This window comes from Amblyomma americanum, chromosome 8 (genome assembly GCF_052857255.1).
Source record: "Amblyomma americanum isolate KBUSLIRL-KWMA chromosome 8, ASM5285725v1, whole genome shotgun sequence".
Classification (NCBI taxonomy): Eukaryota; Metazoa; Arthropoda; class Arachnida; order Ixodida; family Ixodidae; genus Amblyomma; species Amblyomma americanum.
Genome location: NC_135504.1, coordinates 78,917,205 through 79,019,279, shown reverse-complemented (window position 1 = coordinate 79,019,279; position 102,075 = coordinate 78,917,205). Strand labels below are relative to the sequence as shown.

At 46.3% G+C, this 102,075-nt stretch overlaps 1 protein-coding gene across 1 annotated transcript; it reads right to left on the bottom strand.

Annotated features, from left to right (window-relative positions):
• Positions 1-17,586: 17,586 nt before the first annotated feature.
• LOC144101950 (CLIP-associating protein 1-A-like) lies at positions 17,587-93,623 on the bottom strand. Its single transcript, XM_077635192.1, is given in 34 exon segments — positions 17,587-18,086; positions 28,542-28,661; positions 30,882-30,950; positions 35,986-36,126; positions 36,915-37,043; positions 39,164-39,290; positions 39,497-39,548; positions 39,713-39,776; positions 40,759-41,119; positions 41,789-41,892; positions 42,330-42,416; positions 46,424-46,570; positions 47,575-47,653; positions 55,779-55,942; positions 64,399-64,584; positions 65,865-65,981; positions 66,541-66,617; positions 67,199-67,279; positions 67,361-67,487; positions 67,489-67,531; positions 75,092-75,194; positions 76,268-76,363; positions 77,606-77,676; positions 78,437-78,631; positions 79,713-79,850; positions 80,493-80,563; positions 80,921-81,056; positions 83,311-83,456; positions 85,096-85,188; positions 85,595-85,659; positions 88,977-89,079; positions 91,518-91,544; positions 92,030-92,064; positions 93,559-93,623. Coding segments are annotated over 34 exon segments (3,669 nt in total). The 5' UTR covers positions 93,572-93,623; the 3' UTR covers positions 17,587-17,984.
• Positions 93,624-102,075: the final 8,452 nt, after the last annotated feature.

The following is a 102,075-nucleotide window of genomic DNA, read 5'->3' as shown; positions in this document are numbered from 1 at the left end:
CACGTTAGTGTACATTTTACTAACTTTCTAAAACCTTCTACAGCAGAAATGTGTGTATTTTTGTAAATGTTTCTAACAAACAGGTTGTACCCTTTGGAAGCCCGAAAGCAAGATAAACGAGGAGAACCCGTGCTGCGAGTTTATCTACGACCTGCTCTGCGGAACTTCTCCGAAGTACCATATCTCCAAAAATTGTAACAGAAGTTTTGGGCGTTTCCAGTCACGCCTGGTTAATTCTTCACAACTGCGCGTACGAGCTCGACATTTTTCGGAAGAAACCTCGTTGGGGACTTGCCCCCGCATTGACATTTAAAACCTTGGTGAGTGCTTTTCTGAAAAAGACACTGATTGTCTATGGCCTAGGAGTACACTTTAAAAAGTTGTGCAGAGAAAATTGTTTTAATGGTATTCAGAAAAAAAACATTCTAACCAGGTTGAAGGAGAGCAATGATTCTTAGCAGAACAATAAAACGCTCTCGAAGTCAGTTATCTAAGGAGTGTTCTTGTTTGTTGAGAAGCAAAGCAATTCGCTACAATTGCACACTTACTCTGTAAAACCCGGCATTTTTATGTAATTCTCGAGAAAATAACCATCAGCCTAATAAGTAAAGCAGCAGAGCAGGTAGGAAGAATGATCAGCAGAGTCTCGCATAGGCGGTATGGCATGAAAGAGGAAGACACGCTCAGACTCATGAGGAGCCTGATAGTCAGCCGAGTCACCTATTCACTGCCCTACCAGATACCAACCATAGCCGACATGGAACAGATAGATGTAATATTAAGGAAGGCATATAAGACCGCCCTGCATCTACCTAGGAACACACCGAACGAGAAACTACTCCAGCTAGGGATTAGTAACACCTTCCAAGAGCTGAGGGAGGCCCAAATCAGGGCACAGTATACGAGACTCCGAGGCACGCCAACAGGCCGGGAACTGCTGAAAAGAATAGGGGTGGAAACACAAGAGCGCCTTGACAGGTACAGGGACGTCCCGGATGGAATTAGAAAAGCCATTCGGGTCGCAACCCTGCCCAGGAACATGGATCCGAACCTGCACGAAGGAAGACGGAATGCAAGAGCCGAGTATATCGAGCGAGGCTTAGCCAATCTAGAAAACACGGTCTTCACGGACGCGGTGCTGTACCTGATGAATAGGAAGCGCACGGCCGCGGCTGTAGTAGTCGACCACCAGGGAGAACTGATCACCTGTGCAGCGGCAGAGGCTGCGGACGCAACAGAAGCCGAGGAGGTAGCCATAGCTCTAGCGGTCGCTTGCGGCTCCCAGGGAAACAAATCTCTAAACATACTTACAGACTCAAAAGAGGCATGTAGGAACTACGCTAGGGGAAGGATAGGTGCCGCAGCCATGAAAATACTCAGAAAAACGCGTGTTTCAGACACAAAACACATGCACAGCCAGGTTTGGATACCCGGACATGCAGGTATTAAGGGAAGGGAAATGAAAGAGCGGACGGCCATGCTCGAGCGATGAGTTTCCGAGCGGGATTACCGGACGACTTTTGCACCCGAGCCTGCGACGGGGGGTATGCAGAGCACCTGGCCCTATACAGGGGCTTAATGTATAAATATCCTCCGCCGCACAAGGCACTAACAAAGGAAGAGGCTACCGGCTGGCGCAGACTGCAGACGGGTATTTTTCCAAATTTACACATACTAAACAAGATGTTTCCGACACAATACAGAGCGACATGCCCGTGGTGTGGGGCGGTACCAACGCTGTACCACATCACATGGGAGTGTGAGCGAAAGATAAAATTCCCCCAACACAAACACACAAGTGCGGAGCAATGGGAGAGCTGGCTCGTCAGCAGCGAGCTCACGGTCCAAAGGACCCTGGTGCAGCACGCTTACGAGGCAGCGCGGCTCAGCGGAGCCCTGGAATGAGGGCCCGACCTTGCGAAGACGGGATCCGGGATCGCCTGATATGAAGACGACGCGGATCCTGCTGCCTCCGAACTACGCAAATGTTCAATAAAAGTTTTTCACTCACTCACTGCGGCGTAAGGGAAGGGATAAGGGAGGGAGTGAAAGCGGAAAGGAAGAAGGAGGTGCCGTAGTGGAGGGCTCCGGAATAATTTCGACCACCTGGGGATATTTAACGTGCACTGACATCGCACAGCACACGGGCGCCTTAGCGTTTTTCCTCCATAAAAACCCAGCCTGAACACGCACTCAGGGTGACGGGCTGCAGGGGTGACAGGAGTAATGTGGCGAAATGTGTTGCGTAGGTCTCGGATGTAGTTGGAAGCGTCATGAATTGACGGAGGGGAAGAAGGAGACAACAATTCCACACGAGGACGCAGGGGAACGCCGCAGACTAGCTCAGCACAAGAGCTACCGAGGTCAGCCTTCAGTGCCGAGCGAATGCCCAGGAGGACGAGGGGAAGGTGGTCGGACCAGCGTTCCCTTGGCTGATGAATGGTAGGGGCAGCTTTCAGTAGTCGATGCAGACGTTCCATCATGTCATTGGCTGAAGGATGGTAGGCGATCGTATGGATGTGGCAAACGCCCAGAATATTGCCAAGAGCAGTAAACAGGGCCAATTGAAACTGGTGGCCGTGGTCGGTAATCACAGACGGACAGCCAAAATGAGAGACCCAGCCGGCCGAGAAGGCCGAAGCAACGGTCCCGGCTGTAGTGTCTCTCTGCAATGGGCAACGCCTCAGGCCAGCGGGTGAAATGGTCCACTCTGTTGACAGATAAGAGGCCCCACGTGATAAAGGGAGTGGTCCAAGAATGTCTATGTGAACGTGGGAAAACCGTGCGTCAGGCGGCCGAAAAGGAGAGGCAGGCTTGACGGTATGCCGGCGAACTTTGACGAGCTGGCAGTGAAGGCAGGTCCGTGCCCATTGGCTGACCTCGGCATTGATGCTTGGCCAAAGGAAACGAGATGTGACCAGCTTCGACGTAGCACGAATACCAGGGTGGCTCAGGTGGTGCAGTTTTTCAAAAATGGTGCGACGGGAAGCCAAAGATACATAGGGGCGCGAGATGCCAGTGGATGTCTCGCACGTAATGAACTGGGAGGAAAACAGCAGTGGACATTGGGCGAAGGACAGCGACGTAGATAAGGAGCGAAGACAATGCAGCTCTGGATCATTGCGCTGTGCAGCCGCTAGCTCCTACATGTCCAGTGGTGATTCAGATGCCATGTCACTAACAGGAGAAAGTGCATCAGCAGCAGCATTCTCCGGGCCATGGCCGTCACAGAGATTCACTGTAAACTCGGAGATAAAACACAGTTGGCGGATCTCGCGTGCAGTGTAATTGATGTGGTTCCTTTGGAAGGCAAACGTCAAGGGCTTATGGCCCGTGATGACATGAAAGCTCCGGCCCTCCTCGAAGTGGCGAAAGTGCTTGATGGCGAGGTACATAGCAGGAAATTCTCGACCGAAGGTGCTGTATTGCGTCCCAGGCGGCTTCAGCTTTTGGGAGAAAAAACCGAGGGGCTGCCAATTAGAGACGTACTGTTCAAGAACTGCACCGACGGCAATGCTCGAGGCGTCGGTGACGAGGTCAGTTGAGCATCAGGAACTGGATGTATGAGCAAAGTGGTGTCTGCGCGAGCGCATACTTGGCTGCAGCAAATGCAGCGGCAGCGTCTTCAGTCCACTGAAGTGGCGCAGCAGAATATTTTTTCGTAGTCAAATGGTCGGTCAGAGGCTTCAGGAAAGATGCGCACTTCGGAAGAAAGCGGCGATGAAAGTTCACGAGGCCCAAAAGTTCTCTGAGCTTTTTGAGTGGCATGGGGCGGGAAAATCTTGAATGGATTTGACTTTGCTGTCGAGAGGCCGAATGCCCTGTGGAATGACAAGGTGGAGGAGGAGCTCGATTGTAGCTACGCCAAAGAGGCCCTCGTTCGGGTTGATGACGAGCCCAAATTCATCCAGTCGGTGGAAGAGGGCGCGCAAATGGCTTCATGCTCCGAACCAGCTTAACTTGCTACGAGGATATCATTGATGTAAGCGAACACGAAGTCGAGGCCTCGCGTAACCTCTTTGATAGCTCGCTGAAAAGTTTGTGCGGCGTTGCGCAAGCGAAAAGGCATCCGCACATACTCAAAAAGGCCGAACGGTGTGGTAATGGTCATCTTCGGAATGCCAGCGGGCTGCACAGGAATTTGATGATAAACTTTCACAAAGTCAATTTTAGAGCAGATCGTGCACCCAGCCAGATTTGACGTGAAGTCCTGCATGTGAGAAAGCGGATAGCGGTCTGGTAAAGTGTGAGCGTTGAGGGCGCGCTAATTTCCACATGGTCTCCAGTCGCCCGGATCTTTCTTTGGCACCATGTGAAGTGGCGATGCCCAGTTGCTGGGGGAAGGGCATACTATACCGACTTCCTGCATGTGTTCGAACTCACGGCAAGCAATAGCGAGGCGTTCTCCCGACAAACGGCGAGGGCGAGCAAACACCGTAGGTTCCGAAGTCACGATGTGGTGGGTGATCGAGTGCTTCACCGGTGACTCTCTGGTATGCGGCTTTGTTATGCTGGAAAAATCAGCCATACCTTTCGCATACGGCGAAACAGGTATGAGAGCGCGAAGCCCCGTCGCCACAGTGGTGCAGTGCGCCGTTGACGAAGAGGTGCATGCTGAGATCTATGAGGCGATGAGCTTGCATGGCGACGGCTTGATTGAAGAAACTGAGGAAGTCCGCGCCGAGAATAGCTTGCGAGACGTCAGCGATAATGAAGATCCAGCAAAAAGTTCGGCGCAATCCTAGGCTAAGCGTCAGGGACCGTTGGCCGTACGTGCGAATTGGGGAGTTGTTGATCGCTTACAGCAGGGAAGTCTGTTCGTTGCGACGGTGATCTGCCCAAGAGGCCGCTATGACACTGACATGTGTTCCCGTGTCGACCAAGAAACCAGTGCCAGTAATCTTGTCCGAGACGTAAGAGAGGCGGCATGTCCGTCCACCAGCGCCACTTGCCACCATCAGTGGCCGGTCGCAGCCTTTCACGACCAGGAGCACGAGTGTGTGCACTTGCGGGCAGAGCTGCCGAAAATGCGGTGGTACCAGTAGACAGCCGAGGGCGAGGTGGCTGGCCGCGCGTCGGATGGTTGGAATTCCATTTAGCGGCGGCGTGGCCTGGACCTCGTTGGAGAAGGCGCGGCAAAGGCGCGAGGACATCGAGCCGCCTGGCAAGAGCATCAAGTCGACATCCGATGCTGGCAAGCTGAGAGTCTGCAGTAGTAGTTGGAGGCGGACTGGTCACCGAGTTGACGTTTGGAAGCCGTGAGTAGTTCGCAACACGGTCAGCGAGCTTGTATAATGAAACATCACCCGCAGCTGCGAGGATGGGGACCATGTGTTGGGGAAGGCGCTGAAGGAACAACTCACGCAGAAGTGGGTCGTGCTCAGCAGCGCAGTCTCCAGGAGCTGTCGAATGCGACGGAGGAGCTGCGAAGGGCAGCTGTCGCCAAGCACCGTAGCGCTGAGGAGCTGCTGGAGCTTCGTGCGCTCGGACGCGGACTTAAGGTCAATGAGAGCTGCCTTCAACGTGTCGAAGGGGCGAGCCGTGTCCGGCGAGCTGATGACGTCCGTTAACTCGTCAGCGACGTCAGGAGGCAGCGTGGACAGTAGGTGTAGAAATTTGGTCCCTAGGCTGGTGACATGTAGAAACTGGAAATGCTCCTTAACCTGCAGGAGCCAGGCGCGAGGGGTACTGTGCTAAAATGGCGGCAGGCTGGAGCGCGGCCACCGAAGCGCCTAGAGGCTGAGCGGTCGGGGCGTGTCGCCGCCGGTAGGCAGGGCGGAAGAGCCAGGGGAATCCATGTAGGATGATGGAGTTGCGCGTTCGAAGCCGTGTCGCCAAATCTCGGAGCTAGGGCGAGGAGGAACCAGCTCCGACAGCGTTGAGGTTCGAACTGTTTATTTCCGCTGCTCGCAGTGCTGCGGCCTAGCCCAACTTCCTCTTTCTTGTCCGGCGCCGCGTGTCATGGCCTGCGAGCCAAGCGCAGCGCGAGGGGTGCTACAGGGTTTTCTCACGACAATTTACCACAGTGGGTGAGCGCGGCTGCTGTAGTACAGTTACCTCCAAGCGGAAAAGGCGGCATCCTGAAGACTCGGGGAACCCACACGATTAGCAGCTGCTGCCTCACGCGTCCGTTCAACCGCGTTGGCGTTGATCTCTTCGGGCCAATTCTGATCGCTCCGGCTCAGTACCGCTGGGTCATAGTAGGAGTGCATCACATCTCTCACTACGTATAGACCTAGGCCTTGCCACCTGACAAGACGTTGCGTCTGTCATCTTGCATCATCTCGTGTTGCTCCATGGTTCCCTTACCCAAGCAGCACAGGTAATCGGCCCAATATTGCAACAGGAGCGTTCCATCCTGGTCCTTTGTATGCCCGGCCTTGGCCAATACGATTCCAATGTTGGGCCAATAACCTGTGTTGCTGGGGCAAGGAACTGCTGAGTGACCGGCGCCGCGTCTTGCTCTCCGACACCCGCGAAACACTCCTGCGCCAATGCCGCATTCTTCACCGCTCTACAAAGGCCTAACACCCTCAAACAAATGGCATGACTGAACGTTTCAACGGCACATTGAGCTACATGCTGACCATGTATGTTGCATCTGACCATTCTAATTAGGACCGCATTCTCCCATTTGTAACATGCGCTTATAACACTGCCACACAGAGCACAACTGGCTTCTCTCCATTCCTTCTTTATGGCCGCGAGTCCACCTACGTCGTGTATACCGTGCTCCCGTACCGCCCTAATCTGCCCGAGTTCCTGACTTTCAAGAAGACACGTATACTGAAGATTGCCGCAAGCTTGCCCGCTCTTTTACAACGCAGGACAAAAATCACCAGAAGCTGCTTCGCGAGTCCGCTTCTGTCCTATGCCCCATACTCAATTGTATCGTTTTGCGTTCCGTCTACCGGTCCCGGCCTCTCCACAAAAATCACTTCCAAGCACCAGGGTCAGTACCATGTCACCTATCAGACCTCTCCTGTGAAATACATTACTTAACCGCTTTGGCCGTCCCCGATGCGCGCCATCGCGGCCCTGAAACAGTGCATGTCGGCCGCTTCAAGGAGTTACGACGGTGAGGAGAGGCTTTGCGACGTTGGGGTTCCGGGCTGGAGCGAATTTTATTCTCTGATAAAGCGACACTTACCCCGGCAGTATAAGGGAAGTTGAAGGCGCATGTAAGTCTTCACCACACCGGAGAGATAACACGGGGGCTCGGCACCGCGGAATGCGTAGGAGCCGTTTGCGCCCGTCGGGAAGGTAGTTGCGGAAGTAAAGCAGGCCATCCCGCAATGCAAAGTGGAGAGCTTGACGGCGGAGAGTCCGGGCCACTGTACGCGTAGACGGCGCATACAGGACAGCGATGAGGGAAGCGATCCAGGGCTCCTGGCATTGTTCTGATGGCATGTCGCAATGTCAAGGAAGAGGGATCACTGATGGTGATAGATGTGGAGTCGAAGTCAAAGGTAAGAGGTGAACAGTATATAGTGCAGGCATCGGAATGCTTAAGGCCAGATCGATAGACGACTTCAATGGCATATTCTTGTAAGCGCAGCCCCAGAATGAGCAAGACAGCCAGAGGGGTCTTTGAGGGCGGGAACCAGCAGAGGGCATGGTGATCAGTGACGACGGAGAATGGGCGGCTACGTATATAAGGTCGGAGCTTTCCAATACCCCGGATGATCTCCAAGCACTCTTTTTCTGTTACTGAATAATTTTTTTCCGCTTTGATCGAAATGCGGCTGGCATACGTAACATGTTCGAAGCCGGGTTTCCGTTGTGCCAGGACTGCGCCGAGGCCAGCGCCGCTCGCATCAACGTAAATTTTAATGTGTTGGCTGGAATTAAATGGTGGAGGATTGAAGTGAAGACCGCATCAGAGGCTGGTGTCCAAGACGAGAGGTTTGCGTCGCCGGCAAGTTGATTGCAGAAAATATAGGATGGAAGCGAAATTTCGCACGAAACGACGGGAGCAAAAGCATAGCCCTATGAAGCTATGCAGTTTTTTCACTGAAGTCAGTCGAGGGAAATCGCCGACTGCATTCAGCTTGCCAGGACTGGGAAGAATGCCCGCTTCTGAGACGACCTGGTCCAAGATAGTACGCCGCCGAGCGGCAAAGTAGCACTTCTGGTTCAGTTGCAGGCAGGTGTCTGCCAGAAAATGAAAAACACGCTCGATTCTTAAATGTGAGGCGAAAAGTCTTTAGAAAAGACGACGGCATCGTCCAGGTAACAGAGCTACGTTTGCCACTTGAGCAGGTTGAGAATTGTGTCTATTTGCCAGAATGTGACCTACGAGTTGCACAAGCCGAACAGCAATACGTTAAATCCGTAAAGGCCGTCAGGAGCAACAAAAAATGGCTGTTGTTTAGCTCTGGTCAAACCTGGAAGGACGTGATCGCTTATGGGGTTAACTTGGGGAGATAAATACGTTCTCCCCACTTAGTGCGGCTGACACGGTTCAAAGCCGCCCGGACCCCACCCCGTGATCGCGTACTCTACCGAGCGCACGTCAACCACGGCGGGCCTTGCTCTGAGGGAACAAAGGAACGACACATTGGCTGACACAAACAGACATTTATTGCTACAGCAACAATAACGCCAGCTAGAAACAAGGTACGCTAATGAATCGAAGTCTTCTGAGTCACCAGCAAGGTTCCGAGCGAATGTTCGCCCGCGCTAGGGCAAGGGATACTCCGCGGCCTGGACGGGACTAGAATACGGGAGCGAGTCTCCTCGTCGCCCCGCGGGCGAAGAGCGGAGCCGCGGTCGACACGTCCGCTCGCGCCGACGATCCCCGCACAAGAGCCTAATGCTCCCTCTCCCGCGCCCGGGCTTCAAGCAGTCTCACGGCAGCGACGCTGGCGCCCTCCCTTGCCAGGTTTTGTAACTAACAAGGCAATGCGTTCCTCCTCGAGGTGAGGCTGCTACTACACGGTGCCTCGCTGGAAAGCAAACACAGGGGACTGCAGGGCAGGTCCCCACATCACCCCAACCTTAAATAGACCCACGCGCCTGAAGGTACATGCTATCGACGAGTCTCCTGCTCTTCATGTCCTTGAGACACGTCTTGCAGCGGAGGTCACGCCGACTTCCGCGGTGTTCCGAAGGCGGTGTGAAGGTCTCCGCTGGGACGACTCGCATGGCCCGCGGACTACGGTGTCCGCAGGCCCGCGAATAGAAGGCCGATGGGAAACCTGCAGGCCAGGATTCTGCAGTAGTCGTATGTAATGGTGACCCTCCACCCACTACGCAAGCAGCACCCACCGTTACACATACTCAACGTATACTGCACTCCAAAATTGCCGAATGTAACATTCGCGGACCTCTTTAGCCGCGCGCTAAGAGTTGCGGGTCGGGACCCCCTCGTGATATTGTGGCCGATTTCAACGCTCCCAGTCGGGCGTGGGGCTAACGCCGTGAAGAGAAGCGAGGACGCAGGTTGGCGGAGCTTGCGTCAACGCTGGGCCTCACTCTCCACACTGACCCAGTCCACCCAAGTCGTATAGGCAACACCGTGACTCGGGATACATGTCCGGACTTGACCTTCACCCGCAACATTCAGTATGCAGACTGGATCAACACCGGGGAAACCTTCGGCAGCGACCACTCCCTCCTCAACACTACGATTAGGACCTGTCCTTTCTCGCGACCCACACCACCGGCCCGACTACCAGATTGGACCAAATTCAGGCAAAATTATAACACTGCGACACCCATACATGAGCAAGGCTACCAATCTTGGTCCCAGCAATTGGTCTCTAGCCTTCGATCCTCCGAAACTCAAATTCAGCTCTAAGAGGCGGTCTATGAGGTGGATAACCACCTCCTCCACCTCTGGGAGGCCCGGCATTGCCTTATTCGTTGGTGGCGCCGGCAAAAGCACAACCGGAAACTTAAAGCTCGAATCGCCGAGCTCACCCAGCGAGCGGCTGAGTATGCGTCCCAACTCGCCGACTCAAAGTGGGTGGCCCGATGCAATACAGCCGTGCGGCAGATGTCTAGCCGGAACACCTGGCGACTCTTTCGCGCCCTAACTGACCCAACGCAAACACGCACGGAAACTCAAAAACACCACCAAAGAGCAATACACAGCTTTCAGGGCAAGACAGCTCAGTTGGCGCGCAACCTCCGGGACCAGTACTTGTGCACCATCCAGGACCCCCGCGGGCCGGCGTACTCTTATGCAGGCTCTGAGAACGTTGAGCTGGATCAAACGTTCCAGCTCCACGACCTGAGGGCGGCCCTCGCCAAAATGAGACGTGGCACTGCTCCGGGTCGGGACAAATTACATTCAAATTGTTAGCCAACCTCACCGACCCGGCATACCCAGCTTAATGGATTACATTAACTCAATCAGGCTTGGAGAAGTGCCCCTCCCAATCGAATGGAAGACCGCCCTGGTCACCTTCATTCCTAAACCTGGCAAGGCCATCAACACGGACAACCTCCGTCCCATCTCTCTGACTTCCTGTGTGGGCAAACTCATGGAGACGATGGTACGCGACAGGTTTTCCGAGTTCATGGAATTTCAACACATTTTCGCAGACACCAGGTTCGGGTTTCGCCCACACAGATCTGCTCAGGATGTCTTGCTACTACTCAATCGGGCCGTCCTCGACCCCGTCGAATGCCCCCACAATGAAAAGGCCGTACTCGCCTTGGATTTGAAGGGAGCATTCGACAACGTTACCCACGAGATCATTCTCATCCACCGGTTTCAAACTAACTGCGGCAGAAACGCCTTCCAATACATTCAGCAATTTTTGACTGACAGACAATCTTACATTCGAATCCCGGATAAGGAACATGGTCCTTTTCATTTAGGAACTAGGGGTACCCATCAGGGCGCGGTGCTCTCTCCCTTGTTGTTCAATCTGGCTATGATGCAACTGCCGGCCCAGCTGGGTGCTGTCGCCGGTGTGCAGCATGCGCTGTATGCCGATGACATCACCCTGTGGGCCACGCAGGGCTCCCTCGGCGACATTGAGGCCAACCTGCAGCAGGCGGCGACCATAGTGGACCGTTATGCTCGCCGCTGTGGCCTCCAATGCTCCCCCCAAAAGTCTGAATTTGTGCACATACGCCCCTCATCACCAAGGTGCACAGCCAAAATTGCATTTTCTCTTGAGACAGGTCCAATCCCTGAAAATGTCGAAGTCCGGGTATTGGGGCTCTTTATACATCAACACAAACGGTCAGAAACGACACTGACCAAACTCCGTAAGTTAGGGGACCTGTTCAAACTTCGTAAGCTGGGGGAGCAGGTGGGCCGCATGGTCCGCCGGGTTTGTAACAAGCGCGGGGGGTTACGATGCAAGGACGCCTTGCGGCTTGTGCATGCATTTGTAAACAGTCGAATTCTATATTCGACTCCGTACCTCCACCTGCGGAAGCAAGACGAGGATGCACTCGAAGTCATCCTCCGCAAAATTATTAAGCGGGCCCTGGACCTCCCCGTGAACACCTCCACCCAGCGTCTCCTGGGGCTGGGTGTGGTTAACACGTTTCGGGAGCTCCGGGAAGCCCTCTTGACCAACCAATATACACGTCTCTCTTAGACATCGTCGGGTCGCCGCCTCCGTGCCCGACTACATATCCAACACACCAATCTCATGGAAGAGCGCATACGCATTCCATCCCAGTGAAGATGCGCCCTCTTCCCGCGAACATGACCCGTGAGGACCATAATGGCCGGTGCCTGGCACGGGCGGAAGCCCTGGCCTGCCACTATGGATCAAAACCCGGCGTATTCTACGTGGACGCCTGTGGACCCCACCATGGGGGGTGGTACACGGCCGCAGTCGTTCACCAATCAAAAACAGTGAACGGCCTTAATTTTCCGAGCCCGTGACATAACACACGCGGAGGAGGTCGCCATAGCATTGGCTGCATCTCATCCCACTTCCAAACAATTATTTCCGACTCGCGAGGGGCCTGTCGGAATGTTGAGCAGGGCTGGGTACCGTACCTAGCCTACCGCCTTCTCCAAAACAGCGTCTACACCGGGGACCCCGCTCACCGGACTATTGTGTGAGCTCCTGCTCACATGGGCCTTGAGGGAAATGAGGCATCTGACGCCGCCGCCCGCGTGCTTTCTCACCTGGCATTCCCCTCCCACCCCGACGATCAGGAGCACGAATTCACACCGGCTTACTCTTTCCAAGACATTGTTTTACTCTATCAATCTGGCCACAGCCTTTATCCGCGCCCGTGTAAAGGCCTCTCAAATGCGGAGGAGCGGCTTCTGCTTCACCTTTATACTAATACTTTTGCTGTTTCTTCTTTCTCGGGCAGCTGTCCGCACTGTGCGGAGGTCTTCGGACATCTACCACATGGTGTGGGCCTGTCCCTCCAACTCCGCTATCCCCCCTCATCCCAACCCCACCCGGGAGGACTGGGTGGCGACCCTGCTCGGGTGCTCTCACCTACAGGCTCAAAAGGTCTTGGTTGCGCGTGCCCGGGCAGCGGCTGACGCCACTGGGATCCTGTACTAGGGACCCCACCTAGTGTTTGTGAGGGCCGGCCCCTTAAGGGTCGGTCCAATCTTACCTCTCTGTAAAAATATTTTTTCTAGCCAATAAAAGTTTTTCACCACCACCACCACCTCCTCGTATAGGTTCGGCATCGGGTACTATGATGTCATTTAGCTGACGAAAACCTACACACAGTCGGTTTGTACCATCGGGATTTTTGACAGACAGCCACGAGAGGACCATTGTATGCGGTCCATGACCTCTCAATCCCACCAAACTTGAACATATCCCGCACCTCATTTTCAATTGATTCTTGAACTACTAGAGGTAGCGGGTATTGTTCCACGCTGATTGGTCTATCTGTAGAGAGATCTACTCTGCAACGTATGACACCCGTTTTGCCCAGCACATCCGAAAACACATCCCCCTTGCTTTGGAGTAGGGCCTTTATCTGTGATCTTCTGTCTTCATTCAAATTGGGGTTTATTAACACCTTATCCCCTCTACAGTTTTCTTCCGACTGCACGTGGCACCTCGGCAACATCATCTGTCTCCTCTGCCACTACCGAGCATGCTACCTTGGGGCGCACCGTACAGGAACTCTTTCTTCCCACTTTTTCAACATGCTTGCATAGAAAACCTTCTTGGTGTTATCAATAACTCATAATCCGTGTCATTTTTCTCCTGTGTCACAAGGTAAGGGCCCTTCCATTGCATCAGTAACTTATTGTGATCCGTGGGTAGCAGGATGAAAACCCTGTCGCCCGGAGTCAGATTGCTGTGAGTGGCTTTCTTGTCATAGTATCCATTAGAGCATTCGCGCGCCCGTTCCAAGCCTTGATGTGCAAGCCTGCATATTTCCTCCAACTTGTCCCGCAACTCAAGAAAGTATGTGTATGTTGTCTTGAGATCTTATGCAATCTCTTTATTAGTCCACAGCTCCTTGAGGATTGCAAGTGGACTCTAACGGTTCTCCCATACAACGTCTCGAAGGGCGAGAAACCAAGACACATTTGCGGTACTTCACAGTAAGCAAACAAAGAGATGGGAGATATCTATCTTAATCAGTAGGTCTCTCCTGGCACATTTTGTTCATATTTTTGAGGGTGCCGTTTAACCCTCTACAAGCCCATTACACAAGGGATGGTATGGCGTTGTTAGTGACTGCCTTACTGACAAAAGGCGGTTAACTTCCTTCATTAGTTCCGACGTGAAATTCGAGCCCCGGTCACTCAAAATTTCCCTCGGCAACCCATAATGCGAGAACATCACAAGATCCTCCGCCACTTGGATACTGTCAATAGTTTTCAATGGAACAGCGTCAGGATAAGGCCACGTCAACCAGAGTAAGCACATATCTATTGCCTCTGGCGGATACTGGAGAGATTGGCCCCACAATGTCAATAGCCACTCTTTGAAACGGTAGGTCGATGACTGGCATCTTGTCCATAGGTACGGGACCAACTCTTCCCTTTCAAACTGTGTGCTGGCACACGTTACACGAGCGAACAAAGCATTTGTCACTGGACACCTGGCCGGAACTTCTCGGTGAACCTGGACGCCGTTTTTTGAACACCCTGGTGTCCGGTCACAATAGCATCATGTCCTAAGCGTAACAATGTCTCTCTCATATCTTTCAGTAACACCAGCTGATGGACCCGCTTTTCTGAGCTAAATATGCATTCCTTAGGCAGAAGACGTTTGCAAACGTTTGAAAAGTGTCCTGGCAAGACGTAATAAATGACTTCGAAGATATTTTCAGATACCTTTGAGGCGTTCTGTAAATATCCTCTAGCTCAGCTAATGCTCCACCTATTTGAGCTACAATACGTTTTTAGAGGGTGTTTTGCAATTATCACAAGTTACGGCTCTGCATTAAGCACATCAGTGCACATCATGTGCCCTTGCTCGACAGAACTGGAATTTGCTACAAGACAGTCTCCAAGGCACTTTCGGGGTGTCCAAAACCCTTCCCTTATGGTGCTGTTCAGGTGCCTACCGAGATTCACCATTTTTCGCTCACGGCCAAAGACGCCGACGACACTCGCTTTTCTGCGACACGAGCTCCTTAACGTAGTCACGTTAAGGAGCTCCAGGGCTAGATACGGTGACCACCCGGCACCTATATACAATCTCCCCGACAACCAGATTACATCATTAGCCCGATATTTCAATGAGAAGCATTGGGATATAGGACAACTGCTACGTACAGTACTGGAAGCTGGCTGACATGATTCATACCAACACCCAACAAACCCCTGCTTTTAGAAAACCTTCACCTAATTTCAATAAAGTCATGTTTGGGCAAACTATGAGAGGGTCATCACTACCAGGCTTACTAGATACTAGGAGGGCAGCAATCTGCTGCCGCCAACGCAGCATGAATTCCAGACGCATCTCTCAATGCAAGACGTCCTACTATACATAAAGACCTTCTTGAGAAACCTCCAAAAACCCAAACCAGTGCCATTTTAGCACTTCATTTGAAAGGCGCATTTGACAACTCTTCCACTGCAGTATCCCAAGTGGCCTAGCCGATGTCAACTGCGGTCCGAAGACATGCAACTACATCAAGGACTTCTCAACATTGAGACACGTCCTCAACCTGTGGTATAGAGAGAACCACCGTGGCAGGACAATCAGAAAATGAAAATTGGGTTTTTTGAGGAAAGGAAATGGAGTATCTGACTCACATATCCACTTTTTTTTCTTTCTGCGACATGTTCTACGGGATGGGGTGAGAGGTCAACTTCATCCCCGAGTGAAATTCAAATCATCGCCGGCGAATACAGAAGCGCTTCATTTCGTCGTGCCTCAGTCAATTCAGCCATTGCCGTAGCTTCTCGCACTGCACGCGTGTGCTGGGATGATTAATTTATAAGCATCGGTTCTCCCCTCTAGTCACCAGATGTGCTGCAGTAGTTGACATCAAAACTAACTGCAGTTTCCTACCCCTGTCCCGGCCCTGCGGCGGTCTCGACGAAGGCGAAATGTGAAATATGCTCGTGTGCTCTGCGACGTTAGTGTACGTTAAAGGAGCATACACAGTAAATTTTGATTGGATGTGTTCTTTGTAACAATATGCAAGGTTTTTCTATACTGACAGTGCGTTGCTCTGGAAAAGTCTGAACAAATTGTCTGTTAAACTATTCGCTTGTTAGGGCTCAAATTTCGCACCGAGGTAGCATTTCCATTCTGGTGAGATGCCGAGTGCACAACGAGAGTTAGCAGCACTGAGGCACCGCAAGTTCGCGGTTCTTGGCAGAGTCTGGTGAATGGGGAGACTGGTACATGTTCGTACAGAGCGTTGCAAGCAGTAATCGTCTATCAGCTCTTAGCGTAACAAACCATGTAGGAAACGTTATGCACACATGAAGCAAGTTGGGGATGTGACCCATACACAAGTGCATGCGGTAATATAGGTGCAGGCTTTCATTAAAAAATCACCTAGCTGCCTCGTGACACTGCACAATGCAGTGTCAGCTTTTGTCTTTGAAGGTATGCAATGAAATGCCTAAACAGAGCATCTGCAAACTGAATTAGTTTGCTCTTTACTTTTTGCAGTGCATTCTTTAGTAAATCGTATTTTATAAGTATGTCTGTTTTGCTAAACATCACTCGGTAGCGACAACACAAGTACGCAAGAATCAAACAGCCATCTCATAAAATCAAGAGAGTAAAAATGTTTATTCCTGACTTGTCGTATCAGAATAAAACCTTAAAATGCAAAGGTCTAATGATAAAACGGATGTTAGTATGTGGATTTCTAAGTGTCACCAGAAACAGTGAAGAGTATCACTGTATAGAAAAAAAAAGCATGGACTCGCATTGGAATCTACCCTCTACAAGTAATACTTTGCAAATGAAAGGCTTTGTTTCATTTTTGCTCCAAAAAATGACGAAGCACGCAAGTGAAGAAAGTTCTGCAACTACAATATAGATAGCTCACTCAAGCATCTCGAGTCAATTAGGCAGCAGTGTGCATGTTACACAAGATGAATGCCTTCAACTGCCAGCAGCAATTACTCTCAATTATAAATGTTAATTTATTTTGTGCAGATGTAATTTTACTAAATGTAGGCAAGAGCAACACCCTTGCTCTGCAGTGAAAGCCATAATTTTTTTTCTCCGCTTTGCCAGTGTTGTCAAGCGCTCAACACATTAAAAAAAAGTGAAAGGACTATTACGGCACTACATCTCATGGTAGCCTCGCAAGATGCCACAAACTAAGTCATCTTGTAGAAAACACGCTGCACAATCACACACGCAGGCAACAAAAATTGCATCACTTTTACCTGCTTCACATTCCAATGGCAGGAGGCAGCAACAAGGAAAAGAAAAACAACATACAGTGACCGAAGCAACGGCTTACAAAGCCAAAAAGGTTTGGCAATGTTTCTATTTCAACATGAATACTGCAGCATGGTAGATGACTCAGCATTCCTAATCAATCACATCGCACTTACTCCAACTGTGTATATATGTATATATATATATATATATATATATATATATATATATATATATATATATATATATATATATATATATATATATATATATATATACAGGAAGTCCCATGAAACACAAAGCAAGCTTTAAGAAATAACCTCGTTTTACATGGAGGAAGGTAAGATTTCTTGTTAACGACGCAATGTCAGGCCTGAGAGCGCTTTTCAAGTGATTAAATAATGAGAATAAAACCGATCACAGAACTCGCATAATTTACTTAGAAACTTGCGACATGCTGAGAAGGGATGAACAGATGTCAAAACAAAGTGTAGTATGTCATCAGCAGGAAATATTATGCCTTCCTTTTAAGTACAATGAACAGCCATAGTTCTAAAGCATGTTCAATGTTACACAGGCCATCCTGCAGACTGAATGTATGGTACCAGCATCAGCACTCAGCCACAGGCACTGGGCACCTAGATTACTGGGACAAAACTAGAACTAGGACTCTAAGCAGCAGCAGGCACAGGTCTCCCTGTACAGCTACCTTGAAAAGGCAACAATTAAAAAATCTGCACTGTAGCAGCTCTGCTAATAATATCACTACTTGTCACATAGACAGCATGAACACAATGCTATCAGAACTGTCTGCCATGCAACCGACCCATGTGACTCGCTGTCCAAAATAGCAATACTTGTTAACCAGGAAAGGAGCAGATATCTATTTTGAATAAATTACAATATCTTGCTCTTTTTGACACCTCATTCAACAAGGGAAGGCAAGAGTGCAGCATAATCAGCTGGAACACATCTCACATACGAGCAGGTACATTTGTTGCGAGTGGTCGCCACCAGTCTGGATCATCGTTCCACTTGCAGCAAAGACAAACCACATGCTGGAGTCTAATAAAGAAGACAAAAAAGTAGGCGCCTGAGACCCCCATGGACAGACAGTTCGTTTTCACCGAAAGAGCAAGTGATGCTCGAAACAGGGTCACAGCCACGGTAGTTAACCAGCAAAGCAGGGAGCGTGGATTTGTTAGGCGATGTTCATCAGGGATTGCTTGAGGAAGGCGCCGTGTTCGAAGGGGAGCCTCGGGTGCTTCCGCTGCTGTTGCCCTGTGCTCTTTGGATATAAAAGTTGAGAAGCTTCAACTGCGACAAGAGAGAAGGAAAAGAAAGCAGGCCTTTACTACTGATAAACAACAGATTAACTGGACAGGTCAAATAAACCGGGGTCTGGGCTCCTACCTTTCAAACGCTGCACAAAAGTTAGCATTTATCCCCCTTAATTTGAAAAAGCATATTGAATTTACAAGAATATAACACAAGATTTTTTTTTCCAACTGTGTCGCTTTCAGAACGCATCCCGCGTTATATTCGAAACCAAGGTACGAAAGTAACACACAAACTTTTTTCTTGCTGCTCATTAAGATAGTTACAGTAGCCTTCGCCACTAGACTGAAAAGCTGCTAGGAGAAGCAAGCTTTTCCTCGACCCTGGGGCCACACACCATGCACAAGGAAAGTAGAGGCTGACTGTGAACATTGAAAGCCGGCATGGGCTGTTAAAAGAAAGACTAGTCACTGAAATAGTGCAGTGGAACAGGGAATGGAAAGAAGGGTGAACGGGTATAGGACATAAGACTGGCATAGCAGCGGTGGCACAGCGATGATTGCGACCGCTACTGGGTCAAAAACTGCATGCGTTACCACGTCGGAGCCTTTGCTGTGGCTGATGATATTGCGCTCATTACTGAAGTGTTGCCTCTCAAATAATATAGACGCATCCTTTGCAGATTTTTTTCGAGTCCTCGGAGCCTCAGCTATAGTTTGTTTGAACAGCCTGTGATTTAGTCATAATAGTAAATTCTTCGTTTCCTTCTTTGTCAGTGTCCTGTTTTACAATGAGCACCTAGCAACTCGCTTTGGCTTCTACTTTGGTATAATAGAATTTTTTAAAATTTTTTGTGAGGCCTCAAAACTCCTCCCTCGCATTATATTTGTGGTTGCATTATTTCCTAGTGCCATCAATTTTCTCTGTGTAATACGTCAAGTCCAGGGAGCGGGTACACTTCATTGGGCAGCTAGTGTTGTAAGCTATTATGTTGGAAGCGGGCTTGCTGTACGAGGGCCAGCTGGTCTTGCAACTAGTTTGAGGCAAGCAAAACACACTCCACGAAGGAGTGGCTGGGTTGGGGTAATGTGGCAACTATGGCTAATGGGCATTCAAGGCAACAGTAAGATTGACAATGCTCTGTGCAATTAGGACGTCAAGTTGTGGACCACCAACAGTGCAGATATGCTCTAGCCAATGTATAGAGGATGTTAAACTGAATTTTGTGCAGGAGACGAATGGATGCAGTGAAGATTTCAAGGAGGTGTGATTGAATGGTCTGCTTATTTTATCGAAGGTTGTCATAGTGCATGTTTATGTCCAAATTGCTTACAAAATGGCACTTGTCTGCCTGCCCCCCCCAAAAAACCTCTGCCTATGAAGATCTTAGCTACCAGCCAGGCCTGCACAGATGTTCTTGCACACCTAAGGAGCAATGCTACTAGAAAATTAACATTTAGCCTTTTTACCCGAATATAACAATTTTCTTTCTAATGATAGAAGTCAAAAGTCACTCCCTAGCATAACAGAATCTTGTCTACAGACAGCTGTGAAGGCTATACCGTTATAAAGCGAAAAAGAAAAGTTCTATATGTCACACAATGGAAACTCCAAGCCATTAACACGAAAGTAAAGTGACTGGCCTATCCCATCACAAATACCAAAGCAGCAGCAGCATGGCGAGAAGCTCGTCACTGAAAATAGCACACTAGAGGTCTCTTCAATTTGGCTGCACTTCCTGCACCAGTTCAAAGAGTGCAGCACTTTTGCATTCATTTTTCCAGTGCAGTGTGCGCCCGCTGCACTTCCGTCTTCGTTTTGCAAAAGTGCAAGACTAGTGCAGCACGAGTTCTTGGCTGGCTTGCACTGTCCGAAGTAGAAGTGCAGCTGTAGTGCAGCAATTAAGTGGCGGCCTTGTGTGGGTAAGAGTGAAGATACGACAGTAGTCTCTAAATGAAATGGTGACAGTTCGTTCTTGAAAGGAGGTGAAGAACTGTTCATGGCGTCGCAATTGTAAACCTAAGCAGTCAAGTTGAGCCTCATGAACGGCATTTCAGCACATATTCGTAAATCGTCTGCGTGTATACATGCAATGACACTTTTTCTATGAAATGACTATTTCCTGGGGCTGCTTAATGGCGACACTTCCTTGGGATTTCCTGCTTGAGAAATACTTAACGTTGTTTGGAATTTTGGCACCCGCTGATGTCGGTGGTGTGCAGCTGTCTGTGATTTGGTAGTGACACCAAGTCTAGAAGATGACCAAGCCTGCACTCGACCATTCGTTTTGGAAGTAGCCACTGCCAAGCTGCACTTGAACTGACGCTGCACGCTGGTGGTAACACCGTGTAACTCTACAGAACCAGTGCAGCGAGTGCAGCCAAATCGAAAAGACCTCAAGACACCAATGCAGGGTGTCTACCAAGTTGATGTTTCCAAATTCCCTGAATTTTCCAGGTTTTCCTTTAGTGCAGCTGTAAAATTCCTCGAGTGAAACAGAACTTTGTTTCATACGAAAACAGGCTGACAAAAAGCCACCTGATGGTATCACCCTCCAGTAAGCATGTTAGAAAATAAAAGCAACAATTTATCCTATTTGAATAGTTAGGAGTAGTGTTTATTTCATTAAATCAAAAGGGGGAGAAATTAGCAAAATGCATAACAAATTCATCTTCGAAAAAATGCTAAAACAAACTGCGAATCGAATTTAACGTTTTCAAATGGGAACTAAAAGGAAGATGCATGCGGAAACAAATATTTTTAAATGTGAGATATTTCTATCTACTGATAGTAACCGCAATAGTGTTGGACCTGAACATCAGCATCACATGTGCGATTCTCTCTAAGGATGTCCATTGAGACAAACTGCAGATTATAGAAACCTTAGTTTGTAGAAGTAAAAGAGCGACAAACCTCAAAGTAATACTGCAAAGTCAACCTCAAGTTCATGCACAACGCTTGAGTGTTATTTCACTGCTTTAGAGAGTTTATTTTCGTTTGGATGAGGGACAATTGCATCTTGGCGTCAGCCAACACTGCTTTTTCACCTCAAGCTCTTTCACAAAAGCGGCGGCACACTTCCTGTCCCGTTCCTTCCTCAGTGCATCGACCCTCTCTGCCTCTCGTCCTCTCCCGCTCCTTTTTCCACCGTGCGTTCATCCAACGGACCATTTCGAGCATCCTCTTGGTCAGCTGAACATTGAAAACTCCTTCTGCCGACATTACGGTGTCATACACGATTCTCTGGGCGTCCAAAAATTGCTCCTTCTGTTTTGCAACAAGGCATTCCTTATTAACAGAGAATCTCTGCTCGTCAGACACATTTCTATGAGAAAGACAGAATCAACTTGACAAATGTGAATAGTTCTTTGTTCGAACCACAGATGCCTACCCAAAGGGCATCCAGCCAACGCGTGCTCCTATTGAAATTTTTCAATGCCACTTGCGTCGAGGCTTTGGAGCATACATACTTGTAGGACCACATCGCCCCGTCATTTCGTGTTCCTGTCAACCATTGGTGCTCCATCAGAACTTCAAGTGCATCATTTAGACGCCGTTCCCAGAGATCGGGAATCAGCGCGCATGCGTGACCGAGAGATGACGATCCCCTCGCCAGCTTGAACCTCAACGGCAGCCTCTCTGCGATAATTTTGGCACAGTTCTTCCCGAAAGTGGCGCAGTCCATTATGAGCACTAGGATAACCGAATCTGAAAGTTTTGGTGCCTTTCGGAGTGCATTCTTCAAAGGAAACTCAAGGACAACTTTGGGCGCCGTAACTACATTTGCAGTACAGTTCATGTCCACCTTGAACAACTTCAACGGACTGCCTGGCGTCATTATTACTTCTTTCTTTACTATTCTACTCATTAGTGATCATAGAAGGTTCTCCAATGCTGCGCCAAGAAATGGAAGCATAGGCGAATAGGCCTGGAACTGAGCCGGCAACGGGTGCAGTTCCTCCGCGATGCCAAGCCTAAAGCTTAGCTTCACAGGCTACACACAGTAACTGGAGCTGGTCAGTTGGCTCTTCTCGCTTCAACACGACTCCCCGTACGTTCTTAGCTACGGTAGAATCCCAATAGCTATTGAAATTACACGAACATTTTGAAGCCACCGCATAGTGCAAAACTTCACATGGTAAATGTTGCTCCTGGTTATGCGTATGTATTCAGCGGATCGGGCATGTACAGCTTTGAATAAGTTGTACAAAGCACGAAGGAATTCCACGAGTTGCCAGCCTGTTACCGTGTGTCCGGTTTTGAAAGCACCATTCACATTATGAAGGCCATAGCTACCAACTTTGAGAATACGATGGCCATCGCTGGATTCACAAAGTTCTTGTTTGATCTGGCGGAGAAATTTTATATTTACATTTGGCCCATCCAGTGAGATCTGAAGAATTTTTGATCGGGAGAGTCCATCTGTGGAAGTTTTAAAAGCGGACACCAATTCTTCCGCCACCGAGCGCCCCAGAAAGCATGACGTCAAGTAGCACGTTTTCACGCTCTGCTCTGCATGCGACTAAAAGCAAACCAATATGTCAATTTGTTCCTTTTGTGCAACTTTGCTTAACGATTCATCAAACGTCATGATGATATAGGAGGCTTGTCTTACTTTGGACATGAGGGTTTCCTTGACGAAAGGTGCGAGGCCATAGGCAATAGTATATCCTACCTTGTCTTTGCCAAGCTGCATTTTCTTGGCTGTAGCTAATGATGGGAACATCAAAGGGAACAGAGAAGCCAATGCTGCAGTAGCATGGAGTGATTTGTGTGTCATAACAGCACTGAGGCACCACATCACTTCAGCATTTATGGCCTCTAAGTCACGCTGAAAGATATCCTTTGCTGTACGATCGGGTTGGACGTCCGGCGCAGTAGTTGAAGCATTGAAGGATGCGCAGAAACTGATGGCACTGGCCCGGCATTGGTCACAACGGTGGTTGGTGGTGTCAAAAATGAGGCTACAGAGGGTGTCCCGGCCCTGGTAATGGCCAGTCGGTGTTTCTTACTTTCAGCGTGACATGTCACCGCTCTTCCTCCCATGTTGCTGAGCAATAACTGCTTTCTGCATAGCGCATAGTATGCAGGTTACTTTTGACGGGCCTTATCCAGGCTCCAAACTCTCAATGTTTCACATGTGTCCAGTCCTGGACGAAAGTGCACTTGAAGGCACACACACGTCGCACACAGCATGCTTGCGCCACAACAGCAGTCATTAAGAGTATGTCAGTTCAAAAGGCCGCAGCTAAGCACGGACGGAATTGGTTGCTTTGCTAGCGTCAGCATAACGCGAAAAAGCGCAAAACTATTTCTCTTTCTCCCAAAGCTGCACCGCCTGCATCGAGTGCGTGCACCCCCTGCAGCAGAAATAGACACTTCCATCAAGGGGAAGAAGGAAGAGTTCATTTGAGACCATCGCAAGTTCTCAGCATTTTCTGCCGCCTAGTTAGAGCTGTCTACTTGGAAAATAAAAAAAACAAGGGGAGGCCGCTGGCCGTCGAACAGCGCATGTGCGAAACGTAGGAAGCACGCGCTCTGCCGTCGGCGACAGCACCAGTGAAAGGCGGCAAAGTGTCCGCTTTCGACATAGTATGCTTCGAAATTGGAAGCGCCGCTTGCGCCGCAAAGTTTTGCCGCCTTGCTCGGATGCTCCACTTGACAGCACAATGTTGGAGGCCAGCGGTCGCGGAGGAGAGGACGTGTAACGCCGCACTGGACAATCCGTGCAATGCTAGTCCGCATTGTTTACACGAGGCAGCATTATTTATTTATTTGAAATACCTTACAGTCCCGTAGGACATTGTGTATGGGGGGCGGCAAAACATCAAAATCAAATTTAAAAGGGGACAAACAAAAACAAGGAAACAAGGCACTATACATGATCAGTAAAAATTTGAAACACCTCAACATAATACAGAACAGTTGACATAGGAACACAAATAGGAACGCATGATAAGCACAGGCAAAGTTGGCATAGGAACACCGAAATAATTCTAAAAAAAGGAACCCAAGATACATCACACAAAAAATAAAATTAAAAATCACGTGGCACGTTTACAAGTGTCAACAGAATTTGGAAACAAAAATACAAACAAAAAAAGTAAATGAAATGCGTAGCAGAAAACGTACAGAGATTGCATCAACATGTTAAGATAGCTTCAGTGAAATGTGCAATGAATTGGTGATGGAAGGTATCAGGATTAGGCAGTGAGGCGATGTCTGGGAGGTTATCCCATAATCTGATGGCTCGCGGAAGTGCTGATGAATTCAAAGCTAATGTGTCACCATAGATGCGTGTAAAATTGAGATGATTGTGCAATCTTTTAGATGTGCGAGATGGGACATCTAGGTGAAATGAGCTTGATCTATTGGAGTGCACATACTTGTGAAATAATGTTAGCAAAGCGATGTCACGGCGTATGCCTAAAGATTGCAAAGAAAGATCGGTTTTAATCTGAGTGATGCTTGAATGGTAGTTATAGTTTTTAGAGATGAATCAGGCTGCCCTATTTTAAATGGTTTCTAATGTGGTGACCACGTTGTTGTAATAACGAGACCCGATGGAGGAAGCGAACTCAAGCTGGTGTCGAACAAATGTTAGGTATGCTAGTTTCTGAATATTAGCAGGAGAATTTCGTAAGTTACGGGGTATGCATCCTAATGACTTTGAGGCCACAGCACATATGAATGTGATACGAAAAGACCATGAAAGATCGGACGAAAGGTTAACACCAAGCTATATGTAACGGGATACATGGGAGAGTAAGTCATCTTGAATATGGTCTGTATAGTTAGAATTGTTATGTTTCCGGCTGAATGAGATGATTTTGCATTTTGATATGTTAAGGGTCATTAGCTATTTATTGCACCACTCATTAATAAGAAGATCTGATTGGAGTACCAGATGGTTGTTAGCAGGATTAATAGGGCGGTAGATAATACAATCAACCGCGAATATTCGCATAAAGAAAGATGCGTTATTAGGTAAGTCGTCTATATGTATACGAAATAATAAAGGACCGAGTACACTGCCCTGATTTTAGTTTCTTTTATGTAGATATGCAGCTAATTTTCCCTGATATAAGCACAAATCTCCTGATTTTTTCCTGAGTTTTTGCAGATTATCCAAATTCCCTGAGAATTCCCGGTTTTCACGGATTTCAAATTTGGTAGACACCCTGCCAATGTCCTGAGGAATGCTCATTAGAACATGTGAGATCTAAAAGCCTTCACTACGTTCTGTTCAAGTTTTACAGACACTCAACGCCTGCATTTTTGTCTATATTGTATGTTAACAGCAGTAATACTCTGCAGGTGCATGTGCTGCAGAGCTGCAGGTGCTGCTACTGCAGAAGTTAAGGCTTTCTTGCTGCTTTCCTCCTTATTTAACACATTTTTCAGCCACATCGAACTCTGCAAGAAGCCGCACAATTTTTTGACAGTTTCCGTAAATGCCCACAAGGACAATCACTTGCAACATTTGGGATGCATGACTCGTTGCTCGGTTGGGCAACTGAGAGACTTTACAAGTCTCTAAGGCACATGGTTGACGTAGTGATAGCATGGCGAGACTCCGCACTTATCTTTGCACTGGCCTTCTCTGAGAATCTTTTCTGTGGCTCTCTCGACAAATGTACGTGTGAAACCTTTGCACAGCAACGGTGGTGCCAACTGTCATTAAAGCTCGAAGGTGGCTGAGGAATACCTTGGCCACCGTTCTATAAAGACGGGAGATAGGAATTCCAATTTCCAGGCTACTTCTGTTCACAAACATTCATAAAACTTTCAGTATATTGATTCAGTATATTGCAGTCTTATCTGTCATGTTACTACAGTAGCCGACGGGTAATTAAGACTGCAATAATCTGGACTTGAAGGATATTTTGGATTTCGATCAGGCACTGTCAGTCACCCCATAGAAGTGCATACATATTCATGACGGATATTTCGGACTTCAAAAGTCCGAAGGTTCGATTTTTTGGACTAATTTCAGTTGCCTGCGGGACAAAATCTGCCATCTTATCCGCTTTCCGCTGGCGCAAAAGGTGCCATCTTGAATTGAGGTGGACTTGCGCTGCAGTTGGATTGGCTTGACATACTTTCGGTACCTCAGTGTTGCCAGTAGAGGCCCCTGTGATCTCTGACACTTCGAGGTGGCAGCAGGATTGTCATCACTGTCAGCTTGCTTTTGTCGCCAACGATGTCGCAGGCAGCTATCGCTTGTCCCATACCGCCCATAAGTTGAAAATTGGTTGTTGGGGGAAGGGAATTGTGCAGGAGCTATCTCACATGTCGCCGGGAAGGGATAAAGGAGGGACTGAGAAAAGAAAGGAAGAAAGAGGTGCCGTAGTGGAGGGCTCCAGAATAATTTCGACCACCTGGGGATCTTTAACGTGCACTGACATCACACAGCACACGGGCACCTTTGCGTTTTGCCTCCATCGAAACGCGACTAGCGCGGTTGGGTTCCAACCCGGGTACTCTGTATCAGTAGCCGAGCGCCTTAACCATGGAGCCACCGTGGCGGGTCTCATACGTTTGCCATTCGCCGTTTCGTCACTTGGGTTTCTCTGACCGCGTCGACCGAGTGGCGCTCAGTCTTCACGAAGTTAAATCTGCTCGCTGTTTTGTGATTGCATCCGGCAGTTTCGCGGCTTTGAACGAAAAGTGCCTTGTCTTTGCGTGTGTTTGACGAGCGTTGTGGTGCACTCTCGGGTTGTGGACATCATGGCCCTGCCGGGTCCGTCAAAGAAGCTGTTGTTGTGTTGGGTTTAATGACACATAAGCATCTAAGGCTATCATGCGCCAAGCTCAAGGTGTATGAAAATTGTTTTCTGTGGAATTCTACAAACGTGAAAAACTCAGTGGTGTACACACCTAAAAACTTTAGTTCATATTTGTTGTTATTGAGAAAAAAATTCAAAACTGGCTATTAGTGAAAGCTTTAAAGAGAGACAGGAAACCTCAGCAACCATCCTTGCTGCACTAAGAATGTCGAGGCTGCCAGCCCATCAAAAATAAAAAACCCAGCCCTGTTTTCAGAATGAGAAGGTGGCTGAGGTGTATCACCATACGCAGCTAGGCGCAAGGTTGGAATTCAGTTTTTCAAGGAGGCCTGCTTCCCTTAAAAAGCTAAAAACACTTGAGATATCAATAAGTGCCTCGAGACCTAAAATCAGTGTTGGCTGAAGAGGATGTGTTCTTAGTAGCATGGAGTAAAATACTTTTTCCTCAGTGATTAAATTTCTGTGCATGAGAATAAGATGTGGTGTACTGTATATTCGTCTCTGCATTTTTCACAAACAGGTTTGTCTTCTTTTGTTAGTACGAAATTGTGTGTAAGGTGTGTATGTCCATTACGGACATGGCATAATATTACGTCCATAAAACTACAGGTTTTCCATTCTCCCAGTGCAGGCTTTACCAAATGCAGTTTATTATTTTCTGCACGGTCCCAGGTTTCCTGCCATTTAGCCTTGAGATTTATGTGTATTAGTTGCATGCAATCTCTATGAGGTGCACTGACTTTCTTGATTTCTTGACTACGAGCTTGTGCAGCACATTGGTCGGCTCTTTCATTACCGTATATTCGAACATGGCTCGGCACCCAGCAGAATTTTATTATATGTCCTAGTGCTCTGTCTTTTTCTATGTTGTGTAATATGTTTACCAGTAAGGGTTCGCCTGCATTTCTGCAATGTAATACCGTGAGCACGCTAAGTGAATCTGTGTAAATTATGCTGTTTTGAATGCTATTTTTTACTATTCTGCCTACAGCTATAGACACTGCATAACATTCGGCAGTAAAAATGGATGAGCAGCTAGGGAGCCTTTCTATTTTTTGCTAGTTTCCTCGTCCAACTGCCCTTCAGACATATTCTGTTGTTTTTGAGCCATCAGTGTAAAATTCTCTCCAGTTCGCATATTTTTCTTGTAGTGCCCGGTATTCCTGTATGTGCTCCTGTGCTGTTTGTTTTTTTCAAAAGTGTGTTAACGTGAGGTCACACACAATGGAAAGGCTGTACCAGGAGGGCCGTCAGAGAAGCGTGGGAAGTATTCTAACTAAATATGGTGACTTTGCTGTCTAGCGTGTACAGTGAAAGCACAACTTTTCCGCTAATACAGCCGCAAATCGTCGCCAGCAAGAGAAATTTGCCTTAAGGTAAAATCAGTGACATTTTTAAGCCGATTTCATCTCAGTAAAGTGATTTTTTTTGTACTTCACGGATTTTTCGGGTTTTTCGAGTTTTTGGACCATTTTTCGGGTTCCTTCGAGTCCGAAAAATCGGTCTGCGATTGTACATTCATTGTGAGCTACATTCAGGTAAACACAGTAGATGCTCCAAAGACAGAGACACAGTCCATTCTTAAAACAGAAAACAGAAAAAACACTATCACACAAAGAGAGCCTAAAGCTGCGCCATAGCGTGCAAAAAGTTAATACAGCTGATCTTGAAAAAATCTTAGAACAGAAGACACCTCCGAGCCTACCTTGCCTCTCGTAAGGGAAGCCAAATGTGGCCCCATCAATTCAGAGCCAACCACGCCATGCAGCGTCACCATGCAGAATACTGCCGCCTTCCGAACAGAAGCTTCAACGTGATCGTACGCCTGTAATTGAGAGAGGAATGAAAATAAACAAAAAGAGTAAAAATGCGATGGAACAAATTGTATAGTAATACAGTTGAACTCTGTTAATAGACACGGCTTTAATGAGCAATCGGGAAATAAAACATTTCACATACTAGTTTGGCCACCCTGTCTCCCATTAAGCAGACCACTTTTGTAACAGACGTCAGATATAGAACATTCAGTAACAAATGACGTGATCTTAGATTTTTGACCACCACTCTCGCTCGTAATTAACACATTAACAAATAGTGGCAGTTATCTGCAACTGCGCAGATACAATACCATCACTCGCAAACTGTGCGTATGTGCATGCTTGAAGGACACAAAGGCACAATCAGGGCATTACAGCTACAACTAATACTTGGTGGGCCAGCTAACTGCAAGAGATCAGTGAAGGTCTCCTCAAATGCAAGTATTGGGTAAGGGCCTCTAAACTATTAGCCAGGACAAGGGCGCGAGCATGTGGGCATTTGCCTGCATTGAGTATGGCGGGCTTTCCTGCTCGTGCTCCAACCAAGAAACTCAAAACTTTGAAAAAGGGCAGTCAGCCGGCAGGTTGCGTAACCTGCATGTTGCACTGCAACTAATAAGCAAGCCTCTCCTAGTGCGCCACAAGGTGCAATCCTTGCTACTGCACTGTGGCATGCGCAGTTGTCAGGAACGTCATAATACGTCACGTAGACTAAACTGAACAGCTACTTCTGCTGATAATAAACCACTGCAACATGCTTGTAGCCTTCTCTTGTGACAGCCATAGTCACTGGGTGATAACATCGAAGTACGGGCCCATAAGTAATCACCGTATGAATGCATGTAAGGGCCGCACATTTAACGCGACAGCGCTAAGGAGCTTGTGTCGCAGAAAATCCGGTGTCGTCAGTGTCACTGATCGTAAGCGAATTGCCCACAAAAAATCCCAAGATGCAACCTAGGAAGCAGGTGGGCCACCTAGATCGCTTAATCTTGAGGTGTTATCACAACCTACCTTTCGGATTGTGAGCACACCATGGGAGGTGGCACTTAAATTAATGATTAGAGGATACTTGACAAGAGCAACCTGAGTCACAAAAGCCCCACCGGTAACAGCGCCTGCCATTGCAGTGCAGTGGTGCATCGCTTAATCGCTGCACCACTGTGCTAGGAGTGGTATGAGGATTCCACGAGATCTATATGAATAATAAGTAAAAAATGACCAATGCCGCATCATCATCGTCAGCCTGACTACGCCCACTGCAGGCGAAGGCCTCTCCCATGTCTCTAACTCTGTCCTTTGCCAGCTGCATCCACCCTCTGCCTGCAAACTTAACCTCATCTGCCAACCTAACCTTCTGCCACCCCCTGCTATGCTTGCCTTCTCTTGGAATCTACTCCGTTACCTTTAAGGTAACCCACTCTGCCCACTTCCGGTCTCTTAACGTTACACGCATCATTTTTCGTTCCATAGCTCACTTGTCCTCAATACAAGTGGAACTCTTTTTCGTTAGCCTCCACGTTTCTGCCCCATAGATGAGTACCGATAAGATACTGTAGCTTTTGCACACTTTTCTCTTGAGGGATACTGGTAAACTGCCATTCATGATCCGAGAAACCCTGCCATATACACTCCATTCCATTCTTATTCTTGTAGTAAATTCCCTCTCATGATCCGGGTCAGTGGCCACTACCTACACTAAGTAGACGTATTCCCTTACTTTAATAAAAAAGCACTTCCTACGTTATTTTCCTTGTACAGTTTACTATCTAGCCACATGTTAATAAAATATTTTATTGATCAATTTTTTAATATTCTTTCTGCAAACAAAGGAGTGAACAAGCCTAATATCTTAAAAACTAATTGACGTATCAGAAAAAGTAGTTACATATTTGAAACCAGCATAAAAAACTGTAAGACTACGCATTTTTATTGTATTCAGTCCAAAAATAAAGAAAAAGTTCCAAAACTCCTGTCCCCCTTTAATGATGACTATGCTATCAACAATTGCAGTGTGATTAGTCCCAAAAAGTGGGTAAAGGAAAGGTTGGGTTGAGCAAGCATGGACTTAGGTGCTTGGGGAATTGCAAAGAGTGCTCCAAGGATTCTGCAGAACCCAGTTTGAGAACCCCTGGTCTAGTTAACCATGTCTGACAAAGAGGGTACAGCTCGTCACAATCAGACAGCATACAGAGCCACAAAAACAGATGAATGTTTTCAACAATTACCTTCAGCAAAACTGGCATCATCTGAGGCAGAAGATCCATAATTATCCTTTTCGGATGTACCTCCACAAGCTGAAATGATCGAAGCAGAACACATAAGATGTTGAGAAAAATTGAATAGCAGTTGTCTGCTCTTAGCACAAGTGATACAACTAACCAAACATATAGCATTTTCAGTCCAACTGGTAAACAGATGTTGGCAGCCATAAACAAACATCACTGTGAAGACTCGGGCACAGAAGGCACCTGCCACAGCTGTGGCAAAGGCTTTGCACGCAAGTTCTTAGCACACAGATAAACTGCTCTTGCTCACTTCCTTCTCTTAACCTACATAAAAAAGCAACATGCCGCTAAAGGGCTACACAAGTACAAACAAGAATGTCCCCCACCTTCCTGGCCTTCCTCCTAGCACCGAGCACAGTAAGTGATAAGAGTCTGGCTACTATCAGCTCGGCCCAGTCAATTACTACCGTATCTAGATGCGTAATTTGGGACCTACCATAGTGTCACGAAATGGTGACTGCAATCCGAGGAACAGAACAACACCGAAGATGGCATCTAAACAAAACTCAATTCGGGGCTGACTTGCACCCACAATGGACTGAATCGCTCGGCAGCAGCGTAGCAACAAACGTGCTCGGCGGTCGTCGAACAGAATGCCGCTACTGTCGGCCGTGCTAAATTTAAAGCTGATAGCGAAATTTCTAGATGAAGACCGCAAAGTTACTAGGACATTCTGGAACAACGTATAATCAGCTCTGCCTGGCTGCAATCAATCGAGATACATCTTGCCGCGTCTTGCGTCGCAAACAAAGCGACAAAGCGGCGTGGTGGCAGATTCGAAGAATGAACAAACACTGCGAAGATTCGCGGGTATAGGTAATTTGAGCACCTCCAATGTATTACTTGCATTTATAAACACACACATTATATATATATATATATATATATATATATATATATATATATATATATATATATATATATATAAACCTTTACTCCCATGTTTTAAACTCCCTGCTGTGTAGCATGCATGCGGGTGTGCGCAAGAGAGGCTTGAGAAGATCGGCATGGCCGCGTCGTTGTGTGCAGCTGCGAAAGGTGCGAGTGGCAAAGGCACAGATTGTATAGCTTTCACCCTGCTTGCTCACGCTGACTTGCTTTCCCGGACAAACAATAGCAATTTGCGAGAGAAAATTTTTGGTAACCTCTGGCATGTGTCAGAGTCCGAAACTACCAAATCATTTCCCGCTCGGTTTGCTCCTAGTCAGTCAGGCCACATGTGAGGGCGCCTTTTTATCCTTCTTTATCTCCGTTTGCCTCTGACTGCTGGCTTTGTGATTATATCGTTGCGTGTTTATTGCTTTGAGCTGCACACGTGCAGTCAAGCGATCCTGCAGCGAACTACATGATGTGGGGCAGGAGGGGGTATCAGTCTTATATTAGGCATAAACTTTCTTTACCCAGCAAAGAGCGCGAGTTGTGGGAGGTAGACGTGTAGGCAGCAATACACAGTATATACCATGCATTATGACCTTTGTAGAGTTTTTAGGACAAGTTCACAAAATCTTTGCATAATTTGTGCAGCCCCTTTTTTTGAAGCCTTAATTTAAGAGAAATAAGTACACGAAAGGGAATATCAGGGCTCACACTAAAATGTGGGACCTATTTGCACATCTGGAGGGCGATGAAAGGCTGGATAGCATGCCTCACTTCATATACAGTCAACGACCAAATTTTCGGACGCTCAAATTTCCGGACATGCCCGATATTTTGGACGTCTTCGCGGTACCACCACGGGCCCCTTAAAATCAACGTATAAGGTCATCAGAAGTTTCGGACGCTCGAACCCCCCGCCGTCCAATTTTCCGGACTTTTTGACGCGACGGAAAATCCTCGGAAGGTCCTTTGCCTCCTCGCGCAGCGCTCTTGCGAAGGAAATCGACTTGCAGCCGAAGCGCTTCACAGCTTTGAACCACAACTAGCCAAATTTAGCCATCGCATACCGATTTGGTCTGGCCACGCTGGCTATGTTCACCATTGCTTCCTCTGTAGTTTCTGGAGGCACCGTGGCACCGTTTCGTTCGCGCAGTCCACATGGTATGTTTGGCTAGCCTGGTGCGTTGTTGTGCTATTATGCCGAGTCTGCTCTGCGACGCTAGGCCAGGTATTTCGGTGCTCGTCAGCAAACTCTTCTGTTCGCAAAATGAGGATTTCACTTGCCTGCATGGCCCCAACTCTGTCTTCATCATCCTCGCCGATGGCATCGAAGTGCGGGAAACAGTACCGTCGGTTAACGATAGAGAAGAAAGCCGCCATTAATAAGCGAGTGACGAGCGGCCAATCGCACGCTGACGTCCTCAAGGAGTTCGGCATTTCTAAGCTAACAGTTTCAGATTTCCTCAAGAACAAGTTCACAAGGGTGGAAACTTGGGCGAGTCGGTAACGATGATCCATGGTATATGGGGAGCGCAAGAACGGCACAAGGGACAAAGAAAGACTTTCTTCTTTCTTTCTTTCCGTCTTTCTTTGTCCCTTGTGCCGTTTTTGCGCTCCCCATATACCATGGTTCGAGAACAAGTCCAAGATCTTGGAAGCGGCCGAAGAAACCATCTGGTGCCCAAAAAAAAGAATGGAAGCCAAGGTGTTCATCCAAAGCTTGAGAAAGCTCTCGTCTATGATTGTAAAGCGGTTGCCGGTCTCAGGCTCCACCTTGAGAGAAAAAGCAGGAGCTCTCGCAGTTCAAATGGACACTGAGAATTTTAAGTTTAGTGATGGATGGTTGAGGAACTTTAAACATCGAAATGATCTCAAGTTCAAGAAGATGTAGGGTGAGAGCGGCGCCGTCGACACTGCAGTTATTGAGCAGTACCGCAACGCAAAACTTCAGTGTTTGTTGCAGCAGTTCTCCCCTGACGTTTTCAACTGCGATGAAACTGGTTTGTTTTACCAGATGTTGCCGGAAAGAACACTGGTTTTTGCTGGTGACGCAAGTAAAGAACGGCTGACAATTCTCATCAGCAGCAACATGTCTGGCAGTGAGAAGCTTCCCTTGTTAGTAATCGGGAAATTGAAGAACCTGGGGTGCTTTAAAGGAGCAATGCTGCTAGTGTTCTACGAAGCCAACAGAAAGGCATGGGTGACTCAGTAGCTGTTTGAATGTTACGTCTGCAGACTGTACAGGAAGTTTGAACTTCTGAACAGACGAGGCGTGCTCTTCACTAACAACTGCGCCACTCATGGTCACATCAAGAACTTAAAGGCTGTCCAGCTGGAATTCATGCCGCCCAACACGACTGCAATCCTCAAAATGAAGGACCAAGGCGTCATCCACAATCTAAAACTTACTTTTGTACCTTTCACGGTTACTAAACCATATGGTTGTATGTGCAGAAAACAGCAAGGGCTACACAATTCACTTTCGGTCTGCTGTCGGAATGCTTGCAGACGCATGGAAGGCAGTGAGGAGACACACGATTCTTGTTTTTGCCACGTAGGCATTTTACTCGCCAAAGAGGCAGCAGACTTGCCTGAAAGTGACGATGCGACTGATGTGTGCCCGCCCACGGACGAAGTGATCGACCTCCGCTCTGTTGGGGTTTCCATACCCATGGAAATCACTTTTGCACAGATCGTCGATGCTGGCAACGAGCTCGACTTCTGAGCGAAACTAATTGATGAGAAAACAGTCCATCAGGTTGTGGGGGATTTGCAAGACTCCGAAGTTAAAAATGAGGAGCCAACACTTGTGCCGCCTACGACACAATCATTGTTGACGCTTTCATCGGTGTGCAGTGCTGACATGACGTTTGCTCAGATCGAGGCGAATATGATCGCATGCAAGCGGAACACCATCCAAACAATGATCAACAAGTTCTTCAAGCCACTGCAGCAATAGCACCAGCTGCCCTGATGACACACACATAATAAACAAGCTGTCGGCTGGCCATACAGAGTTCTTGAATGCCTCTTTTCAGAGCCACCTCACTGATGCTTTTGCAGGGTTTCGGAAGCCTGGTACTTCGCCCTTGAACCTCTAGATCCGGGAAATATCAGTAAAATGGCGCGTTCTTTGCATGCTTGCATTTTTTTCGGTCTGCCTAAATTTTCGGAGGTTTTTACATTCCCTAGAGGGTTCAAAAATCGATCGTTGACTGTATAAGCTCTCTGGTTTAAGCAGCAAAATTTGCGTGGTTTTCAGTGACTGAAAAACCAAAGCCGGTAGGAAGGAAACAGTGTTTTGCTGCCAAATGTGGCATCAAAATCATAGACTGCACTCAAGGAAATGCTTCAAACATTTCCACACGCTGCCAAATTATCACCGAGAGGCTTGGACAGGTACAGAAACCTAAAAAAATAGTTGGTGTTTTTGCAGAGTTGTTTTCTTCTGCAGCGTGGAAAATTAGTGAACCGGACCGGAAGGGCCGCGAAGTGGGTAAAAGTTTCGGACCACAAAAGGTTAATGCCATTTTTCTGCATGTAGTAACATGACAAAAAAAAAGGTTGACAATGACAGTGACTGGAACAGTGCTATGTGCATGATAAGAGGAGGTTTGATAGGGTGGCAAGCAGAGAGGAAGGGGGCTGTTAGCGCTAAAAGTGGCACTTATTGCCAAATAGAAAGTGGGCTCTTCATGCTGAAGAAAACGTAAGTGTGCGGACTTGTACCAAACTACATTGGTAAACTGCGGCATGTGTAGCGGTCGTGGAAACACAGAGTAAGGGGCAAGAATGAAGACAAGCTTAAATGCTGATAACATTCCAAGCTATTTATTTCTAGTCTAAACCATTTTTGATTAAAAAGATAGCTAAAAACTGATGTTTCATCCAATATCCGACCTAATGCCACATGCTTGAGTACTCCTGAACTTGGTTGTTAGGCCAGCAAACATATTCCCTGCAGAAACTATAGCAAATGAGTTCCTCAAATAACATCCTATCATGACTCAATTTTAGCAAACGTCATTGAACCTGGAACAAAAAAACGACATCAGTTGAACACGGCACTGAATTTGCTAGGTGACAGGGGCCATTACAATGGCAGCATCTGTGTGGTCACCCGCGGGCACGCATAGTTCAATGCTTGCCCTGGAAGTGCAGAACTCACCCTGGACATGACCTTGACTGTAGCAATGACTACATCTTGGTCATCTGACTCCCCAGTGAGCGAGTGCAGCAAGCGCATTATCTGCTCGGGGGGCAGTGCGGCAGCAGCCTCCGTGGAGCACATCTCAGCAGCTTGACACACCTGTGCACAGGCAAAGTGAGTGCACAATAAAAGTGCAACACACTGACTGCAATGTATTGCCAGGCTAATTAATGCATTATTTCCGCTACAGAAAAGTTCATGCGAACTGTATGTACTGTTGGCATCAAATGAAATGTAAACAAGACAACTGAAATGGGAATAGGAAAACAAGAAGGCTTTAAATGAGCAAACCTGAACGTTAGCTTGTCATAGTTTGTCGCTTCGATGGCATGAAGGCTACTGCGCAAGTGTTAACAGGGTTTTTTCTCCAGAAAGTGAAATTTTTTATCCTGTTTGCATTTCATTTGGCACTGATGGTACATGCAGACTGTTGCCAGTCCTGCCTCGAGCACGCGTAATTTGTGCAGATCTTTTTATGCCACAAAGACCTGGCCTTGAGCATCACATCGTGAGAGTAGCCAGTCAGCAGCACTGGAGACTTCCAACAAATAAAAAGGCAAGCTTTTTCCATCAATCAGCTAAGATGCACACAGCTACTTCAACTTTACACTGAATGTTACATAAACCTTTCACATGACACACAGTGAAGCCTCGTTAACTCGAGATTGTGCACCCTGGAATATCAGTTATGACAAGTTTTCTTGCTGCACAATGAACTGATTAGGAGACTTTGTAATAAAACCCGATTATTTAAAATTTGGCCTGTGGCTTGCACGGCCGGAAGGTCATGCTCTGAACTGTACTCAAGCACCGAAGCTGTGCTTGTACTGAAGTGGTGGTCTCATGCACCACTGTGTTAAAGAATTGTAGTTGTTGTCCAAACAAACCTCTCCCTCTGGTTGCTTCAGTGTTCCAAAAATTTTGTTCAAGGTGAGCTCAGCATAGTTGTGGAAGTGCTGAGGCTGCCTCTTCAGCAACTCTGCCAAAGATTGCAGAGCAGCCACTTTTACAGGGACCTGCAAAGAGCACAATGCATGCAGCATACAGCAGCATGTCCAGAGGCAATGTAGTCACATAATTTGAATGACAGGCTGCTGGGAAAGTTGGTGCATGTTCCAAATGTGAAGGGAGTGAAGAAAACATCACAAGGTAGAAGACGCCCAGTTCACACTGTCAGCTGTTAATTCGAACCAGCAAGTCGCATATTTACAAGCTTCAGAATGAACATCACCCTACAGTTCTTCAAACAAACAAAGCACAAAAGTACACGTCCAAAAGCTAGTTCTTCAAAGCATGGAGGCTGTGCATCCCCTAGAAATGCATGCTGTAGCTATAAAAAAAATGAGGGGCAGAGGGGTGAAGTAGAATTATGTGAATATTTGAACATTTCAGACATTGGAGGGAATAGAGTAGACTGTCAATATTGAAATTTGGCATGCTAATTGGAAAGTCCACTAAATGAATAAAAATTTCTTCGAAATATCTTCAGTTTTTTCCACATTACTAATTTTTATATGCTTTATTCCTGTACCAAACTTGCAGAAAGCCCGGCGTGACAAGATGCGGCAACAGAATGCAGTCAGTCTTAAGGGGGGAAGAGGGCCTTAGAAAGAAATTTTCATTAATGAAGTCAGAGTTATGAAATATTCAGAGAACATGTATTTTTGCATGCTAACGCCCCTCATTGGAGAACTCAATGGTATAAAGCAGTGCTCATGGCAATGCGAAAAATTGTCTTTTATCCACTCCGCAATCCAGCACATTCACATAATGAATTAATCCTACACACAAATTATACAGTTGAACCCGCTTATAACGAACATGAGCGTCATGCGGCATCTGTTCGTTATATCCCGAAGTTCGTATTAAGTGGACTGCAGCTTTAAAGACAGTTGCTTGTCAAAACACAAAATTTTTCTTTGCAAAAAGTTTGTGATGGACATGTGTTTTTGCAGCGCAGATCCAATGAGGGAGGTTTCCAGTTTATTTAAAGCAGAAGCGTGCTCTTCACCGAGGCCCTTGGCATAGAAAGGTTGTCTGAGGCTCTCTTTGTAGCCCATTGCTACAGGCGCGCTTATGGGTGCTGGCTCCAAAGTTTCATCCTCATCTGATTCTCCACGTCACTCTCGTCCCGCACTTCAGAAACGATGCCCTGGTACGTGCACGGTTCCGCGGTGTCGGCGTCGTCATCGACAGAAATAAAATCATTCCAATCAATGTCATGACCCCCCATGTCGGAGTTGACGTCGCGCTGCCACAAATCGCCGAGGGGTTGGTCATCTTCCGAAGCATCAGGCCCGGCATCAGACATTGTGCCGACGAAGCCGACCTTGCAGAAGCAGTTCCGCATGCAAGTGTCCGTCCCCTCCGCCCAGGCCATTTTCATCATCTCGACCGATGATTACAATGGAAATGATTATGGTGTTCCCGTCCGCCATCCCGAATTACAACCAGGGCCCGAGATTTGATCGAAGGCAATGAATCGTTCGCACCGCAACAAGAGTGACAAAAGCGCACGACAAGCTAGACGTGCAACATGCACAAGTGGTAATCAAGCTAAAGATGCAGACGTACAGCTCCAGCAGAGAGACCAATGAGGGGCGTTCATGAGCGTCAGTGCAGTCACATCTTGGCTCCCAAGGAAGGCTTACTTCACGGTGCGTGGCCTCCGAGATCAGCGCAGGCGGCTGCAATGTTGATCGCGGAGGCCATGCATGGATTCGCAAGACAGTGAGGAGAGGCGAGTAAAGTTGCGAGCATGGGCAGGAGGGCGATCTTGGAAGGCATGTCGGCGGGGAAAGGGTAGCTCGCTTGAGAGCGGCACGAAATGGGGTGGGCAGTTTGCCTGCGATTGGGCTAGGGGAAACATGCTGCACGCTGGGCGCACAAAGGGGTTGGAGGCAGGTTATCTCGCATCGCGGCGCCAGGTTTACGCCGTCCGTTCGCTGTAACCGATAAGCAAGGCATAAAGATGTTCATTATACGCGTGATTTTGTGCCAATGAAATAATGTATATTTTGATGGTCACGAAGGTCTCGTTCGTTATAAGCGAAAGTTCGTCTTAAGTGGGGCCGTTATATGTGGGCTCGACTCTATGCGAGCAGCCACAACCACCAGCCACAGCCAATGTTCTTACCACTTGCTCTTCAATGTTTTCCACGAGGCAATGCAGAACATTTCCGAAGTTCTCATCCCAGAGCTCTGGTGAGCCATCCTTGGTGAGGGGCATGAGCTCTGATAATGCTTCTTTGCGATGCTCCATCCTGGAATGGCAAGTGAGATGTCAAGATTTTCCTGGCACTGAGCCTGCCAACCTCGATACCACTGCATGGCTAAAACATGTCGAAGTACAATGATCACCAATAGCAATGCTGTAAACATTTAGCTGCATTAAATGCCAACAGTGAGAACCTCAAGGTGTTTTAATGAAGAAACTTTCTGCCTTTCTTCGCTTAATGATGAGGCATACCTGCTGTTTGGGTTTTGAAGGATGGCAAAGATGTTGTTGAGGGTGTCTTGTTCTGAAAACAAGGTAATAAGAAACAGTTTTTTCATATCAAGCATCACATGGAGAGGAATGGACAGGCCAAAAGTAAGACAAGAAAATGCAACAGTGCAGTACTGGCAAAGTCAAAATAAATCTCAAGACGGAAAAAAAACTGCATGAACACACGCATAGATTTACCATTTTTGCCAATACACCCATCTAGAGACGTTCTCCTGATCCGATGAAGACCAGTCTCTCCATCCTGCAAAAATAGAATTCACTGTTAACAAGCAAGAAATGGATCATGAATACAGTTAGAATAACAAAATGACACAACAGCACATAGAGCTAAAAAAATGCAGAAATGCAATCTCTCACAAAAAAAGAAGCTTAATGCAAAAAGAAGACACCAAATCCTGCAGTGCCCTTAGGTGGGCTCAAGCTAGGTGATGACAATTCCAAAACCATGAGTGATGTCAAGCCTGTCTTTTAAATCCAATTGAAAACACAATCTTGCATCATATTAAGCAGATAAACTAGTGTTCTCACTAGGGGTGTGCAAGTATTAATTCTCGGGTATGACTCAAATAAGACTATGAGGAAAAAATGCTTGCGAACATTGCATATATGCTCTGTATGAAAACAAATTTCACAGAAAGATAAATAGGCAAAGGTTTTTTCAAAACAATGTCTGGTCTTTGCAAACAAAATAAATAAAACTATGCTGACTCTATACCATAAACAAAAAACTTGACGTGCACAGAAATGTACACTGCTTGATCTGACAGCAACACAGTACGCAACCGGTAATGTGGTGATGCAAAATGAGCAACAAAATGAAATCCATGAACTGATGAATTACTGGCAAATAAACATAACCTTAAGGTTAAATTGGGATATCAAAGGACTAAAGAAAGGCCCATATTATAAGAAGGTCAAGTTTGAAGGAAATAATATGAATATGGACTGAATAACAAATGTATTAGATTTGTATTTCAAGCTTTGAATATTTGTGCACCCCTAATTCTCACTCGGAGAAAATGGAAGGGTGTTTTGGATTGATTACCAAAAAGTCACCATAAGAAGCTGACAAGAGAACTCTTGCATGAAGCTCTATTGATGCACATCGATGTTGCAAATGATGAACAAAACCAAAAATACTGCTACATGTTCTATGATGCAGTGTCTATGGCCACAAGATACGTCATGTGTCACTAAGAACTGGGCAAGGCAGGTGCACTCACGTATTCCCAGCTGCCCATGCGCTTGACAGGCGGAGCCTCACTGCTGCCGGTCAGGCGCTGCTGCTGCCCATAGCTGCCGGGTTCCTCCCAGTTCTTAGGTGCCAGCCGTTGCCTTAGGCCTCCACTGCCCAATGGTGGGAGCAGCAGCTCTGCACTCCTGCCTGAGGAGCTGGAGTACAGGTTCATGCCAACCCCACCCCGAACAGGGTCCAGCGCCAGCCGATGAATCTGGGCTGTGGTTCGGTGCAGCAGAGAGCTGTACACCTCGTCAGGGTCCATGTTCTCGGTGTTGTCCTCTTCCTTCTCCAGCGACCGCTGCAGTGGCGTGCTCGACCGGCTCCCACTGCCTCTGCTTCCTCGGCTAATCCACCGCAAGAATGTACATTTGTCTCAATCTAACAGAACCTACCTTTGCATAACAAACATGAAGACCAGTGAACCACGAGAGACCATGGCCTCACACCCCCAAGGCTAAAAGCTACTACTGTGGTGGCGATGCAGTATTTAGATTTGCCTGGGCATTTGATTATTTTGGCACTGCTTTTCTAGCATCAATTCTTAAACTATGCCCAGAATTTCTGCTGAAGCTTTACCGAAACTGCCGAACCTTAATAGTTAATAAAAGTTATTCGATAACAAAACTTCCTCTTGAAGTGCACAGCTTGGTGATGAGTTTTAATAACGCAAAGACAGCTTTGGCCAAAGAGCACCTTAGCACAAGGTATTTTCATCTACGCAAGGTAAGCCGAGCATCATGCCACAAGAAAGCTAGTAAACACGATCATCGGTGGGTACCTGGCAGCGATAGGGATCCAACCCCGTACCTCCCACATGCGATAACAATGCTCAAACCACTAGGCCACTGCTGCTGTTTGAAGCACTACATTTTTGTCACAGCTAAACAACACAGCATTCTGAACAACCATTACTACCAAGGAGCTAACAAAAAATGCATTGCAAACATCACTAAAACAAGCAAGAGCATTTGGCTAGATGGCCTTATGCAGGCAGTTTCTTAGGCTCTGCTTACTTTGGTGCACAGCTGATAGATGATGTGATGGGGCTGGTTGTTCGCAGCTCACCATCTTCAATGCGTCCATGCATGGAGGTCTGACTAAGGCCCATAGTGAGTGCCTGTGGTCAAGGGAGTTAACAAGAGATAATGCACAAAAGGAACAAGCAGAAAGCCTGGCCCAAGTTCTACCCCAGGCAAAGTAACCTTACACGCAGTACATGCCTAGAGATACAGGTTCGTGAGTGCAATTACTCTCAGTACAGCTAGCGGCACAAATGGACAATTGACACAGCCACTCCACCCTAGCATCTAGAGTTATTTGTGTTAAAGGCAAAATTTCCAGAAGCCTGCAACGGTGTGCCGGCAGCAGTTAAGAAACAGAGTACCCCAATAGAATGCACACGAGTATGCTTGTGCATACCCTCACTCCCAAACACCACATCGGCAGAAATGTTCAAGCAATAAGAAAGAGGCGATGTTCAGCAAAGCTATTGCTCAAACTTAAAGACAGAGAGGGAGAGAGAGAACATTTGTAGTGAAGTGAGAAGCAATTCACCTGGGTCTCTGGGTCAAGCGTGCTGAGTAACCCGTGCAGTTCTGCTGGCATCAGTTTGAAAATGGATACGATCACTTCTTGGGAGTGCTGTGCAACACAAACATCAAGAATGCAACTTTTACTATCATTTGGCAAAGGCACTGCGACAATCTGAAAACATAGCATCATCATCAGCCTTACTACACCCACTGCAGGGCAAAGGCCTCTCCCATGTCTCTCCAATTAACCCTATCCTTTGCCAGCTGCGTCCACCCTTTGCCTGCAAACTTCTTAATCTCATCCGCCCACCTAACCTTCTGCCGCCCCCTGCTCCGCTTACTTTCTCTTGGAATCCACTCCGTTACCCTTAAGGACCAGCGGTTATCTTGCCTTCGCATTACGTGCCCTGCCCAAGCCCATTTCTTTCTCTTGATTTCGACTAGGATGTCATTAACCAGTGTTTGTTCCGTCACCCACTCTGCCCGCTTCCGATCTCTTAACGTTACACCTATCATTTTTCTTTCCATGGCTCGCTGCGTTGTCCTTAACTTAAGCTGAACTCTTTTTGTTAGCCTCCACGTTTCTGCCCCGTAGGTGAGTGCCGGTAAGATTATGCTGTTGTACACTTTCCTTTTGAGGTAAATTGGTAAACTGCCAGTCATGATCTGCGAGAATTTGCCATATGCGCTCCACCCCACTCTTATCCTTCTAGTTATCTCCCTCTCATGATCCGGATCAGCTGTCACTACCTGCCCTAAGTAGCCGTATTCCGTCACAATTTCTAGGCTCTCGCTGCCAATTGTGAACTGTTGTTCCTTTGCTAGGCTGTTGAACATTACCTTGGTTTTCTGCATGTTAATTTTTAGACCCATCGATTTGCTCTGCCTGTCTAACTCATTGATCATGATTTGCAGTTCACCTCCTGAGTGATTCAGCAAGGCAATGTCATCAGCAAATCGCAGATTATTTAGGTATTCTCCATTTATTCTTATTCCCAACTGTTCCCAATTCAGGCCACGAAATACCTCCTGTAAACATGCGGTGAACTGCATTGGCGAGATCGTGTCTCCTTGCCTGACGCCCTTCCTTATTGGAATTTTATTGCTGACTTTATGGAGGACTATAGTAGCTGTGCAGTTGCTATATATATCTTCCAGTATTTTGACATAAGGCTCTTCTACCCCCTGATTATGGAATTCCTGTATGACTGCTGAGGTTTCCACTGAGTCGATTGCTTTTTCGTAATCAATGAAAGCTATATATAGTGGTTGGTTATATTCTGCGCATTTCTCTATCTCCTGATTGATAGTGTGAATATGATCTATCGTGGAATATCCTTTACGAAAGCCTGCCTGATCATTTGGTTGATTAAAGTCTAACGTTGCCCTGACTCTATTAGCGATTACCTTAGTAAATACTTTGTAGGCAACGGATAGTAAGCTGATCGGCCTGTAATTTTTGAAGTCCTTGGCGTCTCCCTTTTTATGAATTAAGATAATGTTTGCATTCTTCCAAGCTTCTGGTACAGTTGAGGTCATAAGGCATTGCGTATACAGGGTGGCTAGTTTTTCTAGCACGATGTCCCCTCCATCCTTCAACAAATCTGCGGTTACATGATCCTCCCCAGCTGCTTTTCCCCTTTTCATTGCTTCTAAGGCTTTCTTTACTTCATCTTTCGTTACTGGCGGGATGACGCATTGCTGTGCACTGCTGGCTTTCTCGTTAACGCTCTGATTACATTGGCTACTGTACAGGTCTGTGTAGAACTCTTCGGCTACGTTAACTATCTTATCCATAATGGTAATGACATTGCCCTGCTTGTCTCTTAGTGCATACATCTGGTTTTTGCCTATGCCTAGTTTCCTCATCACTGTTTTTAGGCTACCTCCGTTCTTTATAGCATGCTCGATTCTCTCCATATTAAACTTCCTTATGTCGGCTACCTTGCGCTTATTTATTAACTTTGATAGCTCCGTTTGTTCTATTCTATCGGTAGGATTAGATGCCCTCATGTTTTGGCGCTTCTTAATCAGATCTTTCGTCACCTGAGATAGCTTCCCGGTATCCTTTCGAACTGTCCTACCGCCTACTTCTACTGCGCACTCTGTAATTGTTGATGTCAGATTATCGTGCATTGAATGAACATCAAGATCAGCTTCCTCAGTTAAAGCCGAATATCTGTTTTGCAGCGCTATCCTAAACTCCTGTGTCGTCCCTCTTACGGCTAACTCGCTAATGGTCTTCTTCTTCACTAGCTTCTTCTGTTCCTTCTTCAAGTCTAAGCTAATTCTAGACCTTACCATTCTGTGGTCGCTACAACGCACCTTTCCGAGGACGGCCACATCCTGAATGATGCCAGGTTTAGCGCATAGTATAAAGTCGATTTCATTTTTAATCTCATCATTGGGGCTCTTCCAGGTCCACTTCCTGTTTTCTCATTTGTGGAAGAAGGTATTCATGATCCGTAAATTATTTCTATCTGCGAATTCGACTAATAACTCTCCCCTGCTATTTCTAGAGCCTATCCCATAGTCACCTACCGCGTGGTCGTCAGCCTGCTTCTTACCCACCTTCGCATTGAAGTCGCCCATCAGTACAGTGTACTGCGATTTTACTTTATTCATTGCCGATTCTACGTCCTCATAGAAGCTTTCAACGGTATGGTCATCATGGCTGGATGTGGGTGCGTAGGCCTGCACCACTTTCAGCTTGTACCTCCTATTCAGCCTAATTACTATGGCTGCTACCCTCTCGTTAATACTGTAGAACTCCTCTACGTTGCCAGCTATATCCTTATTAATGAGGAAACCCACACCTAGTTCTCGTCTATCCTCTACCCCGCGATAGCACAGTATGTGTCCGTCCTTTAGTACTGTATACGCCTCACCTGTCCTCCTAACTTCGCTAAGCCCTATCACATCCCATTTAATTCCTGCTAGTTCCTCAAACAGCACTGCTAGGCAGGCCTCACTAGCTAAAGTTCTAGCGTTAAACGTTGCCAGGTTCAGATTCCAGTGGCGGCCTGTCCGGAGCCAGAGATTCTTAGCACCCTCCGCTGCGTCAAAGGTCTGACCGCCGCCGTGGTCAGTTGCTCTGCAGCCGCTGGGGACTGAGGTCTGAGGGTTAATTGGTTTGATCATAGAAGGTTGTGGCCAAGTACTACAACAGGGTGGCCAAATCCTGCTCTGGTGAGAGAGTGCGTTGTCGGTTCTGGTGACCGAGATCAGGCTGCACTCCAAGCCTGGTTATGCAATTCCATCGACACGAGAATTTTTTTTTTAAATCCGGTGGAGAATTGCGCGGCACCAGGATTTGAACCCCGGTCCTCTTGCACGCGAGGTGGATGTTCTACCTCTACGCCATCGCTGCACCTAACGAAAACTTAGCAAAGTTCACACAAAGTTTAACACTCAAATATCATTAGCCCAATAAAATAATTACTCTTGCTTGCTGTTGCATTCATAACATGCACATAATACAGTAATATGGAAACGTGCAAAGGCTTCCATTGACTGCAAGCAACAAAAATAGTCTAAAAAGACTGCACCTTCATTACCTGACTTCATAATAATAAATAATAATAATAATAATTAGTTTTTGGGGAAAGGAAATGGCGTAGTATCTGTCTCATATATCGTTGGACACCTGAACCGCACCGTAAGGGATGGGATAAAGGAGGGAATGAAAGAAGAAAGGAAGAAGAGGTGCGGTAGTGGAGGGCTCCGGAATAATTTCGACCACCTGGGGATCTTTAACGTGCACTGACATCGCACAGCACACGGGCGCCTTAGTGTTTTACCTCCATAAAAACGCAGCCGCCGCGGTCGTGTTCGAACCCGGCTTCATTAAAAAAATTTTCTTTAAAGACCAGGGTCTCCCCTTAATGAGAGTATACTGCATACTAAGTTTGTACAGGTTGTATACTAAGTTCGTTCATAGCCCAATGGAGCAGGTGGGCCACGTGCCACTGGATACTAACAGTCAGCTTGCCATTTCTGCTTGCACTGACACTTCTTATGCTAACACACTAATACCAAGCCATCAACAGCAACATGGTCCTCCACAAATATTTGCATGGGTGACTGAAAGTGGCATTTAGCGGCAGCTAGACTTACCCTTTTGAGTTCAGGGCTCTTCTGGTCACGGATCCACGAAGAGATTTTTGCAACCATGGCCTGTGTTTCTAGAGTGCTGACCAGCATATCCCCAGGGTCCATCGCTTGAAGCAGGGACATGAGGTACCGCAAAACGGTAATCTTAACCTGCAGAAAGGTCAGAAGCAGAATCAGGCATGCTGAAGGGCATACTCAGAACTGCATGTTAAAATATACCACATGCTTATAAGTGACTCAACCACAGTTGGTCATCCACCATGAATAAATATGTATGATTGTCACCCTGTCACGTGATAGGCAACTTTCACGCTCAGATTTGACAAAAATTTGTGCATGCCGTAAACTATGAGGTGTACTACCAGCTCATCCTTTCGACTGACTGATGAAGGTATTGAAGGGCAATGCTAAGTTATCTCATTTGAGACGTGTGGTCTGATAACACCATCAACTTCAATGATACATGTGTGCCTGCATTCTCCACAAAAAGAATCCGAGAAACTCGCTTTCATAAAGCTCAGGTGCGTGGTAGTTGAGCTCACTATGCACTGAACAAGGAATTAAAAGATGTTGCGTTAAATTTGTAGCATTGTTTCAAATACAGTAAAACCCCGTTGGTACATTACTACTCTTATATTTTCCTGTTTTGCCCTTTGCACAAAGGCTCTGCAGAGAAACCACCATGACGGGTTCCCGTCGCTGCATTTCAGCTCCTCAGTTGTGGGCCCCTGGTTCAGCCCACTTTCTTTTTTTGCACATGTTCAATTGGTTATAAACCTATTATACGACTTGGATTTGTGGAAATTTTTTACACCATAGTAGCCAAAAAATCGCATTATCTGGGAACGCATTAATCGGAAGAAATATAGTGCAACTATATGGGACATCTTTATTGCCCATGATTCTGAGATTATGAGCCGAGAAATGGTGTGAATCGGGACGGTATCAATGAGATTTTACTGTACCGGCCAAAATGTCCAAGTGACATATGTTGGTTCACATTCATCCAAATATGGCCCAGTTTCTGCAGCACCCCGTTAATGTAAAGAACGGGTAAAAGAGAAAGCTTATGCGGAAGCATTGTTAGAAATGAACATATTCATTTGAATTCAGCAAGTAGAAATAATGAACAATGAGGAACAGATGGAGCTGACCTTGATGTTTGGAGTTTGTGTTGGGTCAGTAATGTACCTCGCTACCGCTTGAAACTGGTCAGCATGAGGAAAACAGTCCCTGCAGGCAGTGAAGATAAAAGTATAAAGATCACAGAAATGCTCGAATAAGGTGGCGCAATACGACACAGCACAACAACACGCTCCTGAGAAATTCATCCTTTCACACATCAGTTAGGCTGTTGTCAGTCTGCTAGGTTTTGCCCTATGGTTATCGCTCTGCAGTCTCGCGTCATTGAGGAAGGCGATCAGATTGACTCCATGGCATAACATGATGCCCTAAACAAGTGATGGAGCTCCTAATACTGCCTCCCGTATAAGCTCTATACACTGCACAACACAACAATTTGTGTGGTAGCAGATGCTCAAAATGCTGTTTGGTTCAACAATGCAGTCCCAGGCAAGCAAAATGAAATTTACTTTTTGTATCACTACTGTTACTACAAATAAAAGTGAAAGTAGAGCTAGAACAAAAACAACAGAACACTAACGACAGTAAATGTAAAGAAATGTAGCTTCCACACAGAGAACATATACAACACTACTAACTAGCTCTGGAGATGTTGCTTCACTAGCTGATCCAACATAGGCACTCCAAAGTTAACTACAGCATAAAACCTCGTTAATTTGAAATCGCTTAATTCGAACTTCCGGTTAATTCGAACTGACGGCCGGGTCCCGGCAAAGCCCTGTGTATTTCAATGGGTCAAAACTCCCGATAATTTGAATATGCCGGTATCCACGTCGGTTAATTCGAACAAGGCGCCGATGGCTGGCATTGCTCATCGCATATAGAAGTCACCTCGTAGCAAATACAATGCGCTGAAAATAAAAAAAAATGCAGAATGATGAGAAAAAAAATAAGCCAGCACGCACGAGGTGAGACGTGAATTTCTTTGCCCGAACTAACCCTCCGGTGCACGCCGTAGCAGGTTTTCGCTGCCGGAGCGTCGAAGCATTGGCTTGTCTATTTTTGGCTGATGCGCGGTCACGCGGGTAGATGGATGGATGGATGGATGGATGGATACGGCTGAACCCTTTACATCGGGCGGTGGCTCAAGCCACCTAGCCATGTCTTGTGAAATTTTACTCCTGTCTTGCTTTTAGCCACCAATCAGATAACCTTCGCTTGGCTACTTCTAACCTGTTAAAATCCACTTTCGCTTCACTATCCCTAAACCCCAATGCATTGGGTAAGTCAGCCCCGCTGCCTTCCACTGTAGGGTGAAGCCCTTTACAGAAAAGTATCAAGTGTTCAGCCGTTTCCTCCTCCTCTACGCACGCAATGCACAAAGTGCCTATCTCCTGGTACCTGACTCTATACGTCTTAGTCCGCAAAACTCCAATCCTGGCCTCAAACAACAAAGAACTTCCAATACAATTATCATAGATATTGTCTTTGACAATTTCTTGTTTAAAGGTCCGGTATGTTTACAGTGCCGATTTTGTCAGCATCCCTGTTTTCCACAAAGCTCTCTCTGTTCCTTTAACCTTTTTCTTAACCGATAATTGCTGATTTGCCCCCTTACTGCTGTCCAGATATTTGCTTGTCAATTTTCTAGTTCGCTTTCTTCATTTCGTGTCAACATTCTTTATATACAGGTATCTGAAAACTTTCCCAGCCCACCGCTTTTCCTCCATCCTTCTCAATCGTTCCTCAAATGCTATCTTACTGCTAGCCTCTCTGCTCTCGAAAGACGCCCATCCCATATCACCTTGTACCCCCTGATTTGGTGTATTTTCATGTGCTCCCAAAGCTAACCTCCCCGCTCCCCGTTGCCTAATTTCCAGCCTTGCTTGAACATCTGGCCTCATACACAGAACCGCATTCCCGAAGGTCAGGCTAGGGACCATCACCCCTTTCTGGATCCCTCTTACCACCTCATACCTATTGTAATTCCACAGTGCCCTATTTTTCATGACAGCTGCATTCCTACTAGCTTTAATCATTACATATTTTTCATGCTCTGTCAGATACTCAACACTGTTATTTATCCACACCCCAAGACACTTGTACTCATTCACGACATTTAGCACGAACTCCTGTATTCTATGCTCGCCGCCCTCTTCATTAAATATCATGACTGCAGATTTTTCCTTACTATACTTGAAGCCTAATCTATCTCCCTCTGTATTGCATATGTCTAACAACTTCTGCAGGTCTTCATTGTTGTCAGCCATTATCACTATATCATCCGCGTATATTAGTCCCGGTAATGTCTGTTTAATCAATTCCCCTTGCTTGTAAAAAGATAGGTTGAAGCCTAGTCCGCTCCCCTCTAGCTTGGCCTCCAAACCATGCAGGTACAACATGAACAACAAAGGGGACAGAGGACATCCTTGTCTAAGCCCCCGCTGTATCTCTACAGGCCCTGATACATTTTTTCCCATTTTATGAGCACTCTGTTACCTCTATATATATCTTTTAAAAGATTAATTACTCCATTTTCCGCATCCAATGTGCCCAATATGTCCCACAAATGCTCCTGAGTAACGTTGTCATAGGCTCCCCTAATATCCAGAAATGCTAGCAATAAGGGTCTATGTTCCTTTTCCGCAATTTCTATACACTGTGTCAATGAAAATAGATTGTCCTCCAACCTCCTTTGTTTCTGGAACCCATTCTGTAGTTGCCCTAACACCCCCTCGTTCTCCACCCAAGCCTGCAGTCTATCCTTTATAATTTGCATCACCACCCTGTAAACCACAGATGTCACTTTTATGGGGCGATAGTTACTTACGTCTGCTTTGTCCCCCTTTCCCTTATATATCTTGTTCATTCTACTTAATCGCCATTCATCGGGGACTTTCTATCCACTATCATTTTGTTCACTACCTGTATTAATGTTTGCTTGGATTTTGGTCCTAACTTCTTTATCAACATAACCGGGATACCATCTGGTCCTGTTGATGTGCCACTAGGAACCTTCTTCTCTGCCCTTTCCCACTCTCCTTGCTCAAGTGAAGCTATTGCTGTAACCGGTCTATCCTCCTTCGATAAATCATGTACCACGTGCTTTGCTGAAAATTTTTCCGTCATCCTTGTTCCTATGTGTTTTATTGCTTCATCCCCTTCTAGTCGAATACCCTCATCTGTAACAATAAACCTTTGTTCTAGCCTAGTTTTATTACTCATTGCATTTAGATGTTTCCAGAATTTTTGGGCTGCTTTTCTATCCTTTTTATTTACTTTTGACATAAATTGGGCACCCTTTCTTCTAATTTTCTCATTAATCAAATAGGATGCGTCCCTTCTAAACCCTACCGCGGGCGCCGCCTATGCTCCGGCCACGGTGGCTCCGGCGCAAGCCGTTGCAGGTTTCCGCTGCGCCGAGGCGGTCGTGACCATTGGAGACGCACGCGACCATGGAGGAAGGAAGTACTCGGGAGAGGCGGTTACGTCATTTTTTTGAAGCCGCGCTTTTTTCTGATGGAAATAAACGTTTCAATCAAACGGGCCTCCACTCCCCGTTCCCCCGCTTCCCTCTACTTGGGCGCCGTCCCAGCGCGCCTGCCCATGCAGCAGACGACGCCGCTGCGCCCAGCGTTCTATTGGCTGCGCCGTCGGCTAAACTCCTCCAGTAGCCCTTGCGAGAACGCGTGACTTCCGGTACCCTTTTATTGTGCAGCTCGGGAAGCGAAGACTCTTTCCTTTCCTTCATCCTGCACGCAGCACCCGGCCCCTCTTGCTCCTAGTCTTTGTTGCCGCGGTGTCTAGCGAAGTATGTGTTGCGTGATATTCCTCGTTTGTTTGGTATCTCGCTGGTGACGTCTCATCGACTGTGGCAATCATGGAAAACCGAGGAAAGTACTCCGCAAAGGATTTGAAGACGAAGGTGGAGATATTACAGGAGGTGGAACGTGGTCTCCTAACAAAGACAGCGATCGCAGAGAAGTTTGCAGTCAAGAAAAGCACGCTGTCCACATACCTCAAGAACAAGGACTCGATCTTCAATGCCTATCAAAAGGAGATGGAGCCCTCGCGGAAACGACTAAGAACATTGGCTCATCCAGAGATGGAGGATGCTGTAATGGCATGGATTAAGGACGTTCGCAGCAGGAACATTCCGCTAAGTGGACCAATAATTGCCGCAAAGGCCGTGGACTTCGCCAGCCAGATGGGCATAAGTGACTTCAGCGCGTCGGAAGGCTGGTTGTCACGTTTCAAGGCCCGTCACGGACTTACGTTTAAAAGCATTTACTCGCCGATTACTCGCTCAGCGATGTGTTCAATGCAGATGAAACCGCGCTTTATTTTAAGTTGCTGCCGAACAAGACTGTCAGTTACAAAGGCGACACGTAAGCGGGAAGAGAAGCAAGGAAAGAGTGACGGTGTTGGTGTGCGCAAACGCGACTGGCACGGAACGGTGCCGCTTGCTAGTTATAGGCAAAGCAGCGAAGCCTCGCTGCTTTAAAGGGCTAAAAACTCTCCCTGTTGATTATACTTTCAACAGAAAGTCGTAGATGACGCGAGCAATTTTTACGGATTGGCTGCGCACACTCGACAGCAAGTTCACGGCACAGAACAGGAATGTTCTGTTGTTCGTCGACAACTGTTCAGCCCATTGCGACATCAGCGGACTGAAGGCGATCCGTCTGGCATTTCTGCCGAAAAACACTACGGCTGTGCTGCAGCCTATGGACCTTGGGGTTATTAAAAACCTCAAAACACTGTACAGGCGCCACCTCCTAGAGCGGATTCTTGTGTGTATGAACAGCGGCAAATTGTACGACGTAAATCTCCTCGGAGCCTGCCACATGCTGGCAACATCGTGGAATGCTGTCAAGGCGGACACAGTCGCGAACTGTTACCGAAAGTGCGGCTTCATTGAAGGCCCAGAAGCCTGCAGCACGGCAGAGCTGGCTGCTCAGTGTGATGACTCCGACGCGCTGCACCCTGCCTACGCTGCTTTATCGGAGGGTGTTGACTTCCAGAGCTTCGTAGACGTTGACAGCGGCGTGGAGACATCGGGGCCGTTAAGCGATGCCGAGATTATTGAAGCGGCCTGCGGTGACCAGATGCCGCACAACTCGGGCGCGGCGAGCACAGCTGACAGGGACGACGAGTCCGACGGAGGCGACGATCCATTGCCACCCCCGAGTGCATGTGAAACAACGTCAGCACTCGATCTGGCTGCGCGCTACTTCTCCGCCGATGATAATTCGGACGCTGCGTTGGAGCTGTTGGGCAAGTTGCAGACGATGCTTGTCGAGTCACGGCAAAGAAAACGAAAACAGATGCGCATCACCGATTATTTTTCTCTTTGATATGCTTTGCCAATCTGCTGTTAATAAACATGTTTTTGAAGCACAGTGTCATATTTAATCATTAAGCTTGCTGCTTACGCGAATGCATTTTGATGTTAGCTCCAAGCGCGAATGCACACGTCGTAACTACGAAGAAGCTGTGTGCCCGTGGATAACTGATCATATACTTGCGGTTCTAAAGAAAAAGACTCCTTCTATCACAAATGGAAGCAAAACAAAACAAACAATTATTATCACGGTCAATTCAAGCTTTATAGGAATAAGTCTGTTACGATGATGAGGAGAGCGAAACAAATGTATTACAGTAATTTAGTCACGAAACCTGGCCTTGACTCGAAACAAGTTTGGAAAATTATTAAGGACGTCACAGGACTTGGACAGAAGAAACGCGTTACCCCTAACGACCCCTCCGTACAGGTAGTCAATGACTTTAATAGCTACTTCTCCAATGTTGGTGAATCTCTTGCAAACCAGTTCTCTTTTCAGTCCGCCTCTACTACCCTACCCAGAGTTGTCCACACCGATTTTAATCTAAATGCAGTCACTGTCGAGGAAATTACATCTGTAATAAGCGCACTGCCAGTTAATAAAGCGGCTGGGCACGACAGTATTCAGACTGCAGTTTTAAAGCATAATATCGACATTCTGTCCAACCCACTATGCCATATATTTAACCATGCTATAGAGACTAGTTGCTACCCAAACATTCTAAAAATCGCGAAAGTTGTGCCTATTTATAAATCTGGAGACGAAAACAACCCAAGTAGTTATCGTCCAATATCTGTACTAAGCATTCTAAATACTCTTTTTGAGAAACTAATTGCCATTCAACTAAAAATATTCCTTAGTCAGTATAACATCATCTGTCACCAGCAGCACGGTTTCGTCCCAAACAGGTCGACCTCTACAGCCGTTCTAACGCTTTCCCAGTTGATAAATTCAGCTCTTAATAAAAACGAAATCGCAATTGGTATATTTTTAGACCTGAAGAAGGCGTTCGACACTGTATCACATCCAATATTACTGAGGAAACTAGCCGCCTATGGGATTGTTGATGACACACTGCAATTTTTCACCAGTTACTTATCAGGTCGACAACAGAAAGTGGTAATTAACAACCTTGAATCTACATATAGCTATATAAAATGCGGAGTACCCCAAGGATCTGTCCTGGGGCCTCTACTGTTTTCCATTTATATAAATGATCTTCCAGGTTCAGTCTCGCTTTCGCAGGTTCTCATGTATGCAGACGACACGGCCCTCATATTCACAGGTAAATCGGTTTCTGCGATGCAAGACGACATGAAGCAGGATTTAATGACTGTTTCCAACTGGTTCAGTAACAGTAGATTAACATTGAACGTTGCGAAAACTAAATATGTCGTCTTCCATACAAGAAGAAGAAACGTTGATTTTAACCATATTAGGATTTCCTTGAACAATTGTATAATCGAATCAGTTCCTTCATTTAAATATCTTGGTGTTATCTTTGACAATAACCTTAACTGGAAGAATCAAGTGAACAGCGTTTGTAATAAAGCTGCGTTTGGTTGCTACGTCCTTATTAAGGCTAGACAATACTTTCCTCGCAACATATTACGAAGCTTGTACTTTTCATTCGTTCATTGTCATATGAGTTATTGCTGCGAATCATGGGGCCACACATACTAAGCTTATCTCACACCTCTGCAACGGTTACAGAAGCGAGCACTAAGGATTATAACATATTCTCCATTGCATCATCCAAGTAACAATCTGTTTGAAGAAGTTCGAGTACTAAAATTTTCCGCCCTACGCGACTACAAAATCGCCCTTCTAGTAAACTGCATGTTAACAACTAACTCTCCACTCCCGATGAGCTTATTCACTTTGCCTGTTCGCAACACAAGACATGCTGCCAATGGTAATTTTAATCTTCCGATCCATCACAACACATACGGTGAGAGATTAATTGAGTTCATTGGGACGAAAGTCTGTAATACATTGCCATTGGAAATAAAGCTTGCCAGAAATTTTAAACTATCTTCTAAATTGTATTTCTTGCATAATCAAGTAATCATGTAATTTCCTTTTTGTGTTTCTGTGTTTCTTAAAATGCCGGTGTATACCTTCCTTGTACGTTTGCCAAAATGCCTTGTTTTTGCATGCGATCGGACACTGGATGCTTTTGCTGTGTTAATTCGCTGTTTTCATTTTTTTCTCACTTTACATATTTATGTGGTTGCCTAAATGCCTAAATGACTTGATTTGTATTGGACCGGACACAAGCCATGTAGGCTATCGGTCCAAATATTTCGTACAATTTTTTTTAATTATGAAATAAAGCTTCCTTTGATTGATAAAAAAAACTTTATTTCCTTCGACATTCGGGCTCTATGATTTTAATTCGCGCAATCGCCCGCCGCAAATGTGTAGTAGCGCGTAGTAAGAGATAATGATCTCAGATATGCCTGTTTTAGCTTCGGCCCGTGCTGCCGGGCGTGATGGCCGTTTTTTTTAGCGCCCACTCGTTAATTCAAACTCCGCTTAATTAGAACAATTTTCCGGTCTCCCTCGAGTTCGAATTAACGAGGTTTTACTGTATCATGGCCCATTATAGCCTACAAGAATTGTATTCAGCATTCCAGGCACGCAGCAATGGAACTGACTGTACTGCGGAGAGAAGGAGCAAGCACTTTACATAGTTTGCCTAGTCTGACTTGCATAGTTGCACCTGCATAATTTTACTTGCGTCTATGCTGAACAGAGGATGAGGAAATGAGAAATAGCTCATGAACAGAGTTTATCTTGACTGCCCTGTTCCCTGAAAGGCCTTACGTGAAAGTGCTGATGTGCAGACCTCTCCAGCCTTGATTTAAAGCAAACGAGCTGTCAGGAACCATGAGCACGTAATTTTTGGCGGGGTTGAAAATCATTACCTAATGATGGAGAGGGTCTTCTGAATCTTCGTCTGCAACGAGCTCAAAAGATCGGTTCCCGTCTTGATGAAAAGACGAGTCAGCACAACATAAAGCCAGCCATACAAGTCCACACTGTGGACGTGAATCAGCTCGCCCAAGGCCTCCAGGAAGAGCGTAAACACCTGGTTTTTGGGGAAAAGACAAAAACAAACACTTCAGCCCATCAATATGCATGTGGTGCATCAATATACAAGTGATGCGGTGTGGGGAAATATGCATCAACCTTCAGGTGGAAGAAATTTCCACAATGCAATGGACACCAATACACCTGCAGCCCAGAGTGAATGGCACTATCTGCCACTACTACAACTTTGGCTCTGTCAACATTGCGCTTTAAAAAGGCTCCTTTCAGTATGCATTTCACACCAAATTTTTGGCCCCCTTAAGAGCTTGCATTACTGAAAGTCAACTGTACTACTACATTCATCATCATCATCATCAACCTGACTACACTAACTGCAGGGCAAAGACCTCTCCCATGTCTCTCCAATTAACCCTGTACTTCGCCAGTCGCATCCACCCTATGCCTGCAAACTTCTTGATCTCATCCGCCCACCTAACCTTCTGCCGTCCCCTGCTACGCTTACTTTCTCTCGGAATCCACTCCGTTACCCTTAAGGACCAGCGGTTGTCTTGCCTTCGCATTATATGCCCTGCCCAAGCCCATTTCTTCCTCTTGATTTCGACTAGGATGCCTTTACCCGCGTGTGTTCCCTCACCCACTCTGTCCACTTCCGGTCTCTTAACGTTACACCAATCATTTTTCTTTCCATGGCTCGCTGTGCTGTCCTTAACTTAAGCTGAACCCTTTTCATTAACCTCCACGTTTCTGCCCGTAGGTGAGTACTGGTAATATACAGCTGTTGCACACTTTTCTCTTGAGGCTGACCTAAAAGAAACTTGTCGGCATGAAGTGCTCAGTAGTGCGTCAGTGTAGTCAGAACCCCACTGTACGTACACTGTCCAAGCTTCATCCATGGGCGTATAGAAATGAAACATACCTCCCTGCTTTGATGCCTTGTACCACTGAATGCAAGACTGGAGTGCATCATGTCACTCATTGCTCCCACACTGAAAAATCTGCACTGTAATGCCAATCGAAACTTTGCCTGCCATAGGAGGTTTACCGCAATCTACAAGAGTTTTAGCAAATGGCGATAACTTGATCACGACAGTGCATTCGGCTCATGCAATGAAGTGATGAAACTGCATGGAAAATAATGTCACAAAAAAAGTAGTCGTAGGATTTAGTAAAAGCGAGTGACATATGAAAAGTGAAAGCATAATTACATGAGCCCAGATTTATGTTAAAATTCTACTCTTCAATTATCTGATTTGCTTTTTTCTTTGCCAGTAGTCCAAGCATAAATCTTAGTGTGAGAATTCGCCAGTCTGCATATCACATAGGAGCAAAGAGCTGTATAAAAAAGAAATCCTAGAGTAAAAATCGAGAGACTGCAAAAAATACTACATGTACTTGTGTAAGGCCCGCAACCTTTTTTGGGTTACGGTGCTTAGACAGGACCAGAATTTTTTCATATGTTTTTCCGACTACAGCACGGCCTTGATTATGCGTCCCTCTTTCATATTGAGACACGCACTGCTACGACAAATTTGAGCAGCCCCAACAAACGCTTTAAAGCTCCTGACAACCCTGGAGAAGCAACCTACCGTATAAATGTGTGTAAGGACCGCACCAGTGTACGGAGTGCAGCCTGTTTTCCCGAAAGAAATATTTGAAATAAAAGAAAGATCCATGTAATGGCCGCACCTGAACTTTCCACGACCCACACGGGAATAGCCTTCGAAATGCACAGCCACCGTGATCAGCTCAGGCTGCGAGTGACATGTGCTCGATCGCACAGGCTGCGCACAGGAGCTTCTAGCTGCCACCTACGCATGGCGCCCGAGGCCGCGGCTCATCATCCACCATCATTTTTTTCCTCTGCTTCCAGCTCCCACTATCCATGTCGGCATCAGTATCATCAGCTCCAGCTTTTTTGTGGCTGGCAAAGGCACGGAAGTTGTGGTAGCGTGTTATTTCGCTACAGATGTGGCTTCCGTGTGCTGCCGTTGAGCACAGCAATTTTAGCACGATGGGCAAGCACCTTAATAGCTACACGGTTGGGAGTTTGCTCTCAAACATGGCAAGCGCGCGGCAGGCAAGAAAGTCAACGTGGCCGAGAAGTGCCTCCAATGATGGTGCAATGAAAAGGATGCATTGAGGAACACAAGCTGCAAAAAGCACGCTTTCCGAGGCAAGCCTTGCAAATTTCCCTAACTTGAAAAAGATTTCCTCTGCTAAGTGATGGAAGTGTGAAACGACTACGCGTTGACTGCGGACATGCTGCGCAACTTCTTGTGGGACGAGCGTGCACCAGAACACAGCATCAGCTCGGAGTCTGAAGATTCCGCAAATGACGACTGACCATAGAATAAATGCGCTCATTCCCTGATTGCTGTGTTTTTACTTCTTTTTCTTCACATATCGCATGTATGGGCCGCACCCTGAAAATTAGGCCTCAAATACAGAAAACAAGTGTGGCCCTTACATACGTTTATACGGTAAGTGGGCCACCTAGGTCCTGTGACCTTGTGCTGTCATCACGACCTGCACCATGAGTCCCAGGGATCTATCAATGCAAAGTCGAGGATGACCTATTCCGCATAGATGGGAATTAATTACCCCATTAACACTATCGCGTCATATACTTAAGGCGAAGCTTAAGTGCCCACTGCAATTTTTTTTCAAGGTTTTGCAATTTCTTAGCATCAAATGCCAAAAGCTGCATGCTCCCGCTGTCACCACACTCCTATTGGTAAGCTGGAAAAATTTGGCTTCTACAATATGGATCTCATAGAAAGTAATCGAAAGAGTGCCAACTTTCACAAGTGTCCCCAAGCCAGCTGCCCATCGAGTAGCCCCACAGTCGCTTGAGGTACTGCATTCTAGGAAAATTGGCATGCACATGGTAAGCCTTCCTTTCCAATGTTGGATTCATTGCAATGTCCATTACTGAAAGACATGCGAGAATATCTATGCACTCACTAGTTTCAGGCTCATCAGCTGTAAACTCTGCCGCCTAAAAAGTGACCACAGCGCCTAATTTGCGATGTCTGCTCTGCCGACAGCCCAATATGAGAGCCTTGGACATCAAAGCAGCTTTTTAGCATGCATGTGAGACTTGACGCATTGACGATCACTTGAACAGCTGTGAGACCAATTTGGTTGCACTGTAAATGACGATGCGGAGGAACCATGAAGTAGCATGAAACGTGCAATGCTTGGCAAGGCTAGAGGCCAACGCATGCTGGTCAGTCACTTCCAGCTAATTTCTCCAGTGAAAAATCAGTGAAAATAGCACCACTGAAAACAAAATTTAGGAGGTGACTTGATTGACTCACTTATGAATACATATTCCTTGGCAGGGTGATTTTCTTAACAATATTACATGGTGTTCTGCACAAGCAAAGGGCAGGGGGTGCGAAAGTATGAAATTTCATGAGCAAATGAGTTGGAGCCAATTCGTTAGACTTTCAAAGGCTTTTTAGAGCAGATATCATATAGTGTAAGCTGGGCGTCTGAGCATTTACTGGCACTGCCAGTAATGGCGTCGAAGAACGAACCAACGAAAGAGCGTTGATGATGATGATTCACAAATGAGGATGAATTTCACATGAAGCACAGGGTGATGATGGATAATCACAGACGTGGGTGAAGTTCACGAAAAGTGCTCTCACTCCCCCCCCCCCCCCCCGCGATGAAAGCGGCCATCCTGGTCACAGGAATTAAAGGGAATAAGGACGGCGGGTGAAGGGCTTGAGCCGAGACACGTGCACAATGTAGGAGGAATGTAGGAGGAATGCCAATGTAGGAGGAATGCATTAGAAATGAAATTACGGATGAACCGGCGAAAATAATACACTAGTCCTAGGAAACTACGGAGATGATTGAGGCAGGACGGCCTAGGAAAATGCACAACAGCAGCAATTTTGTCAGGATCAGGCCTGATGCCATCTTTGCTGATGATATGCCCAAGGACTTTGATGGATTCTGATGCAAACGGACATTTCTTCATATTGAGCTGGAGGCCGGTGCTGGAGATTGCAATTAAAACTTCTTTGAGATGCTTTAGGTGTTCTGAAAAGGTTCAGGAAAATATTACTATGTCGTCGAGGTAGCATAGGCAAGTTTTCCATTTGAGGCCTCGCAGATCGGTGTCGATCATACGCTCAAATGTTGCGGGAGCGTTGCAATGGCCAAACGGCATCACAATAAACTAGTATAACCCATCGGGAGTGGCGAGAGCGGTCTTTTCTTTGTCTTGCTCCTGCATGGATATTTGCCAATAACCAGATCGGAGGTCTAAACTGGAGAAGAATTCGGCACCTTGAAGACAGTCAAGGGCGTCGTCAATGCGTGGCAAGAGGTATACATCTTTTCGAGTAATCTTATTCAGAGCATGGTAATCAACGCAAAATCTAACCGAGCCATCTTTTTTCTTCACCAGCACAACAGGCGATGACTAAGGACGAGAAGACAGGCGAATGATGTGATTCAGCCTATCCACAACGTTATCCTCTATTATCTTACGTCCTGAAGAAGACACCCGGTAGGGCCGGCGGCGAACTATGGCAGAACCGTAGGTTGTAATTCGATGTGTGCTGCAGAGGTGCGACCCAGAATATGGAAGTGAGTGTCGAATGAGCGGGCATGTTTCTTTTAGAGGGTAAGTAATGCTTGCTGCTGGTTTGGCGAAAGGTTGTGGCTGATGGAATTAGAAAGCGTCTCACCAGAAGCAAAAGAATCAAGTGCAGGAAGTGGAATGCTGAGGGGTAGAAGTCCAACAGGTTGAGTGCGGGCGATAGATGCAACTGCAGAACCTTTCCGTAGAAGAACAGGATCGTGAGTAGCGTTCCGAATGGTCAGACGGGATGAACCAGATGAGAAGCGAAGAAGCGATGTATCAACGATGATGTCAGGAGAGAAGGTTCGCGTGCACGGTACAACTAAAACATCACCAGCAGTATCATGTTCGCAATTGACTTCAATAACGTGATCTCTCCCAGGGCTGAATACATTGTCAGTAGTTGTGAGCACGCGCGACTGTGGCGTATGATCAAGGGGAAATATGTTGGTTTCAGCAACGTCTATGGTGCGATCACGGCACTTGATGACTGCAGACGCGGAAGACAAAGTCCCAATCAAGAATCAGTAGATGAGCACATGAGGAAAGCACAGCAAGTTCGACGTGATGGCGGCAGCCGTCTATGGTGATCCGAGCGGTGCACTGTCCAGAAGGGGATATGGGTGCTTTATTGGTGGCGCGTAAACGAGGACCAGAGTAGGAAGTATGAACTTTCTTGAGCCGAAAACATAAATCGGATCGTATGACGGAAATAGATGCGCCGGTGTCAATTAAAGCTTCGCCGGATATCCCTTCAACTTCTACTGGCAGCATGTTAGACGGGGGTGTGGGAGGAATTGTATGATGAGTGGTCGGTGCAGCTTCACCTGTGGAAACTGCACAGGCCAGTCTTCCGGATGGCGGTCGGAGGCACATGAAGCTGGTCGAAGAGGTGACGGCGAGTGACGGTAAGGAGATGGTGAACGGCGCCGTGATGACCGGCTTGTGGATGCCTTCTGAGATGGCGGCGGTGGGGATGGTGGGCGATCAGGGTCTGTAGCAGCGTAGGTCTGACAGTACTGAACGTACTTCCCGTGGCCTCCCGTTGAATGTCACGGTAGTGATATTGCTCGTCTCACATGCGCCGACCACAGACTCGAGCGACGAGGCCGCGAATGCCGCAGTAGAAGCAGACCAGCCTGGGTGAACGGAAACGCCAAGGAGTACAAGGAGGCGGGCCGGAGACAGGAGCGGGTGGGTGATGCGATACGGCGGCTATGTTAGGCTGCGGACGACTGAAGCTGGGAGGTTGCATAGGAGGAGGAGGAGTTGCAGCAACCTCAGCATACGTAGGTATGTAACGGTTGCGTGGCTGCTCTTGATAGGAAGGACACGCGACAGAAGCGAGTGCCTCCTTGACCACGCGCAGCAAGTTAGAATAACTGGAAGGGTGGGAAGCAGAGGGAACAGTTCCTGGATAAGAACCCTGCAGTTCTCGGATTATCAATCTTATCAGCGCGTGGAGATTGGCGCCTGTGGGAAAACGATGGTCCCAGGTGTCCGGGAGGCGGCGTGATTGGAGGTCTTCTAATCGTTGACAGGTGGTACGAATGTCCGCAACAGATCAGAGGTGTTGAGCGGCGAGAGTGCTAAAGGCGAAAGCGCCTATTCCTCTGAGAACATGGTGAACCCGGTCGGCTTCAGGCATGACAGTGTTGACACGGTGGCAAAGGGCAAGGACGTCCTCAATGTACAACGTGTAGCTCTCCCCGGGAAGCTGCACACGGGTGTCTAATTTCTTTTGATAAGCAGCGGGGCCAGTGGTCACCGTTCCAACGATCTGACGAAGCTGAGTGGTAAACTCAGCTTCGCCACATTCAAAAGAATGGTCGAAGCATTCCGACGGTTGTAGGCGCTCGCATCTTCATATTGCTCCAGCCAATTCTCAACGTCGTGGCTGGGGAGACCAGGAAAAACTGGAGGATCGTGCTGCCAGGTGGTAATAATCTAGGTAGACTGACCTAACGGCATACCATTGGACGCGTCTGGAGGGGCAGGGCCGGTAGAAGCCTCGGGTCCAAGAAGAAGTGCCCCACTTGGGGATGAAGCAGGCATGGCAGATGGAACAGGGGTATGTTGATCAATATGTTCCATCCTGGCTGACAGGCCGACCAGGATTCGACCAGTGTCGTAGCTGCAAGGTTTCGATTGAGCCGGACAAGGATCAACAGCATGCTCCACCACTTTAAGCTGGGCGTCCGAACTTTTACTGGCACTGCCAACAATGACGTTGAAGAATGAACCAACGAACAAGCGTTGATGATGATGATGATTCACAAATGAGGATGAAGTTCACGTGAAGCGAAGGGGTGATGATTAGAGGTGTGCGAATTATCAAAACATTTGAATACAAATCGAATAAGAATATGAAGAAAAAAAAATGGCTGCGAATATCGAATATCTGGTCAGCACAAAAAATAAATTCAGAAAATATAAACAAGCAAAAATTGTTGCTCGTATTTTTTTAAAATAGTGTATATCCTTTGCAACTGAAATAAACAAATCTAGACTGCCTGAACACCGTTTAAAAAAAACATGATGTGCACAAAATTGTATACTGCTTAAATGAACTGCATAACAGTATCCAACCTGTAGTGTGGTCAGGCAAAATGCAATCCATAACATGACAAGACTAGAAACAAACATCATGATGGCTAGTAAAACCTCATTATTTCAGAGTTCAAAGAACCGACAGAAATGCCCAGGTTATTTGACGGTCGATTTATAAAATGCCCCTGGGTGCCCCTCAAAAAAATACCGAAAATGCTTTAGTCTTATGAGGCGGCTTTATCATGCAAACACCTGCAATCCCCTGACAAGAACAGAGTTTCAGCATGCTAAAAGATGTCGAGAACGTAAGCGAGATGGGAACGCGCATTGACGTCGGAATGGCGAGACTGCTTCTAAGGAAAAAAAAATGACGAGAGACAGTCAGTCAACATCTGAAAGCGGCACGGTGCCGAGATTGAACTACTGGCAACTGCGCGGGCCGACAGTTGCCATTGCAACGGGCGAGTGGCCAAGCTCCGAAACCTAAACTACGCAGCCAGGTTGTTTTTTTTTTGACCTAGTGACAGGGGCCCTCTGAACATTGTTACGCCTGTCGTTATGCCAACTTAAGAGGTGCATGGGTAACAGTGCACCATGCAATACCCGGGATTTTTACAGGATCACTTGCCGTTGACACCTAGACTCACCCCGTCGAGAGCCTCATGCGAAATTCTGCAAGTAGGCTTTCCCGCATAGCCTAGTTGACCAAAACAAGATGGCGGTGGTCATGCTCAGAGACTTATTAAGGTGACAGAACAAAGGCCATGGGTGTGGTCATTAATTAGATAACATATTACGGAAGGATAAAAAAATAAACGCGCTTTCGCGTTGCAAATGTTAGAAGCGGGTCGTTCCACATATTCGCAGTACGTGTGGTATGTGGGAAAGCCCACTTGCAGAAATGCGCACAAGGTCAAGCCTAGCAGCCTCGGAATGCGATCGGTCCACGCGATAAACGATGGAGAAGAAAGAGAACAGGGCCTTTATATTGTTTTCCTGGAACTTTAAACTCTATATTCAGATAATTTGCCCACATGTTGAGCTTTTGCAATGATCAGATTTATGAAAGTGTGCGCGATATGCGATCGCTGCCGAGTATTCGGGAATTTTTGAATATTCGGAAATTCCCGAATACAATTTCTCGAATACGAATATGAACCGAATATGAAACATATTCGATTCGTATTCAAAATTTCGAATATTCTTACACTCCTAGTGATGATGGATAATCACAGATGTGGATGAAGTTCACAAAAAGTGCTCACAATATTTTGTGTTTGTGTGTCACCACACAAATGCACATGTGGCATCGGAATTACTTTTCTTTTGTTCATGTCTACCTTGGTGTGGGGGTCCATGAACATCTTGGTGAACATCTCGGTGACCTTCTTGAGGTCCGGCAGAGAGAGGGTGCGTCCTGACCGCAACACCGACAGCAGGCCCAGCAAGCCCTCCTTGCGGTCCGACCAGTGGATGCTCGACAGGTGCTTCACAATGCTTGGCACATCCTGCAGTGCTACATGGCCCTGCACATGGAAATAAGTTTTCCTATATGTGCAGTATGATGTTCTTTCCCCCTAAATTTTCTTAATTGCACCCCACACAAAACCTGACCCAGATTCCTTTTTGAGAATTAGCATCACCTGTGTGGCCTGCAAGTCAGTAATTTTTATGACTAAGGAGTATACCACACAAACAAAGGCAATGCATTCTTATGCATTTTCTGCACGATGGTTACTCCTGTGTGAGCTGGTGACGACAAGTACTTCACCACCACTGCAACTTGCGCTTTTGCTGCACGACACATGCAACTTCTTTTGCACTTGTGATAAGCTTTGTGATAAAAAGGCTCTGATGGCATAGATTCCTGAGATAGATGACCTTTGCATGAGTACGCCAGAAGATAAAGAACTTTTCAGTGCAAGTTTACTAGCTTCCTCTGTGTTCAGAAAATCCCGTCGCTTCTCTCCAATGCTTTTATTTCTACGAAAAAGAACCTGAGACACAATCAACTTTTCGTTACTTGCTGCAAAAACCAGAGAACTAGAGTCTAGATTGTAGCGCTCCCCAGTCTCAGTATGTGCGACCAACTAGCCCCCTACAAAGCTTTACAGAACATTTGGCACCAGACAACAAGACAAATGCCACACATTACTATAACGCTGACAGATGACTTGCAAAGGTGATGTTTAAAGATGCTCAAAATATACACGTGTGTCCCATACAGGTGTGCAACGTATACACCAAATTTATTTTCTAGTACAGGGGAAGGGAATAAAAATGACCTGAGTCAGCAGTTCAGCAGATATACATGAAGGGTAACAATTAACGACTAAATATACTGTACATTTTCCGTCACACCTAACCTGAAGAAGCATTAAATTCCCTTTCACTTTGTCAGCAGACAGGGAGAGAGCTTTAGTGTAAGAGGAAGATGAAAAGGTCGGCTAGAAAAACATTTCTCTGGTCTGCTTACTCTATGATGGAAATAAGAAAGGCGAAATATGAAAGGATGGGGCAGGGTGGAAATGTGAAGCGACGGCATCGCAGTGCAACCAGATGCATGAGATTTGCCAAGACTTGACGCACATGCACAGAGATAGAGTTTCATTGTGACGGTGCAGTGCAACAGGTAATGATATTCCCAAAAACAAGCTGTTTACTGGCTATTACGAGTCACTGCTGCACAACGCTACTACGAGCATGTAAAGGACTTATTCGATATGGGTGACTAGACATAAATAAACTAGAATTACTAATTTATAAGAATAACTAAACTGGAAATAGAACAGTAACGAGAGCGCACCTCATAGCCCCTTCTGTTGTAGGAACTGGACGAGCGATCTGAGCAGACGCTGGAAGTTTTGCTCTTGTCCGTCTGGTCATCGAAGGCGTTGTACCGGTTTTTCCTTGGGGGTGTATTCTGTGAAAAAAAGCAGAAAGCATAGCTTGAGGTCGTGAAAGATGGCAATGATGCAAGAGTAATGCAGGCCTTTGTCATAATATCGTTCAGTAAAATTAGGTTTGAGCCACCTACAGACCTCTAAAAACAATGCAATTCATACTACTATGCAACAGTGCCAACAATGTAGTACTTGAGCAACAGCTCAGGTGCTTAGTGTCGCTTATGACAAAAGATCGGCATACAAGTCCTTCAAAACAGGTAACGACTGCATCGTGGTTGAACTGGGGAAGCTTTCCTGTCATTGTCGACGATATCTACTAGCATTCAGCCCAGTTTTAATTTTTGAATTCCTTGCTTAAGTTATCATAAAATTGTAAATGGGAAACATGAAATCTGCAACCTTTAGCACAACAGCATAACACAACTGGAGAGGATCAGAAAGCACCTATCTTCATGCGAAGGATATGGTACATGAAAATAATTTTCTCTCAAATTAAAAGCCACACCTTTTATTTTTTACGAAGCTAAACATTTTAATATTTTCCCACAGGACATAAGAATTACTGAGCTCACTTACCCAACATTCCAAAGCATCTGCCACTGCAGCTTCAGCTTCTTTACCCTGCTGCAGAATCTGCTGAGCCATCAGTGGCGCTCCGGCTGTTTCCAAGGGGTAAATAAATGCAAGGCACCAAGCAGACAGCGTGGATAACAAGATACTCAGAAAGGAATAGAGTTAAAACTATAAATGCACCTGTCAGAATGTTTGCGGCATTATCATGTGTTGAGATAAGACAGCAGATGAAATAAGTTATGCCGTCTCTTAGCTGAATACAGCTTGTGAACATGCCAATCAAAAGCATTGGCTACATCCACTGCAGCTGCTCAATTGAAAGTTGGGGATAATAAAAAGGTCAACTGCTGGCAAGGCTTATGGGTGTGTGGTTTGTCCAAACGCACACACATTTAACACGTTCTTTGTAGCATAACATGCAGAAAATTGCACAACCATCAAAACACAGCAAGGAGGTGCAGGGTGCCCTTCAAAGGAAGCCAGGTTTAAAATTAGTTTGCAAAGCTGGCCCACTCCATGTTTGGGTAACAACAAGCACAACCACGTTTTAGTGTCTAATGATGGTACATTTTTTTCGCCACCAAATTCAAACAACACAACACATTCCATTTATCCCACAGTGCCACAGCCAAACCAACCAAATGCTTAAATATGCACTCACTTGTGATAGTAGTTGGGTGATACCGCTCCGAGGCACCCATGAAAGGGCGCCTTGAGCCTTCACTCAGACGACGCTCGTACACTGCGAATATGGAAGGAAAGGTGAAAACGGCAAGTTTATGCCACGGGAAGGCGTTTGGTGAAAACATGCATGCGGACCCACCTCCTGCCATTCCAGGTGAAGTGCCTGTGGGCCGTGTGGGGCTTGCCTCGCAGATGGATCCCGCTGGCGTGGAAATGCCGGACTTTCGGCGCACACGTCCCGTGCCGTCTGCATGTGTAGCCAAGTTAAGTAGCATAGCTCAGCCGAGAGGTTGGGGAGCCAGACCTGCTGCTTGCTACATGGCCCAACAGCAATATGAATCATATATGCCATCCCTTCTGGAGCACACTTCATGTACAGCAATAAAGCTTCCTTTTGTTGACAACCATTTTTTCTGGTTGACCTTCGCTTGCAGAGATTTGTTTTAGACTGACAATTTTTTTGCCTCGTACTGCAATGCAGGAATACTGGGAAGGCTACCTTATGATTCTGCCATAAGCCTACACAAGTTTATTCTAGGAAGCCTTGCATTTATTTGCATGCTTACAGATGTGGCTGAATGACTGCTTTACCATTTAGACATGAAACGTAAAACTGTGCCTCCAAAGTTGGTCACTTTGTAGAGCATAACAAATTATGCCTTGGAATCATTTAGACATGCTATTAGCTTATATGATTTGTCACCAATCTTTAGAATAACAAATGCACACAATGCGTATTCATAGTTCACGGCAATATTTGTGTAAATAGATGAGGAGCACTTTCCTCTTAAAACCATTAAACTTTCGAGAAAACCCAGGAAACCATGAATAACACAGGCCCATCTGGCTAAGATAAAAAGAAAAACTATCTTTACCACATTCTTCTTTGCATGCGTCTGTCTACTGCACTACAAGAATTTAAGATGGCAAGAAACATGTTAAATGCCGAACTGAGGAGAGCAAAGAAAAATTAATATCAAGATGTGTTCTCTGATATTGCTCGCCGTAACCCAGATACCGCTTGGAAAATTATCAATACCGTCCTTAGCCACTGAAATACCTGCCGTTCGCCCAAAAAGATAACCCACCAAGATCATAAAATAACCAGCAAAGCCTTAGCAGAACACTTTAACGAACACTTGGTTAACTTATTAAAACAGAACAGTACCACTCCGATTCTGCTCTCACAAATAAATAGCATTGCAGAAAGCCAATTTTTGGAGCCAACAAGTGAAATAGAAAATTATATGACCATTATTAACTTAAGTGATAGCACTGCGTTAGATGTTAACAATATCCAAGTGGTGCTAGTTAAGTAGGTTTTGGAAATCGGACAATAAATTCCAAAACCTACTTTACTAGCACCTATTGCATGTTGTTAACATCTAATGAAGTGCTATCATTTAAGTCCATAATGATCAAATAAGTTTCTATTTCGCTTGTTGGCTCCAAAAATTGGCTTTCCACAGTGTTATTTATTTATGAGAGCAGAATCGGAGTGGTACTGTCCTGTGATACTATGTTCACAAAGTGTTCATTAAAGTGTTCTGCTAAGGCTTTGCTGGTTATTTCACGATCTTAGTGGCTTATCTTTTTAGGCGAACGGCAGGTATTTCAGTGGCTAAGGACGGTATTGATAATTTTCTAAGCGACGAGCAATATCAGAGAACACATCTTGATATCAAGTTTTCTTTGCTCGCCTTAGTAGGTTTTGCAATTTATTGTCTACCCGCCGCAGTGGCTCAGTCGTTAGGGCACTCGGCTACTGATCCGGAGTTCCCGGGTTCAAACCCGACCGCGGCGGCTGCGTTTTTATGGAGGCAAAATGGTAAGGCGCCAGTGTGATGTGCGATAAAGATCCCCAGGTGGTTGAAATTATTCCGAGCCCTTTACTACAGCACCTCTTTTTTCCTTTCTTTCGCTCCCTCCTTTATCCATTCCCTTACAGCACAGTTCAGGTGTCCAACGATATATGAGACAGATGCTGCGCCATTTCCTTTCCCAAAAACCAATTATTATTTTTATTAATTTATTGTCTCGATACTTGTCCACATATATAACCTTGTGCTCTAAACCAGTGTGTATCCAGAAGGTACGAAGCAGCCTAGAGTGACAGAATTATATAAAAGTGTTGACAGAAGCTTGACATCACACCAGAGGCCGATATCGATTATACCCGTATTTTTTAAGGGACTTCAAAAGCTTATCTCCTGTCGCATCATGTTATTTTTAGATAAACAAAACATTTTGACCGAAGCCCAGTTTAGATTCAGAAAAAACAAACCATCCGAAATAGCATTATTAACACTAAAAGAGACAATAGTAGAAAACATTGAAAACAATATTTTCAAGTGAGCACTCTATTGATTTCACGAAGTTTTTTGATTCCTTAGATCACACGATAATATTATCCAAACTATAGTCATATTGCATACGCAGGAATCCGTTAGAATTGATAAAATCATATTTAACTGGAAGAAGCCAATGTGCATGCATAGGCACTGCACGGTCATCCTTTCTGCCTATTACATGCAGTGTCCCACAAGGCCGTGTTTTGGGACCTCTTCTTTTTAATGCTTACATAAATAATATTGTTGCAATTAAATGGCAAAATTTGTCATTTAGGCGGATGACTGCAGCATTCTAATCTCTAGTCACATTTCATTGAAGATGAATTGATTAAAAATACCAATGAAATACTTGAACAACTCCATACGTGGTTGACTGTCAAATAAACTAAATGTTAATGCAAAGAAACTAAAGCAGTTATTTTTAGGGCAAGAAACAAGGCACTTAATTTAATCATGTTATTAATTATGCTGGTCAACAAATTGATACTTTGCACGAACACAAGATCCTTGGAGTTATTTTTTCATCTCAACCAAGCTGGGATTCAAGAGTCCATAGCCTCTTTAGAAAACTCTCTGCAACAAATGGAGCACTCTCTGGTTGCCGAACACTCTTCCCTACGACAGTAAACCTGCAAATATATTACGCTCTATTCTCATCTCATTTAAATTACTGTAGCCTTATTTGGCTTACCACAAAAAACATTTAAAAAATACTTGTCCTCAAGGCACTGAAAGACGGCGCTTCCAGAGAATAAGTTACGCGTCAGTTCGACGTGAAAAGCACGCCATCGACATACGTGAAGAATGAGGCTCAAATAGTGAAAGGCTTTGAGAGCGAGAAATTTCATGCCAGTCGGAAGCGTCTACGAACTGCGCCCACCCAGCCCTGGAGGAAGCATTGTTGCGGTGGACTGCCGCTGCACGTGACTCGAAGCTGCCGTTGAGTGGACCACTCATCTGCGTACAAGCAGAAACCTATGCCGTCCGAATGAATATTGATTCATTCAAGGCATCAGAGGGTTGGTGTACGCATTTTAAAGACCGGCATAGACTTGATTTTAAGACTGTGTGGGGAGAGGGGTGGGGTGTATGAAGAAGTGGTAAAATATTGGCAAAACGTCCACCTTAAAGAGCACATGGCAGCCTATGACCCCAACGACGTCTTTAATGCTGACGAAACGGCACTCTTCTTCAAAGCACTGCCAGATAATACAACCGCATTCCAGGGGGTGACCCGTGCACTGGCAGATAAAACAATAGCGTTCAAGGGGGACCCGTGCACTGGCAGTAAAAGGAGTAAGGAGTGGGTGACAGTGCTGTTGGCAGCAAACATGACGGGCATGGAGCGCCTTCCAATTCTCATCATCAGGAAGGCTCTGAAACAGAGATCTTTTAACATTAAGAGACTTCTCGTCCAGTACCGTGCAAACCGGAAAGCACGGATGATGTCAGAGATATTTCGTTCCTGGTTGCAGGAGCTCGATTGACGCTTCAATGCCAAGAAACGCAAGGTGCTTTTCATAGTGGATAATTGCACCGCGCACTGCAACGTAGAGATTTTGAAGGCGATCCGGCTAGTGTGCCTTCCTTCCAACACTACCTCTGCTCTTCAACCGATATACCAGGGAGTGCTCCAGTACGTGAAGAAAAGGTACCGCAAGCAAGTGCTGGAACGAATGCTTCTCTGGATGGAGCGGAAGCAGCAATAAAACATCATGCTTCTGAGTGTGATCAATATTCTGGCGCACGTGCGGGCAAACACAACGGCAGAAGTGGCGTCAAACTGTTTTAGGCACAGTGGATTTGTGTGGCCCGAGACATCCGAAAGCCTGGAGTCTGCAACGCCAGAAGAGGAGGGCGACGACGGGGAATTCATTGGCTTGCTCCCCACCGAAGCTCCGCTCGCCGACGGCGGCTATTGATAAGCAGCAAACTGGCAGGCACCCCACACCTCGCTGCTCACTGTGGTTGCCGATAAGCGGCGGCGGCAGCGGCTCGATAACGCAATCGCATTCTACGGAAAGCTAAAGCATCCAACAAGTGCTTTTTTTACTTTCAAATGCGCGCTCGGTGCTCAAGAGAGCATTGGTAGTTCATGGAAAGGCAGCTGTTCCAATCGAGACGGCACCCCCACTGAGAACGGAGGCGATGCCGGGAGTGTCGGTAGCCGATGGAAGAGCCAACGTCATTCACACGTAGTTTCTCTTTGGCTCCGACGCATTTGACTACTACCGGCTGCGTTTAAAAAGTTTTTAATGTGGTGCTACATCAGTCATCATTTGTGCTCCAGGTCCGGCAAGCGACCGGCACTTGTTCACGGCTACATTCAAGATGGCTGCCATTTTTTACGCCGAAGAAACAAACAGCCGCGCACCGAGCCACAAGATCGACATTTGCAACGGGTGATACAGGTGTGGCAGTTGCAGCGAGGAAAATCTTCAGCTTTTCCACGCGATGTTGTGCTGTGGCTGTTCGCAAAGTGCGGGATTTCGCAGAAAAACGAAGTTAGAACGACATGCTGTGGGACCGCAGAAGCGATCACGACAGGAGCGCTAGTGAGGACTATGGCGAAAGTGTGGACAAGTATTCCAGTGACGCACACATCTTCGTTCTCGAATGTGCCCATGGGCACACCTGCGCATGGCAGCCGATAGCAGCTGGCGATTAATGGTGGCCGCTGGTTAATGCTAATGCATTTAACTATTCAAGGCCATGTTTAAACAACCTCAGAAGTTTTTTTTTTTATTTTTTTGGAAATGTGACTTGGGGGGGTCGACTTACATTCGAGTTGACTTAAAATCATGTTCATACGGTATGTATGATGGATTCGTGCTTTAGTTCTGATAATATTTGAAAACTAAGCTTGTTTGTGTTTTTAAAACTATGCAAAGTTATTACAGTCGAGCCTGCTTATAGTGAACATGAGCTTCACGCGGCGTGCGTCTGTTCGTATTATTCCGAAGTTCGTAGTAAGTGGACCACACCTTTAAAGAGAGTTGCTTGCCAAAACACAAAATTTTTTCTTTGCGAAAAATTCTGTGATGGACGTCTGCTTTTGCAGCACAGACCCTATTGTAGTGTTTGTAATTGACATTTAGCCGAATGTGAATATTGTGTTGAAAACTTAGGTGAATAAAAACACGGCAGATTAATGAACAAGCTCGCATCACCTGTGCCCCGTACAATCTAGACAATCAGACCCATTCCTGGTCTATGGGAACACTAAAATGGTGTCAGAAGTGTTCTTTAACCTCGTGTGAACTTCGAATTGACAATCATTCTGTCGTACCATCCCCCAGCAGCAAGCGGCAACCAGTAGTCACAGCCATGGCGCATGTGCACCCGCCCTTCCCGAGTTCCGACCTTCGTGCGACCGACGCCAACAACATAGGTCACGAATAGACAAGGTGGATAGAAAGGTTTGAGAACTTTCTTTTAGCGTGTGATAACATGAGAGATGCGCAAAAGAAGGTACTCCACCTGCACTACGTCGGTGAAGAAGTCTACGACATATTTCGATCCCTCACTGACAGTGCTATGCAAGCCGCAACAGCAATAAGCACGACCCAGACCAAACAGAGCACATCGACGCCAGAATACGATGCCGCACGAGCGAAACTGAATTCATATTTTGCTCCACGAGTGAACTTAACATTTGCAATTTACAAATTCCGTCAAGCTCAGAAGAACGCTGGTGAGTCATTGGACGCCTTCTACGCGCGCCTTCGTCAGCTTTCTCGCTACTGTAACTTCGAAAGCATCGATGCTGAAGTGCGGAACCAAGTCATTCTCGCCACAACATTATCTTGCCTCTGAAAATATGCGATGCTCCATTCCCTCACTACACCGGATTTATTTAAACAAGGAAGAATGCTCGAGGATGTCGAACGCGATGTGTCCAAAATAGAAAAGAGCGTCGAAAGCAACGCAGCAGTGTTTGCAGTGCACAAGGAAGGACAACACAATGGTCAACACCAAAGAAATGGACACCAGATGCCACGACAGACCCTCACACCACAATGGCCTCGTGTTTCATCAGCCAGTTGCTGCAACTGTGGCGGCAAGTGGCCTCACCAAGACGGACGATCAAGCTGTTCTGCATGGTGCAAAACATGCAAGGCATGTAACAAGATTGGTCACTTTGCACGATTCTGTCGTTCAACGACGAGAATGGTGCAAGCAGTGGACTATGACAGTGGTCCAAACAGAAACTCGCAGGCAGCCTGGAGTAAGAAGAATTCAGGTACTAAAGAGCATGCAGCCACATGTGACACCAGTTCAAGCAGCGACGAATATGTTTTTGTTGCTACAACTTTCCTTCATGCAAGCCTGCCTTCAAAAGGCTGGTCATCTTCCGAAGCATCAGGCCCGGCATCAGACATTGTGTCGACGAAGCCGGTCTTGCAGAAGCAGCTTCGCATGCAAGTAGCCGTCACCTCCACCCAGGCCATTTTCATCATCTCGACCGATGAATACAATGGAAATGGGCATGGAGTTGCTGTCCGCCATCCTGAATTACAACCAGAGCCCGAGATTTGATCGAAGCCAATGAAACATTCACACCGCAACAAGGGTGACAAAAGCTCGCTACAAGCTAGACGTGCAACGTGCATAGGCGGCAATCATGCCAATCAAGCTAGATACAGACGCACAGCGCCAGTGGAGAGGCCATTGAGGGGCGTCCGTGAGCGTCAGTGCAGCCACCTCTTGGCTTCCACGGAAGACCTGCTTCACGGAGCGTGGTGTCAGCGATCGCCACCGACGGAGTTGATTGTGGAGGCCACGTGCAGATTTGCAAGAGAGTGAGGAGAGGGGAGCGGAGTTGCGAGGAGGGGCGGGAGGGCAATCTTGGAAGGCTGGTCGGTGGGGAAAGGGTACCTCACTTGAGAGCGACACGAAACGGGGCTGGCAGTTCGCCTGCGATGAGGCTCATGGGGGAAACATACCACACGCCGGGCACACAAAGGGGTCAGAGGCAGGTTATCTCGCGTCGCGGCGCCGGGTTTACGCTGTCCGTTCGCTGTAACCGATCAGCAGGGCTTAATGGCGTTCGTTATACGTGGGATTTTGTGCCATTGAAATAATGTATATTTTGACGGTTGCGCAGGTCTCGTTCGTTATAAGCGACAGTTTGTCTTAAGTGGGGCCGTTATATGTGGGCTCGACTGTATTGTACAGTACTATCCGCTAGTCTCGATCTCTCCATTTTTTATGCTAACTATTGTTAGTAACTATGTCAGCGCTGGCTTGTAGAGGCTTTCTGAGCCATGTCAAGCTGTGATTTACAGCTTTTAGCCCTGATATCCTTCCAAACTTCTGGTAAAATAAATTGAATTGAATTGAACTGATTTGTTTAGACTAGTTTCTGAACGGCAAATGTGTTATGCTTACTAGACATGTGTAGCAATGTTGAGGCTATACGTACAAAGAGTTAAAAACCACAAGCTGTTTTTTCTGCAACTATGTAATCAATATGACTTTCCTGATATGAGGCAGCCACTAAACCAGGCAAATATCACTTAAGCTGTGACTGGGAAACACCCTTTGTTCGACTTTGACTTATTCGCTCGGGTGATGCCATTGTGCTTGAAATGGTGTCAGCTCGTTTTGTTCCTGGACGAGCTGTAAGCCAATGTGAAAGAAAAATAAAAAAAGAAAGAGCAAACCACATGGAGTGGCAGAACAAACAGTCACACGTTTGCTTTGTGGTTGCACTGAAGATTTCATAAACGTTAACAAATACTGAGTCATGAAGAAGCCCAACAGATGCCTGAATACTGCATGCAAGTTTACCACACATCTGCCTCTATAATACAGAGCAGAGCCATTAATATGCTTTTTCAAGGAATTGCAAAAAAGAAGTACTTGCAGGCCTTAATTGCATCAAACAGGTTATAGCTTCAAAAATGATGTTTCACTTCAAAATTATTTTTCAGTGCATAAAATACTCCAGAATGAGGTTTCCATATATTCTGAAGACAAAGAGGAATGTGGTATGTCATAATATGGTCACTCACACCCCATATATCCAGCAGCACCAAGAACTTCTGAAAGCTATGATTTCAGAATAACCGGCTTAATTATGGGGCACCATAATGTGTGTGCACAATTGCAACATGCAGCACAGAAACTGGTCAAACAACATAACAAGTCCTTGAAGAATTTTTTTGCCGCAAGGGCAGCATTGGCCAAAGAGCACCATGATTAAGGTGTTTTTGTCTACTCAAAGTGGGGTCAAAGACCCATTTCTCAAGCATTTCACCCACATAAACCGAGCACTAGGCCAGTGCAAAAAAGCATGAAACCACTACCCTACCAGAGGGTATACGGTGGCCCTAGAGGGTCGAACCGCGTACCTCCCGTGTTCGGAAAGAATGCTCACTAGGCTATTGCTGCTGTCATCACATGAAGTTCTTTGGGCCACAAATTTTAGAGTGAAAAGCACTACTTCACTAGCAAAGCTGAAAAACCAACGGTACGTGTGAAGCCTCAACCTTCAACCTTCGATGGAACACTAACAGCAGCAGAGGCCCTACACAACTGCTCCATCAACGTGCGGAACCAGCGAAAAAGACTAGTCAAAAATACAACCCTCGACTTTAAACAAGAGTGCTGGTAAAAAAAGACAGAGGCCTGTCTCCAGAGGGAAATATCAGCAAAGTGCTGTACAAGTGCTCTCGCTCTGTGCCACTTACGTAGTGACGCTTCAGTGCCCCTGTTTTGTGTAGTGGAAAAGGCGCGAGGTCGTGCCCTTCTTGCAGCCTCCGAGTCAATGGCACTATTGAGTCGAACTAAGGAGAAGGTGGCAAAAGAAAACAAAGCAAACAATACAATAAGGCAACCAAGGCAAAAAAATGATAAGAAACAAAAAGCAAATGATGATAAAAGAAACTTCAAAACTATTAAAAAAGCTACCACCCCTGCCAGTGGCTACGTGAAACATAAGCTCACTCAGTCAGTCTAAGATATGATGATTATGACTCATTTTTAATGGTGCAAAGGCAGTTCACCAAAGAGTGCCACGCTTAGTGAATTAGATGTGAGACAGTGGAAAAAGAGGGAGCTGCGGCGCAAAGCCAGAAGTGTCGACTGCTGCTGACAATGGCACTGAAACAGAATTAATGGCACTGGTGAGCTATTGCTGAACAGCGCAAAGCCCGATATTGATGCAAAGCTTTGTATTGGTTGTTTGTTCATTCATCGAAGCTGCCAGAATGCTGCTATATCGCTTTGTTTGTGATGCAAGGAGCAAGTAGATTTACCTCGAATGATTGCACCCGGGCAGAACTCATTCTACGTTCCTCCAGACCGTTGTGGTCACTCTGTACACCATGCCTCAAAAGTTCTTTGTCGGCTTTTAATTGAGCACGACCGTGAGCGGCAGGCACTCTGTTCGACAACCACCAAGCATGCCTGTTGCTATCACTGCCTCCGAGTCATTCAGTTCTTTGTGGGCGCAGGTCCACCTAATAAAATTCTTTTGGAAGCTCTTTTCACTGTCTTCTTGACTGCCGGACTGCCGTTACCACTACATGACAATATCCAACTCTCAAATTACTGCATATTCTTCTCAGGAAATTCCACTGAACGCAATATAGTGCCTTCATAACGAATCAAACACTACAGCCAACCTTTGGGCATTAAGGAACTATTGCCCCAGACCGAAAGCTATCTGGCTGTTTCCAAGCCGCAAAGAGCAGTCGACCTCAAAGATTCATGACCACCGAGGCAGACAATGGTAGCGGCGGCTACAGTGCAGTTACTTCAGCATCGCCTACTCATCTGCTTGGAAGTAGCACACAGGCATCATTAATTATATGCAAACACCCCTATCAGCAGTCAACACATCTGGCTTCATGCCACCTATGTGCTGCAGCTCCCACTTTTTCCACTATCCCTACTTCTAGTCCACTGCAGCCATGGCTAAAATTTTTTTGTCTGCATAAGCTGTGGTCCGCCAATCTTAAAAATACCACTGGTACAACATGCAGAGTCAAGTCACTTAAGGATGGGTGCTCAAAGTGTCAACGCACCAGAGGCACTCCTGGTGTTGTAGACCGGCACGCCACACCTCTGCCCCAGAGTCGAAGTACCGCTTCCAGGCCTGTTTCCCATAAGACAGTAAACACACGCCAGAAATGACAGCACTGCACCACTCACAAGAAAACGGCGCAGAGTATGAGAGCATTAAAAAAAGTTAAGAGAAGAAAGGATTCAAGCAAGGGCTAGATGAGCGACCAATTAAATTTTCGCTTAATTAGTAAACACTTTAATACCAATTATCTTTTTAACCAGCTATAAATTTATGGAAGGTAATTAGTAAACACTCTAATACCAATTATATTTTAACCAGCTATTAAATTCATGCAAGTTAAATAGTCAAGCTCTTAAAAGAGTGTGACCAGTGTCGAAAATGTCTAGACCACAAGGTTTGCTAGTGAGCCGTGTAATGGAATGCTCAAAGTATCCCCGAACCTGTACAGCTGAGCAGGGGTGAACATGAAAGATCCACACCTTAGAGATTTGGAGCTGCCAATCCGGCTCAACAGTGAACGCGGTTGGCCAGATGCTTTTGACAAAAAACAGTACGTTGTCTTGAGGGTATGTTCTCTGATAGGTAACCTGCCCTCTAGAGCAGCAGGACAGTGAATGCAGGTAAACATGCCAGCCAACCTTACCATGCCACGTCGGCACACTAAACAAACATGTCCACAACTAAAACCACTCAACAGCAAAACGTTAAAACTACTGTGCTCACAGCAGTGGATCGCAAGCAAGGAGCTTCTGCAGAAGTGAGAAAGAGCCTGAGCCTTGGTCACTGCAGGGGTAAGAACACAGGCAAAGGCCGTGTCAGCAGACCATACCTGAGTTTTTCGATGGATCTGTGGCTGGAGGCCGAGTGTTTCACGGGTCGACCCTGGGCGCTGTTGAGCGAGTTGCTGCTTGAGGAATTGCTCTTGTACAGCTCGCCCTGCAACATGCGCTGCTTGCTCATATCCAGCGAATTCAGCAGCACGTCAGCCTGCTCCTTAAAATGTTCCGCAAAGCCCCAGAAGGCCCTGTAATGCGTGAAACCAGAATAAAGCTCCGTACGACGCAAAGAGAAGTTCACGAGCCACCGTGTTGGGACAGGAATGTTGGGAATAAACAGCTGGAAATCCAGATGAAATTAGTACAGAAAAGATCAAAACTCACAACAAGCAGCAGACTTCTTTGTGCCAGAAACATCCAGAAGGTATGACAAGTTAATCATTACAAGTGGTTCACAGTAGCAAGTTTACATCAGTGTATTTGTGCATGATAGAATATCAAAAATATAAGTTCGGCACCTGGAGCATTGAATCCAAGCACATGGATGGAAAGTCTTGGATGCTAGGAGGCTGAGTTGAAATCGTAGTTCTGTAAACAATTTTTCACATTTTTTTATTTTTCTAATTAAGGATGTATACACAATGCTTGCATCAATAAAGTAGATGATGTCCCATCGTTCATACCTGTCTCGCGCCTTCAGACTAATGCTGCCTCTGTTTCTAGCACTAATTCGTCAGCATGCTTTCATGACACATGGATTAACTGGTAACCATAACCATAAGCAAGGTGTGAGCCGGATGCAACAACTGCAATGAACCCACGGTTTGTTAGTTGTTATGTTTCAAATTTTCTTCTCTGCCAATGAACAACACATTCCCAAAAAGGGTTGTCCATTACACAACCTGAGAATATCCTTGGTCAGAACCGAGACTTGAACACAGCGATAACCTGACCTGCCACTTTAGTATGCAAATGCAAACTATGCTTGAACTTCCACAATTATGTAAAATTTACAATATAGTGGGCTCTTATAAGCAGGGTTGCTGATCGAGCTAGTTGGGACACAGATTTTGCGTGAGAAAATAAAAAAATAAAAAATGGGGTATGCTCCATGAGAAAGCACTGCCACAAACCTTTGCTGTAGAAGCTGTTCTACATTCTTCAACACTAACAAAAAGCATTGGGCAGAACTAGGCAATAACAGCAACAAAAAAACCCTATGTATTTGTAACAGGGCTTGAAACCGATGACTACAGCTATGGCAGTGGTTGTGATTGTAGTTATGGTCGGGATTACAAAGTTAATAACAAGACAGAGTAAGTCGCTCACTTGCGTGAAAAGGCACGAGCTTCAGGGTCAGCATCACTGATTCCCCTCCTGATGGCCTCCTGGAGGACGGCAATGTGCCTTTCCAAAGTATGCATAGGCCACATGCGCAACAGCATGTCGAGAAACATAAAGCATGATCTGCACAAGGTTAATGACAAGGCAGGATTAAAAGCAATCACTGAAAACGCTGAGAGAATTCTAAAACCTTTGACACTATCTCTATTTTTGTCATACTAAAACCTTAATGCGGGTTGTTTGAAAGGAAAGGCTTCAAAGCACAGCAAGCACAGCGAACAAGAAAACTGGTACTCCCCCAAACATGCTCCACAAGGAGGCTGACAACTATTTCATCACAAGGAGGGTGCTTGACTTATGTTTTAGGAATTGCATTTAACTGAAATGCTAAACTAACTAATGTGCTCAGGTTATGTCAACGTCTTACATAACCCTAGTCTCAGGCTAACAAAACAAAAGCCACACAGAGTTTCCCTTTTGTTCTCCAGGCAAGATAACATGGCATATTTTGTTAGTTCTTTTAAAGCTCATGATGAAATATATGCCGCAAACTGTACATTGGTCAGTACACGCACAGCAGAACCCAAAAAGGTTACCTGAGCTAAAATCGAAGCTTCATAACAATGGCACTTCCAATGTAAAGCAATTTACTTTGAATCTATATTTTGGTATAATGTGATCAAATCAGTTGCAAGAACATTATTACATTAATTGCAACACCATGGGTACAATTTGCACTATAGAAAAAAGAAGCATAGTACTCACTTTCTGATGTCTTTAGATTTTGAACACAGGTTGAATGTGATAACTGGTATCAGCCGACTTGCACGTGTGTGCTAAAATGGCAAGCAAAAGTGTGCAAGTGTTTAATGTTTTGCAGTCTAGCATTTGCTATATGCAGAGCTGTATGTGCCACGTTATGGTTCAGCCCATCTACACATAAATATACACGAGTTTTTACTCCTCGGTGCTGCCCAACAACCAGCAACTGCGTGGCAAGTCGACATATTAAATGCTTTCCCAAAAGCAGTAGCACTGCTACTCAATTACTCCCTTACGCAATTACTAAGGCAGAAATATGTAATTATTTCATTATAGCATTGCTTAGTATTTACAACTTCTTTCCTATGAATAATAATACCTTGAAATGCAAGAACAGTAACAACCAGAAAACACGTAAACTCTTTAATTACCTGTATAATAAACTGTACTGTGACAATACAAGACGTGGCCATGATCTTGACACTACTCGGAATTACATTTATTAGTGGTTCGAGTATGGCTTCTGAGAAATGCTCGAGCTTTTGGCCCAATTTCAGTGACATGTAACTGCAATAAGGAAAAAAGGACATGAGCAAAATTTAACATAATGAACACCTGGACCAGTCACACACTTTAAAGTCAAGCTATAGCAGAAACAAAGGACATTACCACACTCACATCATCATGGTTAGCAAAGACAAACATTCGGTGGCATAAAAAAGGTGCCTTAAACCACGGAGGTGAGCAAAAAACTTTTCATTTCTGAGAACTATTGTGTGATCCGAGGCTACACACGCCTGCCATATCGTGTGAGAGGGGGTAAAGACAATATTACAGACAGAACAGTTCAGAATCGATCGGTGTACTATCAGAGTCAAATCAAATGCGAAAAAGAGAATTTCAACGTGAGCTGCAAAACTAGAAGATGTTGCACAAGCAAAGCAGCACACAAGAACGGCTGCTATTCGCATTGCAAACAGAAGTGCAAACTGCTGGGCTAGTTGGTTCACCAGCGTTGTGGTGTGTGCCTTCTTTGTTCTTGTCTTGCGTCTATTTTCGCTGGCTCCTTTTCTATGCAAACAGAAAGACCGCTCTTTGGAAGTGTTAATACGACACGCCTGTTTTTCCTCTCCAGGCGCAATAATTTTTGTTTCTGCTAGCACTTCAGTTCATTTGTTCGCGTTTCATTTGACGCTGATGGTAGATGACACTGCTAAGGTTTTGGCGCCCACTGGCATAGACTCACAACATGATGGCCGATGCCCATTTAAAACACCTATGCTGTTTTATGCACTCTCGACTGCCTTTATGCACCTGCACCACTGATGTATTAATAATTGTAACAGTCTGTAAAAATACTTGTACTGCAACTTTCAGTGCCAGTAACTCAATGGCAAGATTAACTTGTGCCACTTGCCACCTCTGTTACCGGTGCCTCTGGTGTAAATGTCGTTTAAGAAATGCCTATAAAGGGATACTGAGGACAAAATTAAGCTAGCCCGAATCAATAGATTACCATTTTCAAATGACAAAGGTATCACTTTCAGTGAAGACAAAGCTTTCATAAGCTAGAAAAGGCCAGAATATGAAATACGGATATAGAAGTGATCGGCCATTTTCGCAAGCAAATGGCAGGGACGCCAAAACAGTTTCTTGAGCGCGGATCTCCAAGGCTAGGCTTCATCCCCATCCACAACAAGGTGGTGATCACCAAGCCCTTTCCAGTCTCGATGTCATGCGAGAGAGCCACAGAATGTATTTTTGCCAAGAACAAAAACTAAATTGTCTTGTCCTCTGGTATCACTTTCCTGATACCCACTGCGAAACCTGTACTGCATGCTCCTCCTTTACTACGAACCCCTTCTAGCACTTGTGTGCACCAAAGAGCTCCAGGCTTCCACTTCATCTAATTGAGCAAATTTCTTTAGTTTACAATGGTAGAGAAAAAATTTCCAGCACCAAATCTTGTGCCCCTGGCATGTTGGGAGGAAAGTTTTTGTTAAGGTTTTCGGTGAGATTTCAGAACAGCACGGCTTGAAGCACAGCTGATACTGTTTGTGACCATATTATGCTTAAAAATATTAATTCTTCATGACTAAAATTATGCAATATCAAGTATGATCGCTAACTCTGGACAGAAATGCACAGTTCCGCCTGCGTACAATCTCTAGACCAGAAGTTGCATGCATCTAGCGATATATCAAAGCGATCTTCCAACAGCAAAAGTAGCAGCCTGAAAAGCTCACAATGGTAACAACAAGCACTCATTGGTAGCCTCATACAATTTTATACAGTGCTGCAGGCTGTGCCTGCCTTCCACTTGGCAGTTTCCTTCAAAATTAACTGCTGCCTGCTTATACCACAAACACAGAGAACAAAGGCCATTAATGGCGCCAAGGAGCAATGAATATACAATGTAAGCAGCAGTGTTACAAACGCATAGTGGTGCAAAATATGCAGACTCAGCTAATGAGAGGTGATATGCTGGCACAAAAACTACACCACTGGCTCCTCCCTGAATTTCATCTCAAATTACTAGTTCATTCTGATGTCAATCCAACCAAAATACCAATAGCCATTTATTTGATATCTGTACATAAAAAAATGAGAAACGAAGTTCTGAAGCTCGTTTGCTGCTCAAACCTTTTCAATGTTACGCTGAAAAATCGATGAGTCTGGTAATTAAATGGCTGCGTCAATTCTATTCTAGGGAAACACAAAATTTGATGTGCAAGGTCCACAACTCTTGCCACTCAGACAGTGCACAGCAATGTCCCAAGATGGAAGAAATGATGAGATGTGACGTAGGACGAATACTCACGCAATAGTTATGCAGGCCTCCTTGACTACTTGTGACCGCAAGTCCCGAATTAATACCTGGAATGAAGGCTCCAGAAGCCTCAAACTAATAAAGAGCTCTTCATACTCTGCAGCTCCAGCTACGAGCAGGCTACGCAGGTGCCGCAGCTACGGGAAAAAAAACTCCCATAAAACACAGATGAAAAGAAAAAAACTGCAAAACAGCAGCTCAGTGTGCAGAACTGTGCAAAAGGTCCTTGGCGGGCCCCATGATTCAAATTAAGAAAGGCAGCTCCCACTTCTGAACTTCACCTCAGAACAAATTTAACTGAAGACACTTGTTTGCTGCTTAGGATTTACAAAATAAATTACATCCAAACCACAAAAAAATTATCATGACCTATTGCAGTACAAACAGATATAAACGAGACAAGGCTTTAGCTGGCCCTGCATTCAGCACCATTAGGAAAAATGCTAGCAAAAAATGTTTTTGCATCTCACGAGAGCCCGTCTATGCTATGGTCACATAGATTACCTATACAGTTGATGACCAAAACTTCGGACGCCTGATTCGTGGCTCCACGAGATGGCTCATAGAGCAAATGTATAAGAGCGCCTGAAATTTCGTACACACCGCAACTGACTGCTCGATTTTTCAGACCTCGTTCGCACTCGCCGTCAATACCCAAACTACCATATAATGCGTACAGTGGAACCTCAATACTCAAACTCCAGGAGAGAACGAAAACTTGATCAAATAAAACTAAATTCAAGCTTAAAGGGGGCCTCTTGCCATACTCAAATTCTGCGTGAGTCGGCACATTGTGTTCGCGTGGTTTCAGATTCGTACGGTTCTTGAATGTCTGCCACCACGCGAACTTTTTTAAAAGCAGTCAGAGTTTGCGGAGCTCATCTATGCCGAGTCTTTCGTTTCGAATATGGAAAAACGTAGCAGCGAAGCGCGTGGGAGGCATACGACTTCATGGAGACTGCGAGCACGGGAGGAATGGTGGTAGATTTTAAAGAGAGGTCAGCGTACCCGAGGCAAAACACTCCGCAACCCTGACTTTTCTATCGTAAAACCATAAATAACTGGCATTTACATAACAGGCAAGGCGACCCTCATTATACGCAAGCAACCGCAGAGTGCATATCGCCAAATAAGATACCGATTTTGGCTCTAGTCACTAGGCCTAATGACGGAGGATAATGCCGACGGAGCGCTTGCTTCGGCCGTTATTCGGTTCTTATTGTTTCGCCATCTTCGCGTTCTCATTCTGGGCCCATGGTACTGCGGGTGCAATAAGGCTCCCACAGCAGCGTGTTCGCTTTCCCGTTTAGACTTTGTCCCAACCCGTGCGTTCATCGGCAACATGCCGAGGGCAGCACAGCCAGGCCGAGCTGGTGAAAGTGGACGCCGCCCATCGTCTATGCACAAGTTGCATAGAGGAACTTAGTCATTAGAAGCTTTAGAACGTGTGCAACACAACTGGCCTCTTCCTCCGGCATAATGGCAATAAGTTCGCGATGTTTTCGGTGAAATTTGATCTTCCAGACTGCCTGATTTCTCGGTCGTTTTTGCAGTCCCTAGAGGGTCTGAAAAAAACAGTCGTCGACTATATCAGCCTACTTATATGATGCATTAAACCAAGGTGAAGAGCAGAACCCTGAGTGCTTTTTTGGAGGCTCAAAATTTTTTTTAACCCTGTGATTCCTCTGAACAGATGATTATTAAACAAAGCACCACCAACTGCTTGACAACAGTATACAACTTCAGGGCTCCCTCAAACATAGCAAGCTGACTTACCATGTCTACTTTGCGCTCCCAGTCAGCATTCGTGTCAGACAGAACCTGCCTGATCTTTTCGAGCTCTTGCTCGAGCTCCTTTGCTGAGTGAAGCTGAAAGCGAAAGAAAAATTATGAACTCGGCAACATACCTGCATATATAAGGTGACAGTATGCAGCTCATTAGGCAGCCATCACTTTACTCAGTCACGCATGGGGAGCAGGCATGATGCAGCAGTGCACAAAAGTTTTTTTGCATACTAACGGATTCATCTTCACTAGAGAAAGGTGTGAAACTCTACTCCGTCACATATAAGGAAGATGACAATATTTATTTTTGTTGTGCAAGGGCAACTGAAACCAAACTCAGACACTTCGGTTGTACCTAACTCTGAAAACAAAACCTTTCGGGCCAGATCAGCGTGTTTGTAGGCAGAAAGTTGCTCGCACAAAGAATAAAACCGAGAGTTTTTCAAGAAAGTACAAGTAAACTTGAAGAAGCACTTTGTAAAGACCCTACCTGTATTTTTGGGACGTCTTCAAAAGATCTGATGAACATATCTTGGTCCACTGCCCCAGCATTTCCTGCAAAGGAAGAAGCAGTCAAGAAGTGAGGCTCGTATTCCCTCACCTCTTGCTTCTCAAACCAGTCACTGCAAAAGCAAGCAATACAGTCCTACATACAAGTAGCTTTTCTTAGGCTGAAACAACAGCAAATAAATGCAAAAACAAAACTACACAAAGAACGGCTGCCCACCACGATGCTGACTGATGAAATATATTTCCAAGGAAGGTTTTTTTCAAATCCATTATTAACAAATACCACTTAACAATATTGCCTTTAATACTAGAGGTACAACTCGTGACTTGCACTTCTAGCATTTTTGCCTTGGGGAAGCGTATTATTGTCAGCATCATCATAAACCTGACTATGCCCACAGCAGGAGAAAGGTCTCTCCCAAATCTCCAATTAACCCTGCTCTGTGCCAGACGTGATCCCCTTATCACCGCAAACGTCTGTTAACAGTTTGTGGGGCAGTGGTACATGCAGCCATGCATGCATATGAACAAAAGAAAGCTGAATAAGCCACGCTGTCAATTCAGTACGTCGTTATACACATTTGTGCGTGGCATATATGAGTAGTATTAAGCTTCCGTTGCTTCTGTGCATCTAACTAGTCTATCTTTGCTGGATTCTCCTACTTCCTGTATATCAATACTGTTATCTTTTATTAAGGCCGGCACCTGTTCCGGCACTTGAATTGAATGTGGATGCAGTCACAATGTTCACTGGCACCTCACAGTGCTTCAGGGCCAACGTATAGCTTCCAGTGCAATAGGAATGATGAGGAGGAAACCCTCAAGGGTTCTGATCACTTTTTATAATAAAATTTAAAAGGCGAAAAATCTGGCCTGCAACTACACAAGTGTTACTCCAGGATAATTGAGGAGCTTTTCCAACCTGAAGAGCGGCTGCTTTGCGGTGCCTTTTGGAGCTTACCACCTGTGGCAGGTTCTTGAAGCACCTGTGAGCTTTGTGCGTGTGCCTTTGCCCATTTCTCTGCTTAGCTTTGTTGCGAGGCACTGACTCAACCGCGAGTTGGTCGACTGTTGCGTGACATAAAGGATTCACACCAAGATGCGAACAGTGTGCCTACACCCATGTAGACATACGGAGGCTATGGTACTGGATGCATTGAGGTGTCGAATGTGTTATGTCAGTCATACACGCAAAAAGGTGAAAGCGTGAAATCAAGGTAAACAGTCAAGTTTCACAGCAAGGGTTGCACGAACTACTGTTGAATGAGCAAGCAAAAAATCTACTTCACAGGTAGGGTGCAAAAGAGGCAAAATGTGGCACAGAACTTGCTGACCAAGGCATTCAATACAAATCCTACAGTTTCATATTTCTCTTTTTTGCCAATACAGAAGCTTATAGAACACAAGAGGCTGCAAGTATCTCACTATTTACAACTTACATTTTAAACGCAAGTTTACACCTTACACTGCTATTTCTTGCAACAGGACTACACTGACGTAACAAAACCACGTTTTGACTGTCTCCTTCCTTTGCCTGCCATTGTAGACAACACAACACAAATCACGGTAGCCACCAGTTGCTGACAATGTTAGAAGCCTCTGTAGGTAGCACGTATGCCTGGTGCACAATTCTGACACTGAATATTAAAGGAGGAGTAAATCTTTATACAAGCACATGCACAAAATGCTTAGGCACAACTGTTAGGAAGATGTTAAGTAAATGATACAGCAGCCTTAACAGCAGGAGTACCTTTCAGACTATGCTTTTGTGTCAGAGCTTGGCAAAAAAAAAGAAAACAGCTGTAGGGGCACGTCACAAATGCAGAGCACAGATAAATTTATGCACTGGTTTAGCAAAACAAAGTGCAAGCTGTAATTAGGCTGTCCACATGAACATTTGCATTGAAATGTTATGCAAGACAGCACATAGGCTTAAGCTTTGCATCATTGCTGCAGGCATGAGGCAAATCAAATGGGAAACACACAAGTTCAGGTCTAACTGCGGCAAAAGAAAAAACCTGATCCAATCATGGCACCTGCTGCATGTCTCTTAGGCAACATCTTTGCCACTGAAATATGGTGACTCACTGCAGACTGCCGTCGGATGGAACTCAATAATAAAGCGGAAAATGCACCTCAAATCCGGCACACCATCTAATGGTGCTGACTACTGCCATGAAATTATGACAGCCATCCTGCACCTCCTAGCATGCATCTGGTTCCAGTTGTGGCAGGTGAAAGACTTGATCATGACATCGTGACGATAGGTTATGTCAATGGTTAGGGGGGGGCTCCTTTGAGAGGCATTCTCTGCTTTGTTCTTGAGTTGTATGGGACAATATCAGATAAAACAACCCTGTCGCATCAGTCTTGTGTAAATCTCTTATGAAATTAGCAAAACAATGAAAAATACAGAGACCTTCCTTTAAGACAAACATGACAGAACCAGGAGTGGCCAAAATGTTGGGTTGTTTGAGTGCATACAGGCCCCAAGAAAGGGACACTAATGAATCAGGCATAAATGAGGAGGAATTTGCCACAAACCAGTACAGCATGTTCAATAATGACACTGGGGCACAACTTTATTTTCATAAGCTGCACTGGTGCGCATTAGGCTCTACCACCTCCACTACTAGGGTGGCCAACCTACCACTACTGTGGGCCACTGTGCACCCCACTGGTTCCAGGGCAATTCTGGTGCACGGTTATTAAAGATGTCATGAGACATTCAATGATGCACTCTCAGAAATCTCAGATGCCATTAGCCTACCATTCACCATCCTTAAGAGACTGTTCCAGTGTTGAGAGCAGAGTAAGCCTAACTGCCTGTTGCACACAAGGCAAACTGCAGTTTGCCATAGCTCTTGCCAGGCTAGAAACAAAAATGTTGAAGTATGTTCTTTTTAAATGCTTCATTCTTTCCTCACACAATGCCACATAATACCTTGTTGCTGTGGGATGGAAGCTGGAGTGGTACTGTTGCAGTTCACGCCAAGCAATGTGCACAAACCGTAGGTTCGTGCTGATTAAACAGAGGAGTTCGCCGTATCATGTGAAACTCCATGCTGAAGGATGACACCCAAGCATCAGTTTGAAACTGTTTGTGAAGCACATTGTACTGCATTGTTTTCTCCAACTCTACAAACTATTCCCTTGTATTGAAAAGAAAACAACTTCATGAAGGAAAACAATATGTAATGAGTCAAAATACTGATGTATAAACCAGGGTGAAATTCAGCTTTTCATAAACTACAAGAACAGCTTGGACTTGAATGGGACAGGCAATTTCAAAACAAAAGGTCACGCACTGAGCATATATCACAAGACAACAATCTTGAAAGACACGTGCATGCAAGACTTACTTGATGGTGTACAACTTGGCTCTTTTGAATGTTTAGGTGTAGCCAGCACTGCCCGCCTATCAGGAGGAGCACTACTGGCCCCTCTTGAATGTTCTTCCATGTTCTGCAAAAATAAATATTCTTTGCTTTGACTGAAGAATGGAGGTAAGGGTTCATCAACACTACTTGATACTATCATTAGAGGTGAAAGTAAGGCACACTGATCTGTTTTTTTTCAGTCCCAACTTTAAAAAAAAACACAATATACTGCATAGCTTATGACAAATGCCTTCATTACTTCTGTATTTCAATTTACATGTCTACAAGTGAATATGAACGTCACATCAGTAGCTACTTGATGACAAGAAAAGGCAGTGTAAGCAAGGTACAGAGTGCACACCCTGCAATGGTGAGCACAGTAATGTGTAGTACTGAAAGTGCTCCACACTAACTGCAGTCTCAAAAAGGTTAGTCACAAGATTTTAGGCCTTATTCATGTGTGAGCACTGACGTTTGCTTAGAATACCATATTAACCTTCATTTCACTTTCACGATTTTTTATTTTAACCAAACTACACAACAAAGCATAATATCCAAGTGAACAACCAGAGCTGCAAAGGATGTCAGGCAAAATATGTAAGGTGCAAGACCATGCTTCGATTAGGTGCCCTTCCCAGCAGTTCTCAGCAAGCTTGCGAAGCATTTGTAACCTAAATGAAGTGCAGTTCCCAGACCCAAAGTAAAACTGCCATGCCTCTCCCATTCCCTCCATGGCCAGCTAGCAGAGAGAGAGAAAAAAAGACTGCCTGAATGCTAACCAAAAATGCCAAGTAAGCGATCGGTCAAAGGAGCAATGACAGAGCAACAGAGGCCAGCAAAGTTTAGTAGTTCTTTGTATCTCCACGCACACAAAAACATACTGCAACAAAGTACTTAACAGGCAATTTACTAAGGGAAAACTGGCAATTTCAGGGTGGTGTGCATAAAAGTTTTGCTCCTCCTCCTTTATTGTAGTTATTGTAGCACATTACAACGTGGGTAATGGAATTCTGTTTTTGAAGGTACCAAGAAAAGACAGGATATATGTTGCTTATGAAAGAAAAAATCTAACTGGAGAAAAATATGAGAGAATCGCATACTATGTTTTCTGCTATACTGTGCCAAAGCTCCCTCATGCGACTGGCAAAATTCCAATTCTGAGCTGAAAATGGGGTCCTTTCGCAAAATACTGAATGGCGCTACTTGTCTAAGAGCAGCCTGAATGCCTCAGAAGGGGGCATTCTGAGCCATTGATGAATTTGAACGATTTCAATATGCACGGTAAGCAAAGAGTCAAAGGGGCCACAGCAACTCTGTTGCTAATATTTCTCTGTTATGATGAACCATATAACTGCATAGGCTACTTTGATGCATGCGGTTGTGGCAATTTAAATGGACACCACAGAAAAACATGAAGTCAGACTAGACTGATTAGTGTTCCGAGATGAATAATTTCTGAGCCTTGCTAACCTAGAAAATGATGTAAAAGCGAAAGGATGGCAACTGTTGCCACTAAGGAGTTCTAAAACCTGACTCCACTAACAAACATTCCTCATTCACTATTGGCTGTGATCGATTGGATAACTTTCTTGTGCCACTGTTTGACCAATTTTGCCTCAGCCATACTTTGAGCATATATTGTTGCAACAGTACAAAAGCAATGCGATGAATACTGCAGTGGTTTTAATCATCCAACACAAAAGTTCACAGGCGTTACCAATACTGCTACCAGACTATGAAATTAAGCTTTTAACCATAACTATCAGCCAGAAGTCTGGTAAACAGTTTGATAACAAAAGAAAGCCGTGCTGTCACTACATTTAAGAATTGTGATGGCTCCAACTTTGCAGCTGCTATAGCAGACTTGCACATAATTGAAACTGAATGAAATGAAACTGAAAGCAATGAATCCTGCAGGTCCATTGAAAGACGCCACAGTTTTCCAACTCTGCGAACAGGACAGCCTACACAGCAATCCCAGAGAGTAATCCCAGAGGTGCAAACTCTCAGTAGCACCTTGAAATATTCAGGCTTGTCACTGAAGTGTTACCCAGTGATCTAATCTAAAACTTCACTTCTCGGGCCAGCAGCACAATCTGTTGCACAGAAATGCTTCAACGGTTACAACAAAAATGCACTCAGCAAAAGCACAGCTCATTCCAGGGTTTCCTTGGTTTGTTTCTGACTTCTCCTGCAGCTCAGTTTCAAGACCTTACTACTTCAGACAGTGGCGCTTGTGATTCACCAAGGGCAACGGGGTTAACATGCCTTGAAATAACTTAGGTAGTTAAGGGCTGTGTGTTGGCTGAAAAAGGGGTTCAAGTGGGGTCCGTTAGCAATTTTCTCGACTTAAAAGTAATCTCCTTACACAGGAAAGCACTGGCAGAGTTCCCTGAAAACAACCTACTTGTCTAACCTGACTTCGTTTACCTTTAGTGTCACGTTAAAAGGAAAGCAAGAGCAGTCATGTGCAATCCATGCACTGGGCCCCATGTAAGCACCACCACTGCCTGTACTACTTACCGCTTCCACATCACTGATGTCAGGATGCTTCAGACAAACATCATTGAAGAAAAAAAATCAGAAACTCCTTATTGCAGAGCCACCTTTTGAACAAATCAACAGACGAAATTACAAAAAGTAGCATAGATGATCAAATGAGAAATCAATTCACGAGACTCAAGAACACTTGGGGCCAAATTTCAAGCAAAGAGACATTCAGAAGGGACAAGACACTTGTTACTAAAGCTTCCCTTTGTAGCTAGTGGTCATAGCTAGCACATAAAGTGGCTACAAGTGACAGGGGGCTGAAAACATGACACCCAAGCAATAGGCTAGCACCAAAATGTCCCTGCTTAAGAGTTTAACACACTATAAGGAAGTCCTTGCAAACATCAACTAAATCACCCCATGCACACATGCAGATGTCACAGGTAAAATGAGTAAAGAAAATCCCTATAGTAAGACTTCACTAAAAATGGTTACAAGGCAAATGAGCAGGTTCAAGACATAAGCATGACAATGAAAGTACTCACCACTGCACTCTCAACTTTGTCGTCACCTCTGTAAGCTGCAATGAGAAAAACAAACATCCAGTGTGATTAGCGGCTGATGCAAAACCGTGTTAAACATGAACATTTAAATAGAAAGAAACTTCACTGAACGCAGAGCACAAAGCGATGTGTTCATACTTGCTTCTCAAATACTGTACTTTGAAATCATGCTGTTTACACCCTCTTTCGGAGAGTTTAATATGATTAATATAAGCTGAAACTGCCTCTGACATAGCAAGCTCTGACTATGCTACGAACCCTATTTGCATGTATTAAGAAATTTTTCGCCGCTAATAACATTTTTCCACCCCCCCTTGAAACCTGAACACTACAGTACTTAAATGGGAATGCAAGGCAGCTTTTGAAGAAAAGTGATGAACATTTCTTAATTACTATCGAGAGACTTTCCCATCGACTTTCATTCACAACCTATTAAAGGTGCAAATATGGCAAAGATCTGACCATGATTCTGAAGACACTTCAGTAACAAATTCGTCCAGATACATGTCACTAAGCAATCATCACAGCATCTACCTATATGCTCAAACCATGACAGAGGGCAAGAAGGCAACAAAATGGAAACATGCATTTCAGAGAGAGTGAGTGCGAGTGTGTAGTATATGTGTGCTGTGGGAAGGAGGAGGAGGTAAGCAAGAATGGGAAAGGCACTAGGACACTCGTAGCTGGGTGGTGCAAATGAAACGTACAGTAAAATTATTGGCAGCATGATGCCTTTCTAATTATAATGTGCTCCTCACAAAGATCCACCAGTCATAATTGAATGCAGGAAAATTATTGGCGAATAAAATCACCATGCCAGAAACTACAGGACAGCGCCCAGGAAGGGGATGGCAAGGGGTGGCTAACCAAGCACCCTTCCACAATGTGATCCACCAGCTCCCAAATTCATGCCGCAAGCCTCAGCATCCCCTTACCCCCGTCTATGTATGTGTCAAGGGGGACTTTCTGCCGGAAAAAACGTGTGGGCTGTAGTGAGCCTACACGAAGGCTGAGTCAATGCTGCGCGAGAACTGCTGCTACGGGGCGAAGTGGGAACAGTGCGTATCTCAGGCCGCCCTAATTCACCTCGTGGTCAGCCCCCGCCCTCGCCGTCAACGTCGCCGCGTGATTCATGGTCGCGCCCCGGCGGTTCGTTTGCAAACATGTATGGCGCCGCCGCGTGCTTCCAAGACGCGAGATAGCCGATGTAGGCTTAACTAACCGGAAATCCGTCTCGGTCGCCGGCGTACCCTTCACATCAAGAGACGGCACGGCCGCGCAAGGCACAGGGCAGAATAAGGGAGAGAATTTTCAGCACACTTTTTGCATCGGAACGCTAAATACCCCTTTGACGAATGTAAAGGAAAAGGGAAAGAGACGGTGTGATATACGGAGGTCGGGGTAGCTCAATATTGGACACATTCATGGTCGAGCCCCGCCTTGTGCAACACCGCCTACGTGTTGTTGCCGTACGCCGTTTCTGTCTCGCGAAACGAGGCTGAACCGCTTACCTCTCTTCCGCATCTTCCAGCACTCAGAGACACTTGAGCGATGTGTCAGTTCCCAAGACAAAATGGATGAAGGGGGGGGGGGGATTAACGGCCCCGAACCAAAAATGATGATGATGAACATTTATGGCGTGAGGGCATCTGCGGCCAATGAGCGTGTAGCGACCCTCGCGCCCCGCTCGGCTCGCAGGCAATGGCACGCGGCGCCGGACAAGAAAGAGGAAGTTGGGGTAGTGTCACATATAATAAAGAGTCCAAAATAAAATTATGAAAGAAAGAGGTGTGAAGAAGACGACGTGGATTAACCGAAGAATAAAGAAGATGAAGAAGAAGCATTCGCTGAGGTTGAGAGAGATCATTGGTAGAGAAGCTCGGTGAGGTGGAGAGAGATGATTGGTGGGCAAGAGAAGAAGACGACGACAGGCTTACGTGGACTAACGCCAAGGCTATAAAAGGGCGAGGGAGAGCGAGGCACGGGGGCGAATATCTGGACCCCGTAGAGTATCTGTTACGGGTCTAATGGACTTATTTTTGTAAATGTGGCGGAGAGTTTGAAGAATGCTTCACTCCCGCCACCGGTTGGCCCGCTATTGCATTACTTCCGGGATCGGCCTTGTCTTTAGCGCGTCGGTACTATCCTGTCTTTCTATCCCATCTTTCAACTCTCCTACTATCTCCATGTGGTAGCGATTGTGGCTCGGCTTGAGCCAGTGAGCAGGCCTGTGCACTTTCCCTTTCTTTTTTCCTGGCAACAACAGACAGACAGACGAGGCACGGTGGGAAGAACAGAGAAGCAGAGGCTCCGGCGGGTCAGGGACGCATCGGCTGGAAGAGGGCGACGCCGGCTACTGCTCCGGTGAGCTTGCGTTCTAGGTCTTCGCATCGTGGACTTCCTGCCCTGAGCCCATTCCGGGGAGTCAACGGAGGACGCTACCACCTGCTACGGCCAGGGGTGTCTCCAGTGCTGTTGCCACCCATCCGGGTGGTGCCCCTAACGCCAACAACACCGGCATCACCTCCACGGGCGCTTGGACCGGGAGCTTGTACGACGCAGCCAGCGACGCCAGCCCAAGCACGTCGAACGCCGCCTCGACGTCGGCTACTGGATCCATACAACGCCGCAGCCGCACCGAACCAACCGTGAGCACGAACGCCGACCGCTAATAGAAGAACGCTAATAGTAGACGCTGGTACCAGTGTGTCCGGGTCGTGTGTATTTATAGTATTTGTGTTTTGCGTTAGTTTTATTAGTTTTGTGTTCTAGTGTGTGTGTCACGTAGGGTGTATTAAATGTGCGTTTGTGGGCGTACACCTGTCGCCTAGTCCATTCTTTCGGTCCGAGTGTTCTCCGGGGAGATCCGTGACAGGTAGGCCGCCGCAGCGCGAGCAGCGCAAATAAACAGTTCGAACATCAACGCTGTCGGCGCTGGTTCTTCCTCGCCTTAGCTCCGACACGAACCATGGCACAATGTTTTTCTTTTTCCCAAGGCGAAGTCAAAGACCCATTTCCCAAGCATTTACCCTAAAGAAGCCGAGCTCCAACCAGGCCATGGAAAAGCTTGCACCCATTGTATCCCCGCTGGGTACCCGGCGGCACTGGGGATCGAACCCCGCACCTCCCGCGTGCGAGGCGGATGCTCGAAGGACTGGGCCACCGCTGCGGGTCCGAACCAGAAACGTACGACTCACGTACGGGCCTTCGGCAGTGCTGCTCATGAAACAATTAAGCCTTGCAAAAGGACAGACGGCACGCCCTGCAGTAAGCAAGGTCGGCTCGACTCGTACTAACGAGATGTGAGGTGCAGCATACGTGTATACCCTCCATACAGCCAGTGTCAAGAGTTTAAAGCCCGGGGATGGGGGTTGCCTCCAAGCAGTGTACCGGGGCTTGTGTATCACTCGTGGGAGTCCTAACCTGGGAGACCACAGCTTCCCTTACCTTCAAGAGAGAACACTGCAGGGGACGCATAACGAGCCACACGGCGTGGCTCCAAATTCAAGCCCCTTCGGCTCTAAACTTTGGACTAAGGGCGCATGCGTGTTGTAGCGCTGCCTCGCTGCCCAGTCATTTCGTATTTTCACGTGATTGGCTCGCATGACTGCGTCGATGTAACATTTCTCCCGCACAGCTGTGAAACTGTTGTAGGCGTTATCGAAAAAAGCAACTAAATACGTCACTCGTTACGCTAAAGAAAAGGAACGCGCTACCGGTAACGCCTCGGGATGCAATGCTCCGCGATTCCGGCAGTCTACCCAGCCGGAACGACAATACTGTATTCAAACGCACACGACCAGCGCAGCCGCGGTTATAATAATATTAATAACTGTTTTTGGGGGGAAAGGAAATGGCGCAGTATCTGTCTCATATATCATTGGACATCTGAACCACGCCGTACGGGAAGGGATAAAGGAGGGAGTGAAAGAAGAAAGGAAGAAAGAGGTGCTGTAGTGGAGGGCTCCGGAACAATTTAGGCCACCTGCGGATCTTTAAACTGCACTGACATCGCACAGCACACGGGCGCCTTAACGGGCCGCGGTTGACCGCGAAAGCATGCGTGTATAATTGCATAAGGTCGATTCTTATGCTAAAATGTGAGTTCACGGCTTTTACATTTCCTTTTTCTTTCACCTTTTTTCTCCAAATTTGCGCATTCTTCACAAAATTATCCAATTATTCCACTCGTTACCCATGTGTGTATTTGTATCAACAATGTACCCTGGCCAATCCCCCACCGCGGGTACGTGCCATTCAACCAGAGGCTATCGTCATCATCATCAAGCATGCGTGAGACCAGCAAATGACCCTGCGCGAACATAATGATGACCAGCCGGCCGACAATACGGAAGTCGGGGAAATCGTTCCGCGGCGTGCCGTCAATGCAGGCCATTGTTTTCCCGATGAAGCACATGAGCATCCTCGGCCGTTAAACAAAGCGCATCCCCCGCGGCCCAAGGCCATCGCGCTCTGCCACCGAGGACGAGCGGGGAAGCAAGCGACCACGGAGGGACAACACGCGTCCCCTGGGCGCCGGCACAGATCTGCTCCGAGACTGGCTCATTGTGATGCGAGACCCCGAATTGTACGCAGCACGAAGCAGTAGGAGACCGCAGTCGGCCGAGCCTCCCGCAAAGCGAGTCGAACGATCATGCCGCCAGAGCGAGAGGAATGACTTTCGCCACAACACCGCAACCTCTAGTCGGAATTCAGTCGTACGCCTATAGAGCTTGCCAGCACATAGAACCAGTCGTGGAAGCCCTCAAGAACCGGTAAGGCAGCGAGTTAACAAACCCCAGGGCATCCAAACACGACACCTATCCCCCAAAATCATTGAATTACTCCCCCCTCCCAGAAAAAGATCAAATGAGAGCCAAGGAGCCTGTACCAGCGGAGTTCTTCAAGGCGAAAAGCCATTTTAGTATAAAGGATCAAAGTACTCGAATGAGAATTTAAATGAAAGATTTAATTTAAAAAAACGACGGTCCTGTGCCGGGGGCAGAAATACAAAATCACATTAGGATTTTCGGCTACTTATCCCATACTGGCCTCCCGAGTAACCCCTGCAGGAAACGCTGACCTTCCGAGCCAAGCGAGCCTTCTTCGAAAGTTTGGGCACGACGTCCAAAGCGTCCTAGGTGTACACCAAAATGAGCCAGCCTCTATTGCCTGCCAGATTTAAAAAAAAATTAAAGTGGATTAGCTCAGCTAATCCAGGATTTACAAAACGAAAGCGAGATTGAGGTCTCCACTGACCCACGGAGCCGGTTGTGCGCCTTTCCTTTCGTGAAAATGAAGGGCCTTTTCAAAGTTGTCCACGCCAATGCACTCTATGAACGCTGTCGGCTCACTTGTTTTGTTTGGTTTTTGAGGAAAGGAAATGGCACAGTGACAGTATCACATATCTCGGTTGACACCCGAACCGTGCTGTAAAGGAAGGGGTTAAGGAGGGAGGGAAAGAAGAAAGAGAAAACTGAAAGTTGGATTTTCGAGGAAAGGCGAGGCGCTGCGCAGCGGCGGAACACCAGTGGCTCCGTGATACTAGTGGGATATGCGCAGTAGTGACAAAGAAGGGAGGGAGAGAGAAATGAAAGGTCAGGCGATGGAGTCGGCGGCGGCCACCTGCGCCATGCGTGACGTTGCTCCGGCATACGCCGGCTCGGGCGAAGCGCGGTATTGACTAGCGTAGTGAAGCTTTTCGCTTCAAAAAAGCAGAACAAAAACAAACCGAAGGGGAAGTCACGCTCAACAGGCACTATGTGTCATGCCAATCGGCGACTGCGCTGCTGCACACCTTGGACACATGGCGGCAAGCAAAGAAGCAGATCAAGAAGTCGTCGAAAAATAAAAAATCAAGGACGGTCTGCTTCGGTAAACTAAATTGCAGCTCTACAGGGTAGCGTACACATGCATAGTAAGAGGGTGACACAGCCAAGAACGTCGCTAGAAGAGGCGACTCCATTTCACGAACGTGGGGCGCACTGGGCCACCCAGGGAAAACTGCGCAAGAGACAGCTACCGGCCGTATATACGTCCCGCCTCGAAACGCACCGCCCTTCCTCGGCGGCCGATCCGTCCAAGTCTCGAGGCCAAGACAGCGCCTCGGTCCGCGGCGCTTCACGCCCCAGAAACCGCTCCTGGGACGCGCGCGGCAGCGCACGAAATTGACTTGACGGCCTCCCGCTCGGCGATCACAAACGCCGAGCGAGAGGCGTCTGTGACTGCTCGCTACTAAGGAGATCCGCGTGTAAACCGCCGCGCTTGCACAGAAATGAGCGCCATCAGAGTATACTCTATATATGGCACGCCAGCCGCCCCCCTCAACGCGCACTCCCGGAAACATGGGCAAGCAACAGCACGCGCTTCGCCGTTGGAGCGATGTCACTTTGCGCGTGAGAAGCGCACGCCGCTTGAACACGGTTAGCCGCTGTTGCGGCCTTGCAAGTAACGCTACACATGTATATGCAATGTTAGCGCAGAAAGGGCGACGACCGTAACCGGTTAATCCAACGCGCAGACAAGAGGGTACAGGTTATCACTGCGTGGTTTCTATTGCGCTGCTTGAGCGCGGTGAAGAGAGCATCAGGTTACACATCGAATGCATGCAAGTCTTCTGAACGCGCCGACTCAGCACGTCAATCGAATCCCACGAAAAAAAAAGACATGCAACAGTCGATCTGTGACGTCACATGCTGTCATTCTATTCAAGCGACCCTCCAATGTCCTCTTCTCGCAGTTTCCGCCACATTGGACGCTAAAGAACCCCAGCTGGTCGAAATTCCTGGAGCCCTTCACTACGGCGTCCCTCATCGCCTGATTCGCTTTGGGACGTTAAACCCCTATAAGCGATAAACGAAAATCCGAGGCCATTGTTTGTACAAACATTCTTCCTAGCCGAACGCTAAAATATCCAACTTGGCCTGTGGAATATCCCCTAAAAAAGTGCTCATCAGGAAGGAAAGATAATTTTACAGCTCAACGCACAACGCACCGACCCAGCTTCGGATTTTCGTTTTGGGGGCTTTAACCTTCCAAAGCGACTCAGGCTATGAGGGACGCCATAATGAAGGGCTCCGGAAATTTTGACCACCTGGGGTTCTTTTACATGCACTGACATCGCACAGCACACGGGTCCCTAGAATTTCGCCTCCATCGAAATTCGACCACCGCGGCCGAGACCGAGCCCGCGTCTTTCGGGTCAGCAGCCGAGCGCCAGAACCACCGCGGCGGCTCGGATTTTCGTGGAAGCAAGATTCGCCCTGTCTGCGGTCCAAGAATCTATGACTGGTGCCTCACTAGATCAGTCGTTCTATCGATAATCAGTGTGAGAAACCCATGAGCGCGATAGGAGGGAGCTGCCATATGCATTATTAGGCGTCGTGCCGAATGCCGAAGTATACGCGACAACGCCATAGACGAGGCGCGATGACCCACTGCCGTCCCGATGAGGTTGACACGCAGTCGCCATACATTGTGATTGCCGGAAGAGAGCCGTCACCCCGCTAACGACCTCCGCCACAGGGACCCGGTACACGACCTGTGCGGAGGCCGTGCGGGTACACACACACGCGCGTGCCTCTCGGCCATATTAGCGGCTGAGTGCGGAAGAAGCCGACGCTTGGGCCGAGAAGAGCAGCCCACCGCTGAGCGCAACCAAAGCCAAACACGTCCTTTTTTACCCTTTTATTGGTGATCTCAGAAAAAAACATAAATGAAAGAGAGAGGGAGCCCGGACCAGCAACGCTTTACCGGGCTTAAAGCCAATAAAAAAAGGAAAGGAGCTAAACGCTAAGAAAACCTAATTTAAAGAGAAAAGCAGGAAAATATAAACAACAAACAGACAAAAACAAAGCCCCAAAGGCACAGAACAGACAGAAGCACAGATAACGTCACAGAGAAAGTCAGCATAGGTGAAGTCACAGGTAGAAATGGTCCAGACACCACAGACAGACAGAAGCGCAGAAAAAGTCACAGATACTGTCAACACAGATAGTCACAGGCACAGTTGGTCCAGGCACCACAGACAGTCAGAAGCACAGATTAAGTCACAGAAAATGTCAGCACAGATTTAGTCACAGGCACACTTGGTTCAAACACAGTGTCAGACCACAGAGAGATCAATCATTGTCCAGCAAAGGAGCACAGAGCACTTCTCTGTACAGAGCTTATGCAGGAAAATGATAGTGACGAAGATACTCATCGGGAATAATAATAATAATTGGTTTTTGGTGGAAAGGAAATGGCGCAGTATCTGTCTCATATATTGTTGGACACCTGAACCGCACCGTAAGGGAAGGGATAAAGGAGGGAGTGAAAGAAGAGAGGAACAAATAGGTCCGTAGTGGAGGGCTCCGGAATAATTTCGACCACCTGGGGATCTTTAACGTGCACTGACATCGCACAGCACACGGGCGCCTTAGCGTTTTTCCTCCATAAAAACGCAGCTGCCGCGGTCGGGTTCGAACCCGGGAACTCCGGATCAGTAGTCGAGCGCCCTAACCACTGAGCCACCGCGGCGGGGCATGTAGGAATTGTGCTGCTGATGAGATGAACCATTTGAATCAGAACAGCACTAGCAGCAGGGTTATTCTAAAGAGAGGGGTAAGTAGACAGTGTAATGTCAGATGAGCAGAGAGACTTTGAACGGGAAACTAAAGGAGCAGTAAGGGAGCAAATCCGGATGTAATGACTAACCTCTTCGCACAAAACACCGCACGAGCAAATTGAAGAAGGAGATAAGCCATTTTTTAAAGTAGAAAGGGAATCGGCCATGCCCAGTGAGTAAAGTAATAAGAGGACTCCTAAGTAGACGGATGGAAGGAATATTGAGCGTATCGGGGACCCAGTTAAATAATTCTGTGCCGCCATTATTTTCTTGCCAATAAGCTCGAAATAAAAGAAGTGAGGAATGGTGTAAACGGGAACACGCGAAACGACGTGAAGGGGTAGCAGTGTGTAAATGGCCATATTGCCCAGCACTACCAGCAGCAGCCTGGTCGGCTAACTCATTTCCAAAAATTCCGGAGTGACCCCGGATATGAAACAAGAAAAATGAGGCAAGAGAAGACAAACAATAGAGATATTTCTTAATGGAAATAATTGTCGGGTTAAATGAAGTAACTGAAGACAGGGCAAAAAGCAGAGATAGAGAATCAGTGTAGAAATGAACAGGCATAGAAGGAGGGATATTAATAGCAAACGCAACAGCAGAATGGAATGCTACAAGCTCGGCGGCATAGGCACTTGAAGGTGGTTCGAAGGATATGCGATGAACGTATAAAAATATTTTGTGTGGAGCTAAGAACAACAAAAGCAGCACCAGCACTGTGATGAGTGAATGACCCGTCTGTGTAAATATGCAATGCACGTTGACACGAAAAAGCCAAGGCTTCCTGATAACTAAGTTGAGCAAAATAAAATATTATTTCAATGAGGGATGGTCAGACCAGATATTAAGTACTAGCTGAATTTCAAAAGGGTTATAAAATGTCTTGCTGTAGACAATGGGTTGCCGTAATGTAAGAAGCATAAACTCTGCCCATAATTGGTCCAGATAAATGTGCAATGGAAGAACATTGGCAAAGACAAGAAGAGCAACAGTTCTCGTAGTACTGTAGGCCCCAGTAAGAGCAAAAAGAGGAATGCGTTGAAACGATAAGACATGATCTCTAAGTTTGGAAGGCGGACATTGGAACCACCAAGCTGGGGCGGAAGCTGGGTAGGAAGGATAACCTGATGATACATTAGGCGCAAATGCGAAGGAGAAACACGAAAATGGAAACGGAACCAATTAAGGAGCTTGGTCGTAGATGCAATAATTTTCTCTTGCAAATGATTAACATGAGGAATAAAGCTTAGCTGGGAGTCAAAAACAACTCCTAATTAATATTGGGTTCACACTTGAGACTGTAATTGTCTAGGCATATAGTTGGCTTACGTTCGCGCAACGCCGGGACTCCATTAAAAATAAAACATAAGAACACTTTTGAGGGTTTAAGTGAACACGATACTTGCCACACCAGTTT